The sequence below is a fragment of the Podarcis pityusensis genome (genome assembly GCF_964106645.2).
Source record: "Podarcis pityusensis genome assembly, chromosome: 11".
Lineage (NCBI taxonomy): Eukaryota > Metazoa > Chordata > Lepidosauria > Squamata > Lacertidae > Podarcis > Podarcis pityusensis.
Window position 1 is genome coordinate 5,867,506 of NC_138036.1, and position 144,179 is coordinate 6,011,684.

Consider the following 144,179-nt stretch of genomic DNA (forward strand, 5'->3'; position numbering starts at 1 on the left):
CTTTGTGTGGACAATTAACCAATTTGTCCATATCGCCACCAAAGCTTTGCTTTCAAATTAGACATGCATCTGCATATACAAATGAGTTGCATGTAATTGCACAGACCAAAAAAAAAAAAAAATCAAATCAGTCTGATTCATAGATAATTATTCTGGGAGGGGTTGGTTTTGTTCTGACTTGAAGCGAGGTAACGCAGAAGACAGGCGTGTGTTATTGGAAGAAAACCAGCAAAATGTGAATGGACACTCCGGTCTTGGTTTCTTAAGCAATTTTGCATTCTTGTTAGAATGCTTATGCTACCATCTAATCTACATTTCTTTTGCTTCCATAGGAAAATGTCATGTGGAACTGTGTCTAACGCATTAGGAGATTCAACAATGACTTTTGTCTCCCTTTTTTATAAGAGGGAGAAAAAGAAGAAGAAATACCTTCCACTCGTTATCTTTCAAAAGGAAAAAAAAAGTCTTAAGGAAAATGTCACTATTTGCAATTAAAATCCTGGGATGCTATCAAGAGCCTGTGCATTCTAGTTGGAACCTGGAGAAAGGAGGTCAAAAGTGTCACGGCAAGCTAGCGGAATGGTCATAGGTCCAATGAGTGTATCGGACTCTGCAGCGAGGTCAAATATACAAATATAGGGAAAAAGTTACTCAAGTAATTCGTGGGAGATAGAGCTATAAATGTCTCCTAGCTATGATGGCTGAGGCTCCAATACTTTGGCCACCTCATGAGAAGAGAAGACTCCCTGGAAAAGACCCTGATGTTGGGAAAGATGGAGGGCACAAGGAGAAGGGGACGAAAGAGGACGAGATGGTTGGATAGTGTTCTCGAAGCTACCAGCATGAGTTTGTCCAAACTGCGGGAGGCAGTGGAAGACAGAAGTGCCTGGCGTGCTCTGGTCCATGGGGTCACAAAGAGTCGGACACGACTAAACGGCTAAACAACAACAACAAGCTATGATGGCTGTGCTCTGTCTCCACTGTCGGAGGCAAGATTGCTTCTCAATACGAGTTGCAGAAAACCACAAGGGAGGAGATTGCTGTTGCATTCAGATCTCACTCTTTAGCTTCCTACAGGCATCTGTTTGGCCACTGTAGAAACTGTTGGGATATTCCGTTCCACCTTAAGAACAGATGTGTGGAATTGTTGTATGCCACATGTCTGTTTACACTCCAGCACAGCTTGCTGGGAACTTCTGTTTTGTGTATAGCTATTGCTTATGCTGCTTGCTTTGGACACGAAAGGGATCAGACATGTTTTCCTTTTGTCCTGATGTATGCTGAATAAAGGGACGCGGGTGGCACTGTGGGTTAAACCACAGAGCCTAGGACTTGCCGATCAGAAGGTCGGCGGTTCAAATCCCCGCGATGGGGTGAGCTCCCGTTGCTCGGTCCCTGCTCCTGCCAACCTAGCAGTTCGAAAGCACGTCAAAGGGCAAGTAGATAAATAGGTACCACTCCAGCGGGAAGGTAAACGGCATTTCCGTGCACTGCTCTGGTTCGCCAGAAGCGGCTTAATCATGCTGGCCACATGACCTGGTAGCTGTACGCCGGCTCCTTTGGCCAATAAAGCGAGATGAGCACCGCAAGCCTGGATCCAGGAAATGCCTTTTTATACCTTTCTGCTAATCTTACCCCCCCCCCCCATCACCAGAGCCTCTCAGCTGCCCCACCTGTTCTGAAACACTCCCCCCCCCAGCTTTTCCGTTAGTGAATTCCCTTCCTAAATTCCTCATTTGCATTTCATATCTTGTGTTATTAGACCTTTCCCTTTGGTGCCTTTACTGATTTGACTCCTGCATTTTCGGTGGCTCTGCTCCACTCTCCCATTGCTCCCCCCCCCGTGCCCCCCCTGCCTGTTGGAAGGAGCCCCATGCCTTGCTCTCTGAGCCAATTTCCATTGCACTGTTTGAGATCTCGATGGGTTTTTAAATATTTTACAAAGCAAAGTCGTCCTCAATGGTTGTTAAATCAGTATTATAGAGCAACGTAAAGCAAGGGAGCAGAGGTACCGCCGTGGCTTTGATTTACTAGGAAATTGCGTGGGGACCAAAAGCCTCTTTAAAAATGAAAACATGGGGCTTAATTGTGCACTTTCTAGGGGGCATTTCCTATGCACACAAAAAAGGAAGGAAGGAAGAGAAATGCCCACAGCTCACTGCAGTTCTGTTTCATAAAATACCAGCTAAAGTCCCATCAGGAGGAGGGATGGAAGGAGTGGGTGAATGACTCTTTCCCCATCTGTGTCACTTTGAGCTGTGCCAAAAATTCCTTTCAGTTTGGGTTTTGTTTGTTTGCTTGCTTGAGTGGGATCCAATGAACTCCTTCCATTAATGGATTTCTGCTGGCACCATGGAACGTCCTCCTTCCTTTATGCCCCACATTTCCCACACACTCTCCCTGAATCTGCTCTATAAAACAAGCTTAGGGAGAAGAAAAAGGGGTGAAGCTCCATTGTGGAAGTGGAAATATTGTGCTTCCACAATGAGTACTTTGGATACAATTGGATGCAGCAGTACACGTGAAAAGGATCTAGAAGTCTTAGTAGAACACAAGCTTAACATGAGTTAGCAGAGAGGGAAATTGCCCAACACAATTCAAGGCAGCATCAGCGGAAGTATAGTGTTCAGGTTGAGGAAAGTAATAGTATCACTCTATTCTGCCTTGGTCAGACCCCAGCTGGAGTATTGTGTCTGGTTCTGGGCATCTCTGTTTAAGGAGGATATTGACAAGCTGGAACGTGTACAGAGGAGGACAACCAAGAGGAAGAAAGAATCTGGAAATGAGCACACACACTTTACATTGTGGGTGCCCTTTGTGGGATCGCGAGCGGTGCTACAGTTCCCAGGGAGCTTAAAGGCAAACGGGGCTGGTCTGCCTCTCAGTGTTATTATTTGGAGGTACATGCACAGCCTCAGTAGTCAAGTTTCATTGCTGGAAGGTGGGGCCAGTCCCATTTATATATAGAGGTTGGAGCCGACAGTAGCCAGGCAGTCGGCTCAGGAGATTCACCCACCCAACCCTCCCTTTGTCAGTCCGTCAAGGAAACAAGGCTAGGTCGGGCACAGGATCACAGGCAGGTTCTGGCAAACAGCAATGTTGCTCCCACAACCTGGGGCGTGGTCCAACAGCCTTTTATCTCTGACAGGGTAACGGCCGGTCCTGATCCCCCGGTGACTCACCTCCCTGTCTCGCCTGAAGGTGAGCACTCCTCCTGCAAGTACTCAGGTCTCTCCTTCTCTCAGACCTGAGTCTCTGCAGCTCGGGAGACATTGGTGGGTTGCTAGACCCAGGGGCCACCTCAGCCTCCCCTGACCCAACTGGTAGTGGAGCAGCTGTAAGCGATGGCCCAGCTGGAGGCAACGAGGTAATCCCCACATCTGGAGCCAGGGCAGGCTGAGGCCCCTGACTTGGCCCAGCTGGTGCTTGTTGCAGGGGAACCTGTGCAGACTGGGGCTCTTCAGAATCAGGCCCCAGACTTGGTTCAGATGCTGCCTGAGGCAAAGGATCCAGTGTGGACTGAGACTCCTCTGGTTCCGAGTCCGAGCCCAAGTCTCAGGCCATCAGACCTGCAAGCACCCAAGCCACCGCTTCTTTCCCAGGAGAGACACGTTTCTCAGGTGAGCTGCAGGCCCCGCGGTGAGTGCCACCCAGCATTTTGTCACCCCCCTCAGTGGTGACACCCAGGGTGGCCCACACCCACCGCACCCCCTTCCTCTGCCCCTGAGCCCCAAACCCTTTAAGCAATTACTGAGTGCCCTGAAAACGAGGCCAGGCAGATGCCTCTTTTGCAGAGGAAGGAAACATGTGAGAAACTGGAGGATAGGTTTTGACATAGATGCTTTCGAAATGCCAGGAAATGAATCTGGGATATTCTGCATGGAAACTGAAGAGCAGAGCTATCATGGAGGGGGATTATTGTTATCACTTTGTTATTATATTATGTATTTTGTGTTTTTATACTGTAAACCACCCTATGGTCCTTGGATGAGCAGCAGTATATACATTTAATAAATAACATAATAATAAAAATAATAGCTAGTAGCCACTGATAGCATTAGCCTTCATGAATTTGTCCAGTCCTCTTGTAAAGTAATCCAAATTGGTGGCCAGCACTGCCTCTGGTGGGAATGAGTTCCATAGGTTAACTATGTTCTACGTAAAGAGGTTCTTCCCTTTATCTGTCCTAAAGCTTCTAAAATTCAGTTTCCCATGCTGAATGGATATGTTCTACCAATATGAATTGAATATGCTCTACCATTAGCGATGGCTCTTTCCCCAATCGCTATTCTTTTAAAAGCAGCATCTGCAACCTTAAGCTCTTCTCGATGTTATTATATGGGGGAGTGAATGGGCATGTGTGCATGCAATTTCTACAATGCTGAAAGGAACAGGCACACAAAACAATCTCCAGGGGAGGCATTTTAATATTCTGGATGTCACATGTTTGTTTTACATTGTATTATTTAGTTGATTTCCCCTCATTCCCGCCACCAACTGTCTTCCAGCCTGACTTTGCTTCTGCTCCTTTTCATATCCCAGCCAGCTCAGGAATTGACCAGAACTAAGAAATCCCTCTTGGCAATGAACACAATTCAGCCGCGCTTGTCAAATTCTGTACGGCCACTGATTATTGCCAAGGGGGATTTTCTTTTCTCTGTATACGTTTTATCGGGGAGTTTGCCGTGGCAAGAGACAATCTTGTGCGGTGTTTCTTGGAGGGACCGGCGTTGCCTTTTGAAAAGAAAACATCTGTGAGGTTTTGTTTCCCTGACTTAAATCGCAATGTGGGCTGAAGGACTTTGGGATGGAGTGCAGAAAAAAAAGATGGCTTTAGAAATTCAGAAACCCAAATAAGAATATCAGTGGCGAAAACAGAGATTCACACCATCCGTTTAAAGTGTTATGATTAACACCATGTTAAACATGGTGTTCCTCCCAAAAATTTGGGAGCTGTAGTTTGTTTAGGGTGCTGAGAGTTGTTAAAAGTTAAAGGGTAAAGGGACCCCTGACCATGAGGTCCAGTTGTGACCGATTCTGGGGTTGCGGTGTTCATCTCACTTTACTGGCCAAGGGAGCCGGCGTACAGCTTCCGGGTCATGTGGCCAGCATGACTAAGCCACTTCTGGCGAACCAGAGCAGCACACAGAAATGCCGTTTACCTTCCCGCTGGAGCAGTACCTATTTATCTACTTGCACTTTGACGTTCTTTCGAACTGCTAGGTTGGCAGGAGCAGGGACCAAGCAACGAGAGCTCACCCCATCACGGGGATTTGAACCACCGAACCACCGACCTTCTAATCGGCAAGCCCTAGGCTCTGTGGTTAAGGTATCCCCTCAAAATTTCTACTCATGCCCTTCAACAGGCAGTGCTCACACTGTCAATGGAAGGCAGGAGGGCACCAGAAATAAGAAGAAGGAGCATATGAGGAGCAGCTGGTTAATAAACCAGGCCGTTCCCATTGGGCATTGGCTCCACATCATCAGCTGACCTCCCCAGGCACTACCATCTTGACTTTTCTCCAAGGGGATTTAGGGTGTGCAAAATTCACCCCCACTCTAGATTCGGAATGAAATTGGATTCATCTTAAGCTGGAGAAACTTCAGATTCTGTCCCCTGCCCTGGTTTTGTCTACAATTTTGGTTCCCTTCACCTCAAAGGGGCAGGGCCCTGATTTTAAACTTTCCCCCCTCATGCTCTTTACAAGATCCCCACTTTGCCATTCCGTATTCATTTGTAAACATGTTAAAAACTAAAACCCTACCATAACATGTGGCAACAGATGTGATCATAAAAGCTTCCCGGAATAACTGTGGGCAATAACAATGAATATAATGGACAGAGAGGGGATAATATCTGTATTTATAGCAGTGCGTGTGGAATAGCAGAGGGCTCCTGTGACATTTAATCTTTCGGGATGGACAGATTCCCTTGGTTTTGAGTGTTTACTTCAGCATTATTCTCATTGTCGACAGATCCCCTGCTGAGGTCCCTGGGGCCATGAATGTTGAGGCAACCCTGCAATGGATTATTTTGACAGGAAAACTATTCGGGACGGTGTATGTGTGTGTGTGAATGGGACAAAGAATGGGTGAGTTTTCAATTTTTTAAAAGATATATATCTTATTGTTATTTATCAAATGCCAGTCATTTATGGACATTTCCAGAACATTCTCAAGGATTTCTTTTAAGCACCCATGGTTAAATTCAATGAATGGCCACACATGCACACAAATTCTGAAGGAAGCCGTACCATTCCTGGATACCCAATGAGGCTGAGGATTAGAAGGTTCAGAATAGATAAAAGAAAGAATTTATTCATAAGATGCATAGTTACATACAGGACTTTTTTCAGCAGGAACTCACTGGAACTTAGGTCCAGCATCTCTCAGGTGGGCACCATCGCCATTACAAGAAAACAAGGAAGGTGTTCATGGTGAGTTCTGGCACCTCTTTTTCTAGGGGAAAAAAAAAAGCACTGTTTTACATCTATGAAATTCTATTCCACAGGAGGCTTTGGTGCTGGCCACCAAAAGAGGATGGGACAAATTTATGGAGAATATCAGTGCCTTCTGGCTGCAATAAATATACTCCATAACCCCATGATCAGAGGCAATAATAGTGGTTGCTTGGAATCACAAGTAAGGCGAGTGCTGTTGCTCTTTGGTTTCCTACATGCATCTGGTTGGCCTCTATGAGAACAGAATGCTGAACTAGGTAGGCCATTGAACCGATCCAGCAGGCTGTACTTAAGTTCTGAAGTTCTGAAGTAATGTGTAGCTTGGCTTCTCCCAGAAGTGGTCCACCAGGAGAGGTGGAGGTGTTTTGCTACCTTCTTGGAAGACGGTTGCTGCTACTTCCAGGAAGTGGGAGGAACAAGATGTCAGGGAGGGCAGTGTGGTGCAAACACACTGGGAGGAACACCAGATTGGCATTGCTGGTGCATTTGCACCACTCAAACCATCCTGTCCCTAACCAGCAGTGAAACAGTTGCCCAGAGGCTAGTGTAGCAGCTCTGCTACACCCAGCAAATCACTTCTTGTTTCTCCCTATTGATATTATTATTATAACAAAATGAGGCTTGTGGAGTTTTCAGTCTTCAATGGAAGATCAAAAAAGGTGTGAGATGGACAGGATGGGGAGGAAAAGGAGGAGGGGAGACTTCTTAATCCTTTTTCTTCAGGTGTTTTTTGTTTTTTTATAAACATACCCACACATACTCACAGTGGGATGTCTGGAATAAGAAACTATTTCACTTATTACAGCCCAACTGTGATGATCATCAGCTTCATTCTTTAAAATGATACACTGGGCAGCAACAGGGGGTGAAATCCTTTAATACAGGAGAGTGTATGTGTTGCTTTCTCAAGCTACAAGGAGGGGGGGAAGAACAACTGGGTGTAAGGTGACTATTTTGTTTTTCAGTTTCAAAAAATGGACAGGGTGCTTTGATGGACAAGCAAAAAATTCCCTGCCCCTGAGAGCTTACAATCTGACATTTGACCATGGGAAGGGAACACAGAGAGAAAAGGTATGGGAGAAGAAGGGACAAGGGGTGCAAGTGAACACATGTTAAATCCACTCCATTTATTTTGGCACTGTTGCATTTGGGGATGTTCACTGGAGGCCAACCAAAGGGTTCATAGACAAGGACAGCATGAAGCTTGAAGGTTTAATGAACGAAAGGTTGAAGTAGTGCTGTGCTGAACCTTTTGCCCTTCCCTCCTGGTCACAACTATTGCCGAAGGCTGGAAGGATGCCTTAGCTTTTATGCTGGACCCATGGTATAAAAATACTATGATTATTGTTTCGTTGAAGAAGCGAACTCCTGAACTGAAAGTCACTGTGGGCTCTACTGCCTCATAAGACTTATGATGGCTTTTTTTCTGACTCCTTTAATCACTCGTACCATGGATTGCCTTGTTCAGTCAAGTATGATTTTATTTGGAAGAATTACTGGACTTGTTTGGCTCTATGGCTCTTTCCAATGCCCTTCGAACTCCTTTTATTTTTTTACTGTCCCACTAGCACTTGTTGCACTTGTAGCAGATTTGCCTTTGGACGATTTTGTGCCTTATGATTTTTCCATGGCTCCTCTTCAGGGTGGACTATTTTGTTGGTAAAACAACAACAACAACAACAACGAAACTATATTTTATCCAAACAAACAAACATCCCCCCCCTCTCTCTTTTTTTGCAATTGGAAGGGTTGGGGCAAATTTAAGTGACCTCAGAAGAGACCAACTGTGGTGGGAGGATTTCAGATAAATGTTGACGATACATGACTTTCAGAATTTAGAAGATGACTGAGATCACTATGCATGTGCCCTGCAGCACTGGGCTCTTGCCACAAAGAGTAGCCCCCGAGAGCCACTCCCTAGAGTGACTGTGTGACCACATGATCACACAGCCATTTTGGAAACACTGTTGGGGTATAGGGATGGATGGATCTGTCAATTTCAGTTTGTCGCTGTTTTTCATTTCCCCATCCTTTAGTTAAGTCTTCCACATTTTCAACATCAGTTTGCAATTTTCTTTTATGTCTTCATGAAAATTCTTCAGCATTTTTGGGTGAGTTTCTCCTAACATACACACTTGCAGATGCAATTGTCCATAATATAACAGTTTTCACAAGTGTATATACAGTGGTATCTCAGGTTACATACGCTTCAGGTTACAGACTCCGCTAACCCAGAAATAGTACCTCGGGTTAAGAAGTTTGCTTCAGGATGAGAATAGAAATCGTGCTCCGGCGGCACGGCAGCAGCGGGAGGCCCCATTAACTAAAGTGGTGCTTCAGGTTAAGAACAGTTTCAGGTTAAGAACGGACCTCCATAACGAATTAAGTACTTAACCAGAGGTACCACTGTATTACAATTTCCCCTGATATAATTCGTTGTTGTATATTATTTTTCACTAACATATGCATTTTTTATCCACATCTCCCCTGAATATACACTTTCTGGACACATTTGGTGGTTGGAAAACTGCATCACAGAAGAAGAAGAGGAGGAGGAAGAGGAGGAAGAGGAGGAAGAGGAGGAAGAGGAGAAGTAGGAATTTGGACTTGATATCCTGCCTTTCACTCCCCTTAAGGAGTCTCAAAGTGGCTAACATTCTCCTTTCCCTTCCTCCCCCACAACAAACACTCTGTGAGGTGAGTGAGGCTGAGAGACTTCAGAGAAGTGTGACTAGCCCAAGGTCACTCAGCAGCTGCATATGGAGGAGCAGGGACATGAACCTGGTTCACCAGATTACGAGTCCACTGCTCTTAATCACTACACCACGCTGCTGGTTTCCAAAATTCAAAGAAGTGGTAATTTTGAAGGATAGATGCATTTCGGTTCATTTTTATTTATTTTTTAGGAAGTGGCAATTAGGGAATTTGATAATAAAATGTGAACTGATCCATTCCCGACCCACCATCTCTACTGAGAGGTCACCCTTTGTGCCCAGATCTCCGTGCTGCTTGAAGCACAAATGGGACTTTTCTATAAGTTTAAGTGCAACAGAATCTTTTGTCCAGTGGATAAAGTGGTGAGAATATTATAAGAGGGACCATTGAAAGCAAGGGAAAAGTCAAGAGAACCTTGCTTTGAGAGTTGTGCTCTTGAGATTTACAGTGAGGAGCAGAGATAATACCCCCCAACAGGTAGAGAAATGAGGATTTATCATTTTAGTGTTTTGCAAGTTATGGAGTCTCTTCTTTTCCAGCGTGGGTTTCAGCCCTATGGTGATGGGCTGGAAGAAACTTCAGCAATCAATCTTTATGTGGGGCACCCTGGACACACTGCTCTTGCTGAAATATTACATGTAGACATTGAAATAGGGTTGTATCCAATGCTAGTCTTACTCAGAGTAGACCCATCAAAATTAATGAACCTTGGGTCCATTAGTATTGGTGGTTCTGCTTTGAGTCAAACCTAATTGGAGCCAACCCATATATTCCTCCAATGAGCCCTGTCAGGCATATATGAATCTGGCTATTTTTAACCTTGGGCTCTTCAAAGGTTACTGTCTGTGCAGGCCCAAACCTTTATGGCATTATTTACCCAGAGACACTGTAAAACCTCATATTGCTTCAGGGGGCTAAGATCAAGGCCAAGGTCAGAGCAAGCAAAGCAGGAAATTAAAGAAAGGAAACTCTCCAACTTCAGGTTCCAGAGCTTAAGCTGCTGTGTCGGACTTGACTGCGGTTATTTTCACGCCGCTAGTTTCCACTTTTGGAACTCCACTGGAGCAAAATTAAAATAATTCCTCAACAGGATTTTGCTGAGTTTCATGAGGTTCGTGTCACGGCCAACAAATCATGGTCGGTTTAGGAACACCAGCAAAGCAGATCGGGAGTTTGCAACGATAGCGGAATCCAGGACCGTTTCTCTCTGGTTCTCTTAATAACCGTATGTTTCTTTTCTCACATCTGCTGCTGTTAACCACCAGGTCTGAACGGCATCTGAGTTTTCTCTCCTTCCTTTCCCCCCTCTCTCCTTCTCTCTCTTCTATTCCCTCACTTTATTGTCCCTTTGTCCTTTGCTGATTCAGCGTCTAATTTCCTCTCTCTATTAAACTGCCAAAGCTACTGCTGGAAGGATCTAAGTATCTTATTCCTGTTCATTCAGAATTTTATTGCAACCTTTCTGTTTTGTTTTGACCGTCTTTGCTCCTGTGGTTGAATATCATCAGCAAATCTCATCACCCAGCTGTACTTTTCCCTTTCACCCCACTTGCTGGTATATAGAAGGGGTACAGCTGGAAAGTATCCTGATCCCCCCCCCCCTTTTTTGCAAGGGACACGTCAAACATCACAGAACTGTGGTCCATCCATTTAAACTACTTCCTGCTGTTTGAAGCCTAAAAACCCATCAACTTTCTATTATAAAACACACCCCATGCTTTCTGTTTGTTTGTTTGTTCCCTTGCTTGCTAGAAAGGAGGTTTAAATTCACATCTATCTCCTAAAACTCTCATCCGGATAAAACTCCACCCCAGATATTCTGAATAATTAGGGAGGAAAAGGTGCTAACAGTGGGGCTGATCTTGACCTGTCCCTGCTGTGTTCAGTCTTCTTACTATCGTTGAACTGCTTTGTCCTGGAGCAGCAGTTCTCAACCTGTGGGTCCCCAGATGTTGTTGGACTACAACTCCCATCTTTCCTAGCCAGCATGACCAGTGGTCAGGGATGATGGGAGTTGTAGTCCAACAACATCTGGGGACCCACAGGTTGAGAACCACTGTAGGAGTGTCTTCAATCTGCTGCCCTTCGTATGTGAGACTCCAGTGCTCAAGAATGATGGGAGTTGGAGTCTAGTAACATCTGTATACAGTTGCTCTTCAGGGTTTCTTATAGGCTAGTTTCCTTGCCCTACATGAGGATGGCAGGAATCAAATGTAGAGCATTCTGCATGCAAATCAGCTGTCCTACCACTGAGCTACAGTCAACAGGGAGCAGGACCCAAAACCAGAACCTCTCTCGATAGGACTGCAATTCAGTGTTTTTTTCTGTTTTCTCTAGGAAAACCCCTAACTGATTCTGATTATGAGAGTTTTTTTATTACAGTGGTAGCTTGGTTTTCAAACATAATCTGTTCCAGAAGACCGTTCGACTTCCAAAACATTTGAAAACCAAGGCGTAAAGGCCAGTCTGCAAATTCAATGGAGAAAATTGAAAAAAAACCTCAGGGGAAGCCGTTCAACTTCTGAGGTGTGTTCAAAAATGGAAGCATTTACTTCAGGGGTTTTCGGAGTTCGAAACTGAAACATTTGGCTTCTGAGATGAACTTTGGCATTACAAAAATAATAATTCTTCCTTCCAGCTACCAAAGGGGAAGATGCAATGGGCAAGTGGAACGAAATGAGATTTAGGAATGCTCACAGGAGAACTTACAATGTGATGCAGAGGAAGAACACAAAACATCAACTAGGAAGTGACCTTGCCCAACAGAAATAAGAGGGGTAGCATGAAGCGCAGAGACTAGAACAGTTAACACAGACTTGTTGAATTAAAAAAAAATCTTTTGTTTTATGTAACTCCTAATTTGCAACCAGAAAAAAAAAACCTTCTTGCAGTGAGACTAGTGTTGTTAATGCACTTTCAATCAGCAGATTTCTTGTGACTTCTAAAGAGATTGAAAGCACAGCTACTCCACAGAGCCTTCCTCTCCTCTGTCACTGTTTAAGGGCCGGGGTCCATATGGTTTCCAAATTTTCTCAGGCTATTCTTAGAAGATCTTCCGAAAGAAGAACATGAAGAAGGTTGCTATTTCGTTTTGATTTCTCCATGGTTCTAACGTCTGTCTTGTATTGTAATTTGACTTAAATTCCTCCCATCTGCTACTGCAAAGCTAATCTAAATGTAAATGAAAATAAATACATTTCTGAAAAATAAAATAAAAGAAACGCAACCTTTAAAGGCTCAAAACTTTGGCATATATTTGAAAGCATCATAATGATTTTTGTCTCATCTGTTTCTCTGTTTTTCGTTTTTCTTTGTCTCTGCCTAGATTCCTAATGAACTCCCAGACAACAAACAAACAAACATATACAAAAGTGCTCTTATAATTTGCCTTTAAAAAAGAAAAGGAAAAAAGAAAAAGAAACGGATAATATTATGGGAAGCCCTCCTAATTGCCCACCTCTGGAACCAGGTAGATATATTTTCTAAAGTATCTCTGTGCTTTGCTGTGGCTCTTAAACGTAGAGGTTCCTCTATCCAAATCCTGTGTGATGCTGGAAACAAGCCTTGTGAAGGATATCTTTAAAATGTTATTGGCATATTTCAGAAATTCCTGGATGCTCAGGCTGCAATCACACAGGGGCAGGAGAATCGTCATGTGCAAGTGTGGGAAGATTTACATCCTATGTCAACAAGCAATGGATGCTCCAAAACTCACACACTTCAAACAAAAGCTACCAGGTCCTCCATAACAGGAGTTAGCATCTGATATTATTTCGTGTAAGCAATCTTGTGTGGCCAGTAGCCACCTAGAGCCTTCTGCAATGTATCCAACCCTGTTTTAAAGCCAACCAAATTTATTGCCATCACTGCCTCTTTGGGAGCAAGTTGCATGCGCTACAGGAAGAAGTTTTTTCATTCTTTTATCTATCCTGAATCTTCCAACATTTGGCTTCATTGTATGTCCATGAGTTCTAGTGTTCTAGTGTTATGAGAGAGGGAGAAAAACTTTTCTCTACCCAGTTTCTCTGCCATGCATCGTTTTATAAACTGCCAATAACTTAGATTCTAAGAGCCTCTGTTTTCTCTTCCTGTTGTTGAGTAAAGTGTTGGGTTCATTGGAACCATCATGGTTTAGAGGATCGTGTGCTGAACGTATGTTGGAACGTATTTTGGTTCAAATCCTGCAAGGATTACCACGTGAATATTGTACCATTCACTGCATTCTACCATCTGTTAACTGCATGAAGTTAATTGTGTCTGTTAATTGCATGAAGAGCAATTTTATCTTACCTTGACAGCCAGACTGTGCTTTTAGCCCTGCACTAGTTTCATTCAGAAAGCTGGACATTCTGAGTGGTAGCTCTGGATCTCCAAACACACCCGCTCCTCTTTCTGAGAGCCAGCGCGGTGTAGTGGTTAAGAGCGGTGGACTCATAATCTGGTGAAGCGGGTTCGCTTCCCTGCTCCTCCACATGCAGCTGCTGGGTGACCATGGGCTAGTCACACTTCTCTGAAGTCTCTCAGTCTCACTCACCTCACAGAGTGTTTGTTGTGGGGGAGGAAGGGAAAGGAGAATGTCGCTTTGAGACTACTTAAGGGGAGTGAAAGGCAGGATATCAAATCCAAACTCCTCCTCCTCCTCCCCCTCCTCTTCTGTACAAGTGTTCCCCACAACTGAGACAGTTGGTTGCAAAAGTATCTCAGCCCTGTAGAGTTGTGCATTGGAATTCCTGAGCAGGCAACCACAACAAAAGGGCAATTGCTGGCGGAAGCTGGTGGAATGTCATGGTGGGGTGAAACCCATAGCTCTACTCTGAGGTAAACATAAAATTTCCCTACACATGTGTAGCATTTGAATAGGGCCACTGCCTCTCAGCTTCATCTATCATTGCAGGAGGGCATGCATACCACCCCAGAGCTATTCGGGGGAATGGAGTTAAAGATATGATAGTCGTGTGCAAATATTAACCTTCAGCATCCTGGGATGTGAGCTGCCTTGATCTCCATCATACCAGAACACGTTGCGAAGATATTCTTCTGGGAAGGAGCTCTGGGCAATAAAAATAGAGATTATTTAGATAGAGAAAAATAACAAGCTGTTTTCTATGCTAATGTTTTCCTCCAAGTGGGAGAAAACAACTGTTTGCTTTCAAGAGAATCCCCCTGGTAATCTATTCTGATTCTTTCAGGCTTGCCTCAGTCCTCTGGGGTACTTCACAGAAAGGCCCCACCACCCCTTAGGTCACAGTTGGTGGGTGTCTTCTGGCATAGCCCTCCCCAACCTCAGTGATGTTTGGGGACTTCCAGTGAATGTATCTTCTTAGAAGAGCATCAAAAGAGGCTTCGTGCAAATCTCCAGTGAGACTCTGTTGCCTTCTGCAGATAATGCTTAAGGGACTTTCTCTTGGCTTTTGAGAGAAGTGTTGAGTTAGGCCTCCCACAGCAAGCAGATATCCATAGACTTTTAACTGCATGGGGGCTGAGAGGAAGTACAATTTGTTTTTGTTTTGTGTTTTTTTCAGTCGAGCCACTTTTTGCCAACTAAACCTGTTCATGTAAGACGTTGAGGTATCCTGGTTTGGATTCAAATTACAATAAACATCGAGAAAAAACTTTCTGACACTAAGAGCTGTTCCATAGTGAGACAGACTTCCTTGGAAGGTGGCTGACTCTCCTTCATTGCAGGTTTTTAAACAGAGGTTGGGTCTATCAGGGATTCTGCAGTTGTGATTCCTGCATTGCAGAGGGTTGGACTAACTGACTGTTTCAACCCCTTCCTCATCCACACTTCCATTTGCCTCTTGATTTCTAGTGACATGTCCAGGAGGTTCTCTTTTCATCCCACCATTTCCCCTTGAGGAACCCACTGTTTGCTGCTGAATCACAACAAAAATCAACTGAGTTTTCTATGGATTGATGTTCATTCAGATTCATCAGTAAACAGTGGGTTTTCCTTGGGAAAGCAGTAGGCAGCTCATGGGACTAGAACTCATGGGACAAATGGAAGAAATCATGGGACAAATGTGAGTATGGATGACCCCAGAGTCATGCCACATAATTGCCCCACCTACCCGTTACAGTGGTACCTCAGGTTACATACGCATCAGGTTACAGACTCTGCTAACCCAGAAATATTACCTCGGCTTAAGAACTTTGCTTTAGGATGAGAACAGAAATCATGCTCCAGCGGCGCAGTGACAGCAGGAGGCCCCATTAGCTAAAGTGGTGCTTCAGGTTAAGAACAGTTTCAGGTTAAGAACAGACCTCCAGAACGAATTAAGTACTTAACCCGAGGTACTACTGTATATAGATAAGCAGCACAATCCCCTTCCCTCCCACTCCTTCAAAAGTCCAGGGTTGCTCCAAACATAGAGGAGTTAATTTTCTCTATGCAGAGCCAGGGTTGGAGTGTGGCATTGCAAATGGGTGATACTTTTTTGATAATACTTTCCAAAAAGCACTACAGCATTAGGAAATTAATTTCTGCTCACCTTCTAAGGCAAGTGGCAGGGGGGCCACAAGCCCCAGAGATGAATGTTGGATTCAAATGGATTGTCATTTGAAGCCAGCGGCCATAGGTCCCTACTCTATGGGGCTGAGGTCACCACACCCACCCCACAAAGTTTGTGGGGATGGGGCTGAGGCTCTTTAATTTTGAAGGGCCAGGCCTTCTTGGGCCTCCCCATGGTGGCACCAAGCCTCACAGGGCCTCATGGCCTCCTCCCAATGTGTGTGATGTCACATGCCTGACATCATGCGCACACAACGAGACCCCTCCCCAATGTCAGGTGGATCTTGGTGCCTCTGCCACTGGTCCAGGCCCTAAAATCAAGGGCATCAGAAAACAAGCTTGCTCCATCTTCTGTGTGGCAGCCCTTAAGATGGCTCTCATATACCCTCTCAATCTTCTCTTCTCCGGGCTAAACATAAACAACTCCCTCAACCATTCCTCCTAAGGGCTTGGTTTCCAGACCCTTGATCATCCCAGTTGCCCTCCTCTGTGCAGACTTCAGAGAGCTCTTAGTACAGTTCCCAAGGTGGGCAAGCAAGATAGCAACCTCTCTGGAGGAACAAGAGAGACAACGGGTTGCAAAGCCCTGGAACAGAATTAAGACTTGAAAATTACAGTCCTAACTGGATTTGACAACATCGGAGAGATGTGAACTTGTCATTAGACCCATCAGTCACTCTGCATCTCCTCCCCCCACCCCAGCAACAACAACTCCTGGGATCTGAGCTTTATGACTGTTATACGCACAGTTCCTTTAGAAGCAGTCGTAATGAAAAGATGCCAAGCTAAGCCAAAAAAATAAAAAAAGAACTCTTAATCTGCCAAGGGCATCCTTCAGTCAGACCCACACCTGGTCCTCTAGGCAAGGCTTGAGGATGTTCCAACATCCTGCATTTTTCTCCAAAACAAATGAGGGAAATAATTTAAAAATAAGGGGAAAGGAGAGGGAGGGAGGGAGAGATTTGAATTTCCAAATGTGGCACTCGGTTCAAAAAGCTTTCTTTGAGAGGAGGAAAAAAATCAGAACAAAAGGAAGAAAACTTTTTCTCCCTCGGTGGCAGAGCTGATGAATATTTCTTTCCTTTGGCGAAAAAGAGGAGGGGGGGAATATCCTGATGAACTGACATTTCAGGTTCATACAAACAAATCCCCTCTAGGATGAATTTATTAGCTGGATCATGATTAATCTCAGGCTCGGACCTTACAGCTCTGCTTCTTTCTGTCATATATATATATATATATATATATATATGAAGTGTGCACCCTTCTACAACCACGCTCCTGCATTCTCTTGCTTTGCAAGATGGTGTAGTTAAAATAATTATGATAAAATCTATTAACTGCTCATTACTTTGGGTGAGTCGGGGAGGGAGTGGGAGAGCAGCACCGAATCCGAGCTCACATCTGCTGCATCCATTGATTCTGAAGTGTTGACTGACAGTTTCCAACTGCCTAAGTAGGTTATAACAAGCTAGCTCCAGGCTGCAAAAGGCAGCAGAGTGCAAAGCAGAGAAGCAGTGGCCTCCGAACTTGTCTTAAGCCCGGAGAAAGGGGAAAAAATGTGGTGTGTGTGTATGTGAAAATGAAAGAAGGGAGCAGTTGGAGGGAGAGGGGGTTAGAGAGGATGATTAAACCTCTCGTCACTAACTTCCATCTCCCGTTCCTCGTGTTGTGTAGCTGTGGCTTTTTAATTGATTTGCTGGTTCTCTTTCCGTTTACATTTCACCTTCGGGGGACAGCAGAGAAAATGATATTGCAGACAGTAATAAAATTATTATTCACCTAATCATTCACAAACAAGTGTTGTTGGTTTGGGGTTGTTGTTTAAATATGTCTTGCGCATAAGCCGCGGCCCAGGCTCGGAAAGGGACGGATGCTTTTTGAACAGCACATGACAGCAGATGTCAAGAGAGTGGCAAGGTAAAATGTGTGTGTGTGTGTGTGTGTAGGAGGAGGAGGAGGAGGAGAAATTAGCTTGGTACGCATTTTTAAAGTGAACTAGCCTAATTTGCCAAGCCTGGGTTATATGTGGATTGGATTGCAGCTATACAATGGCACACATTTCCAAATTTCAGTTTGAAAACTACGCACAAATATGTGTGTTTTACTGAGGGCAAGCTAAATATTGAGGGTGAGATTCACCTAAAAAATATTGTGAGGGAAAGCCCTGTAGAAGAACTTCAACTTGTGCACATGGCTTCCCATCCTCTTCCCCCTGTGCACTCTCTCAAATTGGTTTGAGGGGGGATTAAAAAAAAAAAAAACAAAACATTGGAATAGAATGTAGCAGAAGGAGGATGGGCGGTTCTGTCTGGCAAGCTGAAATGTTTGTGCTGATTGGACGTTAAATAAAGGTCAACATTTTTATTTTTACTTATTAATTGCTTTGGTCACTTTTTCCTTGCCAAAGGCAACTCAAAATGACTTACAAGCAAAACAAACAAACCCAGCATAGATACATTAAAAAAAACAAAAAACTCCAATACAATTATACATTAAAAATACATTTAAAACACCTCACCAACTCTAAGAGGCCATAGATAGAGGACGAAGATAGAGCTGAAAGAGGAAGGATTTTGCCTGAGGCCTAGAGTTTTGTAAGGAAGGTGCCAGGCAAGACTCCCCATGAAGAGCATTCCACAAATGGGGAGCCACCACAGAAAAGGCCCAACACATGTTGCCACCCGGAAGACCTCTCATGGAGGGCCTCTCATGAAGTAGGGCCTCAGATGATGCTCAAAGAATCTGGGTAGATTCGTATGGGGAGGGGCTATTCTTGAGGTAGTGTGGTCCTGAGCCATTCCTAAGCAAAAACTAGCACTTTAAATTGGGCCCAGAAACTAATTGGTAGCCAGTGCAGTTGGACCAGTTTCTGAGCTGCCTTCAGAAGCACACCTTTGTATAACATGTTGCAGTAAGATAATCTAGAGCAGGCATAGGCAAACTCGGCACTCCAGATGTTTTGGGACTACTATTCCCATCATCCCTGACCACTGGTCTTGTTAGCTAGGGGTCATGGGAGTTGTAGTCCCAAAACAAGTGGAGGGCCGAGTTTGCCTATGCCTGATCCACTGGCGGAGAAAGATTGTGGTGCCCCCAGCACCACAATCCTGGTGAGGTGCCATTGCTGCTGCCCCCCGGCTGGGTGCCACGCCCCCTCAAGTGGCACACCACACCCCCAGGTCATGTGCCACACCCCTGCAGGTGGCGTGCCATGCCCCCAGGACACGCACCACGCCTCCGGAATGCACACCAGCCATGTGCCCGCCTGCTGTCCGCCCCCGGTGCTCCGCCACTGGCCTGATCTAGAGGTTATCAGAGCACAGACAACAGAAGTTAGGCTATCCCTAACTTCTGCAGCTGGGCCACCAGCCAAAGCTGATAGAAGGCATTCCATGCCACCAAGCCCACCTGACCTTCAAGCAACAGCAATGGCTGCAGAGGTTCCTCCAGGCTGCATACTCACTCCTTCAGAAGGAATTTAATCAAATCACGAGCAGGTCACCGCCCATCCATCCGGTCTAGGGAACCACCCATTAATAGTTCCTCAGTCTTATCTGGGCTGAGTTTCAGTTTATTGGTGCTCATCCAGTCTATTATCCAAGCAAGACAACAGTCCAAAATGTCAGCTGCTACCACGATTGCCAACTTGATTAAAATATGGGAGGTAAACACACACCACTTGAATGGCAATGGCCATCAACTTGAGGGAGCACCCCCTCAAATATTTTTTTTGGGTGCTATAGGGACTCCAGCCCCTAGGAGTCGGCTCCTATGACTGCTACACCTGCAGATATAAAGTAGACCTATGTGTCATCAGCATATTGCTGTGAACATACTTCAAAACGCTGGATGAGCCCTCTTAGTCATTTCATGTATGTGTTAAACATTTAAATCTCCTAAATGTTTTCTTGGGGGGGGGGGGTGTTGGATGAAAGCGAATACAAAAATTTGCATTTTAAGGAAATAATGTGTGCAAAATGTGTACTTTGGGAGAAAGAATATACCATATAAATGCATTTTGTGCGTGTGTTTAAATCTCCAGGGAGGAAAGGAGCAGGGAATAGAATGGAGCACATGTGCACTGGCGGAGGAAAGAGGGCAGGGTGAGCGCACCGCTCCTGGCACCATCGGGGAAGGGGGTACCATAGCGGCCACCCTCCGGACATGCGCCACGCACCCCGCTACTGCGCCGGGCACAATGCCTCTGCAAGCAGCGCGCCACACTCCCAGGAGGCACACCACACCCCCGGGCAGCATGCCACACCCCTGGGACGCACACCAGCCACGCTCCTGCCTGCTCTCCGCCCCTGGTGCCAGAGCACACAGCTTCGCCACTGCACAGGTGAAACTGACATGAAATGGGAATAGACTGATCCATTCATCCCTGATGTAGATACAGAAATTTAGACATAGCAAACAGAAAGGGCAACAGTCTAATCCAGGCTTCCTCAACCTCGGCCCTCCAGATGTTTTTGGCCCCCAACTCCCATGATCCCTAGCTAGCAGGACCAGTGGTCAGCAATGATGGGAATTGTAGTCTCAGAACATCTGGAGGGCTGAGGATGAGGAAGCCTGGTCTAAGCTCTTGTAAATCCCACTGATTTCAGTTGAAGGAAATGCATAAGTTTGCAATCCCATAACCGCTTCTCTTGTGAGTGTGTTGTGGGCAGACACAACCCCATTTCCCCTCTAAAACATTCACACATTGGTGCATGTGTGTGTGCGCTTCACAGTGATCTTCCCCATGTGTCTTTGTTTTCCATTCATGGAAGAATATTGACATTGCAACAGCAGTAATGAAACTGGGGCACAGATAGAAAAGAAAGGCGTTTCCTTTTGAAATGCGTTTCTCCCCTTAAATGGAGGATTTATTCCCATGAACCTGTAGGGAAACCATATGCAAGTTCCCAATGTTCTGCCGCAAAGATTGAAGGGGTAAGTTTTGGTTATTTCCACAAGCCTGGAACTTTATACAAAGCAAACACAGCTTTGCAAATGACACAGACATTTATTTTCATCTCCCCGCTCCTCTTTGGCCAAAGGACTGAATATTTCTCATCACTAGGAATGTTCTAAAGAAAGGCCACTTGCCGCCTTGGCGGCCACAGAGATTGCATAGAGCAATAGAGCAATTCAACAGCATAAAGTTGCTCAACAGTGGAAGGAACTCCTTTGGGAGGTTGTGCAGTCTCCTTCCTTGGGGACCTTTAAGCAAAGGTTGGATGGTCATCTGTCATTGATGCTTTAGTTGAGATTCCTGCACTGCAGGGGTTTGGACTAGATGACCCAACTCTACAATTCCATGATTCTAGATAGCCCATGACCCTCTTCCCCAAGTGCATAACTAGATGCCCATGTAAGTCCATAAGCCAGACTTGAGAGCAAAAGCAGGCTGTTGGGTTCTTGTTTCCATCCAGCTGGAACCCAATGGCAGGGACAGCCCAAGGCCATAGCTGTCAACATTTCCCTTTTCCCTTATTCTGAATAGGATTCCTTGCAAGAAAAGCAGAAAGTTGACAGCTATGCGCAAGGCATTTGCCTGACTGAGGTTCAGGACCAGGTGGTATCATGTGCAGAAGCTCACTGGACTGGCAGTTGAAACTTATTTCAGCGCTGGTGATGATGGGACAGCGTCTCTCACCAAACACAGAGCAGGGGATGTTGCATCAGAAAGAAATGGCTCAGGTAAAATATCCAGGGGCTACCACCATTAGCTGAAGTAATCATCTTCGTAATAGTAAGCCCAGGCTTGTTCATTTATGGATATATATTCAGCCTCAACTGGACTAGACATTTAAGGCTGTATTAAAGCAGTATACAGTCATACCTTGGGTTACAGACGTTTCAGGTTGCATTTTTTTCAGGTTACGGACACGCCAAAACCTGGAAGTACTGGAACGGGTTACTTCTGGGTTTTGGTGGTCGCGCATGCGCAGAAGCGTTAAATCACGCTTTGCACATGCGCAGTAGTGCAGAATCACAACCAGTGCGTGCGCACACACGGCGCTGCGGGTTGCGAACGTGCTTCCCACACGGATCACATTCGCAACCCGAGCGTCCACTGTATAAATGTTATGAATTAAATATATATATATATAAATAAATAAATAAATACCACTGTAAACAGTCAAGAATTCTACGGCTGTAGCTCTGTGAGAGGCAGGGGAGCATCTAACAACTCTCGGAAATCTTAACAAACTACATCTCCCAGGATTCTTTGGGGGAAGCCATGAGCGTATTTTCAGGTCCCACCTGCTACAATTTCCAGAGTAGTTTAACATTCAATCCCTCTTCCAATGGAATTTTGGGAATTGTAGCTCTGTGAGGTGCATAGGTATCTCCTAGCCACTCTCAGAAACTTAAAAAAAAACTACAGTTCCCGGTATTCTTTAGGGGAAGCCATAACTGTTTGAAGTGGCATGATACTGCTTTACATCTACAGTAATATCTCTGGTTACGAACCGTCCTCCTTGTGAATGCTTCGGGTTACGAGCTCTGCTAACCCAGAAGTAGTTTCTCCTGGTTGCAACCTTTGCCCTGGGATGTGAGCGGAAATCGCACATTGGACTCACACGTGCAGCAGGAGGGCCCATTAGAGAAAGCGCGCCTCAGGTTAAGAACAGTTTTGAGTTGAGAACGGACCCCTGGGACGAATTATGTTCGTAACCAGAGGTACCACTGTATAGTGCAGAGGTTCATCCATGAATTTTTCTAACCCTCTTTTTAAAGCCATTTTGGTTAGTAGTAATTTCCACAGTTTAACTAGGATCTTTTTCCTATCTGTGTCTTACCTCTAAGTTCCACCTCTGACCACATAAGTATCCCATGTGTCAAATCCTTCCGTAATGCACTCTTGGTCCCAGTAACCCTCATTGCAGCAGGTTTCCATAGCGCTGCACGTTTCCTCTTCGTAGAATTCCCCACATCGAGGCCACAACATAAATAAGCAAATATTGTTTCTTCCCAGGTCCCTCCGCCACCACTCCCACTCCCTAATGAACAGATCATTCATTATGAGAAAACTCGTGCATATGGGCCATTTAAATTGTCTTCACTTGATATTATGAGAAATATCATTCTTAATTCATTTGGCATTTTATTATTTTAGTTCTCCAAAAATAAATGAATTCTGAAAGGTTACTGGAGATGTTCTTATCAGACATCTTATCTGGCAATGAGCGGGAGGGAGGGGGGTGAATGGCTATGTACATTGCAAACTCTAATCTAAATGTGTCATTAGATTGCGAACAAGTTGTTAATGTCGTCCTTGAAAGCAACCTTGTACCGAAGATATGTAGAAGGTGGCATCACTGCCGTTCAGCGGAGCTGGCTCCCCAGCTCTCGCGTCCTCCATCTATTTTATGGTGAAATGTATCATTTATAGTGGCTCCTGTTCAAATGAAGCTAAGGATAGGGGAAAGAGCGCTGAGCAAACTTCTGCAAGGGAAATGGCATGTGGACGAGGGCAGCCAAAGTGAGCAGGAGGATGGAGAGGCTCCCCTACGAGGAAAAAGCCTCTGGGACTTTTTAGCTTACAGAAAAGGTAAGAGGCGACATGACAGAAGTTCCTAAAATTATGCTTGATGTGGAGAAAGCGCACAGGGAAAGTTTTTTCCCCCTTCTCTCATAACACCAGAGATCATGGACATCTTAGGAGGCTGAATGCTGGAAGTTTTAGGACGGATGAAGGATAGTATTTATTTATACAGCACACAGTTAAACTAGGGAACTCGCTTCCACAGGAGTTTCCTGAAGACATCTGGTTGGCCAATGTGAGAATATGATGGGGGACTATATGGGCCAGTGGTCTGACCCAGCAGAGGTGGTTATTATGTTTTTAGCAATCTATTTTCAGATCAGGGTAGGGAACCTGTGGCTCTTCATATATTGCTATGGAGAACTGCGTACAGTAGTACCTCGGGTTAAGAACTTAATTCGTTCTGGAGGTCCGTTCTTAACCTGAAACTGTTCTTAACCTGAAGCACCACTTTAGCTAATGGGGCCTCCTGCTGCCACCATGCCGCTGCAGCGCGATTTCTGTTCTCATCCTGAAGCAAAGTTCTTAACCCAAAGTACTATTTCTGGGTTAGCGGAACCTGAAGCATCTGTAACCTGAAGTGTCTGTAACCTGAGGTATCACTGTACATATATTTACCATTTCACAGTACACACTACAATTAAGTGGGCACGAGTTGCAATAGTTTGCTTGCACCCTCATATTTGCTTACCTCATCATCCTAAAGAAGTTTCCTACCAACAAGCCCAGTCAAGGCTTCTGATATTTCAGCATTCTGAAAGTCCCACACTACCAGGACTGGCTTTGAAAAACAGCTTGAGGTAAGCCAGGAATGAGACTCCATGGGACAAACCAGGTGTTAAGGACCAGAGGTCAAGACCAAAGAATAACCAGGATGCATGAACACGCCAGAACTGAAGAAGGCCTTGTTACACAAGCAAGGCTATCAGTGCTTACAGAACCTGGTGTCTCCCTTCACTGTCAGACACAGCAAGTTTCCAGATAGGGTTGCCACCTTGGTTCTGGCAAAATACAGGACAGGATGGAGCAGGGCAGGTGGTGGAGGGCATTTTTTATTTTATTTTTCATCTGGTGCTGAAGTGATTCAAAGCAATCCATGACAATCTATTGCAAACTAAAAGGATGGCTTCTCTGAAACTTCTCTCTCTGTGTGTGTGTGAGTGAGAGAGAGAGAGAGAGAGAGATGCACATGTATTTGTAAATCTGTCTGTGCTTGGCTACGCAGAGCTTAAACACATTACCTTTCACACATCTTCTCAAACACATGCATTTAGAGAGGATCCTTGACTTGGCACAGAGAGAGAGAGAGAGAGCGCTGAAATACAGGACAAAACTCTATCAGTACAAGGCATAGCATTTTACACTGAAATATGAGACAATGCTGTGCTATACAGGGCAAGTGGCAACCCTATTTCCAATAGAAATTGCTGGAACTCACCGGAGGCAGAAGTGGCTTTAGGGGAGCTGACCGGTTCAGCCACACTGGGCACTCCACGGCAGGCATAGGAGCCAACTCCTAGGGGCAGTGGGAACTTCGCCCCCCCATAAAATATTTGAGGGGGCCAGTCCCCCCTTCAAGTTGATGGACACTGCCATTCATCTGGTGTGTGTGCACAGTGTCATGTGATCAATTATGCAGGGCAGGGCTTACCTGGGCTCTTGCAATATTTTATTCAAGTCGGCACCCCTGGCTGCAGGGGATATTATAACAATGCTGTAGAACAGAGAGTGAGAGGGGGAGAGTGCCAAATATTAGTGTCACACAGGGCACCACTGAAATTTGAGAGCTCAAAGTCTGTGTGTCGGGATGGGGAGAGCATTGTTGCACTCAAGTCCTGTTTGCGAGCTTCCCATAGGTATTTGTTTGGGCACTATGAGAAATGAACGCTGCGCTAGATGGGTAGCTAGTCTGATCCATCAGGTTCCTCTTATATTCTTAAGAATAATCTGGAAGAGGAAGTGTTCCTGTACTCTGCCATGTCTTTGAGGATCTAACAGGCAGCCTGAGTGGGTGGAGTCAATCCAGGGCCTGAAGGCATTTCACTGAGAATCTGCCACTCCTGAACCACACACCTCTTTTACCACGCAAAACCAACTTTTCATTCTTTCTCTCCCCCCCCCTTCATAGTTTCTGATGCAAATTAGGGGAGCATACTCCGTTTGCCAACCCCCACCTCTGCCCCTGACATCCTTGACTTTCAGAAATCAAATGTGAACTCATTTCAAAATACCAGCAGTGTTTGAATTTTAAATTAACCTATTTACAATGAAACTATGCCTGCTGATTGCCATCATCTTCAGGAAAATTAACAGTAACGATCATTGGCGTCATAATGCAATTTCTCCGCAAAAATCACATAGGCTTCATTACTGTTTACATAAATTGTCATAAATACCAATTATAGCAGAACATAAAATGTAATGCTCTCTTTTTTTTAATCATAATCACACAATTGTTCTTCTAATTCATATGCTGGGGGAATAGGATTTTGATTCAACCTTTGTTGTGAACAAAATGTTTTGCCGGTAGTTCGTTTTGCTCGAAGAATCTGTTGGCTTCTTTTCAAAAAATTATTCTCTTCCTCTTGCCATTCAGATCAGTTAATCTTTGTCCCCTGTTTGCTTCGTCCTCTAATGCACAGAGAAGAACACGCAGGAGATCCTAGGAATAGCAGACAAGGGGAAACATACCGTGTGTGTCCTCTAGACATCGGGCGCTGGGCTGGAGCGCGACGATCATTTCCGGTGGGGATTTACAACATCATTTTGTGCAATTACGTTGCAGACCCCATAAAGGAATAATGCAATAATAAACCTGTTCAAAGGGCAAATTTGTTACACCAATTTCTGTTTCTCCCATAAGTCAGCAGAACAAATAACTGATAAGGGGAATAATGCACTAAATGACTAATTTAATACAGGGGAAGGGGAACATTGCAAAGAGCCACGGTTTAGCCTTTTCACTTAAATTTCCAGTGGGATCTCGGAGCTAGTGCTGAATCTTGCCTAGGGCAAAAAGTTCTGGATGCATTCAGAGGTCCTTGCTTGGGGATAGCACCTGAAAAATTTCCAAGTAAGTGACATTCTGAGAAGGCATGTGGAATTTACTGGGGAGGAGGCAAACCTCATACTTAGGTTGTATAAACTAGGAATAGCCAATATAATGCCCTCCATTTAGGGGAGCCGTCCTGGTATAAATGATAGCAAGTGACCAGTGGATTTGGCTCAGCTTTTAAAATCATAGACAGAGAAGGGACTTGAGATCCTCTGTTGCAACCATATCTATCCAAAGGCAGGGCCTTATGCTCATAGATTCATAGAATTGTAGCGTTGGCAGGAATCTCATCTAAAGCATCCATGACAGAAGGCCATCCAATCTCTGCTTAAAAACCCTCAAGAGACTCCACAACATCCTGAGGGAGACAGTTCCACTGTCAAACAGCTCTTACTGTCAGAAAATTACAGTCCTTCCCCTACACCAGGGTGCTCTATATTTGCCCTCTTCTACAAAGAAGAGGGCAGGTCTTGTGCCATTCTTTCCACTGATATCAGCCCACTCAAGCACAAGGAATTTGAAAGCTTCTCAAGGAATGTCACAATCCTCTGCAGCCTGTGATCTTCTAGAACCTGCGCTGAAAATAGCAGAGTGATGCATTTGCAACTTCAGTAATGCAGAAAATCACATGGGGCTCACCAATGATCTGAGCACTTCCTGTTCCTCCAGGGGGTAAGAAGATCATTGGTCCACAGCAAATGATTTCCTGTATGCAGCCTCGATTGGCCTGATACATACTCTGCAGAAACACCACTCCAGTATTAGAAGAGTAGATGCAAATCAGAACAGTTCCTGCTGGGGAAGATAAGCTTATACTGCAGCCCCCTCCCATAGTCAAGAGGCTATTTAAATGGCAGGTGGCGGGTCTCTGAAAATTATTAAATTTATATGCCATCTGTCTCTGAGGTGATCTACAGCAAATTTGGGAAGCAAATCTGTTTTGACAGAGGCAGCAAAATGCCAGGGAACACTATAGATTCCTCATAAAGCATATTTGTCTTCAATCTCAAATAACGCTCTGAAATATTAATTCAATAAGCTGAATGCTGATGTTGACAATCTGATTCAAAAACCCCACAATTCATCCTTCAGATACTGTAGTTTCATAAACAAGGGAAAGCCCATGTTTCTTTGTCATCACCAGTTCCCTTATCACTGTGGATGCTACACATTTTATTTTACTTTTTTAGGCAAAGAATGCTTTGGTACATTTCTGTTAATCCCTGTTGGTGTCCACACTTCCATGTTTTTTTTAGATTCATTACCAGTGAGATGATAGAGATAGAGAGATGTATAGATATAGAAAGGTTGCGATCTAAAACCTTAAACGGTTCAGGACCACAATACCCGAAGGACTGCCTCTCTCCATATGAACCTACCCGGACGCTAAGATAATCTTCTGAGGCTCTTCTTCATGTTCCTCCTCCACTAGAGGTCTGGAGGGTGGCAACACAAGAACAGGGCCTTCTCTGCAGTGGCTCCCCATTTGTGGAATGCTCTCCCCAGGAAGGTTCACCTGGTTTATTCATTATACACTTTTAGGTACCAGGCAAAAACATTCCACTTCAACCAGGTCTTTGGTTGAATGACACCCATGCCCTTTTAAAATGTGTTGAGGAGCGGGGCATGTTGAATTGTTCTGGTTGTTGTTGCTGTTGTTGTTGTTATGCATTTTGTGTTTTTAATTTGTGATTTCATGTTGAGAACTGCCCTGAGACCTGCATACCCTCTGTTGAAAATAGGGACATCCTATTCCATCATCATAATAACAATACAGTGGTACCTTGGCTTAAGAACAGCTTAGTTTATGAACAACTTGGATTAAGAACACTGCAAACCGGGAAGTAGGTGTTTTGGTTTGTGAACTTTGCCTTGGAGTAAGAACATGTTTTGCTTCCTGTTGAGTGTGTTCCATTTGTAAATTGAGTCCCCCGCTGCTATGGGAAAGCATGCCTCGGTTTAAGAACGCTTTGGTTTAAGAACGGACTTCCGGAACGGATTAAGTTCATAAACCAAGGTACCACTGTATTATGTTATACGTTGGGCAGCTTCCAACATACATAAAGATATAATAAAACATTAAACATTTAAAAACTTCCCTATACAGGGCTGCCTTCAGATATCTTCTAAATGTTGTGTATTTACTTATCTCATTGACTTGGGGTCACATAACTCCATACCCTACAACATTTCTCCGAAGAAAATAGGGACATCCTAAGAAAAAGCAGGACTTTCTGGGGTTAAATTAGAAACCAAGACAACTTCTGTAAATCTGGGACTGTCCTTGAAAAGTAGGGACACTTGGAGGGTCTGGACCTGCGGCTATAGGATGGTATACAAATTTTATGAAAAATAATAAAATAATAATTAAAGAATAAGAAGAGGAGGAGGAGGAGGAGTTTGGATTTGATATCCCGCTTTATCACTACCCGAAGGAGTCTCAAAGCGGCTAACATTCTCCTTTCCCTTCCTCCCCAACAAACACTCTGTGAGGTGAGTGGGGCTGAGAGACTTCAGAGAAGTGTGACTGGCCCATGGTCACCCAGCAGCTGCATGTGGAGCAGCAGGGACCCAAACCCAGTTCACCAGCCTGGTCTGTGCACATTTGTGTGTTGTCTTGAGTGGAGACATCCCTCCATTCAGTTGTGCTGGCTCAGCCAGGCTCCTGTCTCCAATGGAGTGCTGCTTAGCCTCCCCCATCCACATGTTAAATGTGCATGCAGTTGGAAGTTCTGCCCATGGCATGCCTATTGGCGGAGCTCAGAATGATAGCCTCAGAATGAGATGTTCTGAGGGCAGGGAGAGTCCAGGGCCCACTAGATCCCAAGCTCCTGTCACAGCCAGTGCCTGCTGGCATTGAGCCTGATGTGGGACTGCTTCCTGAAGAAGCATGAAACTGGTTTGGGGATTGGTTCCAATCTGCCTGCTCCCTGTTGCCACACCTTCTGCCCCTGTGAATGCCCGGGTTGGAGATAACAGTGGTAGCTCTGTCACTCCGCAGAGCCTCAGCAGAGGGTTTGGACTGCAACCTAAAGCAGGCGCTCATTGTTATTTTCTGTTTTATTTTATTTGTCTTGCCATTTGGATCCTAGTAGTCCCATAGTCCTTGACCAGAAGTTGATGACAGTAGTGATAATGATCAACCCGTACAACGAAAAGCAGCTTGATTCAATTCACTTTGGGTCTATTAGCCCAAGGAGCAAGAGTCAACAGTGTCATGCTGAGAAGCTTAAAATATAAGAATAAAATAAAACAAACCAATATACCATATTTTTCCATTAATAACACGCCCCCTTGTATAAGACGCCCCCTATTTTTGCAGACTCTAAATTAAGAAAATGGGGGGAGTTTGCCCAGAGTTGTTGAGCCAACAACTATCATCTGTCCCATCACTGGCTGCCACAGCAACAGCCAATCTATACCATCCCTTGTCTCAGCCAACAATAACACGCCCAATAGCCGCTGACAATCTCCTACTCACAGCAGCAAACCATCAAACGTCTCCCCCCCCATGCACTATCCATGTATAAGACGACCACAAATTTTAAGAATAATTTTTAAATGCTTAAACCTTGTCTTATACACGGGAAAGTACGGTATTTGGTGAAGTTATAGATGTCCTTCCTGGGGTGTTAAAAGATAGTGTGCTTTTTTTTTTTAAAAAAAAAAATAATTAAAAAGTGAGATCAACGAGGATAGAATAATTTTAAAAATTCAACAATGCAGTTTTGCTTTGTTTTTATTTTGTTTTACCCGGTTCCAAGTGCTGCAAATTAATAATAAGAAAAGAACAATGACCACAGCAAACAACAAGTTAATTCAATTCACCCTGTGCCATGTCTGCTGCAGTATGTAACTTGCCCCCCCATGATCTTCCTAGTGCAAGAAGCGAGAGTCAACAGGGTCATGCGGAGAAGCTCAAACAATTAAAAACACGAGATATTTGGAAGAGTTATAGATCTCCTTCCCAGAGTTCTGTAAGGTAAAATAACAAGACCCATCAGGAAAGAAGGATTTAAAAAAAATGCAACAGTTAAAAAAAAATAACTACCAACTTTGGAGGAGAGGATTTATTGGTTGCTCACCTCCAGGGCCCTGGTTTGAATCCCGACCTAACGAGACTGACCAAATGTCACTCTAATTAGATGGCGATAAAAGATCCAGCACGAAATGAATTCCGTGGTCTGAACTCAGCTCCAAGTGGACATTTGTCTTCATTACGACCTCGGCATATGCTTGGCACAGCCTGGACTTCTGTCTTTAAAGAGGCTCATAAGTTAATGAGTAGGAAGCCTGAAACATTTTGCCTGGGGTCTGGACCTCAGGCTTAGAGAACACAGTATGAGAGAGGGAGAGGGAGAGCTCATTGTGCGCGATCATTTTTTTTCTTCTGCTGCTGCCACTCCAGATGGGCTTCCTGTAGTTACTTTTTTCATTTAAAATTGCTTGACAAATAGAATAGATTGTCAAGGCAATGGGCAGCCCCATTCACAGACATGGCTCTGCTGGAACAGGAGCTGCCTGGCTCAGCTCCTTCTCCTCTTGTCTGATATTGCTCCAGTATGACCAGATATTTTATGAACCAGTCGGAATTCAGGGTGCAGGTGTCTCTAACATCCAGACAAAGGGGCCTACTGCTAATTTGAATATGCTCCAGGAATAAATAGATGATAGATAGATGATAGATAGGTAGGTAGGTAGGTAGATGATAGATAGATATAGATAGGTAGGTAGGTAGATGATAGATGATAGATGATAGATAGATAGATAGATAGATAGATAGATAGATAGATAGATATAGATGATAGATAGATAGATAGATAGATAGATAGATAGATAGATAGATGATAGATAGATATAGATGACAGATGATAGATAGATATAGATGATAGATAGATAGATAGATAGATAGATAGATAGATAGATAGATGATAGATGGTAGATAGATGGTAGATAGATAGATAGATAGATAGATAGATAGATAGATATAGATAGATAGATAGATATAGATAGATGATAGATAGATAGATAGATAGATAGATAGATAGATAGATCGATAGATGATAGATAGATATAGATAGATAGATAGGTAGGTAGGTAGATAAGTAGGTAGGTAGATGATGATGATAGATAGATAGACAGATATAGATAGATAAATAGATAGATGATAGATATAGATAGGTAGGTAGGTAGATGATGATAGATAGATATAGATAGATAAATAGATAGATTATAGATAGATGATAGATAGATGACAGATAGATTTAAATGTGAAATAAACAGCACTAAACAAAGAAAACAGAGATAAATGTTCTCCAAGTTTGATGCTCACCTGAAAAGTAGCTGCCCCTTAAAACGTTATTAATTCTTCATTTTCTCCTTCCTATACAGAGTTCACATTCATTGAATTCCAAGTCTCCATTGTTTCCTTGTGCTTTGACAATCATTCCCCCTCCGACTTGCTTCAATCTACTTCAGTTGCTTCAATCTACTTCAACCAGTGATCATGCGCTGGATAAGTTGACATAAAAAAAATTGTGCAGCCTGCTGCATTTGAATGAGGTCAGTCATATAATCATTGAACTGTAGATTTGGAAGGGACCCCAAGTGTCATCTAGTCTAAGCTGCTGCAATACAGGAATCACAACTGAAGCATCCATGACAGGTGACCATCCAACCTCTGTGGAAAAACCTCCAATGAAGGAGACTCTATTACCTTAAGAGGCAGAATATTTCACTGTTGAAAAGCTCTTCCTGATGTTTAGTAGAAATCTCTTCCTGTTCTTCCTGATGTTTAGTAGAAATCTCCTGTTATGTTTTCTTGTACTCTGAAGGGTAGTACTCGAACCAATGGCTTCAATTTACAAGAAAGGAGATTCTTTCTAAGAAAGAGCTTCTGACAGTAGAGCTGTTTGGAGATGGTGGACTCTTCTTCACTAGAGGTTTTTAAGCAGAAGTTAGATGGCCATCTGCCTTGCATGCTTTAGCTGAGATTCCTGCATTTCATAAGGTTGGACTTGGTGACCTTTGGTGTCTATGTTTCTATTATGAAATTTGCAGGAATAGCAGCTATTCCAGAGTGGATTAAGCCTGACAAATTGTAGGTAGTTAAAGTATATCTAGATTTCTTTATGCAAGGAATTTTTGGGTTCCCCCCGGAGAACTCTGGGAACTGGAAGCACTGGGGCAGCCCAGACCACAGAGTACCTTGCAAGCTTAGGGGATCATTGATCCAATTTGTGGTGCCTTGCCAATAACACGCTATCCAACTCGGATTCCATTCTACTGCCAAAAAGCTCTTCCCTGAAACTCCCCGATTCTCTCATCATTTTGGAAAGGCTGATCCACAGCATCCCTTGCAGAAACATCCACCTTTCATGTGGTCGGAATGGATCCAACTGTGCAAAGGTGAAAGTCACATTCATTGCCTTGCCCACTTTGCCTCTGGCCACACCCATCACCCATGATGGAATTTGGCTCTCTGGCTTAAATAGATTCCCTATCTCTGTTCTAGCCCGTCTCTCCCACACACAAATCAAACCATCCCTAAAAGACATCCACAAAATCCCAAACGTTGTTTTACACTCCCTGGATCAAACTGCCCGCACCAATCGGAATGGACATACGGACCTTGAGAAATGGAAATATGCCGTTCTTTGAAATCTTTCCCTGACACTACCATCTAGTCTTCACTCTCCCTTTCCCCCACCCCCTTTCTTCCCTTGTCTTTTGTTTTCCTAATTGAAATTCAGAATTCTGTAGGGGATACAGCCGATTGAGACATTAACGAGTCCGACAGCTTAGCTGTGTGGCTTATTTTTTTTGTCTTGAGTAATAGATTTATTTTTGCGGGCTCCTGCTGTGTCCTCTGCCTGCTACGATGATTGTCATTAGCTGCTGTGGCTTTGCTCTAGAGAGCATAGGAGGAGGGGTGGGGAGTACGAAGGATGGGTTTGACAGTTATGTCAAAGCCACTAGAAACATCAAAAAGTTCAAAAAAAATCTGCTATCAGGGCCTATCTTCTTCCCTCAAAGGAAGGAGCTGCTCACATGTTATGGGAGTGGTGGGGTTTCATCCCAATGTCACTTCAGGCAACCAGGGGTCAGTGATGGGATCAAGATGTAGGACCCAAGTCTTGTCCTTCATCCAGACTTTGACCCTGATAAGCCTCCTTCCACATTGTCTTCTGCTGAAGGTCCTGCTGAATGCAGTGGCAAGATGGCTCTGCTAATTTCTCATCTGTTTTCTTCCCCTGCAAAAGAGTCTGTTGCTTTTTCTGAATCATTTGCAGGTTGCTTTCAAAGGAAAGGGAATTTTCTTCATACAGCTATGTCAGGCACAGGGCACCTCTACTCCCCTTTGATGTTGCTGCACTACAATTCTCATCAGCCCCAGAAAGAATAGCCAGTAATATCTGGAGGCAACAGATGTTCCCCAGCCCTGTTACTGTATAGAACATGGATGGGGAACCTATGTCCCAGCAGATGTTGTTGGACTGCAACTCCCATCAGCCCCAGCCAACATCGGATGATGGGAATTGCAGTCCAGTGATGTCTGAAGTCCCACAGGGGCTTTAGAATTTATTTACAGTTTCTTTATAATTCTGGTGGGTGCTCTCTCCCTCTCCCTCTCCCTCTCCCTTAAACATTTTCCCAGGGCTCTGCAGCCTTGCCATCTTAATGTGCTTCCTCATCGGACTACAGGAATATACAAAACAACCTTACACTAAGTTAGACCTTGGGTCCCTGTAACTCAGTATTGCCTACACAGACCTATTGTAGCTCTCCAGGGTTTCAGGGAGGAAGTCTTTCCCGGCACTATCTGGGAATGTGAGTGATGGAACCTGGGACCTTCTGCATCCAAAGCATGTTCTCCCCAAAAAAATCCTCATGACAAGAGTGACCTCATGACATCTTCCTCTGAACTTTATTTGAAGTGCAGGAAGCCAGGCTGACCCCTAGCATTAAAATGGGTGCACTCTCAGGTTTTAAGAGAAGTCCTTCCATTTGTTTGTTTGTTTGTTTAATAGATTATAGAATTGTATTGTGGGAAGTGACCCCAAGGGTCATCTAGTCCAACCCCCTGCCATGCAGGAATCTCAGCTAAAGCATCCATGAGAGATCGCCATCCAACCTCTGCTTAAAAACCTCCAAGGAAGAAGGTCCCTGCCAGGGGAGACAGTTCCACTGTTGAACAGCTTATAATGTCAGACAGTTCTTCCTGGTGTTTAGCCGGAATTTTCTTTCTTGTGACCTAAAATTTAAAAAGAAAACTTTCTTCACTGACTTCACTAAATTCATTAAAAAAAAAAAAAGTTGGAGAGCTGCTGAGAACTTGGCACCCCACCCCACCCCCCGGCTTCTTGCAGTTACAGGAAAAAACAGTCAAGGATGTCACAGAGTGCCTACTGTTCTCACTGTGGCCACCCAGAGGCCTGTGGCCACCCAGCCACATTTCTCAACCACTTTGACATGTTTGTGGTGAAACATCTCCTCCGTAACTACTTCCAAATAACTAAAAGAAGGAGAAGAAGAAGCCCAGTAGATCATTATGGCATTTCTGAGCATAGGAGAACACCATCATTCGAGCATGCCAGTGTCCTTTCCTAAAGCAGTGACAGATGTCGCCCTAGGGCAGTGCTGGAAGAACATTCTCACTTGGTCTCCCACCACAGCTGTCTCTCATATGGTTTCTGGGACTGGAAGGCAATTCCCTTGCAGTTGTTAGGATTTCATCAGAAGGTATGGCCCAAGACTGACAAACGTGGCTTGTGTTCTCAACCTTTTGGAGACATCCGCCGGGGCTGGCGTGTGCCAATGATGTCACTGCAGGCCTTTGCAAAGTCCTAGAAGGGACTCGTGCTGTCCTGGTCACATTCAGAAACCAGATGGAAACATCAACAGAACTTGGCATGTCTCCTTGAAATTTCACAGGAGGTTCTACCCAAGCAGAGCTCTCATACCTAGCCAGAATTCTACCTTGGATGTTTTTCACCAGCAGCTGTATTTAGCTTCCTCTGGATCTCCTCGCTGGTTTCAGTTCCAAGCAAAATTTCTAGATCATCCAATTTCAGCATATGGCTTTGGGTTCGTGTGTGTGGGCTTGCAGATTGAGACCCACCTTTTGACCTAGATTTAATTTAAAATATGCAATTCCAGCTGACATAGTAAGAAGCTCATCTTTAAAATAAAATTAAAAAAATACACTCCCTAATTTTGTTGGGCCCTTGTAAAGTTTCATCAGATAGACCTCAAACCGTATGATGATAACATTGAAATGCAAGTCACAAGCTTTAATTAGGTACAATCAGAAATCATGCGGTGACTTCATTAAGTATCATTAAGAATGATCAAAATATTGCTCTTAGGAAAAATACATCAAAAGCATGAATTTACACATTGATTAAACAAGATCTGCAATTTCTAAAAATCTGGTGTGAGGAGAAAAGGGAAAAAAGAATGTAGCAAATTAAGTGCTTCTATCCTACTTAGCAACCAAGGGACTGCTTAGCAACCAGAAATGCTGGGCAGAAAAAAGATGGCAGGGTACAAATTCTCATTCCCTTTACAAATGGATAAATAAGTAAGAGATGCCAACATTGTACAATAGAAAATGACAAGGTTCTTCTTCCCTGCCTCGGCAAGTGCAATTTCTGCTTCATGAATAATGGCACATGTTTATGTGAAGTTCTGGAACACAGGAAACTGCCTAACACAAAGTCAGATTATTGGTCCATCCAGCTCAGTATCACCTGTGCCAGAGGTCACTAACGTGGCACCTTCCAACTGTTGATGGACTCTAACTCCCATCATCCCTGACCACTGACCATGAGGACTGGGGCTGATGGAAACTGGAGTCCAACACTACTTGGAGGACATTGCATTGACTATCTCTGGTCTACACTGATGGGCAACATGTAATTTCCGAAGTGTCTATCATGTCACCGCTGACTGATGTAAAGCAAGTTGGTGTAAATTAAGATGGCATAAATTAAGTTGGTGTAAAGTTATCCATTTTTTCGCGCATGACTTTGCAGAAGAAATGCTGTGCAAAATTCAGAAAAAAATGGTTTTTTGGATTTTGGTTTTGGAAAGTGTGCATTTCATCATTTTTACCTTTAAATGTGAACTGAATCATTTTTATTTTTTTTACCTGCCCCTATCTGAAGAACAGGGACGCAGGTGGCGCTGTGGGTTAAACCACAGAGCCTAGGACTTGCTGATCAGAAGGTCGGCGGTTCGAATCCCAGTGACGGGGTGAGCTCCTGCTGCTCAGTCCCTGCTCCTGTCAACCTAGCAGTTTGAAAGCACATCAAAGTGCAAGTAGATAAATAGGTACCGCTCTGGCGGGAAGGTAAACGGCGTTTCCGTGCACTGCTCTGGTTCACCAGAAGCGGCTTAGTCATGCTGGCCACATGACCTGGAAGCTGTGTGCCGGCTATCCTCGGCCAATAAAGTGAGATGAGCATTGCAACCCCAGAGTCGTCCGCGACTGGACCTAATGACCAGGGTCCCTTTACCTTTAACTGAAGAACCTCCTCATGTATAACCCATTTCACATCTCTGTGTGCATTTCGCAGGAGAAGGAAGCATGCCCCATGCTTGTTGGTCTGGCAAATGTATGAACAGGACCTACTGAATACAAGTGGAAAGCATTAAATCGTGGTTGTTGATTGACCATTTAATCCCAGCAGGGGACTGAAAGAAACTACCACCCAAGGGCAGTTATGTGCAGAGAAGTCTGAAATCATGGTCATTGGGGGCCTTCATCAGAAGAGGAAAACATATTACAATAATTTTGCATTTTCAGAAACAAAGTACCCGGTGACACCATTAAAATGAAACTGTGCACATTCATTTAATGGGCCAGTGCCTCTCATACAGGGCTGGAACAGTCACATTCAATCTCATCTACACCACATTAAGAAGAGTTTTCTTCCCTGAGCATGTTTATTTACTGCCAGGTCTGTAGGCATAAACCACAGAACCAAGTAATAAATAATACCTTAAAGAGCCTTTCAGACAACCTGGGTCCTGGACGACAAGCATTTCTTTACCTCAGGGCATGTGAATTCCCCTCCAAAAGGCCTCAGTGGTAATTCTCTTTCTTCCATATATCCCCAAACTGAAGAATCCTCTTTCTCTCTTTCCTTTAAATTATGTCACGTTTTAAAAACAAACCTGGCTTTCAGATATATAGATTGAAGCTTTCAAACCTCCACAAGAACAAACATAGCTTTTGACTGTGACAAATGTCTCCCTTCAGATGGCTGTGGAAATGGACTCCTTGTTTGTCTTTAGGCACTGCCATTCAAGATGGCCTCCTCTCCAAATGTCCTTGATGAGCCCAATAACCAGCCAACATAGGTGTTTTGATAATCTCTCCCTCTTCCCCGAGGGGGCCCATAAAAGCCTTTTCTCCAGTTTGGGGCCTCTCTCTCTTGCCAACATCTGTGGATTTTCTGGAGGCCAATTGAGATATATCCAAATGAGATATATCCAGGTTGATTTTTCTGCTGTCCATACCTCTGGACCTCTAGTTTTGAAAATGATAGCCTTATCTGCTGTGGATTTGTCTGATCCTCTTTTAAAGCTGTCAAAGTTGATAGCTGCCAGAATTTACCACAAAGTGGTTGCAGTAAGTTGCTGGGAAACTCGAGGCAGCCCTGAATAGATGCCAGTGTGGCTGGTTCTGGTGCAGGTCAAATAAGTACGACCCACCTCCCTCATTCTCTTAAATTCAGGCGGATGGCCAGGGCAGCTCAGAAGGGACCTCATGCAAACATGTGCAGGTACAACAGTAAAGGCCTGACAGGAAAGCTTAAAGCCTACTACTGCTACATGGGAGATGGATTGAAGAAAAGGAAATAGGAATTTACCCCACCCCATAGCTTGACCAATTTTGACTAGGAGCAGCTAAGGGCTAAGTGGAGTCATAGATCTAAAAATGTGCGGACTCACACATGCTGGCCAGCTTCCATTTTGACTTGAAATGTTTGTTTTGGGCTTCTCAGAAGTACACAAAGGCAAGAAGTGGGCAGGGGAAGCACCGGTCCACAATGGCACCCACCTAAGAACATGCTCTGGCTGAAAAAAAAGTCACTGGACATCTCTACTCTCTGTGGGAGCAAATTCCATAATTAAATTATGAGCTATGAGAAGTAGTACTGTCTTTTTCACTCTATAAGACACACTTTTTCCCCTTCAAAAATTAAGGGGAAATGTGTGTGCGTCTTATGGAGTGAATGCAGGCTCCTTGGCTTCAGCGATAGCAACGTGAAGCCTCCAAAGTGCAGAGGGAGAGCTCCCGCCTCGCTCCAGAGTCTTCAGGTTGCCTTCACTGAAGCCTGGAGAGCGAGAGGGGTCGGTGCACACCAATCCCTCTTGCTCTCCTGACTTCGCTTCACTGGAGAGGCGCTGCACAGCTTTCTCTCTCTGCGCAGCGCCCCTTCAGCAAAGCGGGAGGAGAAATGGAAGGGGCTCCATTTCTCCTGCAGCTTTGCTAAAGGGGCGCTGAGCAGAGAGGAGGAGATTTTTTTCCCCTGTTCTCCCCCTCTAAAACAAGGTGCGCCCTATGGTCGGGTGCGTCCTATAGAGCAAAAAATATGGTACTTTCTTTTGTCTGTCTTGAATCTTCCAATGTTGTGCTTCATTGGATGTTCCAGAGTTCTAGTATTAGAAGAAGAAGAAGAAGAAGAAGAAGAAGAAGAAGAAGAAGAAGAAGAAGAAGAAGAAGAGAGTTTGGACTTGATATCCCGCCTTTCACTCCCTTTAAGGAGTCTCAAAGCGGCTAACATTCTCCTTTCCCTTCCTCCCCCACAACAAACACTCTGTGAGGTGAGTGGGGCTGAGAGACTTCACAGAAGTGTGACTAGCCCAAGGTCACCCAGCAGCTGCATGTGGAGGAGCGGAGACGCGAACCCGGTTCCCCAGATTACGAGACTACCGCTCTTAACCACTACACCACACTGGCAGTGTGGAAATCTTCTGGAGTGTCTGACTCCCTGAAGCTCCTTGTTCCTCATATGAGGAGACCTCAAGTCTGTGGTCTGGGTAGGACTGAGTCTTGACACCATACAGTGCACCTGGCACTCATGCTCGGAGGCCTTTGATGCAGAGAAGGGTCAGTGTCTTCACTTGAGTGGAGATGAACAAAGCATGATGCAGTTCCAGGAAGTCCAGCAAGTACTAGGATCATCAGTGCTCACCCCCGTTGAGTGATTTGGGTTATGAAGTGTGAGCTGTAGCTCCAAAGTTCAAAACTATCATATCTGACTTGGAGGGGGTGGGGAGATTATTGGAGTTTATAGACTCCCCGCGTCACAAGCAGACTGTTGTGAAATGCCATTTGTTTTCTTCAGCTGACAAAAGCCCCCCAAATAATGGCAATAATATAATAAAATACCGAACACTTGTTGGGTTCTTGCTTTCAGAACAAACAGGCACTGACAAATCCTTACCACATTACCATCCTTGATTGCTCTGATGGAACTCATTTTCATCTTCTGTTCCTCTAATTACATGAAAATTGCATACTTCTTATGCATGACACATTTCCCACAGCTTTGGGAAACAGTTGCAAAAAAATGGAGAAAAAAATCCTCGTTGCTTTCACTTGTTCGCCACGGCTGTATATCACCCACCCAGTGATCAATCTATGTTTATGGGATGCTTTTTGACACTATTGTAGCAAAGAGGAGACAAACTGTACAGAAAAAGTTTTGGTCTTTTTGGTTTTTTTAGAAAGTTCCCCTCCCCTTACGAGTGGAAATTTTGGAGGCTTTTCCTCTTCAATCTGTTATTCTTCCCCCTCCCTTCCTCCCGTCATTTCAATTTTAGATGAGTGATGAAAAAAGAGGACTAAGTGGAAAAGACTAACTTCTACGGTTCCCTCTCTCCGTGTTTTGCTTCAAAATTACTTTAATAGTCAGATGCAAAGTAAAAATTGCAGGCTTCCTGCGGCAGGTTACGAAACGACTCACAGAGAATGAATAAATTGCAAGTGGTGGGATAATTTATGTGCTCTACGCAACTTGGGGGGCTCTTTTTTTTGCTTTCACAGCTGAACAAGGTGCCAAGAGAGAGAAATAGGTAGACCCCACCCAAACTCTTCACTGTGTTTACTAGAAAAGGAAGTCCCATAGGTTTTAGTGGTTCTTACTTTCATATATCAATCTGGAGCCTAATGTTCATTAACCATGGTAGTACAGAAGCATCTGAAGATAACCAAGGTGATACTCTGTTCAGCAATATTGTAACAGTAACAAGATAGTAACAGGAACTGTATTGGAGAGCTGATGTTCTGTAGTAGCTAAAAGTGTGAGCTGTTGACACCCCCCTTGTTCCACCCCTTGATCCACTGTTAAGCAGTTTCCTGTGTTCCAGAACTTCACATAAACATGTGCCATTATTCATGAAGCAGAAATTGCACTTGCCAAGGCAGGTAAGAAGAACCTTGTCATTTTCTATTGTACAATGTTGGCATCTCTTACTTATTTATCCATTTGTAAAAGGAAGGAGAATTTGTACCCTGTCATCTTTTTTCTGCCCAGTATTTCTCGAAGCAAGCTTCTACTCTCCAGAGCAGCAGAAAGCAAGCTTGCTCCATCTTCCATGTAACAGCCATGTGATATCTGAAGATGGCTATCATATCTCCTCTCAGTCTCCTCTTTTCCAGGCTAAACATACCAGGATCCCTCAACCACTCCTCATAAGGCTTGTTTTCCATAGCCTTGATCATCTTCGTTGCCCTCCTCTGCACACCTTCCCACTTGTCAATATCCTCCTTAAATTGTGGCACCCGGAATGGACCAAGGCAGAACATAGTGGTACTATTACTTCCCTTGAACAGGACACTATACTTCTGTTGATGCAGCCAAGAATAGCACTGGGGGGTTGTTTGTTTGATTGTTTGTTTGTATGTGTGCTTTGCTGCTGCATCACTCTGTTGACTCATGCTAAGCTTGTGATCTACTAAGCCATCAAGATCATTTCCACATGTACTACTGGCAAGTTAGGTGTCCCTCGTCTTTATTAGTGCCCTGGCAGAAGGCAGATTCTTATTCATTATATGAACCCAGAGACCCAACATTTCAGCCACAGGAAAGTGGGAGAAGGAGTATGGGGAATCCTTTTCTCCATCACCAGCTGTATTTGCTCAAGGAGTGAATATACCCTGCGGTGAAATCCATAATACAACACACTCATCTACTACTTTAAAGCACTTATTTGCCAGTCCCACATCTTCCTCTCTCTTTGTTTGTGCTTCTCTGTTGTTGATTTTGCATTAGCAGTCTGTGCATATGCTCCACCAAAAGGCAGGGAAGATCTTACAAGGAGGTCTCCAGGGAGCCCGATGCATTTTGAGAGGTTCCCTAGCCCTAGAGGGAGAATAAAAATACACATTAACCATCAGTAACCTTTGCTTTAACAGCTCCATCTTTATAGGGAGATTTCACTGTGCTGTATAGAAAAACAGAAAGTTAGGTTGATAACAATGGAATCCTGGTTCCATTTTGCACACATGAATGCTCCTCGCTCATGGGAACCAGCAACAAGTAGCAACCTGTGTGTCTGAATTACACCTTCACAGAACAATGACCACAAAAAAGAACATATTTCTCCACCCACATCAGCTCAGCACATAGTATTTTTCAGTGGAGCATGTTCATAATAGGAAGAACATAAATGAATATTAGACCCTAGTCTATCTGGTCAAAGTGTTGCCTACACTGATGAACCATGTCTCTCCAGGTTTTTGGACAAGCTTCTTGCCCACCTTCTCCCTGGAGATCTCAGGGGCTGACCATGGGATCACCTGAAAGCCCAGCATGTGCTCTCCCACAGTTATGGGCCTCTATTTGAGTGATATTTTGCCTGTGCCAACCAATCGTAGCCTGGTCAAAGACTGGGGTTGGGAAGGGAAGATATGTGTTACAGAGTCTGCACTTTGCAACACAAAGTGAGACAACTGTAACTATCCTATCAGAAAGACATCCAAACAGAACGTTCTAGAAATCCATATTAGGCAAATGCTTTTATTACGCCAACCAAAACACAACAAAGGAATATGTAGTATGCAACCTTTTGTGTTCACTGTAACTCTTCTTCATTGGGATAGATCCAGGATGGGAAACCTGTGCCCTTTCACATGTTGCTAGACTACAACTGCCATCATTCCTGACCATTTGCCATGCTGAATGGGGCTGATGGGAGATGTAGTCAATCAACATCAGGAGGGCAATGAACTCCTTATCCCTAGGCTGGATCTAAAGCAGTACAATACCACCTTAAACAGTCATGACTTCCCCCAAAGGATTATGGGAGCTGTAGTTTGTTATGGGTAGAGAGTACTGTTAGGAGGTCCCTATTCCCCTCGCAGAGCTAGAATTCTCAGAGTTCCCCATGAAGAGTTATTGGTTGTTAAATCACCCCTTGTTTCTTAAATGGTCAGACATGCCAACTCTAGCTTACCTTTAGGTTTTTCTCTTCTCTTTTCTCCTTGAGGGTTTAGATGAAACTGAACGGCTGATCATGCCCGATATGCCTCCCCCTGCCCCTCTCCACCCACCTCAATTGCAATAGGAGTGGATCCCATCCATCTTTGTTTCAAGCAGTCTGAACTTTATTAAAACACATTCGCTTTTGGAATTGTTCTCAGTAAAACAAAATTACTGACATTTATCACTAATTAGCTAATAATATAATTATCCACATCTAGCAGGCACACACAAAAGGAGATCATCAGCCAGAAAATATCTAGGATAGAATTGCTGAATTTAGGAAAGTGGCAATGTTGGGGCAGGGTGGGGGACACATTTAGGGCAGGGAAAAAAATCAGTAATTATTATTTTTTTCCCCTCGAAAGGAAAGAATAAGAAGATGCTAACTATAACAACAAAACCCCAAATATAAAAAGTGAAATAATGCCTCCTTTTTTCTCTACAATATACATAATTACATAAATATTAACTAATTTAATACAGGAGTGGCAGATTTATTTATGTCTTATAGCAAGCAAACTCATAAAGCTAGAGGACTTTTCTATCTAGGACCCATTAATTCATCAGTGTATGCTTGGTTCAGCTCTGATTTACAGGCAACAGGAGATAACCATCTCCTTTTTCTTGAAGGGGACATGCATAATTTTATATTTATTGCCATGCATCAGAGCCAATCTGAAGTGGGGAAGGGTAGGGGCGCTTAAGCTTTAGCTGTCAGTTCGGTTCTGCATCTTCATAGTAAAGCTGTGGGTGACACAAATGAGGGGAGCAGTACCTTTGCAGCTCTTGCACTCAGCCATGCTAGGAAGGATGTCTCCCAGCTGTTTCGTATGGAGAAATGTCACCAGAAGGTGAAGATAATGAGAGCCCTGCTGGATCAGACCCAAAGCCCAACTAGCACAGCAACCTCTTCTCAAAGTGGTCAACCAGATGGGCAACAGCAGTCTCCTTACTTGCAGATCCCATCAACTGGTATTCAAAGGTAGAATACAGTCATCGTGGCAGGTAGCTATTGATAGCCTTCTGCTCCATGAATTTGACTAACCTTCTTTTAAAGCCATCCAAGTTAGAACATAAGACTGGATCAGGCTACTGGCCCATAGAGTTCAGCATCTTTTTTGCAGAGTAGCCAACTAACTGCCCATGTGAAGCCTCCAAGCTGAGTTCAACAGTGTTCTCGAGATTTGTGATTCTCAGCAACTGGTATTCAGAGGCACACAGGGAGGGTAGAACATGGTCATAACGTCTAGTAGCCATCAATATTTATTTTTTTTGTTTCATTTATTAAATTTCTTTACTGCCCTTCATCCGGGGACAGACCCTCCAAGTATCCTATTTTTCAGGGACAGTCTCAGATTTACAAATTTACAGAAGCTGTCCCGGTTTCTGATTTGATCCCAAAATGTCCTGTTTTTCCTTAAGATACCTCTATTCTCATTGGTTTTGAATTATGGTGCTGGAGGAGACTCTTGAGAGTCCCATGGACTGCAAGAAGATCAAACCCATCCATTCGGAAGGAAATCAGCCCTGAGTGCTCACTGGAAGGACAGATCCTGAAGCTGAAGCTCCAATACTTTGGCCACCTCATGAGAAGAGAAGACTCCCTGGAAAAGACCCTGATGTTGGGAAAGATGGAGGGCACAAGGAGAAGGGGACGACAGAGGATGAGATGGTTGGACAGTGTTCTTGAAGCTACCAGCATATGAGTTTGACCAAACTGTGGGAGGAAGTGGAAGACAGGAGTGCCTGGCGTGCTCTGGTCCATGGGGTCACGAAGAATCGGACACGACTAAATCACTAAACAACAACAATTCTCATTGGAGAAATGTTGGAGGGCATGGTAAGACATCCATATTTTCATTGGAGAAATGTTGGAGGGTATGGAATTATGTGACTGCTTAACCAAGGAGATAAGTAACTATACAACCTTTAGAAGACATCTGAAGGCAGCCCTGTCTAGGGAAGCTTATATATATATATATATATATATATATATATATATATATATAATTATATTTTTATGTATGTTGGAAGCTGCCCCTCTAATCCAGTATCATGCTCTCACAGTGGTTGACCAGATGCCCATGAGAAGCAGAACCAGAGCAGAAGAGACCTGTACTTCTCCCAAAGAATCCTGGGAACTGTGCTTTAACCCTCTCAAGTTGCTACGATTCCCAGCACACTTAAAAAACCTTCATTCCCAGGAATCTTTTGGAGAAGCCTATCAGCTTTAAATGCAGATTATGGATGTGCTCTGGGTGTGTTCCAGGCATCCCAGGTAAAGTGGGGAAATGGGAAATGTTGTTTAAGGAAGAGGTTTAGCTTGAGGTGTGGTATGTTTGGACTCCAGTCCTCTCTGCTTCATGGAGAAATGCAGAAACATGACTTTTCAGAACACCCTCCACTTCTGACAAGAATTCTGTCTTTTCAGGCTGTTCCTTTCCTTCCGCCATGGGCTGACATCACCACCCTTGCTAGGAAAGCCATAAATAATGCCCCCCCCTCCATCTGCCCAAGACAAGCTCAGATGAATATTTGATCATGTGAACCATTAAGGAGGTGAAATTTCATTACATAGATAGAGATCTCCCAACGTTGATCATCAAGTCACAGCAGGTAGAAAATATCAGCCTGGGCCCATTCCCACCACCATAAAATTATGCATGTATTAATGTTGCTCTAGATTTCATTATGGAGGAAATGATTCTGCACAGGTCTCGGGCACAAGGGTGGTTTGGGGCAAGGAGGGTGGATGCGGGTGGGAAGAAGGGAATGCTTGTATTGAAGAGAAGAGGAGATACCGTAATAGGAATAGCAAGCAAGGAATCTGACTGTGACTCTCATAATTCCCCCTCATCCATGCTGCCTTCTCCTCCAACTACTGCTGTAGTTAGTCTCTTCCCTAAATCCGAAATTTCCCAGTGCTTTGAAAATCTGAATAGGAGAGCTATTGAATGTTTTTGTTTAAGCAAGCCTATCCAGAAATGTTGAAAGTAGACGTACACCTTAAACATTTTAGTTTATGGTCAATTTTAATTATCTTTTGTATGTTTTCAAATACTTGTTTCTAGCTTGTTTTTTTTTTTTAAAAAAGTTTCAGTGCAGTCGAGTGGTATATAAATTTAGTTAAATAAATAAATGAATGGCTTTGAACATAAGAGCCTGCTGGATTTTGCATTAATTGCTGCAAGAGGTTTGAAAGCCATTTTTAAATATATATAATAATCTGGAGGAGTAGCTGGAGATACCCACACAAAACGCAGTGGGTATCTGCCCCCCTCCCAAAAAAGAGAAACCTTGTGATGCTTTTCCTCTCTCATACACACACAAAATAGCCTACTGGATCATAGAATGATATAATTGTGGAGTTGGAAGAGTCATCTAGCCCAGCCCCTACAATGCAGGAAATCATGACAGATGGCCACCCAACCTCTGCTTAAAAACCTCCAATGAAGGAAAGTCCACCACCTTCTGAGGGATTCTGTTCCACTAACAAACAGCTCTTCCTGTCGGAAAGTTCTTTCTGATGTTTAGTCGGAATGTCCTTTCTTGTACAGTGGTGCCCCGCAAGACGAATGCCTCGCAAGACGGAAAACTCGCTAGACGAAAGAGTTTTCCGTTTTGGAGGTGCCTCGCAAAACGAATCTGCTATGGGCTTGCTTCGCAAGACGAAAATGTCTTGCGAGTTCCTGGGTTTTTTTTTTTTCCTTTCCCCCCTCTTTTTCTAAGTCGCTAAGCCACTTATCTGCTTATCCGATAAGATGATAAGCTGCTAAAAGCCGCTAAAAGCCGCTAATAGCGCTAATAGCGCTAATCCGCTAATCCGTCAATGGGCTTGCTTCGCAAGACGAAAAAACCGCTAGACGAAGAGACTCCCAGAACGGATTCTTTTCGTCTTGCGAGGCACCACTGTAACTTGAAGCCAGTGGTTCAGATCATACCCTCCAGATCAAGCCAATGTCCCATCCAGTCCAGCATCTTGTTCTCACAGTGGCCAAACAGATGCCTGTTGGAAACCTGTGAGCAGGACCTGAGCACAAGAGCACTTTCCTCCCCTGTGGGAGGAATTCCAGCAAAGCCACTTCCACCCTTCAGAGGAGGTGGAGTTGTGGGCTTCACGGTCCCACCACGCTCGTGGCGGCTGGAACCCAGCCCCTGCATGATTGGGAGGATTCCCAGCTGCATCACCTCCTGGCCAGCCAATTGGCTGGCCCTGGGGGTGTGCTCTGCCTTACTTAAAGCAGGACGCGGCCGGGGATCTCCCTCTTTGCCACTTACCAGCTGTTCCTGCTTTTTCCACCCACCCGCCTTTAAGGTTTTTGTTCCTTGACCTTGCTCTGGACCTCGGTTGGTCGCCGTTGAGAGGCCTGGTAGGAATTTTTCCACTTGGCAAATTGGTTTTCGCCTACCTCGTAGCAAATCGTCACAACTTTCTTGGTACTGGCGGTTAGGCATTGGTATTGCTCTGTAGATGGAAGAGGGGAGGTTACGCCATCACCGGCCCCACATCTTGAAGGGTAGTCCGGTAAAGGATTCCAGGGGGCGTGGCCCTGTCTGAAGCCTAAGGAGGTGAGGGCCTAAGGTACGCCCCCTAGTGGTGACCCCAGGGGAGTTCCTAGTTGATGTGCATCAGCAGGACTCCCCCTACTGGTGATTAACCCTTCCTGGACTTCAAGCGGACGGGCTGAAGCCAGATATAGTTGGTTAGGACCAATGCCTAAGCCAATACCACTCATCACCTATAACCAATAAAGTTGTGGCTTTATTTAGCCCATTAACCTTAATAATTGTGTCATGTGTCATTATTTCCACTGGGGGGATGGGAACTCACCACGCAACTGGAATTCAAAAGCATTGCTGCCTCCAACTGTGGAGGCAGAGCATTGGCCCCATGGCTAGTAACCTTTGATACCCCTTTCCTCCATGAATTTGTCTAATCTACTTTGAAAGCCATCTAGGATGTTGGTCACCATTGCCTCCTGTGACAATGAGTTCCATAGATTAACTGTGTGCCATGTGAGGAAGTGCTGTCTTTTATCTGTCCTGAACCTCCCAACATTCAAGTTTGTTGGATGTCCGCAATTTCTAGTGTCGTGAGAGAAGGGGAACTTTTCTCTTCCTGCTTTCTCCATGCCGTGAATTATTTTGGAAACTTCTGCTTGCAATGGTTTGGAGGCCTTTTCTCTAAGCTAAGAATGAGATCCTAAAATGAGATCTTGAAAATAATCAAATAGAGAATTGTGATTCCCCAACCCCCTTGAGCAGGTTTACTTTCCAGTCTGACCAATAGCAAGGGAAATTATTGATATCAATTCAGGCTGGTCTTCCTATTTCCCAGGCTTGGTAAGAAGCAAAAAAATAACTCTTTGTTTGATCAACAAAGTCATTTCTTGCAGCAAAACCAACCCAAATAAGAGGGATAATTTGGACAAATGTTTAGAGTGCTTTTCCAGGCTGAACATCTGACACCATAGATGCCAAGCGTCGCTGTGTGGCACCCTTTCATTGCCACTTCAGTAAGCAACAGCATGTGGCATAGAAATATTGGATCACATTTGCATTTCATCTATCGGGAATCTTTTTTCTCTTTTTTTTACCGAGGTCCATTTTCAAACTTGGGCAGATGGAATGCTTCAGGGGAAATTCTTGAAAGAAGGCGCTTTAACAGCCTGTTAAGCCAACTCATTTCCATTGTTGTCAGTTAAAGCTGTGGTAGCTGAAGACTCGTCTTGGAATCCTTAGAGCTAAGAGTAGAGTCTAATAAATGTTTTAGAAACCAATATGATCCTTCCCTAAGATCTCTTCACAGAAAAGACTCCTTAGTTTTCTTTGGCCTTTACTTTCTTTTGACGGATTAATAAAATACCCATAAGAAGTTGAATAGGAAGAAAGGAGGCACCAAGTTCATCAGGGGATTATCATCATCATCACCATCGTCCCCACAACAGCCCATGAGGTGAGTTAGACTGAGAGTCACCCAGTTAGCTTCATGGCTAAGGGGAGATTTGAACCCTTGTCTCCCAGGTCCTAGTCCAACTCTCTAGTCATTTCACCACACTGGCTCTCAGTTTGCTCCTGCTTCCTTTCAGTTCATTAGCTCAGGTGTGCAGAGTTGGATAGATCTCAAAATGACCTGGAAATGAAGTAAGCAAGATGGCAGTCATAAATATGGGAGCAGGGTTATAGGAAAAAGGGACATAAAATCTCTCTCGCACACACCCAGACTACACCCCTCTTCTCCATTCCTACATCCTTGAAAGGCAATAATGTCTCTGGATGGAGGTGAGAGTGTAGAAGCCTCTGGTTTTTGACTGGCTGTAACACTGCTTACTGTACAAAGATTGTTCAGTCCACTTCTGCCTCTGGCCAAACCTATTTTACCTCTGGCTCCACCCACAACAGGCAATGTGTCCCTGGAAAGCTGCCTACAAATGAACTTTTGGGGCAGGCAAAAAAAGATCTCTGTACTAGGTCTGAATGACTAAGAAAATCATCCTCAACTTAAAACCTGTTCTTGTTCAGTATCCTCAGTAAAGCATTATCAGTTTCTTTTCCGCCTAAACTCTACCCACAATATTCATGTGATCCAACTAGCAGTCCACATCTCGCCTCTTCATTGTGCCTCCCCATCCTTATAATCCACAACAATGCTGGTGATGGGAGATCAGGCAAGCACCACCACCCCATCCCACCAACCCTACTCGTTTTACTGTTATTCAGATACTGCCTGTCCTGCTGCCCCCACTAACCCTCCAAACAAGATGGCCCATAATGAATGAATCCTGTGCTGGCAATCAGATTCAGTTACATGATGACTTCATTCTGATCAAATAAAGCCAGTACGTTTCCGAGCACAATTCAAAGTGTTTGTGTTGACCTTTAAAGCCCTAAATGGCCTCAGTCCAGTATACCTGAAGGAGCGTCTCCACACTCATCATTCTGCCCGGATGCTGAGGTCCAGCGCCAAGGACCTTCTGGCAGGTCCCTTGGTGCGAGAAGCAAAGCTACAGGGAACCAGGCAGAGGGCCTTCTTGGTAGTGGCGCCCTCCCTGTGGAACGCCCTCCCATCAGATGTCAAAGAGATAAACAACTACCTTGAAATTTAGAAGGCATCTGAAGGCAGCCCTGTTCAGGGAAGTTTTTAATGTGTGACATTTTAATGTATTTTAAATCTTTGTTGGAAGCCGCCCAGAGTGGCTGGGGAAACCCAGCCAGATGGGCGGGGTAAAGGTAAAGGTACCCCTGCCCGTACGGGCCAGTCGTGTCCGACTCTGGGGTTGCGCGCCCATCTCGCTTAAGAGGCCGGGGGCCAGCGCTGTCCGGAGACACTTCCGGGTCACGTGGCCAGCGTGATGAAGCTGCTCTGGTGAGCCTGCACCAGCGCAGCACATGGAAACGCTGTTTACCTTCCCGCTAGAAAGCGGTACCTATTTATCTACTTGCACTTGAGGTGCTTTCGAACGGCTAGGTGGGCAGGAGCTGGGACCGAACGACGGGAGCTCACCCCGCCGCAGGGATTCGAACCGCCGACCATACGATCAGCAAGTCCTAGGCGCTGAGGTTTTACCCACAGCGCCACCCACGTCCCTGATGGGCGGGGTACAAATATTTAAATTATTATTGTTATTATTATTATTCTCAATTTCAGTTAGCCTGGAAAGAGAATACTACTGTTGCTGATGCAATCATACTTTGCCTTGGCCCTGTGGTCTTGGAAAGGGGATTTGATCTCCCCTGTGGGCATTTTTGCTCTCATACAAAAAATGGGTGACACTTGGCGCTGTGTGTCTGAAAATGGTGTCGGGAAACCCATGTTGTACTCAGGGCAAGTATTCCTAGCACAAAAACCTAAGTGATCTTCAGCACCATCTGGACGCTGGTATGAAATAAAAAGGCCTGATCATTCCACCTTAATCAGTGCATCCACTAAAACTCTGAGCATCCAGAAGTTCCGTTCTGGCTGTTGAAAGAGAATATAGATGCAGATTTATGAGAATCAAAGACTAGTTATGTATCTTCATTGCAATCAAGCCGGAGCTGTGGGATAGAGTCATTATACCCAGAAAGGTGCCATTGTCAGATCCTTATTCCAGCGACGTGCCTCCGATTAAACAGACGGATAACTAGATCCTGCTGCTGCCGTATCCCAAATCCAGCATGTATGACATTTGGGGAGCATCTCTTCAAAGCAGCAGGCCCCTGCACAGCTACCCTTATGACATCAATGAATATTTGGGAGATGAAAACTCCCGTGTGTGCCAGCTTTTTAAAAAAATGTACCCCCGAGCGCCATCTCTGCTGTGACTTCTTATGGGGCCTTTGCTCTGTTTGTTAAGATAACTGCAGAAACACTGCAGTCTAAGTTCAGAGGAGGAGGGGGGGGGGAGAGAAATTAGAAATCAGCATATTTTCTAAGGCTTGATTGGTTCCCCTCCTTTCCCTCCCTTGTTTAATCCCTAGAATTTCCCGCTCTGGTGTTGTGAATGGCTTCCAAGTCTCACTCAATCCATCAGGGATGGTACAGATGGACGCTTTGCTTGCCCAGCCTGACTCCAAGTACTTGAAGATTCATCAGAGAAAAATCTGTTGGCAACGGTTAATGGAGCCCATCCACAGCCAGCGGGTTTTACATCTCCAGAGAGGAAAGCAGGATTGAAAAGGGCAGGGGAAGAAAATATATATATATATATATATAAATTAATCCGCCACTGCATTTATTTATATCTTTCACCGTATCAGATCTTCTTATTCTTATTCTTTTTGACTAAGGTGAAATTTACCAAATGTGTGTTGTTGTTTTTCAGGGTTGATGGTCCAGAGACAAAGCAAGCACTGAGCAGGCAAGCAGGTCAGTATGGACAATTGACGAGCAGCTTGATCATCACTCAAGCGACGAATTACGCAAACTTAGCGAGCTTTGCAAATCCCCCTTCTCCCTTTCTTTCTGAAGCAAAGCTTTCTTACGATGCGAAAAGTCAGCCCAACTAACTGCATGTAGATATGGTCGAGAAATTTGACCTAGGTGAACGAATGCAATAGGTCAGCAACTAGACATTCTTGCTCGGGAACCCTTTCAGTAGATGTTGCTTGGACGCCATTGATGTCAGCATGGGTTGTTTTGTAAATAGCATAGCATAAAGGGAAGTGGAGGTTCTGAACTTGGTATATGGCCACCCACAGCATCAATGAGCAGATGTGCATTACCAGGACCCCTGACGTCTATGGACACACTGTGGTATGATGCAGAATCAATCCAAAATGAACTTGTTTCTCAAGAAGACCTTCTCATGGGCAAGAAATATGGATTAGATCAGGGGTCGGCAAACTAAGGCCCCTGGGCCGGATCAGGCCCACCTGGGTCCTAAATCCAGTCCGTGCCATGAAGACGGAACCTGCCGCGAAGCCGAGACTCCCAGTGATGGCGACGGGAGGAAGAGGCCAAGCAGCAGCGGCTCTGCTAATCAAATGTTGCGCCTGGTTTACCTCAGCGCGGCATGGGAACATCTCTGCCAATCAAACGCTCAGCGGTGTTTGATTGGCATAGCCACTGCCACTCGGTTTCTTCCTCCCGCTGCTGCCACCCTGGTGCTCCTGTGGGCCAGAGAGCGGAGCGGATGAGTTCGCTCTGCCTACCCACTTCACTAGAAGCAGCGGCGGCAGTAGCGGCAGCCCCTGGGAAGGTAAGCACAGCACCTGCTTTCTCTAGGCAGGGAGAAAACCCATTTCACGCCATTGCCGCCAGCCCTTCGGCGAATAAGGCAGGCAAAAAACCGAGAAGGCGGCTGGGGCTGGAGAGAAAGACTACTTGCCCCCCTCACAATGTGCATAGGAATTTGTGTTTTTGTTTTTTTAAAAATTAAAAATAGCCCGGCCCTCCACAAGGTCTGAGGGACAATGGACTGGCCATCTGTGGGAAAAGTTTGCTGACCCCTGGATTAGATACTCGCTACATTCAAACCATATGCAGCGGTACCTCAGGTTAAGAACTTAATTCGTTCCGGAGGTCCGTTCTTAACCTGAAACTGTTCTTAACCTGAAGCACCACTTTAGCTAATGGAGCCTCCTGCTGCTGCCGTGCCGCCAGAGCACGATTTCCATTCTCATCCTGAGGCAAAGTTCTTAACCCGAGGTACTATTTCTGGGTTAGCAGAGTCTGTAACCTGAAGCGTCTTTAACCTGAGGTACGACTGTACCTTTCTGGGTTAGCAGAGTCTGTAACCTGAAGCGTCTTTAACCTGAGGTATGACTGTATTTAAAAATGTAATAAGAAGCATGTTGGTTCAGACCAATGGCCCATTCTGTTCAACATCGTGTTCTCCCAGTGTCCAGCCTGAAGTCTTGGGAAACGTCGAAGCAGGAGCACAAGAGCACTTTCCCCTCCTGAGATTCCCAGCAACTGGTATTTAGAGCACTTTAAACAGCCATGGCTTCCTGCAAAGAATTCTGGGAGCTGTAGTTTGCTAGGGGTGCTGAGCATTCTAAGGATGCCTCTGTCCCCTTTCACAGAGCTTCAGCTCCCTGAGTCATTTAACATTCAAAGTTTTCTTTCCTCAGGGAACTCTGGCCATTGACCACGTTTGCTGGGGCTGATGGGAGTTGGAGTCCAAAACAACTGGCAGGCACCATGTTAGTTACTCCTGAATTAAAAGCTAAAGGGACCCCTGACCATTAGGTCCAGTCGTGACCGACTCTGGGGTTGCGGCGCTCATCTCGCTTTATTGGCCAAGGGAGCCGGCGTACAGCTTCCGGGTCATGTGGCCAGCATGACTAAGCCGCTTCTGGCGAACCAGAGCAGTGTACGGAAATGCTGTTTACCTATCTATCTACTTGCACTTTGACGTGCTTTCAGACTGCTAGGTTGGCAGGAGCAGGGATAGAGCAACGGGAGCTTACCCCGTCGCGGGGATTTGAACCGCCAACCTTCTGATCAGCAAGTCCTAGGTTCTGTGGTTTAACCCACAGCGCCACCCGCATCCGACTCCTGAATTAGAGGGTGATAAATAAGCCTAATGCAAATGTTCACAGACACATAGAGCACAATTATGAGTGATCAACAGCCGTTACACCCGATTGCCTCCTGTCAGGAAATGAGCATGTAATGTATTCCCCCGGGGGAAAGAAAACAAAGCAAAACAAGGTGGGGGAACAACATTAATCTAAAAATCAAGTTTCCCCACCCCCACCCCACATTAAGGAACCTAAAAGTGTGCTTTTCTATGGCCCAATGTTGAATTTACTGTACCAAGTGAGATGTAAACTGGATAGTGCAAGGGCTCTTGGGAATAAGGAATTTGGAATGGATTTTCAAGCTGGTTTAGGGCTGATTTTTATTTTTATTTTTAGATTGACAAATGCATTTCTCCCAACACACACTTGTTGAGATGGACATGGCCAGAAAATTGTCGGAGAAGGAATACTTTTATGGAAGAAATGTGTGCTGTGCTAGTTGCATCCCCATTGAAGGATAGATCTGAAACAGCCCTTGAAAACTTGGAACATTTACTTAGGAGATCGCCTCATCCTTTATATGCCCTCTCAACCACTTTGATCAGCAGAATTGACACTGTTACTCCTGTCACATAAAACCCATTCAGCATGTGTAAGATCTTGATATTTTAATGTGCCAGTAGCTACACTTTGGAACTCCCTGACAATTGATTTTAGTCAAGAGCCTTTCTTGTAGTTCTTTGGGTGCCCGCTAAAAGCATTTTTATTTAGACAAGCCTACCCAGATGTTCAGAAAGTTGATGCAAGTCTGAGTTTGTTTTCAGCCTATTGTTATTTTAGCTTTTTGAAAGGCTTTAATCTTCTTGCTAACTTTTCTCATAGGAAGTTTCACTGCTTTTTCCTTCCTGCAAACCAATCCGAGGTGGTGCGTAAGTTTTATCAAATAAATAGAAAGGAGTATTCCAAAGTGGGTCTGAGCCTGCCAGGATCAGCGGAGCGCACTGATGTTGTGCATCGTCATAAGGCCTGATCCTGACCCTTCACCTTCTATTATGGCTGCCACCACTCCACAGAGGGCAGTGCAATGAGTTTGCACACAGCTAAAAGCTGGACATGCTAAAACCTATCTCAGTGTTCTAAAGTGTAGTAGGAGATGGAGAGCTAAAGTCTGAAGAATGATAAATCTGCCAAGACACCCTAATAACAAATTAGCAAGACACCTCCAGGGTGAGCAAATTTGCAGTGGCAGTGGAGTCAGTCCAGATCATCTGTGGGCTACAATATCTCTCAGAGGAAGAGACCTTCTTCAAAACAAAACAGTACAGTCTTACCTCGGGTTACAGATGCTTCAGGTTGCGTTTTTTTCGGGTTCCGGATGCTCCGAAACCTGGAAGTACCGGAATGGGTTACTTCCAGATTTCAGTGGCCGCGCATGCGCAGAAGCGCTAAATCACGCTTTGCGCATGGACGCTGAATCGCAACCCGCGCATGCGCAGACATGCCGCTGCGGGTTGTGAACGTGCCTCCCACATGGATCATGGTCGCAACCCGAGCGTCCACTGTATGGCCCTAGTCCCAAATACTAACCACTATACTGTCAGGAAAAAGCACCAAGGCAAAAGCCAGCTCCAGATGGCTGGAATGCAAAACAGTGCAGATGTACTGTTGGGGAAAAGGTGGAGCCTATTCTCTGTACTGAGCACCGGATGTTAGCTCAGCGTGTCATCTGACCTGTACTGGAAGTACAGGGGAGGAGTGGTGACTCTTCTGATGGAGTCTGAAGGGAACAGGCACATTTCTATGTACTGTTGAGTGACAGGAATAAAACATGTAGAAAGGACTCCTGTCTGTCTCATTTCCCCTCCCTGGGGAGAGTGCAGGGAGGGAGAGAAGGAGGAGGGTGTGTCCTGCTCACGTTTGAGGAGGATCGCCGGTTTGTTTACCTAGCCTGCCGGAGGTCGCAGACGGACGGTAAAACAGTATCTCGCTCAATTGCCTCGGGGGAGGCCAGGTACCTCTGCCTGTGAGCTGATGAAGATACTGACATATGGTAGCAGAGGATGGTTGCGATTCATCGGACATCTGCATGATAGGCTGGTGGATTGTCCTCCTCTGCTCCAAGGAGGAAGAGAAGCGTCTGAAAGCAGCCAAAGGCTCAACAGACAGCTGGTGGAAAGAAGAGGTGTTTTCCAGAGCAACAAAGTTCAAGGTATGCTGCATTTCGGGCTAAAAGTGTGAACGCAGGAAGATTAATTCACTGCTTCACGGGGAGCTGTGTTTTGGAAAAACAAAAGCTCCGGGAGGAAGAGGCCTGCAGCTTGAAGGCTGAAGCCTGCATTCCACAAATTTTTGTGGTTAAGATAAGAAGTCCCATTGAAATGCATTGTTGCTAAGTAACGGTCCTGGAAAGTTACTGGCAAAGGGGCTGGACTGTGAGTGTCAGCCTGGGAAAGCGAAACAAAATCAGAGAATGTTTTGGCTACAAAGTTTACGTGCTCTTGGAAGGGACTTTTCATTGCAGCCAGAGTTTAGCTGCCAGGTGCAAAAGGGCGTAAACAACTTGCAGTTTGCTGCGTGAGAAAGGAAAAAACAACTGTTGGATTTTACAGTTTGTTTAACAGTGTGAGCTGGAGGCTTGGATTCAAGATAGATGCCAAGAAGGGGGAGACTTGCCTAACTCATCTCCCCTGACCAGAGACAGTTATTCATCAGGGTCTAGATGGATAACTACCCCAGAAGGGGTGAGCCAAGATGATGCTGGCCAAGTTCCTAAGAGCTCAACGAAAGCTGAGGAGAGCTTTGACCCCAGAGGGGAGAGTGCAGGAACTGTGGCTGTTGGAACTGTTGGTGTTCCTGAACAAGGTGCAATGGGTGTTGCTGACAGGGGGAGGGAAGAACAGAGTTCAAATCTCCCCACTGATGATGCTACTGGGAAGCATGGAGTAGCATTGAGTGCTGTCCGATGCTACAATTGTGGACAGGCTGGGCATCTACAGCGAAACTGTAAGAAGCCGCGCCAGTCAAGAGGAGCAAAGAGCAGCTCTACGAAGCCTGAGGCGTCAGGCAAAAGCCGTTCCAAGTGCCAGGTGAAACCTGCAAAGGCTATGATGGCGAAAGGAACCACGCCAGATGTTGGGAACGCCTTCGTAATCGACACGGGCTGTACAAAACATTTGTGCCCGCACAGAGGACTATTTTCGACGTTGAGGAAGCAAAGCTTCACTGTGAAACAGCCCAACGGTCAGGTGTTGGAAGCAACCGGAATTGGGACTGTGTATCTTGAGAGTCTGAACTTGACTATAAGTGATGTTTTCCTGGTTCCAGAACTGAGATTTAATCTGCTGAGCGTGTCGCAGATTGCAAAGAAAGGACTGAAACTGTCCTATGATGCTAAAAGCTGCAAGATCTACAAAGATGGAGAACTGTTTCTTACTGCCAAAGAGAAAGATGGACTGTATTTGTTGACTTTTGATCAAAGTGATTACATGAAATGTAATTCTTCTGTTTCTAACGAAATCTCTCTTGCAGGTGTGACCAGTGTGAGCACCAAGACCAAGAAGGTCGACAGAGCATTTCAGCGGGTGTATGCTGATGTGATTGGTCCTCTAGAACCATCTAGAGGCGGTGCACGATTTTACCTTGTGTGTGTGGATTGTTTCACTAATTATTCTTGGGTTTATATGATGGAGAAACCGCAAGAAACTTTAGAAAAGTTTCAGGAGTTTTGTGACAAGGTTAAAAGTAAGCATGATGCTAACATTGATTGTCTTTTCACAGATGACAAACAAGTTTTTCTGTTACAGAAGTTTCAGAAGTTCCTGGATGGAAAAGGGATAGACCACAAAGTGGCAGTTTCGCAAGAAGCGTGGAACAGGGGGGTCTGTGTGAGGGTGAACAAAGAATTGCAAAAGGGGATGAATGCGCAATTGCTGAGTTCACATTTGCCACATGAATATTGGGCCGAATCGCTAGCGTCCTATCTTCATGTGTGGTTGAGAAAGGTCTCAACAGAGTTGGGATGTTCTCCTTTTGAGAAGCTGTTCAATAGAAAACCTTCTGTTGCCTATTTTAAGGTTTTCGGGTCTCATGTGAGAACAGAAGCTCCAGGTGGAGTAAAGAATGCCAGAGGCATTTTTGTGGGTTATGAAAAGGGTCTCTACAGAGTAATTTTGTCTGAATCTGGTCAGGTGATTCTCACAAAGTTCCTAGAGAGTGCTCCAAAGCAAGAGCGGATAGTACAGACATTTCCCACAGGTGACGAGTCAGATGATGATGATGATTTTTCTGATGTCACAGATTACAGTGGTACTGATGATGATGACACTGATAGCTCAGAGAGTTCAGTTGTAACAGTCATTGAGAGAAAATCTCACACAATGGATAGACCTTCACAGATGAAGGAAGAACCACTGATTGCTACTGGTTCTCGACAGAGTCCAAAGGTTGAACCAGTGAGCACAGAGGATCAGAACCTCATGCGCAGGTCTGAGAGAGTTACAAAGGGTGTACCACCAAAGAGGTACTCAAAAGAGTTTGCTAACTTAGCTGTTGCATGTGTTGCTATTGTTAACAACTCAAAGCAGGTTGAAGCAGTGTCTAAGTCAGAGACAAAGACACAACAGAGGGTAGCTAACCAAGGTAATGCAGAAGCACTCATTCCTTGGAAGCCAGACAACCAGAGAGGTACACTGGTGAAACCAGTGGTGGGGAGTTCCAAGGGTGGAACTGAAACAACAGGGGACTGTTATATGTATAACAACTGTTTGTTCTCTTCTCTGGATAATGTTTTGCCAATTGATGCTTTTGGGGGAGGATGTCAGGAAAAAGCACCAAGGCAAAAGCCAGCTCCAGATGGCTGGAATGCAAAACAGTGCAGATGTACTGTTGGGGAAAAGGTGGAGCCTATTCTCTGTACTGAGCACCGGATGTTAGCTCAGTGTGTCATCTGACCTGTACTGGAAGTACAGGGGAGGAGTGGTGACTCTTCTGATGGAGTCTGAAGGGAACAGGCACATTTCTATGTACTGTTGAGTGACAGGAATAAAACATGTAGAAAGGACTCCTGTCTGTCTCATTTCCCCTCCCTAGGGAGAGTGCAGGGAGGGAGAGAAGGAGGAGGGTGTGTCCTGCTCACGTTTGAGGAGGATCGCCGGTTTGTTTACCTAGCCTGCCGGAGGTCGCAGACGGACGGTAAAACAGTATCTCGCTCAATTGCCTCGGGGGAGGCCAGGTACCTCTGCCTGTGAGCTGATGAAGATACTGACATGGACGCTGAATCGCAACCCGCGCATGCGCAGACATGCCGCTGCGGGTTGTGAACGTGCCTCCCACATGGATCATGGTCGCAACCCGAGCGTCCACTGTATGGCCCTAGTCCCAAATACTAACCACTATACAGTGATACCTCTAGTTGTGAATGGGATCTGTTACGGAGCCCCGTTCGCAACATGAGCAGAACGCAACCCGCGTCTGCACGTGCACGGGTCATGAGTTGCCGCTTCTGCACATGTGCATGATGTCATTTTGTGCATCTACGCATGCGTGAGAGGTGAAACCCGGAAGTAACCCTTTCCGGTACTTCCGGGTCACCATGGGACACAACCTGAAAACGCTCAACCTGAAGCAAATGCAACACGAGGTATGACTATACCACCTTGTTATTACAAGCTAGTATGTGTGCAGAGTAGGGCAGCCAAGATGACCCAGGGTCTGGAAATCAAGCCTTAGGAGTCATGGTAGAGGGACTTGGGTTTGTTTAGCCTGCAGACTGAAGCAGAGATAGGATAGCCACCTCTAAATATCTGAAGGAAGGTGGAGCAAGCTTGTTTTCTGCAGCTCCAGAGGGGAGGACTCAAACCAAAGGGTTCAAATTACAAGAAAGGAAATTCTGACTCAATATTAGTAAGGACTTTATTATTGTAAGAGCTGTTCAATAGTGGAACGGGCTGCCTCAGAAGGTGGAGGACTGGCCTTCATTGGAAGTAATTTAACAGAGATTGGATGTCCACCTGCCAGGGATTCTTTAGCTGTGATTCGTGCATTGGTAGGGGATGGGACTAGATAAGACTTGGGTTTCATTCCAACTCTACATTTCTATGATTTTATGACTATGGATGAGGCAGGCCTGGGGAGTGCCTGACCTACTGCCACTGCGTAGCAGGAGCAAATGCCATTTGAAGTTTTACAGTTTTCATAAAATGCTGGTTGAAGTTTTACAGTTTACTGTGTTTATGGTATAAGACTGAAACTTTAAGCTGGGCTACCTTCTGCAATACCTCACTCTGAGGAAGGACTCTTTCTCAGATCAAGGCATGGATGACATTCCAGAGAGCGCTTAGGAATGTCAGCCCCACTTTGCCGCTGCAGCAAATTCACACCCAAATCGACGTGGGGCATAACAGCAAGAAGCTAGTGGTGAAAAGCAAATGGTAGAAACTGGCGGCCTGGTGGGTGGGTGAGGCAGAGGCAGACTTGCTGGTAAGCACTGATCTGCTGCCTCTCCCATTTGGCCGCCTGAGGCAAGTCTTATTTAAGGACAGAGCCGGCCCTGAGTGTCCTCAGGGACCCAAGGCCAAAATAGCATTTCACCAGGAACAAGTCCCTGAATGTGAGGGATTTCCCTGGTATTCAGAGGCTCTAAATTGCAAAACGAGGGCCTTGAATGGGGCCCATGAGCTAATTTTCAAATTCTGTGTGGTTCTGCAACTCATTGCTTTCCCTTTTAAGACTCTCTTTTTCTGCAGTGCAATGCCATTAAAAAGAGAAGAAGAAAACATTCTTGCTTAAATAAAAACTCCAAGCTCTTTTGCAGACTTAGAGGCTGAAATTGGTCCTGAAGTTCATAGTACAGAGCACCTGGGGACCACTCTGGCAGAAAACAGAAGGTGATATTTATGTATTTATTTGATTAACATTATGTATTATTTTAATTATTTTGTTTGCTTTCTTCCGTGATCTATTGTCTTTCTCTTTTCATTTCTCCCTTCGGAGACATGTTTCTTGCAACCATTAGGAAGCACAACAGCTTAGAAATCTATTTTCCTCTTGGTTTAATCCCACCCTAATCCTTTTGAGCTATAAAGCTAGTAAAACGCCTGTTCCCCCTGTTTCTCCCTCTCTCTTCCTACTGTATATATTTACAGCTTCTGTTCTAAATAACTCCAGTGCTTTAGGATTTGCAATCACCATAAGTCCTAGTGCAGGAAAGGGGCTGGGGGTAGAAAAAGAGAAAGGAATGGAAAAGTGGGGTTTTGAAACCACAGGGAGAGAGAGAACCAAAAAAATAAAATAAAATAAAAATCAAAGTTTCCAAACCCACAGGGAACAATTCCATTGAACCTGGTGCTCAAATGTCAGATCCATAGAAGAGCAATCAGCGCTTTCATCCCCTGACCATTTGGCTCCATCGCCTTCGATGCTTGACTTACTTGCACCTGCCGTTCTCGGAACGTGGCATGTTGTGTCAGAAATTGCATCGGAAATGTTATTAAATTTGCCCTCCCGCTCACGCGCGGCCTCCGAATGGACTCAGAAAGGCTCAGGCTCACCATCAAAGCAAATTGCTTTTTGCAGATTGGTAATTGGCATTAGGACGTTTCCTAACTCTCCCGATATTGTTACAGAATATAATCAGAGGGCGGCAGCGACTTGTCCGGGGCTGATTTATTAGGTACCGTCACTAGAGGAAAGGCTACTGCGATTTTCCTTTCCCTGGCTGCCTCTTTCCCCCTGTGATTCGGGTCTTATGCCTGGATCTGAAGGAGCACCAAAAAGAAATATCACATTCAGCTGGCTGTCAGATCGTTACCCCACCTGAGTCCTGTGCTGTTGCGCTTTGACTGGTAGCACCTTATCCGGGTTTGAAGCAGGGAAGACCATCTTCTTTTCGAAACCTGCATTTGGCCAGCAAACTATCTCTCTCTTCTTTAGGTGTGTTTCCTGTATTGCAGGGGGTTGGACCAAAATGCCCTTTGGGTCGTTTCAAAACTCTTCAATTCTATGATTCCATGATTCTCTCTCTCAAAACAACAACAGCAAAATGTTTGGGATTCATTGTCCTTAAGCATTTTAGGGCAGCTAATTAAATGCATACTTATTCAATACTGAATGGGACATACATCCTGGTTCGCATAGGAGCCAACTCCTAGGGGCCAAAAGGGCTTTGGACCCCACAATAAAATATTTGCGAGCTCCCCAAAAGTTGATAGACATTGCCATTCAAATGGTGCACCATATCATGTGATTGATTATGCAGGGCAGGGCTTTACCTCAGTATTTTATTCAAGTTGGCACCCCTACTGATTAGGTTGTTTAGGTTTGACGCTGTTGGAAGATCCAGGACAAAGGAAAGAAATATTTTTTTCATGTAGCACATTGTTAACAACTACTACTACTACTACTGCTAGGTAAAGGTAAAGGGACCCCTGAGCATTAGGTCCAGTTGCAGACGACTCTGGGTTGCAGTGCTCATCTCGCTTTATTGGCCGAGGGAGCCGGCATACAGATTCTGGGTCATGTGGCCAGCATGACTAAGCTGCTTCTGGCGAACCAGAGCAGCGCACGGAAACGCCGTTTACCTTCCCATCGGAGTGGTACCTATTTATCTACTTGTACTGGCATGCTTTCAAACTGCTATGTTGGCAGGAGCTGGGACCGAGCAACAGGAGCTCAACCCACCGCAGGGATTCGAATTGCTGACCTTCTGATCGGCAAGTCCTAGGCTCTGTGGTTTAGGCCACAGTGCCACCTGTGTCCCTTTGCAGTGGTTTTTATATAACAATAAAAATAACATAACATAAAATAAATCCAGGTATTTGTGCACAAACCACAATCAGGGAAAGGAGGTATTGATTTGTGAGATGCAGCCAAATTTAGCATTCTGTGTTTGCTCTGCGGTTGGTACAACATATCTATATCTGTATCTGTATCTATATCTTTATCTATATCTATCTGCAATGGTACCTCTGGTTACAAACCTAATTCATTCCAGAGGTCTGTTCTTAAGCTGAAACCGTTCTTATCCTGAGGTGCGCTTTCGCTAATGCGGCCTCCCGCTGCATGCGCACCTCCAGCACGCGATTTCCCTTCGCATCCTGGGGCAAAGTTCACAACCAGGAGCAGCTACTTCTGGGTTAGCGGGTTAGCGGAGCTCGTAACCAGATGCGTTTGAAACCAGAAGCATTCATAACCAGAGGTACCTATATTTATCTGGCCACTTTGATCAGCAGAACAGGCACTATTACAGATGCTGCATAATAAGGCAAAGGGACCCCTGACCGTTAGGTCCAGTTGCGGACGACTCTGGGGTTGCAGCGCTCATCTCGCTTTATTGGCTGAGGGAGCTGGTGTACAGCTTCCAGCTCATGTGGGCAGCATGACCAAGCCGCTTCTGGCAAACCAGAGCAGCGCACGGAAACACCGTTTACCTTCCCACTGGAGCGGTACCTATTTATCTACTTGCACTGGCATGCTTTCAAAATGATAGGTTGGCAGGAGCAGGGACCGAGCAATGGGAGGTCACACCATCGCGGGGATTTGAACCGCCGACCTTCTGATTGGCAAGTCCTAGGCTCTGTGGTTTAACCCACAGCGCCACCCACGTCTTTCTGCATAATACCTGTTCCTTGTTTGTAATCACTCGATCCCTTAGTGTGGCATCACCTTAGTGCATGCACATCATTTGAATGGCAACAGCCATCAGTTTTTTGGGGGGCTGGCCCCCTCAAATACTTTATGTGGGGGTGAAGACCCCTCGCCCCCTAGGAGTTGGCTCCTATGTTTCCATTCACACCCCCCCCCCCTGTGAGAACAGACTCTTATTTTGTGTCTTTGGAGCTACTCCACTCTCCATCTACCCACTCCATGCCTCCTCATTCTGTATTTTCACATTGAAAATCAAAACGGGAAGCCATTCAAAGTAGTTTAACTTGTTTCCTTTGTAAACACCCTGGCCACTTTTTTCCCCCTTCCCTGTTCAGAAACCCTGGAAGCTTCTTTCTTCTCGCCTTAATAGTAACTTGTACATTATCCTACACACTTTTTTTTTTTTTTTTTTTTTTTTTACAAAAAAAGATAAATCCTCTCCCTGCCTCAAGTCTTTATTTCTTTTTTCCTTTTTCACCGTTCTTTTTCTTACCCTTTTTTATTTGCCGTTAGGGAGACTCAGATAGGCTCAGTATTCTTAATCCTCTTTATAAATTTAAAAAACCCAATTAAGTCTGCATAAAGTCGCATTTTCTGATGAAAATGCATCAGGCTTTCTGAAAGGCAATAATACTCTGAGCTTCTACAGGAACTTTTCTTTCCCACTTCTCCTCTCCCCCAAAAAATTCAAATAGCCATAGAAACAATTAATTGATCTCACTGCATAGCTGTTGTCCAAGTACATATGTAAGTACATATTTGCATAGCTACTGCATGCATAACATGTGGGCTGAGTCAGGGTTCAGAAACCGAGTTTCCCTCCCAGGAAGATGGGTCAGTGGAGACTTGTCAATTACCAGTGATGGATACCTTTCACTCCCTCTAAAGGAACAGGTTTGTAAACATGGAGGGATTCCTAAATCCATCTTTGCCACTTTTTAAAATATTTATATTTTATTAAGGTGATTTCAGTTAAAAGAAATAAACTGATACAGAAAAAAAGAAAGGGAAAAAACAACAAAGATGCATATAAAAGCAATATACGATATTCCCATACACTATTGCATAAGCTGGTATAGTAGTAATAATAATAATAATAATAATAATAATAATAATAATAATAATAAATAAATCATATCCCGCCCATCTGAGCGGCTCCCAATAGAATATTAAAAACACAATAAATACATAAAACATTAAAAACTTCCCTAAACAGGGCTGCCTTCAGATGTTTTCTAAAAGTCAGATAGTTGTTTATTTCCTTGACATCTGGTGGAAGGGTGTTCCACAGGGCAGGCACCACCACTGAGAAGGCCCTGTGCTTGGTTCCCTGTAACCTCACTTCTCACAATTTTAAATCTTAACAGCGTACTACATTTTGTATAAAATTATTCCAAATCTTATCGTATTTATCCATACAGAGTCCACGCCTGTCAGCAGTCCGTTCATAAATTGCCAGTGATGTCATATCATCAGTCCATTGATCGAAGGGTATCATATCTTTATTTTTCCAATTCATCCACCATTAGGGCACAGAAACTCCATTTCCATTGCTCCATTGATAATTTCCATACTGCAGGTACATAGTTCAATGAAATATTCTCTGCTGAAAGATTTAACCTTTTCTGCACAGTCATAGTTACAGAGTCCAGCACTACAGACTCTTATTGGTGATAGCTATTCCATCTTAGGGACGCTGGTGTCGCTGTGGGTTAAACCACAGAGCCTTGGAGTTGTTGATCAGAAGGTCGGCGGTTCGAATCCCCATGATGGGGTGAGCTCTCGTTACTCGGTCCCTGCTCCTGCCAACCTAGCAGTTTGAAAGCACGTCAAAGTGCAAGTAGATAAATAGGTACTGCTCCGGCGGGAAGGTAAACGGCGTTTCCGTGCATTGCTCAGGTTTGCCAGAAGTTGCTTAGTCATGCTGGCCACATGACCCAGAAGCTGTACGCTGGCTCCCTCGCCAATAAAGAGAGATGAGCGCTGCAACCCCAGAGTCGGCCACGACTGGACCTAATGGTCAGGGTCCTTTATTCCATCTTAGGAGCTGCAGTTATTTAGGGAAGAGCTGAGACTCTCTTGAGAGAGGGTGACTGTACCCTCACCCACTGCCGGATTTACTTATAAGTTAAACAGCTATAGCTTAGGGCCCCGCTCTCTTGGGCCCTCCAAAAAACATACTTCTTAATTGTATTTCAGTTCAACAATTATTTTGATAAAATACATATTGTTATGTGCAAATGGCTTTCAATACCTATTAGGTCCATAAATTACCATATAGCAGGGGTGAGCAAACTTTTTCAGCAGGGGGCCTGTCCACTGTCACTCAGACCTTGTGAGGGGCCGGACTATATATATATATATATATATATATATATATATGGGGGTGAACAAATTCCTATGCCCCGCAAATAACCCAGAGATGCATTTTAAATAAAAGCACACATTCTGCTCATGTAAAAACACCAGGCAGGCCCCACAAATAACCCAGAGATGCATTTTAAATAAAAGGACACATTCTACTCATGTAAAAACACCAGGCAGGCCCCACAAATAACCAGAGATGCATTTTAAATAAAAGGACACATTTTATGTAAAAACATGCTGATTCCCGGACCATCCGTGGGCTGGATTTAGAAGGCGATTGAAGCAGATCCGGCCCCCAGGCCTTAGTTTGCCTACCCATGCCATATAGCATATATTCAACACAAAAACTGCGACAGTTTTTTATTGACAAAGGACAGCTGGACAAAGGACAGCTGGACAGATTGAGGGCACAAGGAGAAGATGGTTGGACAAGATGGTTGGACAGTGTTCTTGAAGCTACCAGCATGAGTTTGACCAAACTGTGGGAGGCAGTGGAAGACAGGAGTGCCTGGCATGCTCCCGTCCATGGGGTCACGAAGAGTCGGACATGACTAAATGACTAAACAACAACAACCTTCAGTAGCTTAGGACCTCATCAAACCTAAATCCGGCCCTGCCCTCACCAGCTAAAATCCCCCAAGACTCCTTGTGAGAAGCCATGGCAGTTAAACTGGTATGAAAATAATGTAAGTCTTCTCTCGAGCCATTGAGAAGAGCCAGACTTGCTTAGTTTCTGCAAAGTTGGAGCATCGTGTGACTGCAATCCATGGCCTGAGGCAAAAGGGCAAGAAGTTCTGCTCACTTACAAATGATCAATCCCACCAGACACTTCTGCACCATTTGCTGGTAGGAGGGGGACATGTTTTCCACAGATTCAAAATGGTCCTCATCAGCCATACCCTGACCATAGCTGATACTTAGCTCCCAACTGGAAATGGAGCTCAGATCTTTGCAGCGCTGCTAATTAATGTCTGCTGGCAGTTCAGCACAGGAGCAAAAGTTTTGCTTCTTCCTTCAGTGTGTGGGCAGGGATTCATGGCACATTTCAAAGGCCTGCTCTCGAGTATAGCTGAGTTTTAATTGAAAGGAAGGAAGGGTATCAGTGACATTTACTGCAGTTGCAGTCTTACGCCTCAAAATAACCAGAGATGTCGGAGGATCCTAAGGAATAAGCAAGATGGTGTTTAAAAAAAAGGGAGAAGTTTTTCTCCATCTCTCTCATATTACTAGAACTTGGGACCAATGAAGCTGACTTTTGGAAAATTCAGGAGAAATAAGGTAAAGCACTTCTTCACATACTGCGTAGTTAAACCATGAAATTCAGTCTAGCAAGAAGTAATAATGGCCTCAACTTGGATGGCTTAAAAAAGAGAATTACCTCCACAGAAGATAAAGCTATTAGTGGCTGTTAACTCTGAGGACAGACCCTGCTAGTGTCCCTATTTTCCAGGGATAGTCCTGGATTTACAGAAGCCGTCCCAGTTTCTGATCTGATTCTGGAATGTCCCGCTTTTCCTTAAGACGTCCCTATTTTTATCAGAGAAATGTTGGATGGTATGGTAGAACATCCTTGATTTTGCTGGAGAAATGTTGGTAGTCATGGAGTTATGTGATCCCCGAGCCAAGGTTGTAACTATACAACCTTTAGAAGACATCTGAAGGCAGTTGTTTAATGTTTTATTATGTTTATATATAATATTGGAAGCTGCCCAGAGTGGTTGTCACAACTCAGATGGGTGGAATATACATAATAAAATTATTGTTGTTGTTATTGTTATGGAACAAGACGTCCCTATTTTCATCAGAGAAATGTTGGAGGGTATACATGTTTCCCTCCCCTGTTGGAGTCAGTAAACCTTTAAAGAGGACTGCTGCTCTCTGTTCCTCCCTTTTGGACTTCCCATATTCATCTGGTTGGCCGCTGTGAGAACAGGATGGTGGACAAGATGAGCCATTGGCCTGATCCAGCTGTGCTCTTTTTATGATCTTATGTGGGATGCCTCCCACTGGCCCCTGCCATACCAGCTTAAAGAAAACAGAAAATTGGATGCACAGGCGACAGTTATAGAAACACTTACTTGGGTGCTGGTCCCATTTACCTCAGCTGGATTTACTTGTGAGTAAACAGCAGACATGGAGCTTTCTTGGCAGGGATACTGGAGTGGCTTGTGAGAGCTGGACCATAAAGAAGGTTGACTGCTGAAGAATTGATGCTTTTAAATTATGGTGCTGGAGGAGACTCTTGAGAGTCCCATGGACTGCAAGAAGATCAAACCTATCCATTATGAAGGAAATCAGCCCTGAGTGCTCACTGGAAGGACAGATCCTGAAGCTGAGGCTCCAATACTTTGGCCACCTCATGAGAAGAGAAGAGTCCCTGGAAAAGATCCTGATGCTGGGAAAGGTGGAGGGCACTAGGAGAAGGGGATGACAGAGGACAAGATGGCTGGACAGTGTTCTCGAAGCTACCAGCATGAGTTTGACCAAACTGCAGGAGGCAGTGGAAGACAGGAGTGCCTGGCGTGCTCTGGTCCATGGGGTCACGACTAAACGACTAAACAACAACAACAACAACAAAACAGCAGACATGCAGAGTACTGTGCTGTTAAATGCATTAATGATCATAATTATTGTTGAGCTTTGTCTTTCTTTAATTTCTTTATTTTTAAAAAAGAATTTGTCACTTTAGGGGTGGCAGAAGAGCAGCCGCAACCCACAGTGCCACTTCATTTGGTATAGCTTCACTGCTGGATCCGTACGCATCCAAACAACAGAAAATTTTCATTTTTTATGGATCGCTGGCCACACCAGTTTGCCAGTAATTGAAAAACATGTGACACATTCCTATTAAAATAAACCTTTCCCTTTATGAATGTTTAAGCAAATTAATTTGAAGAAGAAATGATATGCATATTAAAAAAAAATCCATGACAAACTAACCTCCAAATTAACAAATTAACTAAGAAGAAATCAAGTAAATGAAAATGAGTGGTTCTTCTTTTCACCTCTTCTCCTCCTTTTCCTGTTTCCATTTCTTTTTCTCTGTCACTTCCTCCACCAGTTTTCAAATGGGACTTCAGTATTCTGGATGATGTTAAATAATAGAATCGTAGAATTGTATTGTTGCAAGAGACCCCAAGGGTCATCTAGTCCAACCCTTTGCAATTAAAGAAATCATAGCTAAAGAACCCAGGACAGATGGCCATCCAACCTCTGCTTTAAAAGCTACAATGAAGCTGGGTTCACCACCACTCAAGGGAGTGAATTTCACTGTCAAAATAGCTCTTACAACCAGAAAGTTCTTCCTACTGTTTTGTCGGAATCTCCAGAGTTTCCCAGTTGAACCACTTCAGGAATTGTAGCTGTGGGAGCTGACATGGGCTATCCTAACAACTCAGGGATGTGGGTGGTACTGTGGTCTAAACCAGTGAGCCTCTTGGGCTTGCCGATCAGAAGATTGACAGTTCAAATCTGCACAATGGGGTGAGCTCCTGTTGCTCTGTCCCAGCTCCTGCCAACCTAGCAGTTCGAAAGCATGCCAGTGCAAGTAGATAAATAGGTACCACTGTGGTGGGAAGGTAAACAGTGTTTCCGTGCGCTCTGGTTTCTGTCACGGTGTTCAGTTGCACCAGAAGTGGTTTAGTGCTGCTGACCACATGACCCGGAAAGCTGTCTGTGGACAAACGCCGGCTCCCTCAGCCTGAAAGCGAGATGAGTGCTGCAACTCCATAGTTGCCTTTGACCGGACTTAACCATCCAGGGGTCCTTTACCTTTTACCTTTTTTACCGAACAACTCATGGCACTGTTAGCAAACTACATCTCCCAGGATTCTTTGAGGGAAGCCCTGACTGCTTAAAGAAATATCATACCATGCATCTTTAAATGTATGGTCTGACTAGGGTTTTAATGTGACCCCATGCTTGCTTCTTAATTTACGTGGCCACTCAGACTTACACAATTCCCTAGAGGTTTGTGTGTGTCCCACGAACCAAATTGATGCATACAGAGACCTACAAGCTTGGCTAACATATGCATCAAAATCACCAGCTTCCAACATGCTTTCGCTGTGTTTTTCAATTTTTATTTAAAGAACCCCAAACATTGGAGCGTTGTTATGTAGAAAGGTTGGCTGGTTCTCTTATGTGATGATCGCACCCTGCATCTTTTGTATTATTTTTCATTTGTTGTTTCCCTTTACTCCTCAAGATAACTGTAGCAAATAAATACAGATTTTCATCTCCCATCAAGGGGACATGTACCATTTGGGTGAACAGGGAAAAATAATAATAAGATAGGCAGAAGCGAGTCACGAGAAATAAAAAGGGGGGCACACACACACACACACACACACACACACAACCGATCAAATCTTTCATTCCCAGGCAGAGATAATTATAGTGATGGTCAGCAGGGATGTTTTCGACAATTTTTACAATGGCAACGTGGCGTGTTCCTATCAACAAGATTTGATATTCAGGGCAAGGCACGGAAGCCCAGGTCCTGAAGCGTTGCCTATAATCTTTATTTCATTTTCAGATGTTATGCCATAATAAAATGTAAAAAGGGAATCTATAAAAAGTTGCCAAGGTGGGGAGGGAATGGAAGGGAGCATGGTTTTGCGGCGTCTCTTTGACTGGGCATGTTCCTAAGGATATGCGGGGAATAGCAAATGCCATTTGAAATAAGTGCAATCAAGATATGGCGGCAGATTGAAAAACCCAACTCAATTTCTCTGAGTACCGTTTGATTAGCTTTCTCATATAGAACTGGAGCTTAAACAATGCCGGGGATTTGAGAGTGCAAAAGCTGCTCCGGAGCAGGGTTGAGAAATGGGTTACTCATACCAATTTCATTTGGGGATATATATATATATATATATATATATATATAACCACAGCATTTTCACTGAACATTGTTTCACTGTTTTTGCAATAATCCATAAATGAAGCCGTGTCAGAGGGAATTTGATTGATGGCCAGGCAAGGCAAAAACGGGAAAGATTTTTTTAAAAAATAAATAAAATGCACACAGACCGGCTTCCTTTGTAGGCCTCTGCTTCTCTGACTCATTTGCCGCCTCAGCAGAGGAAAAAAAGCAGTCCTGCTGTGTTGACAGGGCTAGGGGATTTAAAGAGGGCAAAAGATGGGTGTAAAATGCAGTGTGCCACAAGCACACCCCATAAATACAGTGGTACCTCAGGTTATAGACGCTTCAGGTTACATACGCTTCAGGTTACATACGCTTCAGGTTACAGACTCCACTAACCCAGAAATAGTACCTCAGGTTAAGAACTTTGCTTCAGAATGAGAACAGAAATTGTGCTCCGGCAGCGCGGCAGCAGCAGGAGGCCCCATTAGCTAAAGTGGTGCTTCAGGTTAAGAACAGTTTCAGATTAAGAACAGACCTCTGGAATGAATTAAGTACTTAACCCGAGGTACCACTGTACTTTTCTAGAAAGTATAAACCGTATTGGCCTGAATATAAGCCACACTTCCCCCCCCAAAATAATTCTGATCATAAAGTGTGGTTTATATTTGCAACCTTATGCTGCCAGCAAAGCGGTGTGTCTCCCCCCTCCTGCCCCCCAGGAAGCAGCCAGGGAGTGCAGGGGAATGGCACCCGTCCTGTCCGTGTTTCCCAAGCCTCCCCCAAGCTGCTGAATTTTAAAGGTGCAGCTTATTTGCGGGTGCAGCTTATATTCGGGCCAATACGGTACTAACAAATGCTGTCGAGTTCCTCCTAATCATTAATAATTATCTCTTAGGGCTATAGCTGAATACTCCTTCCTCTCCTAAACACCATTTTGTCTGATTCCAGAAGGCAGAGCATTACCTTTGCATTCAGAAGGTCCCTGGTCTACTGAGTCAGCTTCTTCAGGTAGCATTGGAAGAGATCAGAACGTCTTGGCATCACAGACTGGCTGGATGCAGAGAAGTGGTGGGAGGCACTAGCTGGAGAACCCCCAAGGGAATCCTCAAGGGAAGAAGGCTCAGAGCCAGGGGATTGGTGGTGGGATGATGAATAGTGGTCAGAGGGAGAAGGAGGTGTTGGCAGCTGAAGAGGTAACAGGGCTTAGTGAGGAGAAGGAGAAGGATGTGGCAGAGAGCTGTTCAGACTCTGAGACTCAGAATTCAGAATTCAGAATTTTATTATTACGGTCACAGACCAGTTCCGGGTCACTTACAATATCAGGAAAATCATAAAACACAACAGGGATACATTGAATTGCAATTGGGTATAACAGAGACAATTCAGATATAGTGGCAGTTCAAAAAAAAATAAATAAATCTTGATCACTAAAATATAACCTAAAATTATAGTTTAAAACCTTAATCGTATTGGTAGTACAGCTTGTTCCCTAAGTTTTATGGCAGTCGCACAGAATTTGGCCACCCTTAGCGTAATCTCTAAATCCTTGTCCTCTACCAGGAGTTTAGACATTGTGGTTTGGACCCATTTTTGAGATTTTTGTATAACAGGAGTGATAAATAACGAGCGTATATCCCCGTAGAAACGGCAGCATAACAAAACATGAGAGACAGTTTCCTCCTCCATCAAGTCGCAGGGGCAGATTCGTTCCACATATGGTTTACCCTTGAATCTGCCCTGAAATAAGGCAGATGGCAGCACGTTGAATCTAGCGAGGGTAAATTACCGTCTGTATTTGGGTATTTGTCATTTTGACTCTGAGGCTGAAGTGGAGGCTGGAGAGGAAGGGGACCAAGAGGCAGAGAGGAGGCCAGCTGCTGAAGAAGCCAGGGAGTCTCCCCCTCCTGCTGTGACCAACTCCCCTCCCTCGTCTCCCAGAATCCACAGAGGTCTGAAGATGGCAGAGCAAAGACAGATAAGGCATCAGAATCTCAGATTGTCTGGGAAGGACCCAGAGGAGGAGGAGAGTTAGAGAGTTGAGGAAGGTGGGGGCCTTCAGTTCTCACAGTTGATTCATTGGGGCAAGACCTACTGGGAAGAGTTGCTGTGCTTACCAGACCTGAACTGTTTTGTTTCTTTGAATAAAGAATTAACTTCCTTGACACCTTGTGACCAGTGCCCAACTCCTGCCTTGACACTTGGAAAGCCAGATATCAACTAGAAGCTTGCCCCATCAAGTAAAAGCATTTTTTGGGGGGAGGGGTTGTAATCATCCTCTCCACCTAAGTCGAAGGCCTCTAGAGGAAACTGAGCGTGCAACTTTGGCATTGGAGTGGAAAGAGTGTGTGGGCTCTTTGCAGCCATGCTGGGTGAATCAGGTCTCTGGGTTCAGAAAACTGGCAAATAGGAAGTAATATTTCCTGCAGGAATATTGCAGAGGAGCACCTTCATTGCTTATGTAGAGAAACTCCAGGAAGAAGGTTGAGTGAAACAAGATCAGGGTTTTTTTTAAGTTCCTTTGGCTACACGCTTATCTTCTGAGCGGCTAATCCACATCAAGAAAAGAAAAGAAAAGAAAAGAAAAGAAAAGAAAAGAAAAGAAAAGAAAAGAAAAGAAAAGAAAAGAAAAGAAAGTTTATCACAATATAAAGTAAATAGAAATTGCACACAGGTGAATGCATATTTACATTTCTGTTGTATGCTAATGATTCTCCATTATTTATTGAATGCCTTGCCTGCCAATTCCACTTCAAAGTGACTGTAGCAGGCAGGCCTTTGATCTTCACGCCAGCGGGCACTCGGCCACCATTTGCTGGAATGAAGAAACGCAAACTCCTCGAAGGATGGGCGACCGACTGCTCTCGCCAGCCGCACAGAGGCTTACTGGCAAAAATCTGAGATGATGTGGGCCAGCACGATGGATCAGTAAAAGGTCATTAATTCCAACCACTTTGTTTTACAGCTCTGCTTCTCCATAGCTAAATGGACCTGAAGGAGAGAGGGAACCTTATCGATGAAAGCTCAGTGGCAAATCCCATGTGGTTCTTGGGTTTCTTTTCAGAGGAGTCTGGCCCCTATCTCAATGGGGCAAAATGGTTTCTCAGCTGAGCATCATAATGGAATATCTTTTTTGATTTTGGCAGGACACCATTTCACTATAATGATAGATGATAGATGGGGGGGGGGGGGGAGAGAAATGAGCCATTTGACTAGGTTGTCCCAGCCACTCTGGGTGACTCCCAACAAAGATTAAAAACACAATAAAATATCAACCATTATGAACTTCCCTGAACAGGACTGCCTTCAGATGTCTTCTAAAAGTTGTATAGTTCTTTAACTCATTGACATTTGATGGAAGGGTGTTCCACAGGGTGGGCACCACTTCTGAGAAGGCCCTCTGCCTGGTTCCCTGCAATTCCACTTCTCGCAGTGAGGGAACTGCCAGAAGGCCATTGGAGCTGGACCTCATTTTCTGGGATGAACAATGGGGGTGGTGATGCTCCTTCCAGGCCAAAGCCATTAAGGGCTTTAAAGGTCAACACCAACACTTTGAATTGTGTTCAGAAACATATTGGGAGCCAACACAGATCCTTTAGGACTGGTGCTATATGGTCCTGGTGGCTGCTCCCAGTCACCAGTCTAGCTGCCACATTCTGGGTTAGTTGTAGTTTCTGAGTCACCTTCAAAGGTAGCCCCATGTAGAGCGCATTGCCTGTGTAGGCTCTACACATGCCTACACATTGATTCATCCTCCTATAAGGTCCAACCTCAGCTTCTTTTGCTCAAGAAGTTCACCTCTGAGAAGAACAGAGTGTGATACACAAAGTTAAGTTGTAGACCAAGAATGGGGAAGCTCAAGGCTAGAGGGCTGGATGTGAAACTCCAGGCCTCACTTTCTCTGGTTCCTATTCTTCTGATTGCAAATCAATTGAATTGGTTTTAAGAATTATTATTAATACTATTAATTTATTATTTATACCCCACCCATCTGGCTGGGCTTCCCCAGCCACTCTGGGTGGCTTCCAACAAAATATTAAAATACTGTAATGCATCAAACATTAAAAGCTTCCCTAAACAGGGCTGCATTCAGATGTCTTCTAAAAGTCTGGTAGTTGTTTTTGTGTTTTTGTTATGATGTAACATACTTTGGTACTACTACATACTTTGGTTACAGGTAGGTAGTCATGTTGGTCTGCTGTAGTCAAAACAAAATAAAAAAAATCCTTCCAGTACGACCTTAGAGACCAACTAAGTTTGTTATTGGTATGAGCTTTTGTGTGCATGCACACTTCTTCAGATACTTCTTGCATGCACACAAAAGCTCATACCAATAACAAACTTAGTTGGTCTCTAAGGTGCTACTGGAAGGAATTTGTTTATTTTGTTTCATACTTTGGTACCTTATGCTGAAGGGTGGGCAATAATTCCAATTAATAATAGAGAGAATAACAGGAGAGAGATATTCCAGCATTGCAGGGGGTTGGGCTAGAGGACCCTTGGCTCCCGTCCAACTCTGCAAGGCTGTGATACTTCCAAGAGCTGTGCAACAGGCCTTGCATGGAGTAAGGCAGTGCAGAGAGAGAGAGAGAGAGATGGCCCCAGACCCAGGTGCCCGCAGACCGTGAGACTCAGTCAGGAGAAGCCGTATGTCCCCAGTAGGCTCAGTACCCGCAGATACGAGCCAAAGTGTTGTTTACTGAATCGACGCAACTCTCGGCACAGCCTGCGCGGGGGAGCCAGACGCACATTACCACTGAGGCTAAGGAGCATAAAACCACTGATCCTGCAGTTACAGGGTCATAAAACCCTGCTTTCTATGTGAAAAGCATTTAATAGTGGACATTTTTAATGCCTCTTTTCGGGGAGATGCCAAACGCGAGGGACCTGGAATAATTACTCAGGATAAAATATTGGGACTAAACGCTTGTCAAGGAAACAGATGGCACCTTCTCCTCCCCACACATCCCTGGCTCTATCCTTCCCCCCCCCACCCCCGTCTCCCCAACCCCCAGCCCCAAATGTGCACAGTGTGTTCTGACAGTTTGACAGTTGATAAGGAAAAGACATTTGCCATTAGCTCTAAATAGAAACAAGGAACGCAAAATGAGAATTGGGCCCTGAGATGAGCATAAGCAAAGGGTTCCAGTCAGCCGATCCCAGTCACGCTAGATAAAACAAGGTTATTTTGGCTGCCCGTGCGAGTGCAATTGAGGGAGGGGGGGTCATAAATAGAAACCAATAGAGTATTTTAAACTGGTTGTTTATGCAGCAGCTTTAGGAGAGAGTTTTTTTCCGGGGGGGAGTGGAGTTATTCCCTGCAACACTTTCCACAAAGAGTAGGAAGCAGTCTAATGTTCTTGGCTTGCTTCCTCCAACTAGAGCACCACATGTTTTGCGAGAGTCTAAGGTTGCTCTCCTAGAGCTATAGAGACCCAACATCCAGTCTTCGTCAGTGATGACTGCCATGGGGAAAACTCAGAAACAGGTTGTTAAGGCAGCAGTTGTCCCCTGCTGCTTGCATCTGGCGTTGCACCAGGTATTGATTTACCAGGTGACTTTAAAAAGAAGAGTGTAGGTCACATTTAGCTCCCATACCAAAGGATTCGAGCCCTAGAGCACTCTCTTCTGCTGTGGTTTCCAGCAACTGCCATTCAGGAGTATTGCGGCCTCCATCTGTGAAGACAGAACACAGACCCTCCAAGTTTCCCTATTTTTCAGGGACAGTCCCCCAATTTACAGAAGTCATCCCAGTTTCTGATTTGATCCTGGAATGTCCCACTTTTCCTTAGGATGCCCCTAGTTCCATCAGAGAAATTTTGGAGGGTATGGAATTATGTGACCCCCCGAGTCAAGGTGATAAGTAACTATGCCACCCTTAGAAGACATCTGAAGGCAGCCCTGTACAGTGGTACCTTGGGTTACATACTCTTCAGGTTACATACGCTTCAGGTTACAGACTCCGCTAACCCAGAAATAGTACCTCGGGTTAAGAACTTTGCTTCAGGATGAGAACAGAAATCGTGTTCTGGCAGTGCAGCGGCAGCGGGAGGCCCCATTAGCTAAAGTGTTGCTTCAGGTTAAGAACAGTTTCAGGTAAAGAACGGAGCTCCAAAACGAATTAAGTATTTAACCTGAGGTACCACTGTATAGAGAAGGTATTGTTGTTGTTGTTGTTTTTTTAAAAAAAAGTTTAATGTTTTATTATGCTTCTCTATATGTTGAATGCTGCTTAGAGTGGCTGGGCAGGGTATCAATAATAAAATGCTGCTGCTGATGTAATAGAACATCCCTGTTTTCATTGGAGAAATGTTGGAGGATATGATGAACATAGGCATCCTGGCAAATAGCCATCAATAGCCCTCTCCTCTAAGAGGGCAGTTTCCCATACATTTCGGTACTAGTGGTCGATATTCACTCCTGATAGGTCTTTTCAGTGTCTAGTTATGATATTTCTAGCTGCTGAGAGTGACTTATGAGTCCCCTGCCATGCAAATGTGTGTTGCTGTCTTGGAATATATTTTTAAATGTTAACCAACAAGCTTAAACCAACAAGCAAAGGAGGACACCTTCACCCTGGTGTGGCTCCCCTTTATCACATATAAATATAAAGGGAACCCTGACAGTTAAGTCCAGTCGTGAAAGACTCTGGGGTTGCGGCGCTCATCTCGCTTTACTGGCCGAGGGAGTCTTCTTACAGCTTCTGGGTCATGTGGCCAGCATGACTAAGCCACTTCTGGTGAACTGGAGCAGTGCATGGAAACGGCATTTACCTTTCCGCCGGAGTGGTACCTATTTACAGTATCTACTTGCACTTTGATGTGCTTTCGAACTGCTAGGTTGGCAGGAGCTCACCCCATCGCAGGACCTTCCAATCAGCAAGCCCAAGGCTCAGTGCTTTACACCACAGTGCCACCTGCGTCCCTTATACCACATATACAGCACAACGAAACAGTAACCCAACAACTTACGAATCAATATGGCTAATCTTATTCAACAACACACACACCCAACACACATGCAAATAAACCATATTGCAACCAACCGGATGCAACCAACCAAGCTCTGGACCCTTCAATGCCTTGCAATGCCAACAAAAATAATTAAATATATAAATAAAGCACCTACTCACATGACACTATGTAAGAGAATAAAAGATCATTATTTCAACCACCACCCATCTCTCTCCCCATTCTCTCTCCTATCCCTATTCCTCCAACTGCATAATGTATATGACAACAGTGTATCAGTGTAAACAAATTGTGAAAAGGACATGAATTGAAAGTAGAGACAATATATGTACTTTTCTTTGTTTATTTGTTAGTCTGTTATACAAGAAAATCTTTAATAAAAACTATTTAAAAAAAATACTCTATGAATTTTTCCAATACTCTTTTAAAGCCATCCAAGTCGGTGGCCATTACTAAGGAGTTCCATAGTTTACCTCTGTTCTGTGTGAATATTTATTTTATTTCATCTGTCCTGAATCTCAGATGAATGTTCAGCTTTATGGGAAGTCCACAAGTCCTAGTGGTATGGAGAAGGGAAGATAAACGTTTCTCCATCCAGTTTCTCTATGCCAGGCACAATTTTATAAACTTCTATCATGTCACATCTTACATTTTCTCTAAACATAAAAATCCCAAACATTGCAATTTTTCTTCAAGACATATTGCTGCATGGGCATTTGAAGGAAAGGGTAAGGAATCAGCAGCTTTGAGGAATGTTAAGGGTTGTTGTGGGTTTCCCCCCACCACCCTTGAAATGTGTGTCCCTCCATCCCAACTCCCCACCCCAATGTTTCTTTACTTTTCTATCTAGTGGATGTTTCATTTTTTTTGTATCTCTCTATGGTGGTTACCTAGTAGCAGGAATCGCTATAGTGGTTTATACACCTGATGAATATAGCTGTTCAAAACCTGCCCCCAAGGAAGAATTGTTCTGAAATGTGTTGGGTCTGAAATAAATCTTCCTTCAAGCACTTAGATTGTTCCTCCTCTCCCTCCTTGCCTCCCTCCACCACCATTGGTGTTTCTGTAGTTAGTTTTCCGACCGCTGGCTATAAGCAGTAAAATGTGTATAAGAAACTCAGGCCGAAAGTTCCCAGTCGAGAACTATTGACCCAATGCTATGCCGTTTTGCCTTCGGGGGAATTGCAAATTGGCCAACCCACAGATATGGCTACCTGATGGGCCTCTGAAGCCACTCTGATCCCGCTGAGGTCAAAAAATGCTGCCTCGCAATCAGATTTTTGATGACAAAATAATTCCTGCAATGAAATGTGTTCATCTTTTAAGGTCTTCCACAATTGCACCATGTTTCCTCTGGCTTCTGTGCCTGTAGCTGTGTCCAAAAGTTGGTTCCCAAGTCTGGACAATTGCAAGAGGTTAACTAGGCCCACAACAACTTTAAAACTGAGTTTTCTCATAGAATCATACAATTGCAGAGTTGGAAGTGATCCCGAGGTTCATCATTCTAGTCCAACCCCCTGCAATGCAGGGATTTCAACTGAAGCATCTATGATAGATGACCATCCAACCTCTGCTTAAAAACCTCTAATGAAGGAGAGTCCATCACCTCCCAAGGGAGTCCATTTCATTGCCAAACATCTTTTGCAATCAGAAAGTTCCTCCTAATGTTTAGTCGGAATCTCCTTGCTTGTAACTTGAAGCCATTGGTTCAAGTCCTCTGCTCCAGAGCAGGAAAAAACAAACCAGTGTAACTCCCATCCCATGTGCTTCCTGATTTGTATACAAAATAAAGTCATATCATTTAGCAAAGGGTTTATCCTTTGTAGCTTGAGAAACTTGTAATTCACAGGAGATTTTTTTTCTAGAAGGACAACGTGCCATGCATTTGAGTAACAGTATTCTACCCTGACCTAGTCAACCGTCTTCTGATTTTTTTTTTGATTTTTTTTTTTGCTGCAGATGCCCCAGTCACTGTTAGAAAATGTGCAATAAATTTCTAGAGCTGTATCTTCCTCTGTTTATAGATTCAACAAAGCCAACTAAGGAGAAGAGGCAACAGTCTGATTTATTATTAAAGAAATCTCATTGAAACATCTGAAGGCAGTGTTTCTCAGAGGGTGTGGCAGGAGAGAATGGCAAGTGTGGTGTGAAGATTCAAGGACAATCAAAGAAACCTTTAAGCATTTTAATGTACTATAGTATAGTACAGTTTTTCTTTTAAAAAGCTCAGCAACTTTCAGGGTGTTCTGGCTTTTGCTTTTTGAAATATGGCAACCATAATATAGTATCATTTTTTATTTTAGTTTTTGCAGAATATGGATAAAGATTAAAGAACATTGGTGATTCTACTACAGTTCTAAAAGACATATTGTTATGAAAAGGGATTTTCCACCCTGACTAATTATATGCAAAATTATATGTACACTTTTTTTTACTTATTATCGATGGATAGATGGGTAAGCCAGTGTGGTGTAGTGGTTAAGAGCAGTAGTCTCGTAATCTGGTGAACCGGGTTCGCATCTCCGCTCCTCCACATGCAGCTGCTGGGTGACCTTGGGCTAGTCACACTTCTCTGAAGTCTCTCAGCCTCACTCACCTCACAGAGTGTTTGTTGTGGGGGAGGAAGGGAAATGAGAATGTTAGCCACTTTGAGACTCCTTAAAGGGAGTGAAAGGCGGGATATCAAATCCAAATCCAAAGTCCCGTGGTGCAATCCATTTTTGCAAGGTAATTTGCTAAGTATATTAAATCATAACTGTAGGTTTTTTTATACTGTTAGATGCATTGTTGAACGTGTTTCTTTATGTGCTGGTTCCTTTAGGAAACCTGGAATGTATTTTCTGTACACAGTCCATCCACCCCCATCCAATCTATGGTCTGAAACGGATTCACACATGCAGGGCTACACTCAGTACTGCCCCCTGCTGCCTGAACACATCTAGTTCAGGTGGTTAACATCCATAAAGCACAACTCACTTTATCCTGCTCCCGCCACAGACACATGGGGCCTGTTCCCAAACAATGTGCTCTGAGAAGCCCCTTCTAAGGGGCTTCTGTGGCAACTTCTTTTTCTTCCTGCCACTTGCATTAGCCATAAATGTTGCCCTTTCTTGATGTAGCCATGAGTTCTAAAGCTTGAGAATTTGATGTGGGTTGTTAAACAAGGTAGTGTCGAAGATGGCAGAGCACGCCACGAGCACATTGAGTATTTCTTTGGCGGCAGACTGATAACAAAATGACTCTATAAATCTCTCATCCGAAACAGCAGTTTTGGAACCTCCCAGGAACCACAATGCCACAGACGGAATGTTTAATCTCTCCCTCTCGTCGCCTGCAGCAAACTCTCCACTGTAGGTGGTGCTGTGGGAAGTGTCTCTTGGCAGCAGGGTATCCAGAGGGGGAAACGAGTGACAGAAAATTGCTGTGATTTCTTCAAAGTATCTCCTGGAGTTTCTGAACTGTACCAAATAAAAATTGTATTTCTGCCCCAGAGAAAGAGATCTATAATGGGCCAGTTTGGTTCCCAGAATACATTTTGAATCTGTATTTTTGGGGGAGAGACATGGAGAGAGAGAAAGAAGACAGGGGAACTTTCAGTCAAGGAGAAAGAGAAATTGTATGAGGGCCTGCACAAAGCAGGAGAAGCTATCAAAACACAAGGGTTGGAGAGGTCTTTCAGAAGTCCTCATGTGGTCCACATGTGGTCTACAGCACTGTGGTCTACATAAGGACACAGGTGGCTCTGTGGTCTAAACTACTGAGCCTCTTGGGCTTGCTGATCGGAAGGTCAGCGGTTCAAATCCCCGTGACGGGGTGAGCTCCCGTTGCTCTGTACTAGCTCCTGCCAACCTAGCAGTTTGAAAGCATACCAGTGCAAGTAGATAAATAGGTACCTCTGTGGCAGGAAGTTAAACGGCATTTCCATGCACTCTGGTTTCCATCATGGTGGTCTGTTGTGCCAGAGGCGGTTGGGTCATGCTGGCCACATGACCCGTAAAGCTGTCTGTGGACAAACACTGGCTCCCTTGGCCTGAAAGCAAGATGAGCACCGCAACCCATAGTCACCTTTGACTGGACTTAACCATCCAGGGGACCTTTACCTTTTTACCTTTCACACACTCCATACCATACAAACCCAAAGCCCCTTAGCTACTTCCATAGCCATGCCCTATCTGGTGGTCAAACTGCTAAAATCAACCTTTTCCAAACTCTCCCCCTCCTGATTGGGTGTTTCCCATCACAGCCATAATTGGTGAAATGTTTTCAGGAGGTTGATCCAACATTCTGTCCGTCACACCCCCCTTCAAAGAAAAGGTAAAAGGCTTCTTAGTTTGGGGCAGGGGTAAAGGCAGGATGGAAGTGTATGAATGGCATTGAGAAAGAAGACAGAAAGAAGATTGTCAACAAAAATGATTGTTGGGAGATGCAAGACAGACCAAAGAAAGTATTCCTTCACACAGCATATTGTTAATGTATGGAATTCGCTCCTGCAATAGTGAATGCCGCCAGCTTGCATGGTTTTAAAAGAAGATAAGACAAATTCGTGGAGGATAAATCTACCAATGGGTACCAGCCATGGGAGTTGTGTTCTGCCTCCACTGTCAGAAACAGCATACCAGTGGCTGTGAATCACAAGAGGGAAGAGTGTTGTGTGACTCAGGTTCTGCTTTTGGGTTTTCCAAGAGCATCTGGTTGGCCACTGCAAGAACACTATGCCAAGCAGGATGGTCCTTGCATATGATCCGGCAGAGCTCTTCTCATGTTCTTATCCCATCCTGTGAGTGGGTGAACAGAGCCTAACAGGCAAATGATCCCTTTACCCACCCACCAGCTACCACCACCATCCCACCTGCCTGATCTCCAGTCTCCTTCTCCCTGCCACCTGATCTCTATGTGTTCTGCCCGGACACTGAAGTTCAGCTCCAAGGGCCTTCTGGCAGTTCCCTCACTGTGAGAAGTGAGGTTACAGGGAACCTTCTTGCTAGTGGTGCCCACCCTGTGGAACGCCCTCCCCTCAGATGTCAAGGAAATAAACAACTATCTGACTTTTAGAAGACATCTGAAGGTAGCCCTATTTAGGGAAGTTTTTAATGTTTGATCTTTTATATTGTTTTAATATCCTGTTGGAAGCCACTCAGAGTGGCTGGGGAGACCCAGCCTGATGGGCAGCGTATAAGTAAATAACAACAACAACAACAACAACAACAACAGCAACACCAACACTCATAGGCTTTGGACCAAATTCAGTGGCTGCCACCCTGATGGCTGTGTTCTTCCTCCACTGTTGGAAGCAATGTGCCTCTGAATAACAGATGCCTGGAGCATGAGAGGGAAGAATGCTTAGGTTCTGTAGTGGACTGGCCAAAGACATCTGGTGGGCTGCTGTCAGAATAGGACGCTGAACAGGCTTAATTTGGCACGGCTCTTCTTATATTCCTAACACTAGATTTCAGAAGCATCCCGAATAACCGCGCACCCCGTTCAGAAACAGAGGATTTGTTTTGCTCTTTTGACGAACCCATGGGAAGTGCCTCTGTCACATACGACCGGCTCACAAGTGGCATCTTTCTTCTTTCAAACCTACCATAACACTCAGCGAGTGGTTTTAAAGGGCCTCTTGATGAATCTCTGGGGCTCAGCTTCTTTATGCAATGAAGCCCCTGGTATTTGTGTTAATTAATCTACTCAGTGAAGGACCAGAGGTCAGAGGGATCAGCAGCAGGGTTGTGGTTTCCATCTCCCTGTGCAGAGTGAGCAAAAACACTGACCTTCCGAGGCTCAGAAGTTCCTCTGCCAATCCCAGGTCTGCTGTAAACACTTAAATGAAGTGGAAGGCCACAGTTGTGCTTTGGATACTGTCCTAGTTTTAAGGTAATAATTTTTAATGTTGATGGGACAACAGAGATTAGGAGAGAGGGAGGGAGAGACAGAGAGCACATCTTAGGCCCTTGGAGTGATTTCATTGAGTGGAACATATTTGCGTGTTTGGAATCAAGATGGCTCACTGAAGGGCTCACATAATTATTTGATCTTGGACTTACCTCTTTGGTTAAGGGGAAAATCCTGAACAACTTCTCCACCCAGCTCTCAAAACTCTCCCCAGGCTCCATTTCCTCCCCAGACACCCCATCTCTTCCCAGACCTAACCCCCCACTGAACCTTCTTCACAAACTACTTGAGGGTTTGGGAGTTGGCAGGAAGGTGTATCTGAACTCTTACAAAGTCTCTTGTTCGTCTGGGTGGCATAGAGAGAAGGTGTGCACAGGGTGGAACTGGCACTGCTATAGGTGCCACAAAATACCCATTTCACATCTTTCAGTGTAGCAGCACCTACACTGTGGAACTCCCTGCCTAATAATATCAGGCAAGTGCCTTCACAGTACTTTTTTGACCTACTAAAAACATTTTTGTTTAGACCTTGCCAACAAAGGTCCGTATAGTTAAAGCTATGGTTTTCCCTGTAGTGATGTATGGAAGTGAGAGCTGGACCATAAAGAAGGCTGATCGCCAAATAATTGATGCTTTTGAATAATGGTGCTGGAGGAGACTCTTGAGAGTTCCATGGACAGCAAGAAGATCAAACCTATCCATTCTTAAGGAAATCAGCCCTGAGTGATCACTGGAAGGACAGATCGTGAAGCTGAGGCTCCAATACTTTGGCCACCTCATGAGAAGAGAAGACTCCCTGGAAAAGACCCTGATGTTGGGAAAGATGGAGGGCACAAGGAGAAGGGGATGACAGAGGACGAGATCATTGGACAGTGTTCTCAAAGCTTCTTGCATGAGTTTGACCAAACTGCAGGAGGCAGTGGAAGACAGAAATGCCTGGCGTGCTGTTGTCCATGGGGTCATGAAGAGTCGGACACGACTAAATGACTAAACAACAACAAAAACAACCCAGGTACCTAGAATGCTGATGTGTTTTTAGTTTATTTTTCATTTTAAAAAAATAAATAAATAATTGTTTTAAGTAATAATTTTATTGTTTTCTCCTGCTTGCAAACCACTCTCTGTTGGTGTGTGTTTTACAATCAAGTGGTATGTACATTTTATTTTTTTTAAAAAAATATAAGTGCAAATTAGTGGTGTAGGACAGCTGAAAAAATTCACACCTCGATTCTGACCAAACTAAGCATCCTAATGTATGTTTTGCTCTCAGGGGCTTAAGTTGGTCAGAATCGATTATACACTTGCAAAGTTAACACTAAATACCGGTACATTACTTCTGGTAAAGGAGCCAGCATAACGGCTAGAGGGCCATGAAAATTTGTGTCCCAGGCTTTTTAGATTCGTCTACCCATGTACTATCTCTGGATCCAAAGGGGTGCATTGGCTGTCAGATGTGAAATATATTGGCAATATTTTCAGCTCTCCTACCCCACTAAATTGTTGCTCAATCTGCTTTTGTCTCTGTCCCCTCCCATCACTATCATGTGACACACAGAATGTGTCCCAGAAAAAAATGTGTCCCTTGACCTGAAATATGTTATCTACCACCGGTTTAATGTTTGCATGAGGAAGGCCTAGAAAAGCGTTTCGCTCCATACATAAACGGGTTAAACTGACACAGTTGTCTCTTTTGACAGCGCTACAGATTTGTTCTTCTGATCCCCAGCGCCTTTGCTGGACTACCATTCCCAATTAAACCCATCGCTGTTTGCATAAATGGTGCACAAAATGCGAGCACTGTTTCGTATTCAAATCCCTCTTTTGCAGAGGTCAGTTTTGAGGGCAAACATTCTGTGTTCTTTTGTTGAAAATCCGCTTCCATGTCAAAAACCATTGCTCTGCTTGATTTAAATTGCTGGTGCTCTTTCCGTCTCGGCAGACCTCTGCCGGATTGGACCTTCTCCTCTTCCCCGTTGAGTCTGGAATGTGGTTGGAAGAGACTAACTAACAAACTAAGCAGAAACCAATTCATTAACTTTTCATTAACTTGCTCCTCGCCAGTTGCTTGACCTAACACACCCCACCCCACCCAACCCTAGGCTCTTAGGCTTCGAGATAAGTGAAGTTGCCATCCAACCGAATGCAGCAGGGTTTTTTTGTTGTTGTTTTTTTCCATGATGCAAATTCTGTTTTCTGTGCAAACTAATGACTCCGAGGTGGTGATACAGAGCACAGCAAGCTGCCCCCAAACTAGAAAATAGAACTGCAATAAAAGTGCCAAGGAATGATAAGGTAGCGATTATGTGTGTGAGATTTTATGTTTTTCTTGGAAAGGTTGTGTGTGTGTGTGTGTGTTTGGGGGGGAAGCAGCCCAGCACCCGATTCTCACTGCAAGTGAAAGGGTTGTTTTACCACTACAGTATTCCCACTCCTGGTTTGTTTTGTTTTTTAATTCCTTGCTGCCTTTTGTGTTTTCTCGCTTGACTGCCGAACTGAAACATGTCTGCAAAAAATGATGGATTAATTAGTAGGAATCTAAAGCAATTATTTCTTCTTCTTCTTCTTCTTCCTCCTCCTCCTCCTCTTTAAAGGTGGAGGAGGGAAACCAAAAGAGTTTCATCTCCACAAGATCCTTTCCAAAGTCTTCATTATTACCCCATGGTGGGTTTTGAAAGTAATTTACATAATAGCTAACAAAAATGTACTCAGCGAAACTCCGGGCCCACTAAACATGGGAGATAATTATGCCAGGAGAATGATATCCCTCTGCCAGCTCCATTTTCGAGATACATTTATTTGCCCTGTACCCAGCTCTCAACAACTAAACAGGAATTAACATATCGCGTAGGTGTGCATATTACAATCTCCACAGTGGGGGGAAGGGGGAGATATGCCATCCTATTCTCGGCATATACGTACCACCTGAATGGTATTTTTCATTATCTCCTGCCCTGGGAACATTGTATTATTCCACTGGGGAAACCGAGGAGAGGATATAATTATCAGCAAAGTAATGGGGAACCTCCCGTTAATGGCCAGCTATTCAAATATCTCCATATAATCGTCGATCCCAATCTCTCCCCGTTGCATACTCTTCTGGAAAAACTCATCACTTTTTTTCCACTTACTCTAGCATAATGAATTCATTTTGCATTTTCTTTTGTGAGAAATTAAGAGGGAGAGCAAGGTAATGTGTTGACATTTGAAATGCGGCAGAGAAAAGTTTAGAGAGGCAATTTGACTTAATCGCCCACCAGCAAAGCAGCCCTGCTTATTAAATTAGCTCTCAGCGCATGGGACACATGTTACTACTTTTCAAGAAACTTTCTCTGCTAATTTGGAAGGAGTGGAATTCACAGGGAGGAGAAAACGGATTCTGGGTGCAACCATCTTGCTCATGTGTCCTGTGAAGATGGTACATGGATGTTTGTGGGTGTGATATTTTAATATGTAGGCAGTGCTATGCATGAGGGGAACAGAACTTGCCCTGCCCATAAGAACATAAAAAGAGGCCCTCAGGTGGATCACACCACAAGCAATGATTCCCAGTGATTCCCAGAAGCATCCTTCCTCCAACTGTGGAAGCAGAACAGAGACATCAGGGTTAGTCACCATAGATAGCCTTATCCTCCCTGAATATATCTAATCCTTTATTAAGGCTGTTAAGTTGGTGGTTATAACCATCTCATTCAAGTGAATTCTTCTGTTTAATGAAGTAATGCCTCATTTTGTATTTTGTGCATCTCCCACCTTTCATCTTCATTGGATAGCCTTGGAGTCTCATTTTATGGGGGACTCTATTTACTTTCTCCATGTCATGCGTCATTTTTTTTTAATGAGAACATAAGAAGAACCTGCTAGATTGGGCCAATGGCCCATCTAGTCCAGCATCCACAATGGCCAACCAGATGCCCCAATAGGAAAGCTGCAAGAAGGACCCAAGCACAAGCGGAACCTGAACCTGCAAAGAGGACCTGAGCATCCCACATGCTATCTCCCTGGGCTGCAACACTTCTCACTCTCTTCTTCAGTGTTTGGCCTGAAGAAAGTTGTAATGGGGAAAATATGCTAGGGAGACAGATGCCCACAGACAGGACCTGAGAGCAACAGCTCTCTCCTTATTTTGATTCCCAGTAAGTTTCAGAGGCATCACTGAGAGTGGGCTCACTTATGAATATAAGGAGAGCCCCCTTGGGTCAATCCAGAGGTCCATTTAGTCCAGCATCTAGTGCTCACTGTGGTCAACGAGATGCCAATGGAAAAGTTCATTGCAGGGCCAAAGTGAACAGTGCTCTCCTCACTTGGAGTTCTCAGCATCTGGTGCTCAGATGTATATTGTCACCAACAGTGGGGGTAGAACATAGCCCCATGATCACTAGGGAGCTTTGCCTCATGAGGACACAAGAAAAGCCCTGCTGAAACAATCCAAAGGCCCATCTAAGCCAGGGTCCTGTTCTTACCATGGTCAACAAGATGCATATGGGAAGTCTGCAAGCAAGACCTGTGTCAGGGACTGGACATCAGAGGAAGAATGGTGGAGACTGCCTCCCCCTTCTCCTGAACCTTCCCAAGAAGAGGAGGACAGTATAGATGGCTTCTTCTTCTTTGGCAATCACTCATAGCCGAGTAAGATTGTCTTCCATAAACATGGTTTTAACAATGAGTCCGTAAGTGAATGTGAAGACCAATTCTGGATCCACACGTCCTTCCAGAGTGGGGACATTGGTTTCCGGGCGGGAGTTGATCACTGTGTGGATTTGCCAAGCGTGCCTTCCTCTTAGCACATTTCTCCCTTGCGTCCTGAATTTGAGTGTCTTCAAAGCCAATGACACCTTTGGTAAAGGCTGTTCTCCACCTGGAGCGCTCACAGGCAAGTGTTTCCCAGTTGTTGGTGTTTATATTTACAGCGGTGGTTTGCAGAAGGTCATGCCTCTGAGAAAGAAAAGGGGCAAAGCTGGGAGATAATGGAAGGGGGGGCAGCAGAGCCGGAGCAGCTGGCCAACACATTATCATTAGAACGCATTCCATAGCCCCTCATCTCCTAGGATCCGGAGGGCAGTGAAAGTGGTAGAGCATAAAGCAAACAGACAAAGGGCCTTACGCATGTGGGAATGTTCAGGGATGCAGGAGAGGATATATTGACTGATTATATCCTTATCCAACTTGTGCTAACAAGTTCCCAATATCAGCAGAGTAAAACATTCCCCTTTATTTTAAGTTTGCAACGGCAGCATTTGCTCAGGCTTGCTTAAGCCTCTATAATAATCACTCTGGTAATTTCCCCTTATTCCCTCATAAAATAGAAGACACGACACAGTCCTTTACAAAAGTATAAAAAGAGTTTACTCACATTCTGTTCACATCAGATCCCAGAAGGCAGACTTAAGCTTAGTGAAGTAATATACATTTGGATTCTATCTTATAAGAAGATAGTCCCTTTCCCCTCTCTTGGCTGGGAGCCAAGAGGGCATCTATCACTCAGGAGAGATGTTGCTTCTTCGAAGATGAAGATGGCAGAGAGGCAAAAGAGAGATGGCTGCCCCTGCCCTGTACTTTTATCATTACCTGTACAGGTGAGGCCACACCCACCTCTAGTCACATGCGGAGAAGTCTATCCCAGCCCAGAGGGAAACAGGAAGTTTACCTGCTGGCTGAACAAACATCCCTCTCCATGTCTAAACATGTACACTCTAGGAAAGTAATTGACTGCTCTTGTGTTTTACATCCCACAATGCAGCCACTGTAAAGGGGGCAGATCTGTTGATGACTAAGAGGGAAAAGGGGGAGGAGATCACTCCGAGCAAAGCCATTATCCTAGATACGGCATTCTACATCTCTCTCTGTGAATATGGAAAAAATAACTTGGTAAGAGCTTCTTGTCTTTCCATTACTGGCAGCCTGCCATGAGGGAGGGGGATCAGATCTACTGAAGCCTGACAACCTGAAAGTAACAACATTCTCCTCACTTGTTATTATTTATTAAGTTTGTATATTGCCCTATACCCATAGATCTCAGGGCAGTTCACCTGTGATTCTCAACAACTGGATATCAGATGAATACTGTCCCTGATGATGATGATGAGGAGGAGGAGGAGGAGGAGGAGGAGGAGGAGGACACAGCCATCACAGGTAGCAGCCATTGACCTCTTTGACTACCATGAATTTAGCTCAATAATTGTCTGCACTGTCTAGCTTCAAACAGTGGACATTCCCAGCCTTACCTGGAGACGGAGGAGAGGGTTATCAATGGCTACAAACCAGGATGGCTATGTCCTGCCTCCACAGTTGGAGGAAGCAATTCTTCTGAATACAAGTTGCTTGAAACCACAGGTGGCAAGAATGCTCTTGTGCTCAAATCCTGCTTTCTGGTTTCTTACCATCATCTGGCTGGCCAATGTAGGAACAGGATGCTGGACTAGGTGGACCATTGGCCTGATCCACTAGGCTCTTCTTGTGTCCTTATGATAGGGATTGAACCCAGTGGAGTAGCAAGGTCAGGTGGTACCTGGTGCAGAAAATTTCTTGTCACCCCCTGCCCTGACATTGACATATATATTTTTTCCTGCAAAAATGGATTGCCTTTATTTCATACCAGAGTTTTTGAGGCTTTTTGGGGGGGAGTGATACTCGTTGAGCTTCTTTTGCAGAGATTGTGTGCCTTGCAACAAGTCTACCTGCTGCCCTACAGCTGAGGGGCAGCCGGCGGGCAGCCAGTTTCTGCAATGGGAAGCCTGGGTGCACCAAAGCCACAGCAGCTACTGTACCATGAACCTATGGTTCTTCTCTTTACTTTCCACACTTTAACTATTCCACACTAAGTGTGACCAGTGGCATCTCAGTTTGAGAACACTCTGTCCCCAGCAACTAGTAAGGCACATACTTAAAGCATGGAACTTCCAATGAGATATCAGCAGAGAGCTGATAGCAGCAATGCTAATTTAATTCCTTTCCTTTCTCCTGCTCTGAATCTCTGAATGATCTTCAGAGCAATGATCTTCCATTCTGTTCTGTTCCAGCCTACGGTATTTAGCCTGTGTTAGGGTGAAACACTAATTTTCTCTTCAGAGGCTGACAGTTTGTAAACTTGTTCTATGCCATTAATTCCGGGAGCCTTCCTGTGTCTTTCAATAGGAAATTAGCAGTCAAATGTGTTTAGCTTATGGGATCGGCAGCCACGACAAGTCACAGAACCGTAAACTAGTTAAGAGTAGACTTCCTTGGATTGGTAATGCACACACAAAAATAGCTGAGGGGAGGGGAGCTGATATCCAGTATAGAATACTGCAATGAGCATCTGCAGAGGGTTTTCAGCAATAAAGTAGAATTTTCCAGTGTTCAGTGCATGCTGAATTGCAAAATAGCAATTTTAAATGGTGTTAGGAATGGAAAGTAAGGAACCAAGGGCTGAAATCCATCTTAGATTTCTTAATGGTGCATGGGTCTTACACATATGGTTTATGAATAATAATAATAATAATAATAATAATAATAATAATAATAATTTATTTATATCCCGCCCTCCCCAACTGAAGCCAGGCTCAGAGCGGCTAACAACAGTAAAATGATAAAACATTCTAAAATCATTTCATTATAAAATTAATTCCAATTAATTCCAATTCCAATTATGAAGAACTTGTTTGTTGTGGAATTTGGGGAAAACTAATCCTGTCCCATTTAAGGTCTCACTGGCAAACAATACTAAGGTTGTTCCATCCTGCTGTGCCTTATTGCATGTTGTTCCATCCAACTCTGTCTTGCTGGATACATTTTGTAAATATATGGGACAAACTTTTGCTGTTTTCAGCAAATGTTTCAATGTTTTTCAATTTATTCATCAATAAAACTAACAGATATTTTGTATGCATCTTTTATGTAAAGTATGTATACTTGTGTGCAAATTTTAGGTACTAAAAATGCACCATGAAATCTAGGGACGTACATAATATTACAAGGAGTTGTATTCTGATCTGCAAGCAAGGTTGGGAGTGGCTGGTAGTCTGCTGTGGAAATAAATTTCTCCCTTATCGCAAGTGGGGAAACAGGACAACTTGATTCACCCTTCTCTCTGATTCTGTTGAGCCAAATCATCTGATTCCTTAGAGAAGCGTATATGAATGGTCCTCCTAAATCATCCTAAAGCTCCACCATTCTGTCTCAAAAGCTAAATAAATGGGCATTAGTGTAGTTGGTCATCAACTGTTGTCTGTCTTTCATACCCTAGTAATCAGAGGTTTCATTTAGTTTCTAGACCCTGGTACAGAATGATGAGATAATCATCTCTCCCTGCCCCAAACCTTGGAGCTCCCCCTCTTCCCAAGAATGTTATCCAATCTAGAGGAGTCCAGATTGCTTTTGCAAAGGGCACCTAGAAATTAACCTCTTTATTCTAGATAGATACTGCATCAGATTAGATCTGCCCACTCCTCATCTGTAAGGTATATGCCTCTGAAAAACAATATTTAAATTTCAAAGTGCCCTCAAGAGGGAACAGAGTGGAATTGAGTACATGTCTCTCTCTTTTTTAAGAGTTGCCAAAATCTCTCTTCCATTTCCAAGTGACTATTTTTAAAATACAGTGAACTCTATTGTTCTTCTGGTAGAAGAGAGAGAGCAGGGGGAAAGGAAATGAGACCTGAACTTTTAAAAGGCTATTTTTAAAGAAATGTATTTCATGTTTTGGCATAGCTGGGAACCTAATTATTATATGCCATTTCCCTAAATGGAATCAGGAAAGTAGTTAAAGTGGAAGGAGGAAGAAGCCTGACATTTTAAAAGTTTTGACGAAACTGCTGCATTCTGTGGCCAAGGTATTTCATTGGAGGGTGCAGATTCCATGCACATAGGACCAGCCACTAACCTGTGGAGTCAAAAGAGGAAGAAAGAGAGAAGCCCAAGCTGGAGTGAGCAGACAAATCCCATATTGTTTCAATTTTGCTGGCACTTAATCGCAGTTCCATTCCATCCTATTTGGTGTAGATCTTTTGAAATAACACATATTTGAATTGCATGCATTTTGCATGCACACCATTAAATAAAATGCACATTCTTCAATGCATTTTTCTATATAATTTGCATTTAGTGCACTTTTTAGGGGAAACACCCCCCCCCCAATAAAATACATATTTTTGAAAAGAAAAAAACTTCCTTTGCATATTGAAACTGCATTGCAAAATCTGGAAAAGAGTTTGTGTCTTCTGATTCACAAGTCAGTTCAGGAGGGTAAAGAGCAATGGGAGCCTGATCTCCCTTTCTGGTAGGTCCTCTGTAGGCAGTCTCAAATTCCTTGCAGGTTCTTATGGATGTATAGGTGGTCCTTTATCCCAAGTGGGACACGGATGGCGCTGTGGTCTAAACCACTGAGCCTCTTGGGTTTGCCGATCAGAAGGTTGGCGGTTTGAATCCCCATTACGGAGTGAGCTCCCGTTGCTCTGTCCCAGCTCCTGCCAACGTAGGAGTTCGAAAGCATGCCAGTGCAAGTAGACAAATAGGTATCACTGCGGTAGGAAAGTAAATGATATTTCCGTGCACTCTGGCACTCGTCACAATCCGCGGTGCACCAGTAGTGGTCTAGTCATGTTGGCCACATGACCCAGAAAGCTATCTGTGGACAAACGCTGGCTCCCTCGGCCTGAAAGCGAGATGAGCGCTTCAACCCCATAGTCACCTTTGACTGGACTTAACCATCCAGGGGTCCTTTACCTTTTACCTTTATCTTTATGCCACTTCATTCCTTTATTCCTTGTCTCCTCTTTGCTTGCTACAGGTCATGCTTTGTGGATGTCATGCCTGCATAGTGGCCTTCGATATCAAGTAGAGTCTGGTGATGTCAACAGCTTGTTCCTGTGGTGGCTTCTACAAGCCATTTCCACCCTGCTTCTTATAAATAGCCACCTGACAGTGCAATCTACTTAGGGATGGGGGGAGAGATTCAATCCAGTTCAAATTTGAAAGTGAACTTAACTCATTTGTAGTTTCTGAAACAATGTGTGAACTCAACCATCCTTTGAATGTGTATTTTTTTTTGGGGGGGGAGGTTGTTTTACATAAAAAATTCCAAAAAAATTGCATACAGAATGTATATTTTAGGTAACATTTGCGCTAAAATGATGATGAATTTTCATTGAGAGTTAAGAAGTAAGTGGAAACTGGTGAAGGTATGCAGAGAACCATACTTATGATTGGGAAAATAAGATGAAAAAAATAAGAGAAACTGAAATGGACAGATTATCCCATCTATAACTTTATTGACCTGACGAAACTATGGCTGCACTGAGATTCCAGACCTCCACAATGGAGGGCAGAATTATAACTCAGATTATTTAATTTCATCTCTAAGTATCTCCCTATGTATATGTTGTGTCTGGGACCATGCCAGAGAGCAGTTTGAAGCTTTAAAAAATGTTGTTTTTTCCTTTAAAAGGAAAATATTTTCCTTTTAACTTTTTTTGCATGTCCAGGAGGCATTTTCTCTTGGTGCAAAAGAAGAAGAAGAAGAAGAAGAAGAAGAAGAAGAAGAAGAAGAAGAAGAAATGTCAATAAGGCTGCAAAACCACAGAGCTCTGTAAGACTATTTTTAAATGAAAAGAAAAACAAAAAACTCCTCATCTTGCTAGTTGGTTAATTTATTTTGCAGGTGCTTTGCATAAAGTTTGCTAATTACACATAGCAAACTAATTGGGAGATGGTTTGCTGGTTCAACCCTATTCCAATTCACCTTGCTCAGATTCCTGGATTTTTTAGGCTCCTCTTCTACCTCACTCTGCAAACAGTGGCACGTCCTAAGCATCCACTCTTCCAAGCTGGCTAATGACTTGACCTCCCACCTTTCAGTAGGAGGTGCCTGTGACTTACCTGTAGCGTATTTCATACAGCTCAGGTGCTTAATAGGGTGAGATAAAGCAGCAGACAAATATTCAGAGGCTCAGCCACACACTTTTTCAGTACCCTTTCCTTCAACTTACCAACTTTTTTCTTAACTTAAGGCATGAACACCTCACTAAAGCATCAGGTTCAAGAATGTGTACAACTTGTGTGTGTGTGTTTTAATGAAACTCTGCATATGTTCAGAAGTACAAAATCCAATACGACATTCAAGAGAGACTTTAGAAGTGCACCTCATTTTAAATAATTTGTTTTGGATCGTAATTGCTATGAATGGCCTTGACATGATAGAGATAGATAGTTGATAGATAGATATAGATAGATAGATGATAGATAAATGAAAGATAGAATAGATAGATGATAGAATAGATAGAATAGGGAAGTGGGTTGCACCGTGGTCTAAACCACTGAGCCTCTTCGGCTTGCCAATCAGAAGGTTGGCGGTTCGAATCTGTACAACAGGGTGAGCTCCCGTTGCTCTGCCCCAGCTCCTGCCAACCTAGCAATTCAGAAGCATACCAGTGCAAGTAGATAAATAGATACTGCTGTGGCAGGAAGGTAAAAGGCATTTCTGTGCACTCTGGCTTCCGTTGTGGTGGCCTATTGCACCAGAAGCAGTTTAGTCATGCTGGCCACATGACCCGGAAAGCTGTCTGTGGCCAAACACTGGCTCCCTCGGCCTGAAAGTGAGATGAGTGCCACAACCCCATAGTCGCCTAGTTGTCCAGATTAGCTAGATGATAGATAGGTTAGTTAGATGATAGATAGATTAGATGATAGATAGATAGATAGATAGATAGATGATAGATAGATAGATGATAGATGATGATAGATAGATAGATAGATAGATAGATAGATAGATAGATAGATAGATGATAGATAGATGATGATAGATAGATAGATGATAGATAGATAGATAGATAGATAGATAGATGATAGATAGATAATAGATAGATAGATGATAGATAGATGATAGATGAGAGAGGGAGAGGGAGAGAGAGAGAGAGAGAGATGGGTAAAGAAACAGTGGTAGAAATAAAGAGGAAGAGGAGGAGAATCAGAAGCACATAGTGTGCATGGTGTTAGACTGATTGTGGGAAATCATCAATGGCTTTTCAATACCAAGAGCTGGTGCTGCGCTTACCTGCTAATTTCTGTAATGCATAATCACATGTGGAGATGAGTACTTTACGAAGGTTTCAAGTGCACTAATGCCCTCACACAGTACTTATTTTCCTAACTCTTCCTTTTTGACAATAAAGGATGCGGTGCATCCCTAAGCCTCCCCTCCTCTCTGACTTAATAGCTGCAGCTGCATTCAATTCTCACAAGGACAAATACCACTTAGATCCCAGGCTAACAGCAGCAAGGGACAAAGCAGGGAAAATACAAAACAAATGGCTGAGGACACATCCACAGGCACCAGGAAAAGAAGAGGGAAGACCGAAGAGACGGGATCAGGGGAGGAAGCCAAATGCATTTGTGAACAATGACCTCCTGTTTCTGAAGTCTAACACTCGAGAAGGTCAAGGAGCTCTCGCCAAGCCTCCAGAGATAAGACACATGGGAGATAGTGACCTAAAAGCTTGTCAAGATTCATGAAGACATTGCCAAAATCCGGAAAGAAAGAATAAAAATGGAACTAAAGAGCGTTTTTATTCCCTTCTTTTGCCCCACGTGATGCAATCTTTTCTCTGAGTGTGTTATCCTTGTGATCTTTGGAGGATACCAGATGGGGATGGAGTTTTAAAATAGAATCAGCAGGTTAAGTACGGGGGATATAGAGCTGGGGCTGCTGGTGGTGGTAAAAGCTACTCCGAGCTTAAGGGTTTCAAAGCTCTCAGCTATGATGGATGGAAGAATAAGTTACATGAGTGCCAAAGGATGCATTTTGATGATCTGATGTAGAGAAGAGTCAAAACTTCTGAAGGACTTTCAAGTGTCCTGTTTGCCAATTTTATGGGAAAAGCTGCATTTGAAATTCTGGGGTACTCTCAAATGGACCAGACATGAATCAGACGCAATCTGGGTTAACGTTCATTGTCTGCAAAAATGAAGCAAATGACTTATTCATCTCTGTTAGGTTTCCTTTGCTTTTGTCAATTATTACTATTTATTTCATTTATGAACCACTTCTCATGAGGCATTTTAAAGTGAATTACAGTATAATAACATATACAAGCAGTTTGAAACAATGCCATATAAAAACAGCTTAAATACAACAACTATAAATAAAAGGAGAGGGGAAAACAACAGCACATACACAAAATCAATATAAATCCAGGAATGATACCAACAGTTACCTTTTTAAACACTCGATTTCAAAATGTCAGGCCATGTTCACCAAAATGTCCCAATAAATGTACAGTACATGAGAAAATAAGAGCATAAGAAGAGTCAGTTGGGTCAGGCCAATGGCCCATCTAGTCCAGCATCCTGTTCTTACATTGGCCAGCCAGATGGGAACTCAAGCCCTCTCCCCTCCTGTGGTTTCCAGCAACTGCTATTCAGAAGAATTACTCCCTCCAGCTGTGAAGTCTGAGCATAGTCATCATGGCTAGAAGCCATCAATAGCCTTGTCAATGAATATGTCCAACAGCCATTTAAAGTCATCTAAGTTGGTGGCCATCACTGCCTTCTGTGGAACCAATTTCCACAGTTTAGCCATGAACAGTGTGAGGAAGTGCTTTCTTTTAACTCTTCACATGAACCAACAAGCAGAACTTGTGTGGAACAAAGCATTGCACACTGGTGTTCAGAGTCATGTTGCCTTTGATAATGGAAGCAGAGCATAGTCATCATGGTAAGTAGCCATGAATAGTATGATGCACCATGGATTTGTCTACTCCTCCTTTAAATCCATCAACATTTCTGGTTGTCACTACCTTTTGTGGTAGCGAATTCCATAGCTTAACTATACAGTGTGTGAAATACTTGCTTGTATGTGTCATGAATTTTCCAGCATTCAACTTCATTGGATGTTCTGGTGCTATAAGCCCATTGAATCCTTGGTAGACTTAAGGGGGCACCTTGTCCACTAAGCCCAACAGAATTATCTGAGATGTCTTTTACAAATGATGCCAAGGACAATCAAACATTTGAAAATATAGTGATGTAGCATGTAATAAAGACCATAAAGAAGGCTGATCGCCGAAGAATTGATGCTTTTGAATTATGGTGCTGGAGGAGGCTCTTGAGAGTCCCATGGACTGCAAGAAGTTCAAACCTATCCATTCTGAAGGAAATCAGCCCTGAGTGCTCACTGGAAGGACAGATCCTGAAGCTGAGGCTCCAATACTTTGGCCACGTCATGAGAAGAGAAGACTCCTGGAAAAGACCCTGATGTTGGGAAAGATGGAGGGCACAAGGAGAAGGGGATGACAGAGGATGAGATGGTTGGGCAGTGTTCTTGAAGCTACCAGCATGAGTCTGACCAAACTGTGGGAGGCAGTGGAAGACAGGAGTGCCTAGCGTGCTCTGGTCCATGGGGTCATGAAGAGTTGGACATGACTAAACGACTAAACAACTACAACAACAACAGCATGTAATGAGATCCATGTCTTCATTTGGCTTTGTGCTCATATGGAACTTTATACTTTCTGAGTACTTTCTGCCAGGTGTGCAGGCAAATGTGACCCTGTTGTGGAGGTCAAGAGTAGCCAATGTGATGCTGCCCAGATGTTAGACTACAACTCCCATAATTCCTGATTATTGTCTGTGTGGACTAAGGCTGATGGGAGTTCAGCAACAACTAGTAGTTCACAGATTGTCCATTCTTGCTTTACGTGGAGATAAAACCAAGGACAGGGATGACGAACCTATAACCTTCCAGATATAGTTGAATTATAACCCCCTTCCTCCTTGGGTATTGGCCATGCTGGCTGGGGCTGGTGGGAGGTGGGATTTAGAGAGATCTGGGCAGCCCTCCATTGACTCTACTTGATGCAGGGCCCAGAAACTCTACCTATTGCTTGGCCAGGAATCAGATCCTCCAGATTGGAGATGGAATATAAATAGAATCCTCAGCTTTGGAGATCCTGTAGACAACCCTGCCTCCGCTCTTGTGCCTTTCAAGTTTCTTCCCCCATGCAATGAAACATGCCACCATCTTCATCATTATCATCATCAAACCCTAGACAGCACCTGGTGAGGATATTTCTCCCATTTTTCTGAATGTGTCCCAAGGACATATAGATCCTTCCTGCCATGTGGACTCTGTTCAGCCAAACCAAGGGAATTTCAAGAGAAAAATCAATAACTTTATATATATATATATATATATATATATATATATTCAGACATAGGCATACACATTGGAAGTGCATTATGGAAAGCACATACCCATATGCAAATGTTCATACATGCACATTTCATACATTAATACGATGCATTGTTGTCAAACTGAGGCAACAATGCTTCTGAATATAAGTTGCTGGAAACCACAGGGTTGTAGTGGGGTGTTCTTCTGCTTGGGTCCTGCTTGTGGATTGCCCATTGGGGCACCTGGTTGGCCACTGTGAGTAAAGCATGATGGGTTAGATGGGCTTGATTCATCAGACTCTTCTTATATTCACCATCACTATTCAATGGAACTGGCAAGCAGCTGGTGCAGATTAAAAAGTGAGCAGCCATCTCCTTCACCATCTGCACCAACAAAGCAATTGTGAAAGGCAGCTCCATCTAGACTTCCTTGCAAAACTCTACTATACTATTGTAGTCCACCATTATTATAAATACATTGGTGCTGGAGCAAGAGAAATTCCCATGCAGGGATGCTCCAAGAAGCAGCGCTAACCCCTTGCAAAGAAAAGCAATTAGCTAATGAGGCTTTCTTGCCTAATAAGAACAGGCTGCATGCTTTAAAAGAGAGAGAGAGAGAGAGAGAGAGAGAGAGAGAGAGAGAGAGAGAAAGCAGGATTAGATCATGCTCTTCTGCCTGCAAAGCCTCCTGTCAGCCCTGCTGGGCTCCTTGAGTCTCTCCATGCTGCTGGAAGAGCAATCAGAGAACTTCACTCACTTAGCAACGGAAAGAGCAGTGAGGGAAAGAGAGAGAGAAAGAAGAAGAAGAGGAAGAAGAAGTGCATCTGAAGAAATCACTCAAATGAGGACTGCCTGATGTTTTGGCTCATCAGCATTCATCTTTAATTTGACCCAGGAAGAAATGCACATTGGGGGGACACATTTACAGCAGCAGGGATACTTAAAGGAAGGCAGGAAGGGGAGGAAGTGTTTTGCTACAGTGGACTGTAGCTATCTCCTTACTTCTGTTGTACTTTTCAGGATGCAGTGTGGTTTCAGAGTATGGCTATGCCAAAAAACTTACACACACACACACACACACACACACACACATGCATTTTATTAATTTTCAAAGCAGTGACAAATTCAAAGAATGTGTTCCCACACCCACTACCTTGATGCAACAGAAATTTAAAGAAATGCATTTTGCCATAATTGTAGGTGTGAATCCAGAGGATGCCAAACACTGGGGTTCTTGATGGAGAATGCCAAATTCCCACAAAGTAATCAGCATTTTGTTCACTTTCTAAAGCCTTCCCTTCCTTAGTCAGTCTCCCCTCCCCAATAATGGCCATGCCCATACTTTTTGTTGTCATACAGAGGTGTGAAAATGTTCCCATTTTCAAACTATCAATTGATGTGCTGCTACCAAAAGAAAAGTAATCAGTTTATTTTCAAGCAAATCAAGGTTTGTTTGTTCTTTCCGGAAGACTGTCAACAAATCTAAGCTTGGTACACATGGTACCTTATGTGCTTATTTCTTCAAAGATTATTTGCCAGAATGGTTGTACTGTATGTGATTGCATGTCCACCACATGTGGAATGTAGTACCCATGCACAACAACATGCTCCCTTTCTGTGGTTCCCCAAAATTGGAAGAATAATGCTTCCAACCATGGAGACAGAACCATTTAGGCTAGCAAAGTCTAATAGACTTATCCACCATGGATTTATATGTTGTAGCCATTCATGTTGGTGATCATGTCTGCTCCTCAGGGGAGGACCCAAACCAATGACTTCAATTTGCAAGAAAGGAACTAAACATCATGGAGAACTTTCAGACAGAAAGAGCAGTTTGGCAGTAGAAGCGACTCACGTGGAAGGTGGTGGACTCTCCTTCATTGGATTGCTTGACTGTATCTTTCAGTCTTCCCTGTTGCTTATCTCCAATAAGCAATGGAGCAGTATTAGGGACATTAGATCTGGCATAAAGGCCATTTCTCAGAGTCCCAAGGTTGGCGACAGGAGGACTTTATTTCAGTCAGCCTACTTTTTTGAGAAGGAATCATTAGCACCCTCTTCAATGCTTTCTCAGGCCAGAAGACACTCTGTCTGAAGATGATCCCATCATCCTTAAAGTATAAGGATGGCTGCCCTGCAGCTTCTCCTACACCACAGATCATGTGACTGCATAACCCATTTTGGGCTCCAAAGGATGCTAGATGAATCTCCACCTGCCAGCCTTCTTAAGCTGTCAGGCATGTCTGGTCCTTTGATGAGACAACGTCTCCCATCACTCTAGAGTTAGAAAGGCCCTGCCCTATCCTGTTTCTTGCCACCTGATTTGGACCTGATGAAACTATGGTTCATCATTACCCTTTCTCCTGTGGGTCCAAGCCCTGCCAGAACAGGATGAGGGCAGTATCTTAGCCTTTCTGTCCCTGGAACATTTGCATGGTGTCATTGCCATGAATCAGGATCTACAGGCTTCATAGCAGCATTCTAGATGCCCAGGTAACCTTGCTGTTGTTTAGTCATTTAGTCATGTCCAACTCTTCGTGACCCCCTGGACCAGAGCACGCCAGGCACTTCTGTCTTCCACTGCCTCCCGCAGCTTTGTCAAACTCATGCTGGTAGCTTCAAGAACACTGTCCAACCATCTCGTCCTCTGTTGTCCCCTTCTCCTTGTGCCCTCCATCTTTCCCAACATCAGGGTCTTTTCCAGGGAGTCTTCTCTTCTCATGAGGTGGCCAAAGTATTGGAGCCTCAGTTTCAGGATCTGTCCTTCCAGTGAGCACTCAGGGCTGATTTCCTTAAGAATGGATAGGTTTGGTCTTCTTGCAGTCCATGGGACTCTCAAGAGTCTCCTCCAGCACCATAATTCAAAAGCATACATTCGTCGGCGATCAGCCTTCTTTATGGTCCAGCTCTCACTTCCATACATCACTACTGGGAAAACCATAGCTTTTACTATATGGACCTTTGTTGGCAAGGTGATGTCTCTACTTTTTAAGATGCTGTCTAGGTAACCTTACGTGGACCTAATCTAGGGTCAGGATTGATATGTGCACTCTGTATTATTTCTCAGTCAGATTTGGGGAGAGCTCTAACCATACTTCCCAGAGCTTCCAGGAAACCTTCTCAGTACAGAGAGGAAAGTGAAGTTGGATGTGCGAGGGAGATCCACATCATTTATTCCAGCCATGGGATACTAGTCTTCTCCTTTTGCACTTTGCTCTCCAGTTTTTGCACAGCAGTACCTTAGTCCACTTATAATGCAAACACTTGCTGGTGCTAATGATATATTTGCATTCAGAGTGTAGTATCAGACAATGAAGATGCAGCTCCCAATTCTTTAAGCTCATGCAATGTTTAGTTGCTAGGCATCCAAGTGACGAGTGCCCAGTTCAAATCTCACCTCAGCTACAAATTCAATAAGCCAGCTTTAATTATGCCAACATTCTCTCAATCTCTTACCTGTCGGAAGGTGGGGAGGGGGGGTATATGTGTAATATTTCCAATGCACCTTACAGATGTGTTGTAAATATAACATGTTGCATTGAATACTTCATGTAATTACCTGAAGCTCTTCTGAACGTTCTCAGGTGCTGCAGAAATGCTTGATTTATTAATAATATTCTTTGCATGAAAGCAAGTCCCACTGACATCAAAGGAGGTTCAAGATGTAAGTTTTGTTTTGACAGCTGATGAAATGATAGACATTCGAGGAGATAAACCAGTGACTTGTATGTAGCCCAATCTTTCTACAAATTTCCCCTCAAACAAATTGATTGTACACTTTCTTTAAATCAAATCTCCCTCTTTGCTGTTGACATACCTGTCTTCCGCTGATAACAACGGGGCTATGCAAACTGATGTTATCCTAATTGGGGGCAGAGGCATCAGTGTATGTGTTCTGAAGTCATGGCTCTCTACAGCTTGCTTTGCTGGGGATTGTGGAAGGCATTTGCAAAGATCCTTTGTGAAATGTCCACATTCAAAGAGAGTCCTGCCTTACTTGCCCATGCACTTCTCAAAAACACTCCTTCAGGGTTTTGGAACTGATCATTATTTCCCCTTCCTATAACTGGGTGGTGGCGGTGGCAAGACCAGGAAAAATAAATTGTTATTATCAGTTGTCTGATTTATATCCTGCCCTTCCTCCAGAAGGAGGCCAGAGTAGCAAATACATCCCAAAGCAGAAAAGAAATAGTAGTGTAATGAAATGTTTTAATTACCGTATTTTTCGTCCTATAGGACGCACTTTTCCCCCTCCAAAAATGAAGGGGAAATGTGTGCGCGTCCTATGGGGCGAATGCAGGCTTTTGCTGAAGCCTGGAGAGTGAGAGGCGTCGGTGCGCACCGACCCCTCTCGCTCTCCACGCTTCAGGAAGCTATCCGCAAGCCCTGCGCGCCCGGCGGGAGTTCCCGCGGGCTCGCAGGGCTTGCGGGCGGGAGCCTGCAGCCCAAAGCATGGGGCGCCCTCCAGAGGACGCCCCGTGCTTCGGGCAGGTGTCTGCAAGCCTTGCGCGCCCGGCGGGAGGTCCCTCCGGGCGCGCAAGGCTTGAGGCGGCAGCCTGTTCTGTGGGCTGGGGTCGGGGGAAGCTCGGGCTTCCCCCGCCCCAGCCCCACGGCTGGGGGGGAGAATTTTTTTTTTTAATTCATTCCCCCCCCAAAAAAAACGAGGTGTGTCCTATGGGCCAGTGCGCCTTATAGGGCGAAAAATACGGTAACTTCAGTGACAAATCCTCTCCCTGCTCTCCCCCCCCCCGATCAATGTGCATCGTACCCAAGGCAGAGCAAGTTGCTTTGGCTCCAGAAGAACATCCCACAAGTCCCTGTCATCAGTGGAGGTAATAAATATTATAATAATAAATGGACAGGGAGCAACTGGGCAGGCTTACATGGGATCTTAGCTGAGGCAGCTGCCACACTCTGCCTAATAGTAGGGCAGACCCTGGATCACTGGGCTCCAAACTATAGGGAATAGATGCATCATCTGGAACATGTGGCTGTTTTGCATAATGCTTTTTAATTTCTGTGTTAGGCATTATTCTTTCTCCTGTTTGGTTTTAGGTTGTTAAATTAGAATAATAGAATTGTGGAATTGTGGATCTGGAAGGAATCCTGAGGGTCATCTTGTTAGAATTCCTGATCTATGATTGCAGTCATGGGATTTTTGTCTATCACATGACAGTGTATGTTTTGACTCCACAGAGTGGGAAGTGACGGAGACAGGATGTTTGTGTTAGTGTGTTCTGTGAAGTGGGACTATTGTCCTTTGTTCTTTTTCTCTTTGCTGTCTGATGCTAGAGAGAGAGGGAGCTATGTTGCAGTGTTCCATGTGTGTTTATATGTAAGTAAAGTAGATTAGCCAAAATGCTGAGTTGCTGAGGTCTGTTACACATGATGCACAAACTCTGCGGATCCCTAAGTGTGCCAGTGTCAGTTGGCATCAGTCGCTGTGATGTCCGGGCTGAAGAAAGCTTATGAAGCTCCCGAACGATCGACCAGGAGGGAGAGAACATGCCGTCTCTGCCAGTCGAGCATGTGTCTCTGCCAGGTTCCTACTCAAGTGTAGGCTGAACTCCTGACACATCTAGCCCAACCCCCACACAATGCAGGAATCACAACCAAAGCATAATGGCAGGTGGCCATCTATCCTCTGCTTAAAAACCTCCAATGAATGAGTCCACCACCACCTTTCAAGGGATTTTGTTTCACTGCTGAACAGCTGAGAGAGTAATGTAAGATCTTAAGGGTAGATTGCAGAACAGACATGAAGGGGAAGACTGGAAAAAGTAAAATTGTGAATTATGAACCCCACCTGGGAATAAGCAAAGATATTAAAGATATTAAAGAAGCACATTACATATACAAAAACTACAAAAAGCAAAATCTGTTCCAAGTTGTTTATGACTCAAAGCTCCAGGCCCAAAGCATTGGCTTAGAGGAGATTGCTTAGTTGGTATTGTTTTATACAAACTTATACGTATTCACAGATCGTGAAGCTGAGGCTCCAATACTTTGGCCACCTCATGAGAAGAGAAGACTCCCTGGAAAAGACCCTGATGCTGAGAAAGATGGATGGCACAAGGAGAAGGGGATGACAGAGGACGAGATGGTTGGACAGTGTGCTCGAAGCTACAAACATGAGTCTGACCAAACTGCGGGAGGCAGTGGAAGACAGGAGAGCCTGGCGTGCTCTGGTCCATGGGGTCACGAAGAGTTGGACATGACTAAACGACTAAACAACAACAACATACGTACTGGGGGTTTTTTCTTCTATTTATATATTGATACTATTATATCTAAATTATTATACCTTGGCACCCGAACGACTTGGCTCCCGAACAAATCGGTTTCCGGGCACAGCAAACCCGGAAGTAAGTGTTCTGGTTTGCGAATGTTTTTCAGAAGCTGAGCGTCCAACGCGGCTTCTGTTTGAGTGCAGGAGGCTCCTGCAGCCAATCAGAAGCCGCGCCTTGGTTTTTGAACCGTTTTGGGAGTCAAATGGACTCCTGGAATGGATTAAGTTTGAGAACCAAGGTACCACTGTACTTGTTTATCTGATATGATGTAGCCACTTGGGGGGGGGGGGAGAGTGGTTTGCAAATCAACAGATGGTGGGGATAAGTGGGGAGAGCACTGTTGGCACTTGGTTGTGGGTTTCACACACACATCTGGCCAGCAAATGTGAGGATGTTGCGCTAGATGGGCCTTGGGCTTGAACCACCAGGCTCTACTTATCTTCCTGTGTAAGAGTAGACTTCACATTAATGCTCTCATCCTAAACATATTTTCTTTGAAGTGGATCCTATTGATTTTGATTAGAATTAACTTTCAAGTGAGCGTGCTTCGGATTGCAGATTTCGTTTATGTATCAGATTATGATTCAGTCATGATTTGTATGTGCAAGATGCCTTTCCTTCCAGAAAGCGTAGGAGTCTGGTGATCGGTGTGCGTTTGGGGTGGTGATGAAGTTTTTGACAGGGGTGATTCCCCCATCCCAATGCTGCCTGTGAGACAGAAAGCAGAATATCATTTATCACGTTCTTATATCTCTTGGAAGCCACCCAGAATGACTGGAGCAAACCAGTCAGATGAATGGGGTACAAATAAGAAAATGCCAGGTACCCAAAGTGCCATCTCTTTGCCTTATCAACAGCTGTAAGACAAAATAAATAGTCTCCTTCAGAAGGTCACAGGAAACTACACAGGAAGCTACACAGGAACTGAGCCAGAACTTCAGTCTATCTACCTGAAGAGCATTCCTAGGGCTCTTTTTCAGCTGGAACTCACTGAAACTTACGTCTAGCAATTCTGTGAGAACAAGGGAGTTCCGGCACCTCTTTTTCTAGACAAAGAGCACTGAGCATTCTCTACACTGGCAGTGGATCTCCACAGGTTTAAGGCAGGAACATCTTCCAGCCGTTCCCCGAGATTGTGGGAATGGAACGAGACCTTCTTCGTGCAAAGCAGATGCTCTACCTTTGAACTACAAACTTTATAAAGATCCAGCATTTTTCAAACAGGGTTTTGCTGCGCAAGCCTAACGTACCAAACAAACTCTGCAGTGTCAATCCACAGAATGGATGCCCCCCCCCCATTCCTGGGCAAATCATGCAAATCCCCCATGCAGCCAGAACTGTAGACTGAGACCCTCATTTAGCATCCAGAATCACCGTTCCATTCCTTGTAAACTTCTGTGCATTCTGAGGAACCATGTGAAACTCTTGAGGTTTAATGGCCCCCCTCCCTTTGCTTCCTCAGGTGCCACTACCCTCTAGGAAGAATTATGCATACCTGTCAAAAACTGTCAGATTTCCATCACTCTCTCTTTTGATTTCTCCCCCTCCTGTTTCAAAGCCACTCGTTGCTCTTTAGCAATCTGTTTTCCATAAATACACAAAGAACATCCAGCCATTCTCTCCTACCTCTCCGCACCCCTGCAAAAACAAAAACAAAAGCCCATCTCGGCACTTCTGAATGCAAATCTGATCAGTCAAAATCACAAAAGGAATACACTTCAACAAGAATAGAGATTGCAGGTGTTCAATGTTGTGGTTGACCAGGTTGCAAATATATATTGTATGCACATATAACCACCAACACACACACAAACAAACAAACAAACAAACAAACACATACACACTTTTCTGAACTGTGTAGACTTCCAGGGTTCTATCTGGGTTTGGGTTTGTTTGAAGGAGAGACTGGAGGCATTTTGTAATATTTGAGTAAACTTACAGATGTACTGGTTCAATGTAAGTGGAGACAAACAGCTGGAACATGCTGACAGAACAACCCCATATAAGATCTTATAAGAATAGCCTGCTAGATCAAGCCAAAGGCCCATCTAGCTCAGCATCCTGTCTCACAGTGGCCAACCAGATGCCTTTGGGCAACCAGCAAGCAGGATTTGAGCGCAAGAACCCTCTCTCTTCCTGTGGTTTCCAGCAACTGCTATTCAGAATCATTGTGTCCTCCAATCGTAGAGGCAGAGCATAGTCTTCGTGGCATGGAAAAGGGAATAGAAGAAAACATTTCCCCCTCTCTTGTAACACTACAACCCACAGGCATCCATGGAAGAGTCAGGAGAAATAATAAAATAGCACTTCTTCACACAGATCGTGGTTAAACTATGGAACTTTCTCCCACAGGAGTCAGGGATGGCCACCAACCTACATGCCTTCATAGGTTGAGACAAATTCATGGAGAATTTGGCTATCCATGACTAGCCGCAATGGCTATATCCTATTTCTGCTTCATAAGCATATTCTCCTTTCCCAAAGACATCTGGTTGGCAACCATAAGAAGAGAGCTTTGGACTAGACGGCACATTCGCCTGAAGAAGCAGAGCTCTTACCGTGCTCTTATGTTGTTTCAGAAACATTTTCTGTGCTTTTGTTCCTCCCCACAGACACTTGCCCCCTCCCTCTGGCTGAAGTCATTGTGGGGGTGGAACAAGGATGAGTCATCTTCTCCAACTCTCTTCTAGTCTTCGTGGCTGTTCACCTGTAGTTTCCCTAACAAAAGGTAGCCTGATGAACTCTTTTCTGTTCGACCTACAGACTCTTTTGCAGCAATTAGAGAGCAATCTCCTAACAATGTGTATAGATTTTTATAGAAGTTGCAGAAATGCAGGAAATAACCAGTGCTTCATGTGATCTTTTTTTTTCTCCCAGTGAAGTTCTGAGTCTTGCTATGAAACTTGCCATTTCAGGGGCCTGTGTGCTCATTCTGAAGTTTTAGAAGGTGTTGAGGGGACCATCACAAAATGGACAACAGCTGTGAAAAGGTGTGACAGCCACAAAACATGAACACCCTCCTTTGAACCCATCACAAAAAGCCTTTTGCAAAGGCAAGAACCCCAATTCACAGAAGGCAGATTCTTTCTCTGCCATCCTTTCGCACCCTGTCTGTAATTCTCTTCCCCAGGATCCTCATCACCCAATCACACATGGGTGCGCCTTCTCTCCTGTCACCCAAGCAGGCATTTCACCCTCACTGTGTGGCTTGTGACTCTTTCTTTTGACTCCCTCTCTCTCATCATGGTTCCTCTGTTTTTTTGATTTTTGATTTTGTTTTGTCACCAACATGTCTCTGTTCACAGCAACTGGAGACTCCTCCCTCCCCCCGGAAAAAACACACACACCAAATAACTTGGGTCCTAAGTATCTGAAAGACCATGTTCATCCCCAGTGACCTTCTCAGGTGCTCAGATCAGCAGAGGTGGCCCTCTTGGTATCTCCACCACCTTCAGAAATGTGGGGCAGCCCCTGAATTATGGAACTCCATCCCAACAGAGGGATGACTAGCTTTTGGCATACGTTGAAGACACATCTCTTTACTTTTCCCTTTAACCATTAAGACGTGTGGTTTTTTGTTTTTGGGGGTTGTTGTTTTTTAGGAGAGAGCACTTCAACTGCTGATTCTAAACCATCCTGTTCCATTTGTAACAATTTTACGGGCCAGAAGCAACTAAGGGGTAGGACCTGAACCACTGGATTCAAATTACAAAAAATGAGATTCCGACTAAACATTAGGAAGACGATTCTGATGGCAAGAGCTATTTTTGCAGTGGAACAAACTACCTCAGAAGGTTGAGGACTTTCAGTCACTGGAGGTTTTTAAACAGAGGTTGGCTGGCCATTGGTCAGGGATTCTAGCTTATCCTACCAATGGAAGCCCGTGCAAAGTATTCCTCAAGCACCACAGCCTTTCCCTTACTCTCCTTCTCCACACTCCCTCTAAATTCCCTTTGGGGGATCAGGAGAACCCTCAGAATTGCATGTGGGGTGAGGAGAGGAAATAATAATAATATTTTATTTATATCCCGCCCTCCCCAGCCGAAACCGGGCTCAGAGCAGCTAACAACAATAAAAGTAACACAGCATACTAAAATCAATTCACTCTAAAATCAATTCAAATCAAATTAGTGGCAACCATTGGGCTAGAGTTCTGTGAGGATTACCAAAGGAGGGGGTCAGGCTGTGCCTTGGCCAAAGGCCTGGTGGAACAGCTCTGTCTTGCAGGCCCTGCGGAAAGATGTCAAATCCTGCAGGGCCCTAGTCTCTTGTGACAGAGCGTTCCACCAGATCAGGGCCACGGCCAAAAAAGCCCTGGCTCTGGTTGGGGCCAGCCTAACCTCCCTGTGGCTCGGGACCTCCAAGATGTTTTTATTTGAAGACCGTAAGGTCCTCTGTGGGACATACCAGGAGAGGCGGTCCCGTAGGTACGAGGGTCCTAGGCCATATAGGGCTTTAAAGGTTAAAACCAGCACCTTAAACCTGATCCTGTACTCCACCGGGAGCCAGTGCAACTGGTATAGCACCGGGTGAATGTGATCCCTCAGCGAGGACCCCGTAAGGAGTCTCGCCGCAGCATTCTGCACCCGCTGGAGTTTCTGGGTCAGTCTCAAGGGCAGCCCCACGTAGAGTGAGTTACAATAATCAAGTCTGGAGGTGACCATCACGTGGATCACAGTGGCTAGGTCAGGGTGAGAGAGGTAAGGAGCCAATTGCTTAGCTTGGCGGATATGAAAAAAATGCCGCCTTTAGCATTACACCAGGGAAGCATTATACCAGGGAGGGAACTGCTTAGTGCTATGTTGCTTTGGCCTTGTGATGGTTGTGCTGGTTTGTTATAATTGTTTATTCCCTTGTTGTAACCCACCCTAGGACCTTACTGAGAAGGTCAGGTAAGACGTCTTATAAATAAATGCATACAGTAGGGGGAGGAGGGATCAACTGCCCTCTCCCCATGCTGCTCTGAGAAGCCACCTAGGATAACCTACTGATAAGGCTGCCTGTGGCCCAGATGCCCTTGAGTCCTGCATGTTCTGATCATCAACAAGAACATGGTTGATTGATGTTCTGAGCGAGAGTTTTGTCACTGTCTTTGTGCTGGGAGATTGAATTGGACTGGATTCAGATTGCCAGGCCTTTTTGACAAGAAAGAATGCTTTGGGGGTTGCAGTAGATGGAACAATAAAGCAAAATATATCCTCTCTCTGCCTCCTCCCTTCGCTCTCAATCCTCAGCTGAAGCACACTTCAGATGTAACACTGTGTGTGTGTGTGTGTGTGTGTGTGTGTGTGTGTGTGGTTGTTGTTTCTCCCGCAACTTTCTTTGGTGTTCTCCATTGGCAGAACATCAGTCGCTTCGGCTTGTACCAAACACACTCTCTCTCCCTGCTATCCAAAGCTCTTCAGATAACGCCGCTTACATGCCCATTCTGAGCGCAAAATGTTTGTTCAGAAAACAGACTTAACATGCCCCAGAGCATTGTTTGGAAGGCTAAACAGATCAGATTGGATAGGAACAGTTAAAAACAATCACTTAAAAGGAAGCTTTGAAACTCTCAGCGTGTCCAGCTGTCAAATGTAGGCCTTCGAAGGCAACATGGCCGAGCAGTGCTTTTCATAACAACATTTGGAAAACAGCCCGATTCTGATTAAGTCTATATCACACAATATATTCCTAAATGAGTGTAATTTGTTGTGCTCAGGGATGTATTACACTTCCCCTGGGAGTGAATCCACCAGCCCTATAATTCATTCATTTATTTTTAGCTTTTTTTATAGTTTTGAATTGTAAACTGCTTTGGGGGCTTTCTGGGGGGCTGAATAATGTGCTATAACACATAATTTGTTTTATAAGTAAACAATAAAAAGGAAACTATTAAAAGCCTCCTTGTTTCCTTCAAAATGTCACCCAAGTGGGAAAATTCTCCTCCAATTTTGCTTTAGGCGTTACAGGATTGGGAAATGGATAAGTGTGAGACTGGAAACTTCAAAATGTGTCTCCACATTCAATTTCTGGGGTGGAATATCTGATTGATGTTGATAGTCCTCACGAGAAATCAGTTAACCTCTCATAGGTTCTCATTGAGGTGGTCAACTTGTGTACCTGAGCTGTATCTGGGTGGAGTAATCATGTGAACAAATGATATGTGATATTAAAAGATTATCATTGACTAGATAATAAGCCTGTCAGGGAGAAAATAGGGGAGTGGGGATTTGATTCCCTTTGCATTAAAAGGCAAACCTACCTAATCCACGCTTTCTGAAAAAACATGTGAATGGAAACACGCCCATCTCTCAAAATTCACATTTCTCTGAATTTTGCAATACAGTTCTCCAGTTAAGGAATGTGCATACATTAGCAAATAAATAACATACACAAATGTGTTATGCTCAGAGAAATTTGCTTTCCAAAAAATGTGCATTTTAGTCAAATTTGCATGCAAACATGTGGATATTATGATAAATTAATACTAAAATGCTGGTGGATTTCAATGAAGACTTAAAAAAATAATAATACTGATACAAAAAAATGGAGAACTGAACCAAAGAATGAAACAAAGAGAAACTAGGAGAAATGGAAATTTACAGATTTGTAGATCCTTGGGCTAGGGTTGTGCTCTTTTGTTTTGTTTTTACCGTGCTAGTTATCTCTATGCAAGCAACTATTTCATATGATAGTTCTTCTGCCATGTGAGTCATCACCTGCAGTTGAGAAGGAGGCAGCTCATTGATAAGAAGGCCACTGGTGGGGATGGGGGAGAAATGTGACTTACATTCATATTTTCTCACGAGCCTGCTAATTAGCAATACATGGACCAAAGCACAGTTACCCTTCAAAATATGTATTTCTTTGAATTTTCTGGAGCAGTTCTCCAATCACATCAGTTATACATATACAAGTATATTGGCAGAAAGGGTGCATAAATTGTCAAATAATATTGGAAACAGCATCCTAAAATACAGTGGTACCTCAGGTTAAGAACTTAATTCGTTCCGGAGGTCCGTTCTTAACCTGAAACTGTTCTTAACCTGAAGCACCACTTTAGCTAATAATAATAATAATTTATTATTTGTACCCCGCCCATCTGGCTGGGTTTCCCCAGCCACTCTGGGCAGCTTCCACAAAGGTAAAAAATGCACTAAGATGTCACACATTAAAAACTTCCCTGAACAGGGCTGCCTTAAGATGTCTTCTGAATGTCAGGTAGTTGTTTATCTCTTTGTCATCTGATGGGAGGGCGTTCCATAGGGTGGGCGCCACTACCGAGAAGGCTCTTTGCCTGGTTCCCTGTAGCTTTGCTTCTTGCAATGAGGGAACCGCCAGAAGGCCCTCGGCGCTGGACCTCAGTGTCCGGGCAGAACGATGGGGGTGGGGGAGACGCTCCTTCAGGTATACTGGGCCGAGGCCGTTTAGGGCTTTAAAGGTCAACACCAACACTTTGAATTGTGCTTGGAAACATACTAGGAGCCAATGTAGGTCTTTCAAGACCCGTGTTATGTGGTCTCAGCGGCCGCCCCCAGTCACCAGTCTAGCTGCCACATTCTGAATTAGTTGTAGTTTCCGGGTCACCTTCAAAGGTAGCCCCACTTAGAGCGCATTCCAGTAGTCCAAGCGGGAGATAACTAGAGCATGCACCACTCTGGTGAGACAGTTTAGCTAATGGGGCCTCAACCAATCCATAGGCCCCTAGGATGCCACATGAGGAAGATGAATTGCTCTTCCCATGTTGCAAAACAGGTGTGGATTTGCACAATGGATAGTGTTCATAGACGCTAATTTTTCTTGGGAAACAATCATCCCGGCAAATTTTTGATTTTAATTTTTTTTAAGTGCAGAGTAAATAAAGCTCAGAGCTGGTTTTACACAGCAAAGGACCGAAATATTTCATCTGGACTGGAGAATGAACAAGTTGAAATGCTGGTGTCTCGTCTGGAGGCTGCTCTCTCAGACATCCTTCTGTCAACACGCCTGCCTGGGAGCAGGCACCGAACCTTAAAGCCATATTTCTGCCAAAACCCTCAAGCAGATTCCTAAGAAATACAGATGTGGAATGGAGGCAAAACAGCTGCTGAAAGTGCCGTGTCAATATCCTAGAGGAACCCATTCCTTATCGGAAAGAAACTTAATTTCAGCTATAAAGAATTTGATTATCTATTGTTATACCAAATGTGATTAATGTTTTGTGGTGATTAATCAACTGCAAAATATATAATTATGCCATCTGTATTTTTCCATCTTCTTGTCACTTAAGAATTCCTCTGGGTGGTAGGAGGTGGGGAAATGGGAACAAGGAGCACTTAGAGAGCTTTTAAACACAGAGACACATGCCAAAAGCCTGGGCTATCTGAAAATGCACAGGGAACTGGCATCGGCTTTAATGGGGCAGCGCTTATGACAGCAAAATTATGTCCGCACCAGCTGATTCTGACACGTTCCCATCCATATGATCACTGCAGAAGAAGGACATCTAAGGTTCTGTATATTGTTGTTCACAAAACAGACTTCCACTTTGCAAGAGAACTTCCTCCTCCAATTCTCTGCAGCCCCTCACACGTTCAAAATCTTCTTTGGTGCGCACACCCCAAAGCAGATTTTGTGGATGCTCAGAGAAAAGAGAGGAAGCAGAAGTCTTGTTGCATGAGCAGAACTGCATGTTTATTTTTATTCATTTATTTCCCTTTTCTCCAAGGAGCTCAAGGTGGTGTACATGGTTCTCCACGTCCTTATGTAATGCCCACAAGCACCCTGTTAAGGCAATCTGAGAGGCAGTGACTGGCCCAAGGTTACATAATGAGCTTCATGGCAGAATGAGGATTTGAACTCTGGTCTCCCACTTCCTAGTCCAACACTTTAACCACTACACATTAACCACTGGCTCTGTTTGTGTAGTATTTGAAAAAGCCAACAGACTTAAATTTGGTTTAGCATCCATTCCTTCAGAGACTACCAGGAGTTACAGCATATGTGAGCATGGGAAGAAAGTTCAGTGTCCTTGTCAAGCTGTGGTTTCCAGGACCTTTGAGGAGAAACCACAAGCTGATGTAGAATTGGCTTATATTTTGCAACTGATAGTTTGGATCCCGGCACCACAAATTAAATGTGCATGACAGTGTTCTGCTAAGTCTAACTCAGTTCTTCCTCTCTTCCCTGGGCATGGGAGAGGTCCATACCCTCCAACACGATGTGGGGGGAAACCAGGATGCCATTTTCTGGGGCGGCATTCCTGCACGAGTCACATGATCTGCATTAGATCATGGCCCCCAAAACGCCATTGGTCTGATTCAGCAGGCTTTTCTTTTGTTCTTATGTTATGCTATTATAGATGACCACTTAGGGACAACTTGTGTTCCATGAACATAGAAAATGTGAGTTACAAATGTAACAAAATAAATTAGTAAAATAGGGGGGGCTAGCTGGGTTTCCCATGCTTATATATAGGTTCTCCTTGCCATTCCCAGTATGAATCATGCAAAATAGGGATTTATTTATTTTTTTAAAGGAAAGGATGACAATTTTTTGTAGGGAATGATAGAGGGCTCTCGGATAGACTGTTTTACAGTGTTAAGATGTGGTAGACAAGGCAAATCTGCCAAGTATGTTCTCACTGTGAATCTTTCAGTCTTTGTTGGCATCCATCTGTTTCGGGAGGCAAAAGAAAAGTGTGCCTTTGGGGGTGAAGTCAAACTGTTGGAAGGTTGCAGTGCCTGCTGTGGTTGCAGAGACTGATATTGGAGAGACATGGTTTGTTGCAGCTGGGGCAGATGAAGGAGTCCGGTTGTGCTGCTGCAGATGCACTATGACATTTCTTCTCTCTGTGTTCCTCCAAGTGGTCATTCCTCCTCTGGTCACTACTGTGGATACATGACTTGACTGTCTGTCTCCAGGCACTGTGGTCATCTGCAAAGGATTCCCACATGGCAAGGTTGATGTTGTGAGCCTTCATGTCAGACTTTACTCTGAAATTAAATATAGGGAGAGGGGTATCATTGTTTATACATAAGTCTAATCGTTTTAGGTAGTGCTTTGAATGGAAGTTGCTACTTCTGCTTTGTTAAAGACAAGCAGTGTTCAAAAGATGTTGAGTCTTCATGTCCCAATTAGGATGAATCATTAAGGAAATACATTGCAATTAAATTTACACCCAGTGGATGGAAGAAGTTCCTAGATAACAGATTTTGTGTGGGCTTCTGCCCCCCTTTCCATATTTGGTCTACCATGATTAATATCACAGTATGAGTTCATTATTTCAGATACAAGATAGTGAAACTTTGTTGAATTTAGGGAGGAGGGGCGTGCGATTTTTTAAAAAGTCAATCTACCTAACCACAATTACAAATGAAAACAAATATTGTGTAGTTGTGGCCTTTCTTGTTTCCTTGTTGAAATTGTTAGCATCAACGCTTTAAGCCCTCTGAATAAGTGTACATCCATTGTTTCATTTGAAGTAATTCTATCTAGAGATGTCCAAAAGAACTCACTCCTGTTAAAGGTTCTAACTCTTTCTAGAATTCTTGTGAGTACCTTCAGAATTCCTGCTGATGGGAACTGTCAGCTCATTGGAACATTGTTCTTGGAGGTTCAATCCACAACACCACCAATTACTTATTTATTTTTGTTTACTTAAATATTCATAAACTGTAGTTCCAAAAAAACATATCAAGGCAGCATGCAACAAATTAGTAAACAAAATTAGTAAAAACAAAGCATAATAAAAACAACAGTAAAACAACAGATACTGGTTTGTTAAAAAGAGAAACATATATTGTGAAGGTCTGTGCAAATGGTACAATTTTCAGAAGATGTCTAAAATAAGACAGAGCTCTGCCTCTATTGGTCAGGAGTTCAACAGGGTGCAGCCCACCACACTGATGGCTCAGACCCCAGAGAAGGCCAACTGCGCTATGGGGTGTGGGCCCCTCTCTGCCAGTCAGTGGGGACCAGAGATGGGAAACCTGTAGCCTCCCATCTTCCACCAGCTCCAGCCTGCATGGCCAGTGGTCAGGGATAATGGGAGCTGGATTCCAGCAACATCTGGAAGACCACACAGGTCCCACAGCTCCTGACGTAGACAACACTGAGCTAAACAGGCCAGTGATCTTACTTGGTATAAGGCAGTTTCCTTTGTTCCTACGTGTCTTGCATCAATAGGCATCATGGAGACTGCTGATTTTGGTGGCAGCTGTACATGCTCCATAACAGGGGTGCCATATATTCGATGTCAGCCCCTCAAATACTTTACTGGAAGGGCTGAAGACCCATCAGCCCCTAGGAGTTGGCTCCTAAGCTCCATAATGGTTGTTCTGCCCACAAACATGGAATGAGGCAAATATAATGGAAAAGGAGTGGGGTGGTGGTAAGAGATACTTGGTGTTAGAAGAAGTACAAGACGGAGGATTAGGTGTATGCCACGGCAAAGGACAATCCAGATGTTGTCTGCTGCTATCTTTTTGGTGTTGGGGGATTTTCTTGTTTCATCGGGGACTGTAGTCACATCTGTTTGTTATCTTTTTGCAAACCACTTAGAAAACAATCTAGTACAGAGCGGTATTTCAATACATCAATGATATACCAGGCAGCGCTTCACACTCCATAACATCTAACCTGAGTCATAGCTCAGTTGCAGATCATCTGCCTTGCATGTGGAATGTCCTAGGTTCAATATCTGACATGTCCAGGTGAGGATGAGAATGTTTTCCTGTCTGAAATCATGAGGAGCCACTGCCTGTCAATGTAGACCAGGCACCCCCAAACTTGGCCCTCCAGCTGTTTTGGGACTACAGTCCCCATCATCCCTGACCACTGGTCCTGTTAGCTAAGGATGATGGGAGTTGTAGTCCCAAAACAGCTGGAGGGCCGAGTTTGGAGGTGTCTGGTACAGACAGTAATGAGCTAGCTTTGGTCTGACTTGGCAAAATCTTATGTTTCTATTATTGCAACCCAAACACTAGGCAAGGGAAGGAAGCCTGCCTCAGCCATCACTTTTCAACATGCCACTAAAGGGCAGGAGATTGCCCATTAATTAGTTCATTATTTGATTGATTTGATAGATTGATCCCAAGTACTAAAACATCTTTGAAGGACCAGGTTTCAGTTCAATAGAAGCCTACCTGTGTGTGGTGCCATGGTCCAGATACATTTGTAACATATACAGCAACCACCACTTCTTTGCTGGGGAGTTTATGAAATAAGAATTCTAGAGCAAGTGAGTGAGAGAAAATCTACAGCAGACATGAAAAGCATTTTCCTGTCTCTCTCTTGCTTTGATCTCACCTCCTTCATATGTTTCTACATTTTTATTCTTCTTCTTTTTTGCTCTGCTTTCAAGCTCAGGCATCAGATATGAATACAGATGAGAATGAGGTTGGCCAAGCCAGGTCCCTGATATTTAGGAAATAATCACTCTGTAGTGGAGAGCAGGTTTGTATTTTGAGTCTCTCTTTCTCTCTCTCTCTGTTTCTCTGGGGTAGATTGGAGTTCTTAGGTCGGGGATGGAACTTGGCTGTCTGAAGGGATCTAGTTCTTGATCAATTCCTCCATCAATATTTGCCTGACAGACTCTGAAAAATCTAGATGGTCCCAAACCGATGTGAAATGTATGATTCATTGCATATTTTCAGATCAGCTACATCCATTTGATTTCCAGCTCCAGAAGCCATTTTACACTCAGAAAATAAAAGTTGTGTAAACCCAAATAAAGAGCTGGGGGAAAGAAGCTCTGTTCCAGTCACCACCTACCTTGTGGGTAGGTAGACTGCACCGACAGATAGCCATTACTAAGAGTCAGGGCAGGTGTGGGACATGTCTTCTATGCTCTCACTACTAATTCATTTCCTATCAGTATATAATATTTATGCAAGGAGCAGTTTGTTAAAGGGGGAAGAATATATATGAAGAATTTATTATCATTTATTAAATACATATACCACCCTTTGTAAAAAGATCATATGGCAGCTTACAACATGGAACACAAATGTTAATGCATAACATATCTATACAATATAAAAAGCAAAACAGATATAGAAATACAATTACAATAATAGGAAATCTAGAATCTATGTCTCACGCTGCCTACCTCTCCTTCCTGCATGCTGCCCAGTTCATTCTGGGCCAGCTGAAACTGACTCATAGTGTTCTGTGCATGTGCGTACCCAACCTGTCTGAGGCCTGAGCCCCTCTGAATATGACTGATTTGGATTGGGCCTTGGGCCTCAGCTGAATCCGGTGTATAGCCCTATGCCTCAGACAGCAGTTATGCACAGTTATAGCAAAACAGGTTTCCTTTGCATGTTTAAATAAGTCGCAGCCGTAGCTAGGAATGGAGGAGCATATGAAGCTGCAGAGTCAGGAAATTGGTTCATCTAGCTCATCTGGGTTCATCTAAGGCAGGCACGGCCAAACTCGGCCCTCCAGCTGTTTTAGGACTACAATTCCCATCATCCCTGACCACTGGTCCTGTTAGCTAGGGATGATGGGAGTTGTAGTCCCAAAACAGCTGGAAGGCCAAGTTTGGCCATGCCTGATCTAAGGTATCTCTAAATACCAGATATGAAGAGGACGAATGACTGTGGAAGGACACCCCTTCTGTGTCTTGCCTGTGAGCCTCATCCAGAGGCGTCTGCATGGATTATGGGAAGGAGAATGCTGGACCAGTTGGGCCCTTGATCTGTTCCAGTTGTGTTTATCAGAGATGCATTATTCCAATGCATTATTCTTTCATTAGGCTGCCTCTAGTTTGAGAAGATGAAGGGATGCGGGTGGCGCTGTGGGTTAAACCACAGAGGCTAGGACTTGCCGATCAGAAGGTTGGCAGTTCGAATCCCTGCAAAGGGGTGAGCTCCCGTTGTTCGGTCCCTGCTCCTGCCAACCTAGCAGTTTGAAAGCACATCAAAGTGCAAGTAGATAAATGGGTAACGCTCCGGCAGGAATGTAAACAGCATTTTTGTGCTCTGCTCTGGTTCCCCAGAAGCAGCTTAGTCATGCTGGCCACATGACCCGGAAGCTGTACACCGGCTCCCTCGGCCAATAAAGCGAGATGAACATGCAACCCCAGAGTCGGTCACGACTGGACCTAATGGTCAGGGGTCCCTTTACCTTTAGTTTGAGAAGATAAAGAGAACCTGCTGGATCAGGCCAAGGGCCCATCTGGTCCAGCATCCTCTCCACACAGAAGCCAACCAGATACCTGTGAGAAACCAGCAATCAGGATTTGAGGACAAGAGACCTCTCCTCTCCTGTGATTTATTGTATTCAGAAGCACTGCTGCCTCCAACTGTGGAGGCAGAACATAGCAAACATGGCTAGTAGCCATTGATAGTCTCAAGAACTTCATAGGGTTACCTTCAGATGTTAGGGAACTGCAACTTATTGAGTCACATTGTGTTTTTATGGTGGGGGAAGAAGCCTCCTCTGATCTCAGCAGGAGAAACTCCATTCAACTTTGAGACAATTGGAATTTCACACATGGTGAATCATAATTGTGAACTCTGCAGCCTACCCCCCCAAATCAGAATTAATTAGCTTAAAATTTACAGCAAGCGGGGAATGAGACGATGCCTGGCGAGAGTCCTAAAGTGTTCTCAAGGCCCTTGCAGGCTCTCTGTGTGATGTTGATTCTCAGAAGCTCGTCTCAGCCCAATGTCTTGGCTGTAGGTGGCCCTGTTTCCAGCCAGGCCATGATACAAAACCTGACAGGAGACCTAGACCCCCAATGACAAAATCATAATTGAATTCCACACGCATTAAGTTGACTCTTTCAGTACAGAATTAGCTTCAGCTGAGGGTCGCCACCATTGCTGCTCTGAAATTATTTATTCATTTACTTATTTATTATTAAAAATGTTTGTATACCACCTCTGATTAAGATGGTGTGCATTAAAACAATTCAGTATGAAAGAACAATTTGAAGAAAAGTATAAGCCAAGATCTATCCGAGAGAAGCAGCATGTCACCATTACAGTACAGTGGTACCTCGGGTTAAGAACTTAATTCTTTCTGGAGGTCCATTCTGAAACCGTTCTTAACCTGAGGTACCACTTTAGCTAATGGGGCCTCCCACTGCCACTGTGCTGCCGCCATGTGATTTCTGTTCTCATCCTGAAGCAAAGTTCTTAACCCGAGGTACTATTTCTGGGTTAATGGAGGCTGTAACCTGAAACATCTGTAACCTGAAGCGCCTGTAACCTGAAGTGTACCTGAGGTACCACTGTATTTGTAGAACCTAGCCAACTGTAACATTTACCACAGGCATAGGCAAACTCGGCCCTCCAGCTCTTTTGAGACTACAATTCCCATCATCCCTGACCACTGGTCCTGTTAGCTAGGGATAATGGGAGCTGTAGTCCCAAAACTGCTGGAGGGCCAAGTTTGGCCATGCCTGATCTAAGGTATCTCTAAATACCAGATATGAAGAGGATGAATGACTGTGGAAGGACACCACTTTATTCATTTACTTATTATTAAAAATGTTTGTATACCACCTCTTATTAAGATGGTGTGCATTAAAACAATTCAGTACGAAAGAACAATTTGAAGAAAAGTAAGTATATGCCAAGATCTATCAGAGAGAAGCAGCATGTCACCATTACAGTAACTAGGAATCTTTCATTAGGGAAAGTTTGAGTAAATAGTGAGGGTATCATGTATAGAGGAGAATCAAGTCTTCTCCACCCTCCCAAATCAAAGCATCATATCAGTAGCATCCCCCCTGTGTCAGATCAGGACCCCTGCAAAGCTTTCTGTCACTCTTCTTTTCTATCATGCATAGATCTATATTTTCGTAGATCTTTATGGGGTTTTTTCCTAGTTTCATGGGATTTGCAATAACAGAGACTGTCCAAAAATGTTGCCGGTGCATCACTGAAGATCTCTGGATCCTTTTGTTGTTGCTGTTGCTGAAACACAGCAGCGGGGTTTTGCTTTATTTTGGGGGTTTTTAAAGTTGAAAACTTAACTTCAGGATTTATTTTTTTTATCTTTTTAGAAACACACCTATATTGCTCTGCTTTCACAAAAACAGAGCTCCTCAGAACTGTGCAGACTGTGTTCTTGACAGCCCTGTGCTATCAAGCCTATCAGAAGCCAGAGGTCTGAAGACTTATCTCAGAGGACACAACCACCAGAGAAGATACCTCTTAATTCTTTTAAGGTAAGAAACTGCAAGAGCCAAAACACTGCTCCCCACCTCCTGCCACCACAGTGAAAATATATAAAAAATGTGGATTTGGGGTTTTCCTCTGAGCACATCCTTTTCAATGTTTTTGAAGGCACTCTAGGTTGCAGGACACGCCAATCTCTGAACGGTGCAAGATTCCAGGGGTTCCAGATGCTTACCTAGGGTTTGGTTTCTTTGGAATAAGGGACTGAAGAGAATGTGGTGTGTTCATGGAGGGGCTCATAGCGCAAACACTTCCTAAGGCCTTCCTTCTCCCACAGCCTTGGATTCAAGCAGAAATCAAGCATTGCTCTCACTATTTTGCTTCTGCTTCTAGCCCAGCCCAGTTCAACAACAACAACAACTAGTAATTTATTACTTATACCCTGCCCATCTGCCCCTGCCTCCCCAGCCACTCTGGGCGGCTTCCAACAGAATATTAAAAGCACAATAAAACACCAGACATTAAGAACTTCGCTAAACAGGGCTGCCTTCAGATGTCTTCTAAAAGTCAGATAGTTGTTTATTTCCTTGACATCTGATGGGAGGGCGTTCTACAGAACAGGCACCACTACCAAGAAGGCCCTCTGCCTGGTTCCCTGTAACTTGGCTTCTCGCAGTGAGGGAACCGCCAGAAGGCCCTCAGAGCTGGACCTCAGTGTCCAGGCAGAACGATGGGGGTGGAGATGCTCCTTCAGATATATCGGACCGAGGCTGTTTAGGGCTTTAAAGCTCAGCAACAACACTTTGAATTGTGCTCAGAAACGTATTATCTGGTGATTGTCCTTCTCACAACTAGCCAGGTGAAAAGGGGGCCCACACATTTGCCCTCTGGCACAAAGCAACTTGCTTTCACACACGAAGGACCCATTCTCAGGACCATTACCAAGAAGCTGGTCTGGCTACTTCACCAATGGGATCCCCCCAAACTCACAATGATATCCTTTTCCCTGCACACATTTGCACAGTAAAACTCGACAACAAAATTCAGAAAAGCACATAATATAACTGGGTGTCGCGATCTGATTGACGGGCGGCCTCAGGAACATCGAGTCAGGCCACTATGAACAGCAGACCAAACTAAACTCTTCCTTGCTATCCTCGACTCCGTGGCTTTTTATCATTTAGAACGCAAAGTTGTTATGGCACAATACAATTTATGTGCTCAGGTCCATTTAAGTGTCCTTGTCTTCCCTAAATTCTCCCGTAAGGTGCTGAGGGGCTTTCTCTGTGGCACAGCGTTCCTTTTTAATAAGCCATTTAACACATCTAATGGATCATTTTATGACAAGTTTACAGGGCATTTTCTTTTCTTAAGGTGAAGGTGCTTATCCCCTGAATACATAACTAATGATTTTGCGTCTTAATCTTCAGATTTTTAGTGGAGTCGTATTAAAATGGGAGCTGTGAAAATCATGGAATTTGCAATGGAAGGGGTTTGGGTGGTTTTGTTAGGTCAGGTGCCAGAATGGAAGAACAGATTAGGCGACCAAAACTTGGCAGTGTTTTCCTCAAGCTATGTTGCCACAAAATGGGTAGTATGCAAAATGGGGATACAGTGGTACCTCAGGTTAAGTACTTAATTCGTTCCAGAGGTCTGTTCTTAACCTGAAACTGTTCTTAACCTGAAGCACCACTTTAGCTAATGGGGCCTCCCACTGCCGCCACGCCACCGGAGCATGATTTCTGTTCTCATTCTGAAGCAAAGTTCTTAACCCGAGGTACTATTTCTGGGTCAGCAGAGGCTGTAACCTGAAGCGTCTGTAACCTGAAGCGTCTGTAACCCGAGGTACCACTGTAAATAGGAATCTTTCAATAGGGAAAGCTTGATTAAATAGTGAGGGTATCATTGGCTCTGTATGGAGGAGAATCAAGTTAAAGTCTTCTCCATCCTCCATCCTCCCAAATCATATCAATAGCATCCCCCCTGTGTAACCTGAAGTGTATGTAACCCGAGGTACCACTGTATTTCTTTTTACCCTCATTGAACTCTAACCCCCCCCCCCCAATGAAAGACCTTGGTTCCAGCATTTAGACTACAGAAAGTATAATTCAAAAGCTTCTGCTTCCAGACAATTTGTACAACAGGAAGGGAGAGGTGTGTGATTCTCGCCCAAGTTCATTCACATTCAATTTAGGTTCCCATGCAATTCCTCTGGTGTTTTACTTAATAAATCTCCAAATCTGCCTGTACTTTCACGTTAGATATAATATGATGACAATGCTACTGTCCAATGAATGCTTGCACTAAAGCAAAGGTTAGTCACAACCATTGACTTGTTTTTCTTGAAGATTTACATGACAGTTCTGCCATATTTATGTGTGTTGTTTGTTCAAATAAACAACTGAAAATGAATAGAAAAGGAAAAGCAGCAACTGCAGTTAGCTCATGCATTCAGTTGTCAGCCTCCTTAATGTCTTGCACTCTAATTAAATATCAGGGGAAGATGCCACGTAGTCACAGCTCCCATGGGGCCTTTTCAGATCAAGAAGATCCAGTGGCCGCAGAGTACGAGACAGACACTTAGTGGATCAACTTACACACCAGCCATGGCCACCTTACAATGAGCTCAACCCACCTCCATTCCCCCAAATTGTGAAGAAATTCAAAAGCACTCTGTGAATTGGGTAAAAAACAAAACAGGGAAAAAACCCATGCCATTTTCATTAGGAAAGAAATTGGAGGACTTTAAGACTACAAAATCTATACTGCAGGGCAACTGTTCTTGAAATATCACTAGCAAGCAAGGAAGGAAGGCTACATGTTGTATGCTATGGTAGGGCAAACAGAACTGGGACAAATCTGAAAATGAAGATAGGTTTTTTTTCCAGAATTTGGAAATTGATCCCCCACTCCACCTTCAAAAATATCAATTTCTCTGGCTCTGTAAAATGACTGTCCAGGTGGAGCCTTCTCCTGAGGGTTTCATACCACTTCAGGCAGGTGTTTTAAAGAGCTGCTGTCCTATTTGCATACTATATGTATGAATGCTTATGATGTTCTTAGTGGGGGCTTTTTAATGGTGTCACCCAGTCTGAACTTTTCTGCTTCTTGAAAATATAGATGCAACACAGCCCACTTAGCCACTAGTCTCTGAATTTGAACATCCCCCTCAAAAACAACAAAACTATAGTATTTCTCTTTTTTTGCTTTTATCCTATAACAGACTGTTTTTACCAAGAAAAAAATGTTCTAATTGCACTGTTTAGTATTCCCTGCATTCTGGAAAGAGTGGAAAGAGTGTTGTGATGCAACTATTGGTTTCTCAGGGATTCAAAATTGCCTTTTTTTAACAGGCTGCGAGCTGTAAAGACCATTTAAGGTCACTGCTTCCAACTCCGAGTAGGTAAACATTTAAGGGCTAAATACATTCATGCGATCTTGGCTGCTGCAAGCAAAGAAACAGACCGTGAAGACTCAGGAAAGCCATCCCAATGTTTTCACCCTGCAACTTTTTCAAACTGGTTCAGAGCCCAGCTAAGCCAAAGCACATTGATGAAAGCCAGTTTAAGGCAGTCTTAATGCTAGTGGGCCAAATGGGCCTGCAGTCCGAGATGCTCTGCTGTAACCGTGTGAGAGACCATGCACTAGCAAAGTCTGCAGCACAGTAGAAAATCTCTTTCCCACCCTCACACTCGTCTTACGGTAAATGTCAGAATTGCAGCAAGCAGTGATGTTTTCTGGTAATGCTTACGTTTGAGGAAGCTATGGGGTGGGGAGATATGTCATTTACTAGTAAAATTCTTCAAGTCTTGTTTTTTATCACTTGGCAGCTGGTCCCAAGTGGTAGGATGGAAGGCAAGGAGACCAGCAGTAGGTGGCGCCAGAGGCAAAGAGAGGTAGAGACAACTACTATATTTTTCGCTCCATAAGACACACCCGACCATAAGACGCACCTAGTTCTTAGAGGAGGAAAACAAGAAAAAAAATATTCTGAACGAAACAGTGGATGTATGATTTTTGTGGTGCAGGCTGTAGCCATGGACATGCTATGTGATCTGATGGTGCATTTGGGGTGACCCAATGCAAAAATACTGAGGGTCAATGGGCTTTTACCTCCCCCCTCCCAGGCAGCCTCATTTATCTCTAGCATCCCTTATCTCCCTCCCCGATCGCTTGCCAATCAGCTGCTTCCTTTCAACACTCCTTTCCCTCTTGTTTGCCTTAGTGTCTTTTCCTTAGCTGGAGCAGTTTTTTGCTCCTCCTTTTCTTCTAATTTCTCTCTTCATTCCTTTAGTCTTCCTGTCTCCTCTCCTTGCAAGTTCGCTGTCTTTACCTCCCCTCTCCCAGGCAGCCTCCTTTATCTCTAGCGTCCCTTATCTCCCTCCCCGATTGCTTGCTGATCAGTTGCTTCCTTTCAACACCCACTTCCCTCTTTCAAAAAAAAAAAACCCACACACAAAAACATGATCTGCTTTTTGCCCCTGGGCAATTCGGCTCTAGGGACCACACATTCACTCCATAAGACGCACAGACATTTACCCTTACTTTTTAGGAAGAAAAAAGTGTGTCTTATGGAGCAAAAAATGTGGTAATTCTGGTTTTCTCCCACCCCTCCTCATCTTTGCAGAGTTTTACAAGGGCAACACCGGCAGCTGAGGAGAAATGCTACCCTCTGGACTGGTTGTAAGTAAAAAGGGCAGACTGGAGTTAGTGGTGCAGTGCCCAATTAGCTCTAATGGACCAGCATCCTGTATTTCATTTATTCCTGTGCATTTTTTTTCATGTGTAAACAGGCTTCAGTTTGTTGGAATACCTGCAGAGCAAAGGGAGTAATGTGTTGCAGTAGTGATATAGCAGACAACGGCTGCTAGTTTTGCTTCTGGGGTGCAGTTTAAGGCAGCGGCTGTGATGTTTAAGGTCTTCATGGCAAGGCATAGTGTTGCCACTAAAATGTTTACCAATGTAAACAATAAATTAACTCAGATCTGTTTATATAGTGTGTTTCTCCTCCCTGGACCCTACAAGTGTTCCTATTTTCCAGGGACAGTCCCGGATTTACAGAAGCCGTCCCAGTTTCTGATTTGATCCCAGAATGTCCCACTTTTCCTTAGGACATCCTTATCTCCATCGGAGAAATATTGGAGGGTATGAGAGTGGGGTGGTAGTTCCTTTAATAAAACATCTGAAGAGTTTTGAGAAAATCAAAAGAATTTTGATACAGTTAACACTGTGCCTCCCTAAACTCATCCTGTGTAATAATCCCTCTCTAGCCTGCTCAAATTAGACCATCCCAGGTTACTGGCCTCCTGGAAGATTAAATCTCCTCCTCCATAGCCACAAACAGAATTCTAGAAGAAACATATTTGTGGGCCTCTCTTACAATGGGCTGTGTTTTTAATGGCTGAACATTATATTTGCATTAAAAACATGTTAGAAGAGTCCAGCTGGATCTGGCCAAAGACCTCCCATTGTCCAGCATTCTCTTCTCACGATCGCCAACTATATGGCTAGCTGAGAAGCTCATAAGCAGATTCTGAGTGCAGCAGCACTCTCCCTACTTGATATTCAGAGCTATACTGCTTCCAACAATAGAGTAGCCATTGAAGTCTTATCATCTAGGAATGTGTCTACTCCTTCTTTAAAGACCTCCAAGTTGGTGGTCATTGGCAAATGGTCGCCAGTTCCTTAGGTTAACTGTGTGCTTCTTAACCAACTTAAACTCCCATTTGTCTGTTCTGCTCTTGGCTTTTTTTATATTAAAAACTCAGGGCACCCTTTTAGGCCCAAACACAACTTATAAATAGTTAATTAAACTAACAAACTAACAAACAAACAAACAAACACAAGAACCAAGTCTACTAACAGAACAGTGAATGTCCCACATTTGACCCTTTTAGAACTCTACCAGATCAGGGGAACCCATCAGTTTACGACACAACTTTGATGGTAGAAAGTGAGGAGGAATTAAATAACCTCTTAATGAGGGTGAAAGAGGAGAGTACAAAATATGGTCTGAAGCTCAACATCAAAAAACAAAGATTGTGGCCACTGGTCCCATCACCTCCTGGCAAATAGAAGGGGAAGAAATGGAGGCTGTGAGAGATTTTACTTTCTTGGGCTCCATGATCACAACAGATTGTGACAACAGTCACGGCATTAAAAGATGCCTGCTTCTTGGGAGAAAAGCAATGACAAACCTAGACAGCAATCTTAAAAAGCAGAGACATCACCTTGCCTACAAAGGTCCATATAGTTAAAGCTATGGTTTTCCCAGTAGTGATGTGTGAGAGTTGGACCATAAAGAAGGCTGATCGCCGAAGAATTGATGCTTTTGAATTATGGTGCTGGAGGAGACTCTTGAGAGTCCCATGGACTGCAAGAAGATCAAATCTATTCTTACGGAAGTCAGCCCTGAGTGCTCACTGGAAGGACAGATCCTGAAGCTGAGGCTCCAATACTTTGGCCACCTCATGAGAAGAGAAGACTCCCTGGAAAAGACCCTGATGTTGGGAAAGATGGAGGGCACAAAGAGAAGGGGATGACAGAGGATGACCAAACTGCGGGAGTCAGTGGAAGACAGGAGTGCCTGGCGTGCTCTGGTCTATGGGGTCACGAAGAGTCGGACTCAACTAAACGACTAAACAACAACAAATTGGAGAGACATCAGAGATGGGTTAACATATCTGCTTTAGGGGAAGGGACCGTTCTAGATAATTAATGCATTAAGCCTTGAGTGATATGTAAGAGTCCTTGTTTCCAGGAGTGATTCAATCTGCTGGTTATTATCTATAGAGCCCTAAACAGTTTGGGACCAAGCACGTTGAAGGACAATTTTCCCTTCTGTGAACTTCCCCTTCCCCACCCTTTAAGGCCAACTTTTGCACACTTCTTGTATGCTCCATTGCCTTCTTACTGCTGGTTGGGCTGCCAGGAGCTGGAGACCACAGGTCTGTGCCTCTTATGCCTATGGAAGGAAATGTTCCCTCATACAAACCTGCCCAGGCTTTGAGATCTTCAGGAGAGATCCTTCTACCAGTCTCTCACCACCCTCACAGACTAATAATAATAATAATAATAATAATAAATTTTATTTATATCCCGCCCTCCCCAGCTGAAGCCGGGCTCAGGGCGGCTAACAACAATCAAATAATCAAACAATCAAATAATTCAACATTCTAAAAACATTTCATTATAAAAAATAATTAAAATAAAATCAGTGGCAACCGTTGAGCAAAATTCTGTGCAGGTTGCCAGAGGAGGGAGTCAGGCTGGGCCCTGACCAAAGGCCTGGTGGAACAACTCTGTCTTGCAGGCCTTGCGGAAAGATGTCAGGTCCCGCAGGGCCCTAGTCTCTTGTGACAGAGCGTTCCACCAGATTGGAGCCGCAGCCGAGAAAGCCCTGGCTCTAGTTGAGGCCATGTGGTAGGGATGCAGGAGAAAGTCATTTTGGGTGACTGCTCCCAGATTCCCAGACTTCCTAGAGAAGCTAGACCAGCTTCCTCCTTGCTGTCCTTCCATCGGCAGGTGGAGACTTTCTTGTTCCAACAGCCTTTTGGAATCTGACTGCTTTTAATGAAAAGGCGAGGGCTATGTTGGTTTTATTGCAATTATATCTTTGGTTTTAATAGATGTAATATATGTATATAGTTTTACTTCTAACAATGTTTAATTGTCCACTCTCCCTATCTTTTTAGTGGCTCTCATTTGTATATTCAAACCACCTTGAGTCCCATCAGCAAAAACAGTGGAGGTGGAGGAATAAGAATAAGAATAAGTCAAAACTTTATAGAAGTTTTCATGGTTCTCTGTAGAGCCAAACAGAAACAGGGACTCTGTTCCAGCCACCAGGATAACCTGGTTTCTTCACTTTCTTAAAATCATATTTCCATTCCAATATCCTAATTTTTCATCACTCTTCAGCAGCTGGAATAAGACTGAAGCGCACCTAAATGAACTCTGAAACTCTTAAAAACTATTTAAGATGTCTGTTGGGGAGACAGCTTTCTATACTGAAGGAATTTCCTGTTTCCTCCCATACCTAACCATGTTTGGCCCCTAAAAGTGCATAAGCTGCTTAAAATGTTAGTTATCAAATGAAGCGGCCCTCTTTCCTAAAGTTTTTTAGGTCATTCTGATTAGCTTCCTACTGTTTCTGTTGCTATGTTGATGCTAATGAATATTTATAGATTGTGTATAGATTTAGCATGGTGTTGTTGGTGTTGTTTTTAATATGACATATGATTTGTATTGGTTTTAATATGACTCATTTGCCTCCCTGGAGAAATTCGATCAAAATGTGTGTTTTGCAAATACTTTTAATCAATTGATTGATTAAAGTGGGGGGTAGGGGAAAAAATACTTCTGGATTCTCAGGCTTTCTGATGCTTTGATACTTAATGCCTTAAGATGAAATTAAATTCTCAAAAGGCTCATGTGATCATTTCCGCCACAAGACTCCCATTAATGTCAAAGGGAGACTTGAGATTAAAAAATCCCCAGGTGCTGCTTTCAAAATGCAGGGGTTAAAATGATGTATCATTACCCTATTAGAGAAGCCATCCTTCTCTCCAGTTGCCAAGCCCCGTTTCCTCTCCTTTTTGATCAAGAAGCAATGCCCCCCCTTTCCCATTTTGCTCAACTCGCAGAAAGCTGTTGTACAATCCCAGCTGAAGGTGAACATGAAGAAACCAGGGAGACGTTCCTGGCCATTAAAAAATTAAATACTCTACTTGTCCAGGGAGAGTGTAATTTAAAAGCTAATCAGTACTGTAAGTCCTGCACATTATCTAAGAAATTTGAAATTACTGGCTACTAAATCCATTTCCCAGTGACTCCAGGGGGGATTTCTGGAAGCCCTCTGATAACTTTTTTTTTTTTTTTTAAGTTTATGCCAGAATACAATTTTCACTTGTAACTTGGGATTCTTACATTCATGCTGAATACATTTTGAAAGGCAGTGTGGTGCAGTGGTCAGGGTACAAGTCAAGGCTGAGAGAGACCCAGGTTCAAATCAGTTGCAAAGTTCACTGAAGACTGTCTCTGTCTCAGCTTGATCTGCCTCTCATGGTCATTGTGAACATTAAATTAATTTTGGGGAGGCAGTGCGGGGAGAACCTTGTATACTGCTCTGAGCATGTGGGAGGTAGGGCAGGATAACATCATAAATTTGACTTGATAGATTGCATTTCTATACCGCTTTACAGTGGTACCTCAGGTTAAGAACTTAATTCATTCCGGAGATTTGTTCTTAACCTGAAACTGTTCTCAACCTGAGGTACCACTTTAGCTAATGGGGCCTCCCGCTGCCGCCACGCCGCTGCCGCACAATTTCTGTTCTCATCCTGAAGCAAAGTTCTTAACCTGAGGTACTATTTCTGGGTTAGCAGAGTCTGTAACCTGAGGTACCACTGTACATTCAAGTGTCTTGCAAACATTAAGTAATGACAACAGCAAACAATGGAAGAGGTCATCATTTGCACAGCACAAAACAATTGTGAAGAAAGGCAAAAATAATTTCAAAATGGTTAGACAAAACTCCCAGTGATCTGCATTTCTTTAGGTTAGACCAGGAATATCCAACATAGACTGTTGTTGGATTAGAACTATCCTCAGTCCTGGTCAGCATGGCTAATGGTCAAGGATGATGAAAATAGTAGTTCAGAAACATTTGAAGGGCTCTCCTTTGAATATCACTGAATTACACAACTTTCCCCAGCCCAGTGACTCTACAAAATGACACCACAGCCCAGCTTTTTGAGAATCGTCTGCTGCTTTCTTCCAAAGTAGGATGATCTCCTGCTGCTGAAGTACGTAGAACATTAAGCACTGAATGGATTTACTAAATAGAAAGATTACCCAAAGAAACAGCTGAATCAATTCACTGTAGGTCCAGAGGGCACACATTCAAGAGGGAGTTGGATGGTGATTGGCGGGGGGTGGGAGGAGGTGGAGAGAAAAGTAGGAAGAAAACAGGTCCTAATACCAAGACCATTAATGCAAGGAAACAATAACTTAAGTTACTGACATTCTTCATTTAGTGGCGGAAAAGCTTTTCCCAGAAGATAGGATTGAGAAGGATATATTCATTACACTGTCGAGGTGAAAATCATTTGGCAGAAAATATAGGTAGCATGGCTGATGAACAAACAAACAAGAAAGTGGGATCTTCATCTTCTTCCTTTCTCTCTCTCTCTCTCTCTCTCTCTCTCTCTCTCTCTCTCACACACACACACACACACACACACACTTTCCTTTCTTTTCCCTTATTCTTTCCCCCTTTTCGGCTTCTTTGTACTCACAGTGCTGACATGTTATTAAGGCAGAATGAGATATGATAGTCAATGTGAGGCCACGCCCCAAAACCTCTCGTCACAATTAAGGATGAGCAAATCCACCAATGCCCGTTTCCCTTCCTTTCTCCACTCTTTAAGTTTGGTCTTCCCCCATTGCAATTATTATTATTATTTTAAAGTATGTATTTTCAAGTATGTATTTTCAAGACATGGCTCATATGACTACATCAAGTCAAATGTGGGCATCCCAGTCAGCCAGGGCAGGAAGGGGGCACTACCAGACTGGAAACTGAGCAGGAATGTGCTGAAGAGGTGCATACCTGTAAGCCAGAGTTCAAAGAGCTTCATGATCTACATACACATGCAGGACATTTACCAGGGCTCAGCTACAACTTCACCTCAGCGTTACAGGATAACCACTCTCACCACCTCTGGAGAATTGTGTCTTCCAAGACGCAGGAGGGCCTTATCTGAAAACAAATCAAATGTGCTTCGTACTTGGGAAATTTTTTTCCTAACCAACTCCTTAAACTCATGTGATTTATCAATGTCTTTTAATTTCACCACTGGGTGTGTTAGTTTTTTTATGATTAAAGCTAGGGGCTAGACACCCAACAACTGATATATATATATATATATATATATATATATATATTCTTTTAAGTTGCTGGAAACTGCAGGACAGCTCTTGGGCTTGAGTCCTGCTTGTGAGTTTTGCCACTGTGGGAAAGGATGCTGGACTAGATGAGCCATTGGCCTGATCCAGCAAGGCTCTTCTTAGATTCTTAGAAGGCCACCTACTGGTTGGAGGACCAACTTCTGAAGCAGGGAGAGTTAGGAGATACAGTGGTGCCCCGCAAGACGAATGCCTCGCAAGACGGAAAACCCGCTAGATGAAAGGGTTTTCCGTTTTCAATGCGCTTTGCAGGACGAATTTCCCTATGGGCTTGCTTCGCAAGACGAAAATGTCTTGCGAGTCTTGAGATTTTTTTCCCCGCTCCCCCCCTTTTTCTAAGCCGCTAAGCCTTTAATAGCCTTTTAGCAGCTAATCCGCTAATCCGCTAAGCCTTTAATAGCCGCTAAACCGCTAATAGCGCTAATCCGCTAATCCGCTAATAGGGTTGCTTCGCAAGACGAAAAAACTGCTAGACGAAGATACTCGCGGAACGGATTAATTTCGTCTTGCGAGGCACCACTGTACTGGGAGGCGTATTCCATTTTAACCCATTCTTTGGCCTAACCCATTGGCCTGATCTGGAAGGCTCATCTTATGTATTAAAGTTCTGTTTATGAAAGAGTTTTAAGTATGGAGAGTTTACAGCCTTTGGTATATGGCTGAACTCCCAGGGTTATGACTGAGATTAGATGAATTCAGTGGGCTTGAACTTTCGTTGCAATTGGCATTCCTTGCACAGGCTGAATAAAAACATTGTATTGTTCTTTGCAAGTTTTGCCTCCGATCAACTTTTATCATTCATTATATGTCTGGGTTGAAGGACACGGGTGGTGCTGTGGTCTAAACCACTGAACCTAGGACTTGCCGATTGGAAGGTTGGCAGTTCAAATCCCTGCAACGGGGTGAGCTCCTGTTGCTCGGTCCCTGCTCCTGCCAACCTAGCAGTTTGAAAGCATGTCAGAGTGCAAGTAGATAAATAGATACCGCTCTGGCGGGAAGGTAAACGGCGTTTCTGTGCGCTGCTCTGGTTCGCCAGAAGTGGATTAGTCATGCTGGCCACATGACCCAGAAGCTGTACGCTGGCTCCCTTGGCCAATAAAGCAAGATGAGCGCAACAACCCCAGAGTCGTCCGCGACTGGACCTAACAGTCAGGGGTCCCTTTACCTTTACCTATATGTCTGGGTTCTCTTGCAGACATCAGAGGGGGGGCTGAAGAAAGTGGGGCATGTTGGAAAGTGGGAGACTTGTGGGAGTGTGCTAGTTTATCTCCAAAGGCAGGAAGCTACCAAGGATGGAACAGAGAGTGTGCTTCATCTCGTCGGTGGGCCGATAAAAGCCTTGTCATCTGCCGTTTTCCTTGCAGGATTTCTTTTTTTCTTTTTCTTATTTGGGTGCATTTCATCTAAATCACCACTCTTTGGGCAGTCCTGTGTGAATCATAATCTGCTCTGATACCGCTATCAGCGGAAATGGCGTTGTCAACATTTATGTCAATGCTGAGGTTGTAATTTCTTGACAGTAATGTTCCTTGCTTGATAAAACACTCTCTGTTCAACTAGACAGAGGCTCCCGCTCAGCTCCTTCTCAGGCTCAGAGAGTCCCAGGCGAGGAGTGATTTCATACCTGCCAACTCCAGGAAGTTCAACAGAGGAAGGTGGAAGACTCTGTGGCCACCCTCGTTCCAACTCTCCGGCCCACAATAAAAGCAAATCCAAGAAAACCACAGGTTAAGTATTCTAACACCATGCAGACCTGAATAGAGTTTCTAAGTTACTTTAACTGCATGCCCTTCCTTCTATCACCAGATATGGAGAAGGGCCCTAATTCAGTGGTGGATCATCATAAGATCTCATGTTTAATCCACAACATCTCTACTTGGGGCTATGAGAGACCCTGGCTGAAATCAGTGTTGACAATTCTGAGTTACATGGACCAATGGCATGACACAGTTACTTCCTAAGTTTCTGTTTAGATCAGCTCTTAGTTTGGAAGCATAAGGATTAGAATCATAATTTACATTTAGGGAGACAGGGGGCACTGTCTGAAAGCGCGGTAAGCAAGGTGCTGGGCTTTGGGATGGAGGCATGGGAAGAAGAAGAAGAAGAAGAGTTTGGATTTGATACCCCGCTTTATCACTACCCAAAGGAGTCTCAAAGCGGCTAACACTCTCCTTTCCCTTCCTCCCCCACAACAAACACTCTGTGAGGTGAGTAATGCTGAGAAACTTCAGAGAAGTGTGACTAGTGCAAGGTCACCCAGCAGCTGCATGTGGAGGAGCGGAGACGTGAACCCGGTTCGCCAGATTACGAGACTACCGCTCTTAACCACTACACCACACTGGGTGCTAGAGTCCTACCTTCTCCTTCCCAAAGCTTAGCTAGCACTTTCCCAGCTTTGGGAAAGAGGTAAAAGGGCTCTAGGATGTCCTTCCCCAAACTGTGTGCCTTTGGCACTACAAACTTACTTGCCTTTGGGAAGGCAGCACAAGGACTGGGTGGAAGGGGGCATCAAATTGTGGTCTAGCACAGGATGCCATGGTACCCAAGTCTGCCACTGGATAGAACATGCTTGGCATGCGGAAGGTCCCAGTGTACATGTCCCCTCCCTGAAACCCTGGAGAACTGCTGCCAGCCAGTGTAGCAAATAGTAATTTAGGTGTTCCAATGAGTCTGACTCAACATGAGACAGCTTCCTGTGTTCCAGTTTGGAACCCGCATGCCACGTCACCCACGGTGTTTGTTCGGTATGCAGAGCCCTTGTTGTCCGAGGTGATCATTATGAAGGATTCATCCCACACCTCTAGGCTGGCACCTGATGCTTGAGCCAAGAGGAGTCACTCGAGCGATAGATGCATTATTCAGTGCAGAAGACACCATCAACTCTAATGGCCATTAGCAAGTGGATTTCATTCCTCTGTCTTCTGCTGTGTCTGCTTCCCTCCAGGGCACCTGCCCTTTTACCTGCCTGCCACTCCCTCCCATTTTCTAGCCTTTGAACTGTTTGCTTCATCCTCTTTCAAGCTTCTTTCCTCCTTTCTTTTGTTGTCTGCTTCAGGCCTCTCTGAGCTCTCCTTGTACTTTCTCCTTGGAAGCTCCAACAGAGAGATGGCTTTCATGCCAAAAGCAGTGGGCTAGGCAGCCGGACCAGGAGCCATTGGTTTCTGCATGCAGAGATGATGCCGAAATCGAAACGGATGTCCTGAAAATCTGACAGAAATACAGAAAGCTCAGTTTTCTCTTCCCTTTATCTTTTGAAACCCTTTCCATCATATTTGAAGCCATTTCTCTGCACAAGGCACTTGCAAATTGTGCAGTCATGATAGAGAAATAGAGAAATTTTCATCTAGGGCAGAGATTAACTCAGAATTAAGCATGGTATTTCAACTAAATTATTGCACTGGTGCAATGGAACTTTCCTGGTGTGGTCACCTCTGGACTCAAATGTGCTAGGAGACACCTGATTCCTCAGGGAAATGTACTTACGGGTGTCTAGGTTATGGTCCTGGGAGTCTGCTGGGTTACTCTGGGGGCTCCTTCCACCCATCTCAGTAGTAGTGCTTCCCTGACTTCTAGCAATCAATCCAGAACCCTGATCTTGATCCAGCTTCACAAGAGCAGCCTCTGCAGCCTCTGACTCTGTGTCTGTATGGCTGCTGGATTCAGGTGCCATGACAGCTTTCTGGGAGATGCAATGATCCCTCCTTCCACTTTTGACTTTGGCCATCTTTGCTGCAGTACGAAAGGGAGTGCGAGAAACTTCTTCAGCTGCAATAGTGAATGTGTGTGTGTGTGTGTGTGTGTGTGTGTGTGTTAATTTTAAAAAATACCCAAGGAAGGAAAACTGTCTGAACACGTACCGTACATCAGCCGTCTGGTGGTCTAAGACAGGTATATATGTCATGCCCTGGGGAAAACCATTCTGCAGGAGTCACTGTATTAATTGAGGAAATTAAATACATTAAAAGATTTTTCCCCATTCTCCCCTACTTTCTTTTTGACATTTTTTTTTTTTTTTTTGCACTTAAGAAAGGGAGAGAGGGAAAGACGGAGAGAGAGAGAGAGAGAGAGAGAGAGAGAGAGAGAGAGAGAGGAAGAAACCCTTCTCTTTGACTTTCCCAGGTTATAATTAAGCATGATGGGACTTAAAGGATCCTGAAGCAATGAAAAGGGCACAGAACACTGACAAGGTCAATTATCTGCTGATAAGTCCTTAACTGGCAAGTATTAATAATATGACTAATATTAATTGAATGTGAGTACATCGAGTTTTATTCCTTCTTTTAAAGTTCTTTTCGGCGGTGTCAGGTACCACATGGGAAGAGGAAGAGTGATTTATGGAAGGAAGAGAAGGGGTAATAGGCCCTCTCAGTTCAATGTCCACCTGCGGACATTCCTAGAAATCTCTTATGGAAAAGTGCTACCGTAAAACAATTTCTGCTGACCTGGTGCCCTCTGGAGATTTTGGACTACAAATACCATCAGCTCAAGCCAGCATTGCCTAGGACTGATGGGAGATATAATCCAGAACATCTGGAGGATATTTGGGACTTTTCTTCATTCTAGGGATTGGGGAATTCTATCAGTTTCACTTCCGTCCATCCATAAGTCCCATTTCTGCATTCTGTGTTATCCTAAGATTTGCATGTTTATTCATGCTATGTGTGTTTTTCAGTCAAAAATATATTGCATAGTTTGAAGATGCCCAAAATCTGTTCTTATACATGTATTAGGATCATATAATGAGGACTGAATTAAAGTCTTCTCCATCTCTTCCTCAAGCCACATCGACTTCTTTCTCAGGAGCCAGTGTGGTGTAGTGGTTAAGAGCGGTAGTTTCGTAAGTCTGGGGAACCGGGTTCGCGTCTCCGCTCCTCCACATGCAGCTGCTGGGTGACCTTGGGCCAGTCACACTTCTTTGAAGTCTCTCAGCCCCACTCACCTCACAGAGTGTTTGTTGTGGGGGAGGAAGGGAAAGGAGAATGTTAGCCGCTTTGAGACTCCTTAAAGGGAGTGAAAGGCGGGATATCAAATCCAAACTCTTCTTCATTCTTTATATGCAGATGTATGTTCAGGCTTTGTTCTTCTATGACCATTCAATGTGTGCACATGATATGGCTCCCATCCCCATTCAGTGCCGAGATGGATGGGAATTTGGGCAGCTAGACATATTTTGTGGTGGACCTCCTCCAACTAAGAAGCAAATGGTATAGCCAGGAGTTCACACAGCCATGTTCATCACCTGATAAGTGCAACATCAAACAATGGCTTAAAGGGGTGCAATAGCCACCACAGCCACCACATGTCAGAAATTTCTACAACTGCAACCACAATGCCGCTGTCCAATGGGCACCATTCTTGTCCGGAATGGTTGCAACTCATCAAACAATGCAGGGGTCAACAATCTTTGGGGGCCCATGGGGACTTTTGAGAACCAGAGTAACTGTCAGAACCTCCATATTCACCCAAATGTTTCATTTTGGGTAAAATACATCACCAACTAGAACAGCCAGGTTGTCCCCAAGATTGAGGAGGCCTGGCACATGTCGTACACGTGTGAGGTTACATGCATCTCCTGACACTGCGCAGGCCAGGGCAGCCTTCTGCTACACTGTGCCTGTCCCCACAGCATCTCCTAACTCCAGTGCGACTTCACACCAGGCCATGCCAGTCCCAGCAGCATCTCCCAACACTCTTCAGGCCAGGGCAGCCTTCCACTAGGCTGTGCTGGTCCCTGCATTGTCTCCTGACATACAGAGTAAATGCACTGGTCCATGTAGCCTGGCATTGTCTCTTCTCTGGCAACAAAGCCATGCCCGCCCTGCAGAGGAGGTGGGGTTGTGGGCTTCACGGCCCCACCACGTGAGTGGCGGCTGGAGTCCAGCCCCCCACACGATTGGAGGAATCCCCGGCCGCGTCACCCCCCTGGCCAGCCAATCGGCTGGCTCTGGAGGCATGGCCTGCCCTATTTAAGGCAGGTGTGGCCAGGGATCTCCCTCTTTTGCCGCCTACCAGCTGTTCCTGTTTCCCACCCTTTAAGGTTTTCATTCCTTGACCTTGCTATGGACCTTGGTTGGTCACCGTTGAGGGGCCTGTTAGGAATTTTTTTCACTTGGCAAATTGGCACCAGCCACTTTGTTTTTGCCTACTTCGTAGCAAATCGTCACAACTTTCTTGGTATTGGTGGTTAGGCATTGGTATTGTTCTGTAGATGGAAGAGGAGAGGAAGCGCCATCACCTGCCCCACATATAGAAGGGTAGTCCGGTAAAGGATTCCGGTGTGTGTGGCCCTGTCCGAAGCCTATGGGGGTGAGGGCCTAAGGCACACCCCCAAGTGGTGACCCCGGGGGAGTTCCTAGTTGATGTGCATCAGCAGGACTCCCCCTACTGGTGGTTAACACTTCCTGGACTTCAAGTGGATGGGCTGAAGCCAGATATAGTTGGTTAGGACCAATGGCTAAGCCAATACCGCTCACCACCTGTAACCAATAAAGTTGTGGCCTTATTTAGCCCATTAACCTTAATAATTGTGTCATGTGTCTTTATTTCCACTGGGGGGGGGCAGGAACTCGCCAAGCAACTCTCATGTTTCTTTGACATTGACCTTCCCTGCCCTGCTAGCTGAGATCCTTTCAACATGAGAACATGTGCTGAGGTGGCGCCCTAATGCTGCCCACTGCTCAATGGTTGCCACAACTGCAAGGTTGCCACCTTATCCTATGGAGTGTGCCAGCTGGGGAGAAAGTTAGGGGGTGTCAGACAGTTCATTGAACAAAGCCACGAGCTGGTGGCATGATGATAATGATATGCTGTCAGTGAGATCCAATGGATCTCAGGACAGCTTAGCATATCCCTGCACCTGGAATGCCCTGTATCAGGGATTTTCACTGCCATGTGGTGGAAGGGGGAGCGCTGCATCCATGGGGTGATGCTGGCATCATTTTGCAGGAGAAAGCTGGTAACCCTAAGGGGAAGGGGACTTCTTCCCAATCCATCCAACCCACCCCCAGCCTAGTGCACAGAAGGCTTGGATTACAGGACCAGCTCTAATACCTCTCCAAGTGTGGCAGGAATCTTAATGGAGTTTTCAAAGACTAATGACATTTCTTGGGAAGTTTCTGTGCATCCAAACATTGATACGAAATTGCTTCCAAACAGAATTTTTCAATGATTTCTTTTTTTAAAAAAAAGCTCTGTGTTTTTCTAGGCATGGGAATCAAACTGTTAAATTGGGGGGGGGGGGGGAGCTCAAATCTTTATTTACAAAAGAAAAAGAATCAACATCATTTGCACATCTTTTTTATTCATTTAAGTGAGAAAACGAAAAATGAAAAAGATGCTGTCAGGTTACATTTTGGAGAGATGTGCTTGATGAAACATTTCAGCTTGTTCAGTTGTGACCCCCAGGTTCTTCCTTTTATTTTTCCCCCCTCCCTTTATTTGTTTTTGAAACATCACCGAGAGGAAAAAAAAAATGTGTTGGAGAATTGTAAAGGTTCCATCTCCCTTGATGTATTTTTATTGAATGGCATCAAAGTTTAATATACTCTCCCCAGATGCCTGTCACTCACCGTGTGATCCCCCCCCCCTCATGGTTCCAGATGCGGCAGGTTTGGATGTTAGGAGGGATGCAGGAAATACAGTAGAAACATCATCATTTGGATGCATTGTTTAACAGAGAACTTTGACTATCGGGAGGTGAATGTATATTTTACAGCTCCCTTGGGGAATGAGGAAGATGGCATTTAAGAAGAGAAGAAAATACATAAACGAAAAAATTACCATTTCTGCTCGGCTTTATCAGAAAAAACAGAATAGTTTCTGATTGTATTTCCCAAGCACTCACCTCTCTTATTTTTGAACTTTCCCATCAGTATTTCAGAATAATTTCATGCTTTCCTTTCCCACCCCCACCCCCCACCATAAGCCATCAAACGTGTAAATTTGCAGATGGCATGGCCCTTCACGAGCATCATTTTCATTGCTAGTAACTTCTGTGCCTCTGGAGGAGCCCGGCTTATGGCACTCTTCTGCCACTAATGAATCTCCCATCTCCTTCGCAGTAAACACTATTTTAAACCCGTTAATATTTGAGCTACACTGTGCATACTGTGCCGTATTAAACTTGCATTCCCTCCCCCTACCCCGAGAGTGTGCTTTTTTTATGACACTCAAAAGTTTCCGTGTTCGGTATTATGAGCTTGGCTCAAACACACTTCAGTGCCTTGTGGACTCAGGTCATGCAGCTTCCCAAGGATACACAGAATACTCAAACATCTTGAGCTGGTTAAGGGCCACATGGAACAGGGTTCTGAAAACATATTGCAAGCTGGATGAGGGGACCAAGTTTACTGGAAGTCTTCTGGGCACCTGATTCCACAGCCCAATTCAGCACTATGGATGCTTGCACCAAACTCTGGTCACAATAGCAAAACTGGCTCTTCAGGATGGGGTGTGTTTAGATCAAGGGTCAGCAAACCTTTTCAGCAGGGGGCTGGTCCACTGTCCCTTGGACCTTGTGCGGGGGGCAGACTATATTTTGGAATCAAAAAATGAACCAATTCCTCTGCCCCACAAATAACCCAGAGTTGCATTTTAAATAAAAGGTCACATTCTACTCATGTAAAAACACGCTGATTCCCAGACCTCCTGCGAGCCAGATTTAGAAGGCGATTGGGCCGGATCCAGCCCCCAGGCCTTCATTGGCCTACTCATGGTCTAGATCTTCCCAAGCAGCTAATGTCATTCCATTTCAGCCTCAATAATAGGACTGCTCCATCCCATTCTGTTCCACTGAATGCCATTCTATCCTGCTGTGTGCTGCTCTACAATATGAATTTTTTGCTATTTGATTTACATGAAATATGAAGGCTATGATGCTTTTCAATAGAATCCAGAAGGGATCAGCAGCTAATTAGAAACACAAAATTTTCCCCTTGGTATCTACTCTTGAGAACATAACATTTTACAGCTAGTTATCTGACCAAACTCTCACCAGCTTACTTAAGAAATGCCTTTATTGAGCTGTGTTTCCAAGAAATGCCCACTGCAGTCTTGGATGGCTGCTACAACAAGGTCCCATGCACAGACAAATTTTGTATTTGTGGTCAGCCTCAGGTGAACGACAGAACTCCTATTCTGTTAGCCTGACCAAGAGAGACTCAAGAGATTGCTTTCTGAAATCTTTGTTCACACAAGCAAGCAGGTGCATCTGGCAGAAATGGTCTGGTTTCTTTTGAGTGACAATAATAGTTTAGTAACACACAGAGTGGCCCCTCTGTGCAATACATTTACCAGTAAAATAAGTATTTTGTTTTCCTATTTTGTAGAACACATGCATTTTTTACATGCACTTCTTGCAAACGTAAAATGCCTTGCAAACCCCAAGCAGGTGAGTAAGTCAACTGGGAGTTGCATTCCAATCTACAAGTACTTTTGGAGTAAAGAATTCATCCACCATTCTTACAGGCAAGTTAACTTCTGTTTCTTCTCTGCATGATAAGTCAGGCTACTGCAGGCATCATTTACCTCTGTGATTGGCAGTTCATGAGGACCAGCTATGAGAGTCTCTTCTTAGATTGCCTTGTGCTCTCTCATGATGCCCCAGAATTTGTTGCTACTGCCCCTCCCAGACACTAAAGCTTAAGATGGACTACCATTACAGTAAGGGATGTGGGTGGCGCTGTGGTGTAAACCACAGAGCCTAGGACTTGCCGATCAGAAGGTCGGCGGTTCGAATCCCGGCAATGGGGTGAACTCCCGTTGCTCGGTCCCTGCTCCTGCCAACCTAGCAGTGCAAAAGCACATCAAAGTGCAAGTAGATAAATAGGTACCGCTCTGGTTGGAAGGTAAATGGTGTTTCCGTGCGCTGCTCTGGTTTCACCAGAAGCGGCTTAGTCATGCTAGCCACATGACCCGGAAAAACTGTCTGCGGACAAACGTCAGCTCCCTCAGTCTGTAAAGCAAGATGAGCGCCGCAACCCCAGAGTCTTTTACGACTGGACTTAACGGTCAGGGGTCCTTTACCTTTTTGCCATTACAGTAATGGAAATGGCTTGGGTAAACAATCCTACCACACCCCTCCAATTACCAATTTCTCTGATTTTGGGGGGTGGGGTGCCGTTTTCAACTTGTATAGCATGCACACCTTCCAGCATGGAATAGTGTGTTGGATATTTTCTGACAGTACGATGACAGATGTGGGACAAATTTTCCTCAGGGTTCAATTACAGAGACTCACACCAAACTCACAAATAGTTAGACTTCCTTTAGTAAAGCCTTACTGGACAGAGTCCTAAGAGTCTGTGGGAACTTTCCATTATAACACTTTATAAAGGAAAAACATATCTTCTTGGATTTTTAATCTTCTCCCCAACCAACATCTGCCACCCTATCTGCTCACCATCTCTCATCCAACCTTTTTTTTTTTTTTTTACTGTACACACAGAGCCCTCCTCGCACTTTAACTGAAGCTGTTTTTTTTTCTGTTTAACTTCCAGCCATTAGGTTGCTCTTTAACTGGTTCTTACTGCAAAGTGGCAATATTCTGCAGAGGGTCTTCTCTCCAGGAACTGCCATATCCCTCTCTGAGAACACTGGGCCCCTGAAAATGCAACCAACGGCGATTTTACCTTCTCTACTGTGGCCTCCCCTGTAATGACCTTCTTTTGCCATGTGCCATTTTTTTGTCCCATATGTGCAAAATGCAAGGCGACTGAACTGGGATTTGACAGAGAGCTTGACGGGCATCGGTGTCAAGAACAGAGCATTCAGAGCCAGTGACTCCAGGCACCAAACACAAAACAATAATAGGATGAACAAAAAGGGAACCAGTCCACCTTACAGGCTGAGCACGAAGCATTTAATTCAGTAAACAGAAGAACTGGAGGCAAGAGGGGAGTAGTGCCTTGCAGATGACTTTTGTGACAGAACAAGGAGATGCGAGACTGCCAGAGCGAGTTAAAAATAAAATAACAAGAAGAAGGCGATATTCTCTTTGAAAAATGATATGATGAACTGAACTGAATGCTGATGACAAGTGGAAGATGGTCAGGCCTAGGAGGTACAGTTTGAACACTGAAGGATCCTGTCATTTGGTAAAGTCTCTTCCTTTGTTCTCTCTCTCATTTTCTCCCTAGTCTGAGTGGAAGATGTCAGGATTTGAACTCACTGCAGGTCTTGGACCAATGACTCTTTTTTTTGGTGGGGGAGGATGAGGGGCAGGTTCCTACCAAAGAATTCTGGGAACTGTAATTTGTTAAGGGTTTGGGGAAATTTAGTCCTGTGGGGAGTAAACTGCCATTCCTGTGATTCTTTGGAAAGGGGAAATTGATGTTTTAACAAACTTGTGTACACAACCAGAGAGGCAGCGTGTGGCATCACCATTGGTCTCCAGATCATAGAATCATAGAATCATAGAATCATAGAATCATAGAGTTGGAAGAGACCACAAGGGCCATTGAGTCCAACCCCCTGCCAAGCAGGAAACACCATCAGAGCACTCCTGACATATGGTTGTCAAGCCTCTGCTTAAAGACCTCCAAAGAAGGAGACTCCACCACACTCCTTGGCAGCAAATTCCACTGTCGAACAGCTCTTACTGTCAGGAAGTTCTTCCTAATGTTTAGGTGGAATCTTCTTTCTTGTAGTTTGGATCCATTGCTCCGTGTCCGCTTCTCTGGAGCAGCAGAAAACAACCTTTCTCCCTCCTCTAGGTGACATCCTTTTATATATTTGAACACGGCTATCATATCACCGCTTAACCTCCTCTTCTCCAGGCTAAACATGCCCAGCTCCCTTAGCCGTTCCTCATAAGGCATCGTTTCCAGGCCTTTGACCATTTTGGTTGCCCTCCTCTGGACACGGTCCAGTTTGTCAGTGTCCTTCTTGAACTGTGGTGCCCAGAACTGGACACAGTACTCCAGGTGAGGTCTGACCAGAGCAGAATACAGTGGCACTATTACTTCCCTTGATCTAGATGCTATACTCCTATTGATGCCGCCCAGAATTGCATTGGCTTTTTTAGCTGCCGCGTCACACTGTTGGCTCATGTCAAGTTTGTGGTCAACCAAGACTCCTAGATCCTTTTCACATGTACTGCTCTCAAGCCAGGTGTCACCCATCTTGTATTTGTGCCTCACATTTTTTTTTTTGCCCAAGTGCAATACTTTACATTTCTCCCTGTTAAAATTCATCTTGTTTGTTTTTGCCCAGTTCTCTAAT